Source organism: Cottoperca gobio, chromosome 16 (assembly GCF_900634415.1).
Source record: "Cottoperca gobio chromosome 16, fCotGob3.1, whole genome shotgun sequence".
Lineage (NCBI taxonomy): Eukaryota > Metazoa > Chordata > Actinopteri > Perciformes > Bovichtidae > Cottoperca > Cottoperca gobio.
Window position 1 is genome coordinate 14235905 of NC_041370.1, and position 118913 is coordinate 14354817.

Sequence of the window (118913 nt, forward strand, 5' to 3'; positions counted from 1 at the left end):
GTTCATTCAATTCACTTATGATTGTGCAGGGGTTTATGAAACAGCTCCGATAACCTGTGATGCCCTTAAAGCTTTCTATGTACCTTTTCACTTACACTTCTTTCCATTCTGCCTCCTTATCTGTGTTGCAGAGTGGTTTTCTATTTGTTTTGGTGCAGATACAAAGACATTCCTCTGGTCTGAACAGAACATATGTCCGCTTGTTATGCTTAATACTGTATGTAATGGTCCATCTGAGGCATAACAAATAATTACAGTGAGAGGAGACCTGAGTTCATCATGCACAATTTGTTATTTAGTTGCTGTCAGATGCATTCAGTTACCTCCAGTTTATTTAACCCGCATGCAGTCTATTATGTGTTTAAATGCACTAAATATCCTCTAATGAAGGACCTGACACAATGGCAGACATTATTCACAATTGCAGACATGACTCTTTCAGCGGTGAGAAGATATGCATGTCTGTAATTTGCCCGTTAGAAAACAATACAGATGAAAACTTCAGTAATTTCCTCTTTTAAAATAACCCAAATATGTCATAATTTATAACATCCCTAACAACTCATACATGTCCACACAACATGTTAGTGCACCTGTAAAACGTTTACAAGAGAGTAAAGTTCGTTTCATGATTTAGTGAGAAGCAATAAAACACAGACTGCTGGAAACACATTCTTACGCACTCAGGCACGCAACGCACATCATCTTCCCTAAACTTTATGTGTGTGTGTGTGTGTGTGTGTGTTTAATTCACATCTGGAGGTTGACAATGTCTCACAAGCCTCCGGATTTGGTCTCGACGGAAGATCACTTCAAATCCTATGATGTCAACATAATCCTGTTTCCCTGGCAACAGCATCCGCTTGGGTTGTTGGGCAGCTGGGCAGAGGCGTCTCCGGCTGAGGGTCCTGCCAGGTTTCGATGTGAGACATCTGCGTCATCTGCCTATAAATAACCCTCCATGTGGCAGCTGTGCATCCTGGGAGCAGAACCAGCATTTACCTGAATGTGAAACACTTGGGAACGAGAGAACAATGACGGGAGATAAATGTCAGGCCACTTGACATTCTCAGGTTCCCTCACAGCCTCATGTCAGAGGGAGTCAGTGTGATGTGAAGTCAATTCATTCATGCCGTGGAACTAGAACCATAAACACAAAACAAAAAACACCTGAAATGTGTTCACTGCTTTGTGTTTAATTCCCTATTTCACCTTTTGTTAAGTCAATGTCACTGGATCCTCTGTTTATCCCTGAGTTGACATCCTGCTGGAGCCATGACAACTGAGACTGTGATTATAGTAGGTGCGGTGAGGACCCAGTATTTAATCACACCTTTAACAAATGATGTATTACACAGGCGTGTGTTCCAGTCCTAACCATGATCAAACATTATGAAACAATCTAGTAGTCTTGAGTACATAATATTAAAGACCATTAATGAGAGTCTATTGAAGACTTTTCTTTCTGTTTTGTGCTCAAATAAAAGCAGACAAAATACATCAGACAGTATTTGTATCTGTTGTCAAATATCTCTATTTGTCTTTGCCTTAGGAGCAGCGACAGGAAGAGGAACAATGCAGGGGAACTGGCTTTTCTCGGGGAAATGATTGGACGTCACAGCGTGTTGTAAAAGCTTGGCTGAAAATCGATGTTGCCAAACAACAAGCGGCGAAGTGTCACAATGATCAATTGTGCCAAGACTGATAACGCTCCGTCTGTCACACAGGATGAGTGGTGAAGCTCCTTTCTTACTACTATGTCAGGGCCCACTACAATCTAAGTGAGTTATTTCCCCGATAAGACTTCCCTCATCTGTCACTGAGAACATGTTATACTAGAAGACCAAATCTTTGCTATTATTAGAGCGTGCATCATGTGTAACTGTGGACAGTATTGCCATGGTTAAAATAGTGATGCAGCTGCTGCATGGTTGACATTACACTACATGTTAAATTAAAAAAATCTACTAAAAACTTTGATTCTGTCAGAGTTGCTTTTCAGGCTTGGTCTGCCATGGCAGCAGATAACCTGCAGGTTGAGATGACCAGTCAGGCTGGACCGCGAGGGCCTATACCTGCGATAGAGAGAGCTGATGATAAGAGAGGTTCAATTGACTTTTCCGGATTGCTCTAGATGACAAATCTATGGGACAGTGGAGCGAGGTTACGCAAGCAGCCGCGCTTCTGACGTCAGACTGCCTCCGTGCCTGCTTGATTGATTACAGTAGCGCTTGGCAGAGCAGAGCAGTGTGCTGCTGGAAGAAACACACCAAAACACACGAAAGAAGTGGCATTCAAGTGGCATTATACGTACATGAGCTCCCCGCTCTGCACACACCTGCACACTGAAATGGAAAAGTACTCAGTTATAAAATGACACACTAATTGATGTTGATCTGTTGTAACCTTTGTTTCTATTGTTGAACTGAAATCTAATTATGACTCATGTTGCCTTGTTGATACCAAACACAGTGGTGGTAAGTAACACAGTGCATTGACTCAAGCTGTATGATTAAAATACTGAATCTGTAAAAATATGCCAATAATATGATATATAACACATACTTACAGTAGATTTAGTTGTTAATACTTTTGTACTTTTACTTAATTGAAATCTTGAATGCAGGAGTGTTTCTTCTACTTTCACTTTTCAGATGTTTGATTAGTGGTTATACTGTATTTGCTAAAGATTACGAGTATAATAAGACTGGATTAGGTAATAAACTTGATTCATTTAGTCATTTTGGATATGGGTTTAGTTTAGTTTTCTACTCTTTTTATTACACTGAGAGCTGTGACATTATTCTCCACCATTGTGTACAAGGCTCTGACATATCTGTGGTGGTATCTTTGGGGTTATTGCACAGCCAAAGCGCTCTGAAGCTCTACTGTCAAATAAAGTGATAGGCTATGCATTATGTAACGCTCAGCTGACTTAACTCTCTGAAGAGGTGGAAAGGCTTGAGGCTGAAGTTGTGTGGAATGTCAAATACATTAGAGAAAGAGAAAGAACGTAAGTCGACAGTAGTGTTTAGAAACATGGATCTATGGATGGGTTCAATCTTTATTTTCCTTATCAATTCTCAACGTATGTGATCTATACTATCATCTCCACTAAGTATATTAGTATTTCCTCAAACTAAGTCACATGGATATCTCACATGTGACTTATTACTGGTTATAGAGGGGCACATGTAGAAGAGAGGAAGGTATGGTCCTGGTAATAAAACACCATCCTTCTGTATGTCTGGAACGTCCTAACTTGGATAAGCTTCCTTAACTGGAACTTAAATCATGTTGTGCAACATCCCCACACCCACTCCAAAGGACATGTAGGGTCCCTGTTCCATATTACAATTTCAAATACTACACAAAAACAAAACAAACCCCCAGTTTGTTTCACTTCTTAGCTTTGGTGTTGGTAGATGAATGGTTCCCCGTGGGTTCTCGCTCTGCTAAGACGCTCCCCTGGTGAAATGCTACCAACAACACTATGGGGACGTAGGAACGAGTTGACAGCTGCCTACAATGTGCAGATACTGCTGAGTCAACACAATGTGACCATAAAAAGCTTATAAAATAAACATGTTCTGTAATGTTCAACACATGTGCCTGGTGTGGACAGTGTGTATTAAAAGCTACCAGAGAAGAGAACTGGCTCCTTCCCCTCTCTGAAGCATTTACCAGAAGTGAGAGGGAACCCCTATTTAGCAGCGGGCTCTGATTTCATTCCCAGAAATCCTGCTCCTCGCCCCCCCATCCAGTAGCTGAGAGAACTCAGCCTCAGGGGCGATAAAGAGTGTAATACGTCGGGGATTAACTGGACACCTTTGTTGTTAAGCAAAGCAGAGATGTGCAGCAGCTCCCTCAAAGAAGATTTAAGGTCTGTTAAGGTCATGATCACACCAGCACAGCTTGACTCGTGTAACTGATACTGCTCTCAGGTTAAAACCTCTGAGCCACTAATAAAAATATGTCAGCAGCACGTTTCTCAGATCGTCATCCAGAATTCTTAAAACCTCCTGGAAGGATTGTGGGATCGGTCAGACGTGTATCCCATCATGCAGCGGGTCATAGAGAGCCAGATGGATGTTCCAAGAGCTACAAAAAAAGCTTTATGATATCAAAAGAACAAAGTACATTTATTAGGTTAATGTATGCATTATCAGATTTACAGGCAATCCTAAATTTGTGACAGGTGTTTGTCGATGCTGTCGGACAAAAGCAAACGTGGCTTGTTTTCCATAGTTTTGAAAGATTCACGCGAGGTTTTCTGGTGAAGGGTTGAGATTTATGTAGTGCTGCTGTAACTGAAAGCAGGCAAGAGGCCGGCATGTTGCACACATGGCCAAAAGCTGTTAGAGTTACACGCTGTAGAGCTATTGGCAGCCACAGTGGCTCATCAGGCCACTCGACATGCAACCCACAGTCTCAAACATTTGATTGTACAATTAAAAATGTGTGTTTTAAACCAGAACATATCACTGTGTGTCTGTGTTACTTTTCTCCCCTTTACATAACCACCTTTAAAGTAACATATAGGTAAACATGATAAGCGACATGGAGCAATTAACCCGTTCTTTCCTTGCAAAGCTGCACTGTGACCTTTGCTTTAAGTCAAACATGCCGGGAATATGTCTGGTCATGCCCTTTCAGTGACTCAGCATCACAAACTATCTGTCCGTCTTCTTGCACCACCTCTTTTCCACTCTTACTTTATTGTTGTTGCTTCATAAACCTGGACCGTAACCAAGAGCATGAAGTCCTGTGGCTTTTATAGGTTATTGCACAACCATCATCTGTACATAACCACATTTCAACAACAGCATGTCTATAGAATGGCTGCCTAAAGATCCATACACTAATATGTATAAAGAAACCCTGCAATGAAAATGTATGAAAGATCAGCATCAGCAAAATGTAGATGTACTCATTGCAGTAGAGCTCTTATTCTTCTTTTTACGTACTTTTCTGTGGTTCAATTAACCATATAGCAATGCATTGTATCTTATGTGCTTTTTGTAGATTTTTAAAATAAACATCTGCAAAGTGACTACTATATAAACTATGGTATTTAAAGTGGTCACTTTCCACTGACTATTGCATTAATTGTTCTTTCCCCTGACTGTTCTACTATATTATATACTATTAAAAATGATGCTTACTATGATTCCTATGCTTCCAGAAACTGCCCTGATGTGAGTGTGAGTGATAGATAATCACTGGTAATGTGGACATGGTTTATGTTACGGGGAAATGTGCACATTTCTGTCGGTTTTCTTCCATGTTCGAGAGCGGAGGTAGTAATGTGTGTGGGCAGGAAAAAACAATCCTGGAAATCTTTATTTTCCAAACACTGTTGCTTAAAAAACAAAAACACGGTGCTGAGTTATCTGCTGGCAGTTGAGCCTTAATATTATATAAAAATGATCTGTCAGCAACCAAAGCATTTCTCAGCAGATAGATTGAGGCTTTATCAAACAGTCTGCATGATAATGGCTGCTGTGATAAGGTCTGACCCTGTGGTACTCTGGTACATTAATCCAGCTCCATGGCACATATTCAGGTTTCCATGGGGAGCTCTTTCCACTTCACCACTCACAATCGTTGTTTTTCCACTGCAAGAACCACGATTATCTCACGTCTTTTCTCTTATTCACTTATCTAATCTGCATGCTGAGAAAAAAACGACAAAATGTTGCAGATATGATATCTTTGAAAAGTGGAAATTGTTTTTATGATTATTAGGGAGATATGAAGTCATAATGAAGTCAGATCTGTAACCCTACACTGACTCTCCTCTAATCTTTCAACAAACTGTATCGATCAACACACCTCATACATAAACCAACCAACGAATAACACTGAACTGATCTATCATGAGCTTTATGTGCTAAAAAGCTTTCAGGGCGTTTTACTGGAGGAGTTGCCACATGTATGCTGCCACAAGCCACCCATGTTACACCCAGAGACATACCTGGGAAAGCAGTGCACAAACATATGGTTAAGTACTGATCAAACTCCACACACGGGCGTGCTCAAATGGCCTTGGACATTCTATGAGGAAACATTTATTGTATTTAGTGTCAGCTTGGATGCATGACCTGCAAACTGTGGATCTTCTTTGACCCTCGTTAGGAGGTCAAGTTTTGTTGCATTCATGTGTCCAAGACCAGCAGGTTAATTATTTGTGTTTAGCAGTGGATGAAGTACACTTTTGTAAAAGCAGCAATATCACAGGGTAGAGCAAGTAGTGCATTCAAAATCTTACTTCATTTATAAAATGACTCAATTATAAATAAAGTATTAGCATCAAAATGTACTTAAAGTACAAAAAGTAAAAGTGCTCATTCTGCACAACCGATGTTGCACTTCAATGTTGCAGCTGTTTTGTTTTACTATAGGCTATACTGCCGGGTAGCTTGTGAATCTCACCAACAGAATTGCTCAAGTAAACAATGAAATTGTACAGTTAGTACAGTACTTGATGGACAAAGTTACTGTCCAACGCTGGTTGTGTTACAATTCAACATCCAGGATTGAGAAATTATTACCACCACATGCAAGTTGCCTACAGGATTCACTTGCTTCATGTTTCACTGGCAGCTGGTTGCTTCTGCTCAGTACAGACAGGGTTAATTATATCCAGCTTCACTGCCCAGCACAGAGACGCACTTTTAGCTCTCCAAAATCATAGCAGCGAGAGATGTTGACAGCAGCCCTGAGTCACCTGTGTTGCTCACAGAGGTGCTTCACTTCTGCTCTGCTCAGACCAGCGAGCGATGAGGAAAAGACTTGTGAGAGTGTGACACACGCATGCACACATGACAGCAGGGCCAAACGTGGCTCGCTTAAGAGGAACGAGCACGGTGAATCACAGAGTGGATGACGGTCGAGGGGTAAATTGGTAGTGGATTATTTCTTGGAAGAGCTGGAATTTATTAGTTTTAAGTGAAAGAAGTGGCTTTCACGGCGGTTCGGTTACTGTGTGTTGCGCATGCGTTTCAAGATAAGAGAGGGAATCAGCCAAGTAAAAGTGTCACATTAGACAATGAAGCCTGGACTGAGTCTATATAATGACCACTTATCTACTGGAAAGAGCAGAAGCTTTGCCGTCATCCATGCAATCCACATATTTTTAAGAATCTGTCTGATCTAACTCCTTCTATGAAGAAATGAAGTCACCTTTTTGAAAATACATCCTCTCTTTCTGAAATCCAGCAGTAAAGCAAAGCCACTTACTACTGCTGACTGGGTGGCCTTCTCTGTCTCTGCCACACCAGTTGGGGTTTGAGCATGATACACTCCAGCAAGCGGATAATCACCTGAAGCCGGCGAAGACTCAAAAAATCCACATGCAAACACTACTGACAAATAATCCTGCTATGCACTTGTGACCTACTTTGCTGCTGTCATTCATTCGAACTCATCTTCTTCTGCAAACGATTTTTAGTCAAAATGCAACACAGCTGCTGATGCTGTGATGCATTGGCTTTTTCCTCCTGCAAGACACCGAGCCAAAGGTCTGACCATCTGTTTTATGTCAGCTTAAGATACACAGGTTGACAAATTTGCATGGCTCAGCAAGGAGTCTTTTGAAGTCAAATGATGTAATAGATTCATAAATAGCTTAAGACATAACAAGGATATCATATTTCTCTCCAAATATGTTGTTCTGTTTTGCACGGTCTGTGCCTTGCAACCATGACTTCTTTTGTCTGAATCCAGACAGAGCTTTAGCACGACTATTATATATTTTTTCATACTTCTCTATAATTTAGAAGATAATACATACAACACATACAATTGTACATCGAAAGCATCGTCTTTCAAAGGGGAATAACATCAGCATACAGGAGACTCCAGAATCACCACTTGCAGATGATTCTGCAAGTGGTGATTCTGGAGGACCTTAAAGCCACATTCACACTTTTATGATCACAGAAGTGACAGCTCAGTGCAGTCATACGTCGACCTCAGCTGCCACCGTCCATCTGCTGCCATCACTGGCCTTCAGGCTATTTTTCTCTAGTTTCCAATTTGAATAATTACAGACAGAAAGGCTTCCTAAAAAGTATAACCCTGGGCACAGAATAAACATTATGTCGTCAGCAACACCAAGGAAACAATTCACCACAGTTTGATGATATTCTATTTTGTGTAGCTAGTTACAAAGGCCTATTTGGTACTGAACATGACCTGCACATTGAACTGACAGTTCTGTTACCTCCAAACCTAATTGGTCTGAGTCATTGCTGGATCTTTGCCCTTCTAAACACATGTGGTCAACATGCATCTCTCCATTATTTCCAAAAATAAAGCTGTCGGAATGGATGGAGCCAAATATCAGTGATCGCACTACATTTTAGTTTGTGACATCGGTCGGTTTGAAGACACAGGGTTTAGCCATTAGCAATTAGAAACACATAATTCTGTATTATTTTTTTATTGTAAAAAATTGAATGAAAGAAAAAAAGAAAGTGGAAAAAAATCAACAAATGTGATATTCTTTATTGACCAAATGTTACAGTTCCACTGTTACATCCTACAAAATACAAACAAACATGTTTGTTCATACAAGCACTGCTTGTGAATGTCTACACGACCTATGGGTCTTGATGGAGACTGATAAATGAACGACCCAGTGACTATGGCAACGTGGTTCCTCACAAGCTATGTACAGCTTCAATGCTCAATTACAAAAAAATAAATAAAACATGAAAAAGGCCTTTCTTCTAACAGTTTTCATTGAACTAAAAGTGTCCTCTGACTGGGCTGCAATCCGTATTCACATGCTGCCCCCTGGTGGCACAAACTGACTACTGCTATTCATTGTTATACTCCACCATCACAGAGGGTTAACTGTCATACTATAAGAAAAAACTAAAAGGTGACAAACATGAGCATGTTAAAGACCTCCTCAACATTCCTAAAACATTGCTCTGCTTGAAACACTCGAACAATCGAGCCTGTTCTGTAACCACCGACACGTTTGACAGGCAACGTATGTCTATGTGCCTCGAGGCAAAGAAAAAACAGCTGCTCACTGGGACTGAAAGCATCCCAGTGAATCACATTCAAAGACAATGTGATGAGTGAGATAAATACTGCAAACCAAGCCCTGGTTGCTTTGATTTAGATTTAAATTAAATACATGGTTTTAACATCCAATAAATTAGATAAAGCAACGTGGACATCAGAAAATGTGTGGAGCAACATAGAAAATACATTAAAAATATCAGAACAAATTCACTCAGTTTTCAACATCCTTTTTCAATAATAATAATAATAATCTACTAAAGCGATACACCTGACAAAAAGAAAATATATTGAACCATTCAGCCTCAGAGCATCCGATATACAAGGCATGCAGAACTGATTTCAATATACAGCAAAGACCTTGATGTGCAAATATTAAAATTAAATAAAAAGTGCACCTCTTCAAACTCTGATTGCTCATTCATCTGAAAACTGTAACAAAAAAACTGGATCCACCTGATGAACCTTGGATGATGTAGATCTAGATGACAGGAAATGACATAAGGCCAACTTTTGAGTGGATAGTCCTGAAATGGTTCACTATCCAGTGCACGCCAGTTCAGTAAATCTAAACCTTCGATTCTGTGCTTGCATCCACACTCACACTGTAAGTGTTCTCAGATTTAAACACCTGTTTGCATAATATAATAGCAAGAACTCAAACACTGCGGCTGGGACGTATGGCTGGAGGTTCTGTGGAAGGTGTTTGAGGCATGTTGTGGGCGTTTTAATAAAAAGGTGTTAAAAAAATATCTCTACATTGTGCTTCCAAGAATTACTAAGATTTACCTTCATCCTGAAAAGGACACGTAGTCTAGTCGGACATTATTGATCAAACTCACGGAACATAAAATCTCTTCAGGTAATCATTAAAGGGACAGTTCACCCAAAGATCAAAAGTACTATTACTAGTACTACTAGAGCTATTTATCAATCTAGATCATTTTGGATGGGAAGTGTTGCAGATATCAGCCGTAGAGATGTCTGCCTTCTCTTGAATATAATGGAACTAGATGGCACTCGGCTTGTGGTGCTCAAAGTGGCAAACAAATACATTTGAAAGGCTCAACAGAAATGTCTCTTTTCAGAAATTATAGCCTGGTTACTCAAGATAATCCACAAACCTTGTTGAGAGCTATTTCATGTAGGAACTATTTTCTTTCTACTGAACTACACCCACAAACCGTTTCACCGTGCAGAAGGAAGCGTGCATCTACTCAGCTAGTTACAGCTCAGACGAGGATGACGGCATTAATGTTTACATCTTGCGCTGTCACGAGGCTCTCCTCCATGAGTAGATGCACCCTTTCTTCTGCATGGTGATACTGTTGGCGGGTGTAGTTCGGCAGAAAGAAAATAGTTTTGACACAAAACAGCTCACAAGAAGGTTTGTGGATTATCTTAAGTAACCGTGATTTCTGGAAAGAGACATTGCCGTTGAGTTTTTTTTAATGTATTTTGCACCACAAGCCGAGTGCCATCTAGTTCCATAGTATTCAAAAGAATGCAGACATCTCTACACACTATCTCCAACACTCTGCAACTCACACCAAAACAATTAGGATTAATAAATAGCACTACAGGTAAGAGGAAAAATGTGTATTTTTGATTTTGGGGTAAACTGTTTCATCAAAATGACATCTTGAAATACCAAACGGTAACACACAGTATGACCACAACTATGAAAAAGTTGCTTTGTAGCCAAAAACATTGACTCCTTCTGTTCTCTTATGGTTACTGGGTGTACTCAGGGAAGCGGGATGAAGCCAATTGCGGGTGCATCGCCCAGAATCAAGGTAGTGTGGCTCAGCGACGGAGAGGGAGAAGCCAGGCGGAAGGCTGGGTTGATGGAGTGCAGCGAGTCTCTCCTCTTGCTGCTTCTGCTGAACGGAGGGCAAGGATCGGCCATAGGCTGGAGGGCGTGCTGTCGCAGGCAGCCAGCAGAGGGAGAAGGTTCCGTGGAAGGTGCTGCTGTGCTGGAAACCTCCAGGCCCAGAGGCGTGGTCTTTGGTGTTCCAGGAGGGCACAGGTCATGAATGTCGTAGGAGTGCACCATCCTCTCCAGCACGTCCTTGGTACTCTGAGTGCACTGTGTGGAGGGGGAGGGGAGGGGAAAAAGTCACAAAATGAGCCACATAATCTGTTTGTGTTATGAAAGGTCGAGTTGCAAAGACACAAGAGTAACAAACACGTATAGAAAGATTCTGCAATGTGATTCAAATGATTAGTGTAGAAGTCATCAAGAACAGTGAAAGCGATGGTAGCACTGATGGCAGCATTAGACTCAAATGGAGAAGCATGGAAAGTGAGTGAGTCAGATGCAGAAAATTAAACGCAGGTAAAGATTTAAATGTGTGTGGAGAGGCTGCTTCTTCCTGTGTTTCTTCTGGCTCTGATGAAAGTAGAAAGGAAGATACAGTTTATGCAGACTTGCATTTGCTAGCGCCACCCTGCATGCACAATTACGCCCCAGATACACGAGAAACATAACTCATCTAAATACAGAGAGGACAAAAGTAAGATCAGCCTTCGAACACGAGCTCCATCCCATACGGAGCCAGCGAGCGGATGTTAATGAGACGAGAAATGAATGGTAGCGAAGTGAAGTGAAGCATGCACATTCACAAGTGAGGCGGGTGCACCCATCCACAGCGTCACACCAATCACAACATCTGCCCCAACAACTGCTTTAATGCAAAAGAAATAACTGGTAAGATGACAGCAATTTCAAACCTAAACACAAACTACGTTATGGAAAATAAAACGACACATTGAATGGCAAGTGAAGAGATGTTGTGATTGGTTTAACTTTCAACCCTACTCTTACCATCAACCGTCTACATGCAGCAGTGCCCTTCAGGCTGTGCAGGACAAAGCAAAATCCTGACAGTTCTCCTCCTAGCAGGGTGGAATGGATACAGTACAACACCGAGTGTCAGATCTTTCATCGAGCAATGAAGTTACAGGCATTCGGGGGGGAAACTTTTCATAACAAATAAACCCATATGTTCATTCATTTATACCTAGTGAAATAAAAAGAATTACCTCAGGAAACACAACTGTTCCCAAACATCTTAAAATCCCAAGTCAGGCACATGAAGACTTGGAAAAAATAAAGAGGCAAAGTAAATTCAAAACAGAGACCAAAATCTCAAAATACAAAAATAATGTTTATTTAAACACATAAAAGAACACGTTTTAGGTCAATAAAATACGTCCGTAAAAGTGGATTTAAGAAAATAAAGCATTATAGCCTATAATAATATATCTGAGACATGATATGCTGACCATATTGAATGACAAATGTATTCAAGACATGTGACAAATGATTTGTGATAAAGTGCTGAGAATACAAAATATGATCTAAAACCATTTGCATGTTCTACTAAAAAGCAGTAATTAAGTCCTTTGTGTGTATACACCTTCACCAAAACATACAAGCAAACCCTGTAGTACAGTAACAAGGAGGTAGATACATGTTGAAATCAAATATCAAAAAGGTGCAACAATGAACCGACCATAATAAACCTGCAGCAGTGTGACGGGGTGACTCAGCAACTCAGCAGTCGCATGGACAACCGGTTAACTTTCTGACTGTCCACTTTCTTGCATTTTTAACTGCTCAATGGTGCCAAACATTGTTACAGGTGGCTTGTAAGACATTTTGTTCTCAAGCTCAAACAAGTGGCACAGCATTGTTGGAGCTTGCTGCACGGTGACACTCTTCAGTAGCTTAATCTTAATCCTTTCTACTGCGGCTATTTGGCTTCATATTGTGTTAGTTCCAAGCCTTCGCAAGCTGAGCCCCGAGTAACGATGTTCCAGTCTGGACAGAGACTACCTGATAGGCCATTCACGATCAAATATTATAATAATCATGCTGTGCTTTGTTTTATAAACAATACGTGTAAAATGCACGACTTTCATAATACTGGGCACGGATTCGATTCTACTTGAGGGACTGAAATTGGAAGTCTGGAGGATAAAGAGTGCACACACAGGGTGAAGAAGGCACAAAGGGGGGCAGCCTAACAACAGCAACAACAACAATAGAGCAGCTAAGGGACAGTCAGGACTTGGGAGGGACCACAAGCTGGTTCATCCTACCATGTGTGCGTCATTCTTGGCTGTGAAGGGAGGCAGCTCTAGCTCCGAGGCCGAAGCAGCAGGGATCGCCTCATCAAGAGACAGGAAACCTCTTGTGTCAATCAGACTGCAGGACAGAACAGAGGAATATGTTAGGTTGCACTTACAACAAGAAACACAAATACAACTGTCACACATACTATCCAGGTAATATGCATTACAAACAGTATGGTTTAAAATATTATCAGTGGAACTGTTTTGAATGTATTACTCCGTGTACTTTACATGTGTTGCAACTTATGTTATAGTCAAGGATGTGTACTAAATCTCAGTTTATGGATGGGGACATCTTTACTCACCTGGGGGGCATGGGGCCACATAACGTCGCACAGCAGTTTGTTATAATACTGTTGTAACTGTACGGGTTCCCAGAATCCTCCGTGCACCTTTTACTAGACCAGGAGCCCTTTATCTGCACAGTGAATATGTAAAGTAAGCTGTCGGTTGAATGGGAAAAGTCTTTTAACAATCAGGAACTGAATCTATTATAAAGACGGACGAGTACTTACATCTTCATTTGTTGTGAGGTTGGAGGCTATTAGGTATGTATGGAAGCCTGAGAGGCCCATAATAGACCAGATGGAGAAGAAGCAAATCACCAACTCCACCACAGTGCACAAGGAAGAGTCAAGGAATGACAATATCGACATTACCAATAATTATCTGAGACAGATGGCCATTAAAGCTGATCATTAAAATCTATGGCAAGGCTGAATATGTGCGTAAGTATTCTGAACATTTGTAAATATAACTAACCCTTACTTCCCCTGTTGTCTGTACAGAGCCTACCAAAAGACAGCTGAAGTGCTCTCTTATGTCCTAATGTCATGACTTACTGAAATAAAACTAGTTATGCAAATATGTCATTTATTTAAACATATAAAAATATTTCTAAATCAACAAACTTTACATAACACATGGGTGATATTAATATGAACTCTGAAGCCATCGTACTACAAATAAAACACAACAACCTCACATCAGGGCAGACCATTTTCACATATTAGATGTAAAAGAATATGGAATTACAAATTAAAATACAAGTACCTATAAATTATACCGAGGGCAACACTGTACGTGTAAACAGTGGGGTCTCCCCGCCATCACTTTTTCTCACTAACCCACTGGTTTACATTTGTTTTGAGATATGTAATAAGTCACAGTGGACATGTTGTTGCTAATTATTTGTGATATGTATATTGGCTAAAAATAGCATTATGGCTTTAAAGCCTAATAGTCACAGAAGACTCAAATGCTAAAAATATATATAATTAGATCATCTTCTCTGTGAGATAACAGTCTATGTAATCGACACACACAGACTCCAACAAGATGACAATGCATATCATGCACACGATTAAGAAATTAACACACCCCGTCTGTGAATAAATCTCTGCAGTCCTGCAGTCTATATTTGTCTCGCCTCTAACATCATCTCACGAGAACATGAGGCAGCAATCCTTCTACTGCAAAGCCATCTGCCTAAAAGCACCTCTCTGCTGGACGCTAACTCTCTGATCCTATTAGGCGTGGGCTTAGGCTGAGGAGCAGCAGGAAATGTCTTGTCAACAGTGTGACTTGTATTATTTCTCGACACAAAAGAGAAGCACGTTTAAAAAGCTCCCACATATCTCATAAACAGATTATGTTAAAACTTGGTATGCACAAAAGGATATCTGGCAGGGCTCTCTTGAATTGATTGAACGAGGCTTTTGCCTTCTTGAGAACCTGGAGAGAAAAACGACGAATCAGAAAACAGCGTTAACTTGTGAAGTGGTTCTGGACAACATGACAGGAACGTCACACAACTACTGAGTGCACTTGTGTCTTTATGCGTTGTGAGAATACTTACGCAGGGTAATGTGCGTGACGACGCAGCCAAATATGAAAGACGTCAGAAAAGACAGAGAGATGATGAAGCTGTAGAAAAAGCGGTAATTGCGTTTGCCCACACAGTTCCCCACCCACGGACAGTGGTGATCAAATCGTTCTGAGGGTGAGGAAACAGGAAACGTAAGAGATTAGAGGCACGTTTATAGTAGTTGTAAAGTATAATAGTAAGGCTAAAACCCCAACATGTCCTTATTATTGTATATTAAACTACTATAAAACACAAACACTCCTATCCTGGAATATATACGCCCTTTTCTTCAAAATTATGATTTTCCTGTTCCAGCTAAAGGATAAGTTCACAATTTTCCAAGCCCGTCTTAAAACAACACTTGAGTGTCCATGTGATTATTGAAATAGTTGCTGTAATTGTTTCTCCTGTTCAAACTGGCCCGTAAACACATTCCCTCCTAATGTGATTTCAATGTAATTGATAGGGGGGACACAATCAGTCCTCCTTATGTGCACAAACTAATTCCAAAGTTAACTAATAGCAATGGGAGACTGCAGGAGTCTAAGTTAGACTAATAAAGTGGGCATCCTCTGAAGTTAGAGAAGTTTTAGTATGAAATTCACTCTGTGTCATTTCCCTCCACCACAGGCCAACAAGTTAATACTGTCAGGGGAAACATAACGAGGAAATGTTGTACAAAACTACTGTGACTTTGTAAGAAAGGCTTCAGTGGAAAAGTTTTGCACTGAACAAGGTCTGTGGCTTTTGTCCCCCATTTGTTCCATGTTAGGAAGGGATCAGCCAACATAGAGGCGGAATGCTTAGAGCACAAACGTTTGTGTACATGTACATACATACGATACATTTGAAGAATGTTTTAAGACAGACTTGGGAAAAATGTGAACATATTCGTTAACAGTTTGCTCTAATGACCTAATGCTTTTAAAAAGGCCACCCACTTTATGCCTAAGGTACGAGTATGGTTTATAGTTGTAGGTTTTTGTTACATTTCAGCATTGCACATTCAAGACACAAATCAGTGGGTTAACATAGGAAGGTGCGCTGCATGACGCAAACTAATGGAAACCTGGCAGCCAAGCGGTATGCATGGTGTGTACATCTTGGCAATTATATTAAGTTGTTAAGTTTAATTAGTGCAGTTAAGTGGTAACTTCCCACCACATACTTACCCACACAGTTGTCACACAGGCTGCAGTGGGAGGTCCGAGGAGGCCGGAACATTTTACAAGTGAAGCAGTATTTGAGCTTTACCACCTGCTGGTTGATGAGGATCTCCTTGGTTCGCGGAGGAGGGCGATACGTAGAGGATCCTGAGGTATCTTAAAATAGAAAAGTACAAGGGGCGAAACTCAGTTAGACTTGAACTTGATATTCACCCAATAAGCACTCAAATGATATAATATGAAATAAATAAACACTAATAAAGCTATGTATGCCTTGTTGCTCTTCAACCATTATAGAGAGTAAGCTGCTTAGGTCTCGGGAGGCAGGTCAAGAACAAACACGTCCCTCAGAGATCCCCCTACCCCCCATATGGTAAAGCTCTTTCACCCCATCTGTCCCACAGTGAGTATGCAATTCTAGGTTGTGCCTTACCTATCTGCTTCTCTATGTCTGTGGCTTCATCTGGGGTAGCCCTAGGTAAGATGCCTGGGTCCGTAAAGCTGGTTCTCAGCAGGGAGGTGACCACAAACACAAACAACACCCCACCAATCACAGGTATAAAGACGGTCAGATGCTTCACCAGGAAGGGGCAACTGTAAAAGAAAAAGCTGAGTTTGTTTCCGTCTGCCTGCCCTAGTCAAAACCACCATTAACACTGTACGATCAAATAAATTAAGCATAAGGAATTTACAACGTCCATATTAGAAACTAACTTTCATGTAGCATTCAGGGCTCACTGGAAAGAATCATACAAAAGGACATTTCTAGTTACTCACTCGAATGCAAAGAAAAGGCCACACGTGACAACAATAAGGCCCAGTGTCAGAGGAAGGATACCGCTCTGTCTGGCCAGGATGATCCGCCCATTGCAGAAAAACCTGTTCTTCCCCGGGAACACTTCCCATTTCCTCCGGGACCGCTGCACTTTAGTCTCGGTGTGGCTCTGTGTGGACGAGGGCGACACCGATAGCGCCCTCGGGTCGATCTGCTGGTACTCGCAGTTCTTCATCATGTATAGTGTTGACACAGTTCGGAGGTAAATAAAGGCACACACAAAACTCCTCTTTCTCGCCGCGTTTTCGAGAGACTGTAGTCTCAAGATAAAGTCATTGTACGTTGATATTTTGCCTGTTCGGTTAGCGTTCTGTTGCCCATCCTGAAAGCTAACGCTAGCTAGCTAGCGAAGAAGCAAAGGCATTTTTCTCCGTAGCAGAGCTTTACGAGTTGATTCTGTTCCCAAGATGACTCAATGTTAACTATCATATTTGGTGGTTAAATTAAAGCCATTCTTAAATACTAGTTCTAATTTGGTTAAATTTGTAATCGCCTTTTATCAAAAATCCAACAGCAACAGACGGGCTTCAGCTCAAGCTTCTTGCAGCAGTTCACATTTCCTTTTTTTTTGCCGTCAGCCAATGTACGTCAGGAGGTGGCTGTTGACGTGTGCACGCAGGAGTCACTGCTGACTTGTAATGACGCAAACACGTCATGTATGTCCGGTGTTTTTTGTAGATCAGCGCAAACACTAAACGTTTAAAGAATAATGTATAGTTGTTTTTCTTATAATTTGCTTCGTATGATGTTTATTTACCTATTTAATTGTTGTAATTGTTTTCATTATTATTTCTATTTATTTAAATTCATGTTCACACATGGATTATTTAAAGAAAATATATCAATTCATTGCAAACAAATTCATTCATTAATCTTTCCTTCGTTCCTGAATGTATTGTGCAGGGATTTCCCTTTCTAAAGCACGTTGTAACATCTGCAGTAAAAGTTATGTTTCATAACCTGTTCATTTGATTTGACTAATTCACTGTGTTAGTTTTGTTTTTCAAAAATGCTATGTGTAGTGTAATAGAAATATTTGCTACGTGCCCCTGCATGGACTGATTCTCCAGAGCATTTAATAACCACAACTTTCTACCAACCAACCATCAGCTGCTGAGAAGGTCACCATGTTGAGTGCTTTCTGTGTCTGTTATGCTTAACAGGTTATATTCTCACCGTTTGAGTCCTGCAGTGCTCTGTGTGCATGTCAGCTGTGACTTTAGTCAGTTGGGATAGGAGTTTTTCCGTAATCCTGCTGACAAACACAAACAACTTGAACTGAAAACATAACCTCCTTGGAGAAGATGTCAGTTCTTCATCATTTATATTTTTCAATTATAAAGAGAGATTTGTAAACTAGTGAATTTAGATTCAGCTGAGGCTAACGGTGGCTATCTCACCAGCCTTTTACTTAGTGTTAGCTAACTCCCTCTGTGTCTTGGTTTTTAGATTTATGTTGTAGTTACTGTACATTTTATATTTGGTTATTTCTTTAAATCAGAGTTTATAGCATAATATTTTGTTGTATACTTAAAAACAATGCCAAAAAGTCTGGTAACTCAATTTTAACCAACTAGTCTTATGTAGTTACTGTGTGGTTCAACCTTAACATTTAGGTCAAGGAAAATGTATAGTCAAACACATGTCGTGTTACTAGCATTGTTGTTGCTGGAATCCAATTATATCATATTGTACTGTCTTTTGCTATTAGCTAATAATATAAGCTAGCAAACTAGTTAAACCCAACCAAATAAAACCAAAAATACTGAATTAACAATGTTATACTGTGAAATTCCTGTACATGGTTGAGATGTTTTGAAAACAAAACAAAAAATTCACATTATAGTTTAATTAACGAATAAATGAAATATAGTTGATTAATGAATCATAGTTAATTAATTAATTATAGTTAATCTATAATTACTCGCCCAAAAGCTAGTGATGTCATGTGGGCAAAGTAGGTTTCCACCTACAAGGAATTTGCTCTGGGCACACCTGTACAATCTAATGCAGTCCTGCCTTAACATCTACCTTTAAGATGTCGAGAATGATGTTGTTTAGTTTTTGGTGACATTTTCATAAATATGTAAATTCATTTATATGTTTTAGCATTGAGATCATACGTAGTTATTGGTCGTGTTGTGTTGGTCTTAGTAATATTGAGAGGTGTATCCGACAACGCCACCAAAATATGAGCATCATAAATTTCGTAACGCTAGAAATGATGGCAGGGTTTCTGTTTTGGGCATTATAATGCAGACCAGTCCAGTAAATTGGCCACTGGGTGTATTTTGCCTGAAGACATTTCTAAACATTGCCTTCAATTACATCTTAAGAGTCTTGGTACCATTCATATGCAGTGTTCTTATATGTTCATACATCTTAGGGAAAATTCAAGTCCAAATAGTGAAATAGAGCTTTAATTCAGTTCCTCTTAGCACTGATCATTGGAAAGTTAAAAGAAAGAAAGGTCATTACAGCTTTTAAGAGTCACACAGCTGATGTCCCAGTTCCACCTCCAACCGGCCATTTCATTTACACAATATTGATGATAGTGTCACTGTTTCCGATGAATCCCCGTGCTGAATGAATGAGCTGGTTTACCTATGCTAAATCACTGTGCGGCACATATAACGGCGAACGAATTAGCTACGGCCAAGTATTATTGTTTTAATAGTTTAGTATTGTATATACCATAAAAAAGCATGTTTATACATGGCACTTTAGGCCGCCCGACACACTCTTGTAGGCCCAGTTTAATATGCAACTCAATTTTATACATGTAACGGGGTCCGTGTTCCTCTCTCTTTCAGCTAGGTGGTGCACTAAAGTTTTCAAGAGTTACAGCAACCTCTAACGTTGGAGCTTTTACTTTGAAGGTAAGACGTCCTAACCGGAAGTCTTGTTTGTTATTGAGGTTATCTTCTTCTCTCAAATAAAAAAATTGAATATTGGAAACAACTATTAGATTAGTTATACATTTCTAATTTACTCAAAATGTTTAGCAGACCACGAAGGTTTTTGACAGGAAAACGGATTACACTTCATTACACGGACACTTTCCGTATTTATTTTATCTTTTTTTATACTATGAAATATATTTACTCCAACTTTTATAATAAACAATTGGAAGATATAACGGTATACAGTTTCTGGTGGCTGGAATAATTTACCGGCCAGACAGTTTTCTTACCAGCTAAGAATAATACATTTGCTTTTTACTACTGTCATTTTCTATTATCACTATTTAGCATGTCATCAATCAACATTATAGTGAGTGCAGTAATAATGGTAACTAACTATTATTTCAACAGTTTCAACACTAAAGTGTAACACATTTGAATTGATAGATTCAATGCCTTAAATGCAAGAAAATAAATGTATTAAGATGTACAAGAATACAAGAAACTTGTACAATACAATTTGAGATACATGGTATACAGGTGTCGTAGAGCACCTCTCCAACACTGTGACATGGTGATGTTGTGGTGATGTTGTGGTGATGCTTGTGGTGATGCTGTGGCAGCTGGGTGTAGTAACGGAGCAGTCTGCTTCGGAGAGTCGGGATTAGCTCAGCTGGATATCAGACGGCTGGACTGAACGCGGTAGTCAGCGACAGAAGTAAGCATGCTGGTCTCCTGGTTCGGGACCTCTTGTAGTAGGTTGGTCCGGGTGACAAGGAGCAACATTGTGAAGAGTGAAAAGGCGACCGCTCCAGACCCTCTCCAGCAGGCGGCGTTGTGACCACACCTACTGACACATACATCATATTTGTTCTTTACGCCAAGCGAGGTGAGGGTCTACACACACTACACACTAGTCGACACAGCTGCAGCTGCAGAATGTTCCTTTTGGTCCATGAGAGGAAGCGCTTGAAGAAGTTTTTCTTTTTGTTGCTCTTCTCCCTCTCTGGCTCGGTGTCATCTGAAAACCTAAAGGACATTGTAATGCTTCTGCTGTCCATGTTAGAATCAACAACAATGTGAGAGACCTACACCGGGAGGCAGAGTTGGTACGCAAGTTGTACTTGTGTCATTCATGCTGTGGAATTAAGATAAATGTAATAACATGCTAATGATCATTATGGTCGAAACTCTGCGGCAAGTATACGATGGTATACACTTCCAGTCTCCTAAAGTGATTAGATATTTACACAGCCAACAGACATATTTAGCATTACGAAAATAAGTTAGCTAGGGCGTTCGCAAACGTTAGTTGATGTTAGCTGTTCATGTAAACACATCTCCATATTGTACATTCGGCGACACACTTTCTACATGAGGGAGAAATAAACAGGGACTTACCTGAATCACAGAAGATTTGTTCAATCAGTTGAGGTTTTTTGTTTTGTGCAATTTCAACAATATTATGCCTCAGTTTATCATTTACACATGTGCATTACAACTTTCAGATCACAGTGTAGCTACAAAACATTTAGTCACAGGTGTCTGGAACTGAACAATATAGTATTTTACTTTATGATCAAAATAACTAGAAATTCAATTTACATTCAATTCCACATCTGTGTAGTAATCCTGCCCACCTGAACTGACACCACACCACACAAACTAAAGTGGGAACTATTGAGGAAAAAGGTTCATTTATCCCCCTGCCTTGTAAATGTATAAATAAAAGAATACATAAAGGTTGTGTCTCTTTGTACTGAAGCTGCTGACTGACATTATATTGCACAATGTTCAATGTCTTTAAATATTTCCACTGTAAATATTCATTTTCACAGAACTATATTCTTCAGGGTGTCTGAAGCAGCATTTTACATTAAGTCGGTTTACTCACTGTTTAAGTTGCTCTTGAAACTTAGCATCTTTTAGCATCACAAGTGCATCAATATCAGGCGTCAAATCCTGAGTAGCAGCCAATTTCAGGATGTCATTTAAGTCGTCCCAAACATGCACAAAACCTTTGCAGCAAGTGCTGTCAATTTGGGGTACCCTGGCAAGAGATGCTGATGAAAGGTGTCTGAGCAAGTCTATTATTTCAAGTTGGATGTTGAGGGGCAGATCAGGAGCCTTGACTGTGAATGGCGAGTGAAAAACGGCAAATTACGTCTCAAGTTCACGCACGCACATATTTTAGACGAGGAAAATGAGCAGAGTCACCACTTGACAGTTGCGTCTCCCACAAAGTCATCTTCAACTTGAACGCGTGTATGCTGTCATAATGCTGTGTGACAACTTTTTCGTGACACTTTGCAAAGTCATCCCGCGTATGTTTGACACCCCTGAACAAACTTTAGTTTGTGTGGTGTGGTGTCAGTTCAGGTGGGCAGGATTACTACACATATGTGGAATTGAATATAAATTGAATTTCTAGATCTAAATCTAGTTATATAACATAGAGTCTTGACTAACTCAATGCTCTTGGCACTATTTAATTTAGTCAGTCCTTATCAGTATTAATATGTTATTGATCCCATCTGCTCCTGTCGGGTGTAAGTAGTCGTCGTAAGTGGTTGTGCTCAGGCACTGTAGCTCTTTATATAAGCACATCCGCTGCTTGTGGTGCGAACCTGCAGAGTTTGTGTGACATTTCTCTCTATCTTTAATAGAGTGGTCTCCATAGTGATTTCCCGGGACTCCGCTTGTCAGCTAAACGAGATTGAGGTGAACTGAAGATTGTGGCACTTGTGTGGGACATCTAGGCTTGTGACCTTTTTCAGCCTCTCATCTTTGTAAACTCATTGTTTGAGGCTAAAGTAAGTAGGCTATTCATATAACAGGTGAACTACATGTTGGTTGCATAAAGGTTTTACCAGCAGCAGTACACTCACGTCATTAATGCACAAACAATTGAACAGGGTCACATGGTTACTGTAGGTTATTGACTGAAGCACATGATCTTGTGCAAGATGCATGCGTCATTGTGAAGGGACAAAGCACCGGTGAACATTTTCTTTGTGTCGTAAGTACACACAACCTCACCTGACCCTAATACCTTGCTGTGGCCATTAAAGTATAAGGTCTGTCTGTGGAGGGTCAGAGCTAAATCCTGGATCAACTGGGAAATGCAGTTACAAAGCTGAAAACAGTATTTTACACAGTGAAGTATTTAAAGTGCGGTATTAGTACTTTATTGAAGTAAAGGAACTGAATACTTCTTCCGGCAGAGGCAGCAAACACGCCTAACGATGGACATCCCAACACATGTAGCCTCTTGGAAAAGTACTGAAGGCCTTTTCACTCTGCTGCAACCAAAATAATCTGAGCCGCACTGCACCGGCTCTGCAGCTCAATCACTGAAGGTACTTGAGATTCTCAATGTCAACAGGATTCATCTCCAGCCACAGTGTGGGTTTCAGTGACAGTGCCGTGTTGTGAAATTCATGCTTCCTTGCCACAGTCGATCACACTGATCAGTGATTGCACATGCTTACTGCGTACACAGCAGTTTATTTTTTGCGTGTGTTTATGAATTAGCTCGAGGGCCGGATCAAATGTCTCTAGTGGCTTTAAAGAGATGTCAGCGGGCATCAGGAGTAACTTGAGACAGGACATGTCTGTGAAGGAAGACAAACCATTACATACAAACACATGTTTTTTTTGATTTATCACATTTAGTTTAATATTAACTTCAAGGGTAAACTTGCCACTGCAACTTTAGCAGTCAATGTTCTTTACACCAAAACACAATTTAGCATTTTTACATTAATGCCTCAAGAAAAAGAATGACCGTTACAAGGAAATAAAACTACATTGAGGATCATTTTAAAGCAACAAAAACCTTTATTTGTTTCATTCATATCCAAAAATCCCAAACTATAACTTGGAATCATTGTTCCAAACATGCAGTGCAATATTAAGTTAAAGAGCAAGAAATAAATAAAACATTTCTTTTTCAAGTACAACTATAGTCTTCCCAATATGTACAACTAAACAGTGTTCAATACAGTTTCAGTAATATTGTACATTTGTGTCTGTTCTCTAACTGTTACAAACAGTTGCCTATTGCATCAATAAATCGGCTTCAGAAATGTAATCATCTTAAGTTCTATGTAGGACTGGGCATCATAATTATAAAATAAGTATTTTACCTTTTCTTTGCATTGGATTTATTTACCCAAACACAAGTTAGTGATTCATATATTGTTTTTATAAAATGTGACAACATGTTGCATTCATGTATACAATTATTTTCTTTGTAATGAACTATTTAACAATTACTTGACGATTTGTGATGTACTGTAAAAACAGTGTGTGCTCATACTATTTAAATATGGTATACAGCCCAGTCCTACGTAGAGATATTGCATTTAAAGCTCAGAGTAATGTCTTAAGTCATGTCCATGGCAAGAAGTTACAATGCAGCGCCAGGCCCAGCACCCAGTAAGAGAGGAAGTATCCGAGGATGCTCTGTGTGGTAGGAGAACAGCTTCTGAAGTGTGGCAGCAGTGCAACGATGGGGTTTTGAGGTGTGTGCTGGCATCCATTTCTGGAATGAGTCTGTAGCTGTACATTAGGATTGGATGTTTTCCTTCGATGAAGAAGTGGTTCATTGAGGAGGAGCAGGTGAGCACTTATCCAGAAGGGCATGGGAGATGAGGAGGCCATGAATCTGGTTAGAACCTAGAAATATATAATAGTAATATAATAGATTAAAAATGACAATAAGTGGAAATCAACAGTTTCTCCTCACAGGCAGACAGATTAAAACATTCCACATAAGGTGATTAAATCTTTTACTTACCTGCACATGCATGCACAATGTTCCAAATACCAGAAGCACCGTTGAATGTACAACATACACAAACACTCTGGGGTTGAACAATCCCGGTGTGGGTTTGTCAAGACTTGCCCCTGTCTCCCAAAGTCCGAGTCTTAGACACAGTTCTGGATTGGCTTGAAAATATGCATAAGCTGCCATTATGCCGAGGTTGGCCATAGGTAGAGCCAGAATGAAGTTTGGAATCTGCTTCAGCTCAAAGTAGCGAAGGAAGCCCACATCCCAATAAACATCCTGGATATGAGAATAAAGCAGGGGAAGAGGTCTCATGCACCAGAGGGGCGGTGGACCATTTTCATCCGGAACCCGGTAGCCCTTTAGTTCAGCCAGCGACAGAAGAGCAGGGGGGATCCGCTCCAAGGAGACAGATGGTGTGCAAAACGTCCTATACCCATAGTATTGGAAAGCACAGAAGGGAAGGGCAATAATTGCAGTTCCCAAGAGGGAGGTGAGCAGAAGACGGATGATGGCCCAAATGTAGTGGAAGACTTTACTGTGGCCTTTTGTCGTTGTTCGATATACACGAATCTGGGAAATAGCGTGCAGTGATGGAAGGTACAGCAGAAATCCTATGTTAACAAGTCCATTAGATCGAGCTGCAGTGGCTATACTCAGAGCCAGGCAGGCTCGGAAGGTGAATCCTTTCTCCAGGAGGAACAAACCACCAAATGTGAGTGCAGCAAACAGGCTCTCTGAGTATCCAGCGGTCATGAAAACGTTGGCAGGTGTGATGCAGTAGAGCAGGCTGGAGAGCAGAGCAAGACGTCTGTCCTGAAGAACTATCCTACTGAGCGCATACAGGGCGACAACGCTCAACAGGAAGAGGGCACTGTTCCCAAGAGCCACAGCCACCAGCAGACGCCCCCGCACGCTCAGCCAGCTGCTCAAGGGCCACAGCAGCGTCTCTGCCAGGCCTCGGAGGATGACAGGCAAGAGGGGGAAGAAAGCAAAGTTGTGCTCATAAAGGTATCCCTTCTCAGCGATGAAGAGGTAATGCTCTGCATCCCAGTGAGAGAGGCCGCCCAACAACCAGTCTACTGCAGAATCCAAGTACAGAGGCTCCTCTGTCCGTGGGGGCCTGAACGCATCAGCATCATGGTCAGGGATGACAGCATTGAAGACAGCCTGAGGAGAAATATTTGACAATATTAAAGTAAATCCTGCCATTATAAGCAGTTTTAATGTAAAGAGAAATGAAGCACACATATGTACAGTCACTTTGTCTGTGACCCACTTACCACATACTGTATGTATTCCCCTGATCACTATTCATTATCTATCACACAGAAACATAATTGCCAAGGTGACTATAACATCAGGGGAAATTAGGGTTAATAACAAACCTTACAGCTAGAGGAAGCTAGATTAGCTTAACTTGGCCCAAACTTACCTGCAACAACAGTGACAGACCCCTGGTGACTGTGGCAAACTCCAGAACTGCTCTGACGTCCATAGTCATTGATGTGACGAAGAAAATCTGAAAAAGCCGGTTATGACAGGCCTGAGCATTGTCGCTGCTACAAGACAGTCACTTCATACTGTCTATAAAACATAGCTAGCTAGGAAATACTACTCGGCGAATGAAATTCTGGAACTTTCGCGCGTTCATTGGTTTGACAAATTTAGGAAAGGGTAAACACTAATTTTATTAGACAGTTACCCGTCGTCAATAGGCGTTTGTGTTCGCTTAGGTGCAATCTTTGTCCTCACATCCTCTTCATACTGCAGTAGCTTCGTTTCGAATGGCACTTTTTACTTCCGGTGTAACCGAACTCATTTCAAAATAAAAGCCTAGATGAGTGAACCCGTGTGTATTTTCTGTTGGATCAAAAATAAATTAAGTATTTTTTAATAGCATGAGTGTGGGAAAAGACTTTGTGATAGTTTAGTTTTTTACTTAAAGTGCATCAGCTTCGTCGTGTCTCAGATCTTTAGGTCACGTGACGAAAGACGTTAAGTTTTCCTCCAGCAGGCGGAGCTCCACACTGTCTTATGGACTGGTTTTTTCAAGTGGTGCAAGTACGTTATTCTTATTCTTACTGTTGTAAGAATTGTTATTACTTGTATAGTATTTTTCTTCTATTCTAAATGTACGTTTAAATTTAGTAATACTTGCTTTTATTTTTTACTTAATTTTCTCTGTTTATGTTATACACCAATACACCAAAACAAATTCCATATATGTGAAAACCTAACTGGAAACACATCAGACTCCGATTCTGAATAAGAGTGATTTTTGTTTCTGATATCTGAGGTTTATTGAAATGAACATGAAATAGTTTCTTACCCATAGTTTGTTTGGTCCCTGACGGTGGTGTAGCTGAAATGCTTAGCTTAAAAGGGCCGTAATGCCGTTTGGATAAATATGAAATTCATACAGAGAGAAAGCCTAAGTACCTCTCACCGGTCTGGCTAAATGGCAGGATTCTTTAGCCCACCACTGCATTTGTGTCTCCAATATTGTACTTTCCGTCAGGCTTTATGTTATGTAGCCTGTAAGGGGAAACGACTCCCTGATGGCCGCTGTAGTTTCATTTTCACATGTATGCAGTTATTTTACTGAATAAAAACACAGTAATAAAGCCAATGTAAACAGTCATTTCAATGTCAACAGTTGGGTTCACTGAGTAGTAGAGGTGAAGAAGCATGCATTTCAGATATTCTTTTGAACCCAATTTTGTGTGAATTCACACATTAGTTTGAATCGTTTGTCACTATTCCAAAAGAACAAAACCATCAAACAGCTTACGAAGATTTAATGTACATTTATTCTTACCACGTGGAACATATAGTATAAAGATTTCATACTGAATAAATGATATTCATTGAGCCAAAAAAGGGAAAGGGAGGAATTTACATGTTGTCTTAGCTACATAGTCTGAAATACAAATATGCAGAATCCATGACTGAAGAAAAATTGTCAAATGTGTACTTCATCTAGTTTATTTTTGTTGTACCAGGAGATAATAAGTTTGAGCCGTGTCTGCCGTACTACGGAGAGACCAGAGGTGTGGGTCTAATCAGTGGGGACTGGAGGTCACAGACCAAACTCGCATGTCAGCCTCAATCCCTCACAAATAACAAGTGTGAGAATAGTGACACAGACAGAGACAGACAGAGAAAGGAAGTGTAATGTACAACATTATATATACACCACAGCAAAGCTGTATTTGAAGTTGAAAACCAGTCCTAAGAGGTGATTTCTTTTCATAAGGGTATTCATACAATCAAGGGATAAGAGGAGGTAAGGGTGTTGTAGGTTCTTGATACTTTGGGGAAGAAAGCCATTTTCTGTTTAACACCAAACTAAAATGACCTCAAAAACTCTAGAAGAGCTGCATCTTCTGCTTCTCTGTGAAACGTGTGGTACAGAATGCTTACACTCAAGAGCAGTACGGTACAGAAAATGTCCTACAATCTACTGCACACTGCACAGGCCTCCCCGGTGAAGGTGTCTATGGACAGCACTTAGTCTACTGTCGGGCTGACTGGTGAAAATCCAACTACAGCAACTATAACCAGTAGGCCACTTGTCAGTCTGCTTCACCTCCGAACGTCAACCAGTCACAGACTCATTGTGCCCTCGAGGGGAGAGCTAGGGCACGCTGTGTCTCCCAAACTTACTGTAAACGAGACAGCAACTTTGGTTACAGTTTTTGTTTTTCAGCTATTTATTTATTTATTTATCTTTATTAAAAAGTACTTTTCCCCCCAAGTGCAGAACAGTCTCCCAACCGCGGTGCTCTGTTCTGTGTCATCCAGTTGGCATTCATGTTGCAAGTAGTGTCACTTTGTGGGCATCTCTCCGGTTTTGTAATCCCACACAGCTCTGCGATTGCCCTCCTCAAGCAAGGACGGCTTGGGGAGGGCTCAGAGAATAGAGTCTGAAGGATTTTCATAAATTAAAGACAGTCACTTGAACTTTCCTTGCCCTGTTAACACACAAGCCAGGTTTCCAGGGAAGAGGGGATTGGGAATAAAACCCCCAAAAAGTGGAGCCACGGCTCCCTACAGCTGTCATGACTGGCCAACCAAAAAGAGTACGTCACAGATAACATGAGAAACCAGCGAGTTCATTAGGGGAGACACTGAAAGGTCGAGGAGTCGGGACTCTTGTAGTGTGAACTCTGAGTGGTTGTCCTCCACCTTGGCTAAGGCGTGCAGAGCCCGGGCAGCTCGCCGCATCATGTCCGGGCTTGTGGGCTCGAAGTGCATCCCCTGTAGGTGTAGTAGAGAGCTCTGGCTCTGCTGGAGCTGTGTGGCTGCCAGACTATCCTCCAGGAAGCCCATCAAGTTGCCCACGCTGCCTTTCTGCACTGCGATTGCTCGGGCTGCCACAGTATCACCCTGGGCCAGGTTGGCCAACAGGACCACGGCCATCTCCCTGCAGACTGCAACCTTCCTGTCTCCGATTAGCCGCACCAGGTTCCCGTATAGCTTCTCCAACCGACTGAATGGCGGAGTGGCCAAGATGAGGTCCACATTGTTGTCTTGGATGCTTAGTTTGCTTAGCGTCTCCAGCACCAGTCTCTGAGGTGACAAAGCACTGTGGGGGCCAAGGGTGGGGAACGGGTCCTGGGCCTCTGCTGAAGGGCACACAGCCCAGTGGAGAAGACCATCCAACAGAGGCAGGCAGATGCTCTCGGGGTAGATGGAGAGGTTCAGTTGGCCTGAGATGTTCGCCAAAGTGACCAGTGTGTTCTCCCTCAGCAGCTCCAAGCAGTCCCACCACCATTCATCTCTTTGGCCCATACCCTCGTCTGAATCCTCATCTTTCTCGTAGGTGAGCGGAGCTTGTTTGCGCTCAGGGTGCCTGTGGTGGAGCAGGATCAGGCGGCCCAGCAGAAGCAGTAGCCCTGGATGTTTGGACATCTCGTGGTCGTTGCCTGGCACAAAGGAGAGGCTGCGGACAATATTGGAGACACAAACGCAGCGGCGGGATAAAGAATCCTGCCAGTTAGCCAGACCGACGAGAGGCCCCTCGTCTTTACTGTGAGGCTCATCCTCCAGGATGGTGCCAGTCTGCTTCAGCCTTCTGGATGAAAACACTGTCAGGGGAAGGAATGGGTCCATTGTTCTCCTGGTGACTTTTATCATCTTTCTCAACTGTTTTTGTCTCAGAATCTGTTTTCCTCTCCTCCTCACTGCTGAGTGAGGGGCTGGCATTCTCAGATACTGCTGCCATCTCTGAGGAAGATGTCTCTTTTGACCTTTCTTCTTCATCCTGGATCTTCCTTTTCTCTTCTTCAGTTTGCAAACCATTTTCCAGGAACACTTCTGGGACACGTTGCTTCAGCAAATTTGAGGGCACACATATTCGTTCTCGTGGTTCCAAGAAGTCTTTGCGTGGTTCAAAGTGAGTCTGGATGTGGTCTGTTGAGTCTCCTCCTCCAGCACTCCAATGAAGTAACCCGCTGTCAAACTCTTGTGGTTTGCCGTGATTATTGGACTGGCCAGCCGTGAATGGGTCTTTCTTCCGTACCACCTTCAGGGGAAACTTGTCAAACTTGCTGGCCTGTTTGGGTCTCTCATGGGCAGCTAATGGATTGTGATGAGCCCGTCTGTTCAGATAAGGAACCCTTGCTCTTCCTCTCCTCATCTTCTGTCTTATCATCTCGACCCCGAGAATCAGAGCACTGCTCTTGTTTTTCCTCCTCTTTCACATGAGCTGGCCTCTCCATTTCTCGTTCCTCCTCTTCTTCTTCGTCCTCATCCTCCCCTTCCTCTTGTTCCATGTCCTCAGCCCGCTCCCCTCCTTCCGTGCTGTCCCAGTCTCGTTTCAAAGCATCAGGATCAAGTAGAGTCCTCTGGCCAGGGTCTCCCACCTCATACTCCCGCAGGATGCCAAAGACTTCAATGAGGCAGCGTCTGAAATACTCAACCACCAACTCTAGTAGGCCGGGCAACTGAAGACAGAACAAAGATATAAAAATATTAGACATGATCGCTACGCATAGTGTACGTTACAAACCATCATTAAAGGGCTCAATGTTAAGTCTCACCGTGTTGAGTTCAAAGGTGGAAATACTGTTGTCATCATACAGGAGGATGTTGATGGTATCTAAGGCCCACGTACTCTCAGCCAACAAACCAGACTTTAATGACATCATGACTCTCCAGGCCTCCGGAGTTCCTAAGAATTCAGGACAAAAAAGAGGAACAACTTAGAACAATATAGCTGCAGCATTATACGGCGCTGTCAATAATCAAGAGGTTCATTATTTATAATCTTTAGTCATACCGATATCTTTCACGGTGAGTCTCCGACGTGGTTTCAGGACAGGATGGGAAGCTTCTATAGAGCCCGGGGGGAAAGGCATGTCTCTCCTTATAAGAGGCGACTGCACCGGAGGGGGCACTATGTGAGACGCAGGTACTGGAGGGCCGGCCTTCTGCATCTTCATGACTCCGTGCATATAGGGAGATTTACTGGGTGATATCCTGCTATCCATGGGGCGGGGCATGGAGGCCGGGCTGGTCACCTGTGGAATGTGGTTCTGCACACCCTGAAGGGACTGGTAGCTGGACTGTACAGCGCGAGGCATGGGTTGGCCAGGCCCTGCTGGACCATAAGGAGGCTGCCGAGGGCCCATCTGACCCCCCCACTGGCCATCATGATTCATGCGCTGTTCTGACGACATCATCTCCTCTGAGCGGTTCATGCCAGTGTAACCAGGTCCCTGGGGTGGGCCGCCGCCCTGCCGGTTGGGGTAGTTCTGATAGTTCATGTCTCGCGGCCCCTGCCACATACCTCCCTGAGGACCCTCAGGGACTGACTGCATCATCTGAGGGGGCATGTTGGGCTGAGCGTTGGGCCCTGTCGCACCCGGCATACGTTCACGACCAAAGGGAAAGGGGAACTGATTGCCTGGGCCAGGTGGACGGCGATCAGGGCCAGGGTAGGGCCCGCTGCCGCTGTACTGATTGTACGACTCTTGCTGTCCTGAAGAGGGTGCAGAGGCACCTGCTTGCTGCTGCTGCTGCTGTTGTTGCTGCTGCTGCTGCTGTTGTTGCTGCTGCTGCGGAGGTGGTTGCTGTCCACCATGGAAAGGCCCACTGTACTCAGTCTCATGACGTTTTGATGGAGGATAACCCCCTTCCCCAGGACGCTTGTAACCCTACACATCAAAAAGGTACAGAGAGACAATTATTTCACACCATTTCAGGAGAAATAAAAAATAATAACAGTTTCCTGCTGAAAACAAAACCTAATATGATAGCAGCTCGGTCAAAGACAAAAATATATACCAAGTGAATACAGTATATTAGTGTAGTGAGAGTGAGTGCAGTGCAGATGAATCACTGACCTGTTGTTGTTGTGGGTACATTCCAGGCTGCTGATTTTGGTAGGAGCCTGCAGGGGGCGTTCCCTGTCCAGGATACTGATTACCATAGGAATCATGCCTGCAAACATTATGTCTCTTCAGTTTGATCATGAACATATTATGCATCTCTAAACTGCTGGCCCACTGTTACACATGTACACTCATACACACGGTCGTCATTATGAAAAATAGTGAACATCCAGTGTTCCTTTTCATTTACAGCTTCACTCAATGACATTACACTAAATCTCCATTATACCCGTCTCGGTTGTATCAATAAGATTAATTATTTTTCCTCTATCTATAATACAATTATGATATTAAATGTAAATGATGAATATAAATACCCAATTCATTTTGTTAACTGTACTGCTTACTAGTTGGTAAATAATACTGTCCCCCCGGACAATATAAATGGGATTCATACATTTGAAACTGAATGTACATTTTAAATCAATCTAACTGTGCCTTACATCCCCACACCCACATAAGAGCTGTGAAGACTATGTAAAATAAGGAGTAAATATTTTACCCATGAAGTATGACAACAGATTTCTAATATTTATGTAAATTACTAAATGTTTATTTGTCACGATAATACATATTGAAATAATGTGAAATGACATAGTGTCCAACTACATTTTACAACAGGAGCTAATGGGTTGTCTTGTAATGACACGGCAATATGTTTTGTTTTACATTAAGAATCAACAGTTTCCATTGAAAGTAGCTTTAAAGACAAGAAGCTTGGCAAATAAGTGCTATGTGTACTGACCGTGGCTGCTGTGGTGGGAAGCGATTTGGCGAATACATCCCTGTGTCGGCGTTGGCAGGTATCATAGGGTTTGGCTGAGGAGCACCGGATCCCATGTTGCCCTCTGGGCCCATTCCTTGCTCCGATCTGGGAAAACCAGAACAATACACATAATAAGTTTTTCAATACACACAGACATATAAATTATGTTAGAGCTCAATAAAAATCAACATCAGGAGAAACACAAGTAACAACTTCAACATGAATACTTTAGTTGCCATTCAATAGCAGCCAAAATGTGTTTAATTGAATTATCTGGTTAATAAGCCTGTGACTGCTACCAGTCACACAGTTAGTCATTTTGTGACGATGATTTCTGTTGATTTATTCTTTTAGAGCAGAACAAATCTAGTGCTCAGTCCAGTTACTATTTCTTAAACGGATATAAAGTAAATTGAGCTGGCAGGATGGGAGACATGACCGCAACATTACACATGTGCTACAGTCTAACTTCATAACTTCAGATACTGAATTTAAAGATTGTATTTGAGTCTAGTTAAAAAAAGCCGTGTCAATCCCGGGCAGAACATCCTTAGAGCCTTAGAGATACTTTTTCTAACCGGCGTAGGAACTTTGGAGGTGTGACTGACTATAACCTGCAGCTATTTCTTTGATCAGTGTTCAACGACCTTGAAAATGACATATTCCGTTCAATGATTCTTACCTCCTGTCGTAGCCTGGTCCATAGGGATACTGCTGCCTGGGCCCCATTGGCATCGTGCCCATGACCCCAGGCGGTCCTCTGTTGAATGGAGGCTGCTGCTGCTGCTGTTGTTGTGGTTGTGGCGGTTGCTGTGGCTGATGGTCACCCACCCCGCTGTTAGGGCCCTGGTTAGCAGGTAGAAAGTGCTCCCCGACTGGAAATTAATTCAGAATTAAAGCCCATTAAGAATAAATGATGGGTATAATGGGTAATTAACATAGTACTTTAGTTTCTAGGACAACATGATCCAATCAGTGTGCCCACCTTTCCGCATGTTACCAAAGGGGTCCTTGTTGGGTTCGTAGGTGCCCATGCGCCCTTGCATGTCCGGTGTGTTCATGCCAGACTGATAGGCGGAGTTGGGAGTCATGTTTTTCCTGGGGAAAGCAGGGTCACTTCCTTCAGAGAATGGGTCCTGCAGGTTAACGCTGCTCCTAGAGAGAAGCAGGGGTGAGGGGGAGGGGAAATTCGGAGATAAGTAGTAGAGACGGAGGGAAAGACAGAAAGAAATTAGCTTCTCGAGTCAAAATGTATTTTAGGAGCTAGAATCACATAGTAAAATCAGAGATGTTTAACGTGAGTAACCTGGACACGGGTGGCATCTGTGTATGAGGAGTGGAGACTGGGGTGGGAGGTTTTAGGTCCCCCCCCCTCAGCCATGGAAGCTGCTGGTGGACTGGGGTGTCTGCGGACCCTGCAGAGAGCCTGACCCAGCTGTGGAGAGGGACGCTTCAATTTCAAATAAGAGAGCGACAGACAGACAGACATAGAACATGAATTTAATGACAGCAAGTTATGCATGTTTGTTGATTTTAAAGTGCATGAATTGAAACTGCACTGAAATGCGTAATAAGTTGAAAAGGTGGCACGAGTGTGGCTCTAACCTGGAGAGGGTGGCTGGACCTTAGCGGCTTGGCTCTTTTTGTTGTCTGTGACAATCTCCGGAGGAGGGTCCTCGCCACGCTCAATTTTGCACTCAAAGGCGTACAGACACTGGATGTACTGTTTCTTCAAAGAACTGGCAGCACTGCTGGATGTACCCACATTCAGGGAAGTGGCCAGATCACGCCATTTCTTATTCTTACTCACCTGGGAGACACGGAAAGAAAAAATATTTAGAAAACATATTACAAATAGCGGCAAACAATTAGTATACACTAGAATTCTATTGTCGTTTATAAATGCCATATTAACCTGTGCCATGCTTCCGATCTCTTTGACTGACATATACAGCCGGAAGAGGTCGAGGGGTTTACGTCCTACAGCAGGCAGGTTGGTCATGGGCATGGCTTTCTCTTCTATGAAGGCCAAATAACGGTCCACCCACATCTTTCTCTCCGGCTCCGGTCCCAACTCATACAGACGGGTTATCTTTTCATTGGTTGTGGTGGAAGAGTTGGACTTCTGTATTGTGCAAGAGAAGAAAAAATAAAAATTAGAAATAGCTAGAAGCCATTTCTACAGATGCACCAACTGAAGATATTTGAGGTGTCAAGACTTTAAAAACACTGCTGTTACAACATGCACAGGTTACCTTAGGTTTGGGCTCCGGCTTGGGCGTTGCACTCCCATCTACTTTGTTATTCATCTTGTTGTTCATCTCTGGACTGGGGGCCATACCTACAAACAATGATAGGGATTGGAATAAATTGCCACATTTTATTTTTCTTTAAAGAAGAATAAAACTAGATCATCTCTGTACAACCTACCACTTGAGTTATTGGCCATGTTCGGCCCCATAGGATAAGATGATCCACCTTGAGTGTTCATCATTCCAGGCATGTTATTCATGGGAGGGCCATAGGGTGGGCCGGAGCCCATCATGCCTGGAGACATGTTGGGGTAACCAGGCATCCTGGACAGAGGAGAAAATAGATCTCGTATTCATAAAAGTGACAAAGTATGGAACAGGTATCTCATATTTAAGCATAAGTAAGGAGTCTATCAGAGGTCTTGTGTGAGGTGAATACTCTCTCCATCAAAAACCAACCTGTTGTGCATGGAGTTGGTGGCAGAGTGCTGCATGGCAGTAGGGTCCTGGGGCTTTCTGTTCATGCCTGGAGGAGGACACATTCCTGAGCCTACCTGGGGTGGCATGTTGACCATGTTAGGAGGCATGTTAGGAGGCATGTTAGGAGGCATGTTGGGGCCCATGTTGGGACCCATGTTGGGGCCCATATTTGGGCCATAGGGACGTGTCCCCATTTGATGAGGAGGCATCCTTCCTGGTGGCATGCCAGCATACGGCGGCCCCCCACTCTGTCCTGCCATGGCGTTCATTGGGCCCATGCCCGGCCCGGTGTAATTTGCGTTGGGCATGTTGCCATAGCCAGGTTGCCGGGGATAACCTATGGATGACATAAAAACAAAAGATTATCAGGGAAAGTAATCACTTGGTTGTAACTGTATACAGGTCTGGAATACAACACTCAGAAGTGTATTTGTGTTCAACATTTAAAAATCAGATTGTTATAGTTATAATAGATCATTTTTCTTGTGAGGCTAACTTTTTTCCTACAGTGTGCTCGCAGAGAGAGCTATGCACCCTAAGCAACAAGCCTTCGTCACAGTCTCAGCTCTACTGACAGGAGGCTCTGCTACGTCAGCTGACTCTCTGCTTCACAGCTATAAATAGCTGCAACAGAGTCAGAGGGAGGGACCAACGATAGCATGGTATTCCTATGAGGCAGGGGAGATATATTCTATAGGTTTATCTAATGGGAAATGAACACTAGAGAACTTGACAAATGGATAGTAAATTAAGTGGAAAACCTTAAGAAACTTAAACTAAAAAAAGTCCAGCTCTAGAAGCCATTTCACAATTAATCTTTTCGCAACATCAGAACAGAACTTCCAAAGTAATTAAAGCTCTCTCCTTAAGTTAAACAATGACAGAGACTATTTTAAAAGTACAGACCTTGGGGGCCATATTGTCCCCCCTGCTGTCCATAGCCACCCATGGAGTTGTTCTGCTGATATTGGCCTATCCCAGGATGCATCTGTCCCCCTGAGGACTGGCGTGGGGACAGTGCAGAGGCTGACTGGGGGGATCCATAAGGGGGCATCTGAGGGTTTCTCTGCATAAACCCTGAAAGAGGGCAAGAGAGAGAGACGGTGCTCAGACTCAGATGCTACGGCAAACACTCTTGACATGTTAAACTCTATGTACACTTTGCATTTTGACTGCAGCATACCTCTGTCCTGGGCCATAGGGGACTGGCTCATTGCGGGGTGTAGACTTCCATCTGAATGCACACTTGATGGCCTGGGAGGCATCTGGGTCCCTAAACAATACAAACATAATAAGTTAGGTTAGTGTTAGTTCAAAGAAGGTACAATATAAGTACTGACTTTCAAGCCACTGGGGTTATATTGTAGCTACCATGGTCATTCCGAAAAAAGGACGAAGGCTGATTTTCATTCTTAGGCAATAAACAAAACTGAAAACAGAATATTTATTACTAAAAGAAACTGAATCCCATCAGTTGCTTTCCAGGTACCACATTTTGAGTAGGAAGTTAAGTAGTATGTCTCTATTCTAAAGATGTATTTGGCTGAAAATAATTGTAACGTCCATCAATTTAGTGGGTGGACAAACACGCTTTTCTGCCCAACATTAAAGCATGTTACACTTTCAACCCTTTGCAAGATACCAGTCAAGAAAATGCAGTAACGTCAATAAGAAAACCAGGGCAAGCTACACAAATGGGACTGGTTAGTATTCTGCAGTGTCAGACCTTTTTTTTTTTCAAACAAGTTCCCACCATGCTCAGTGCCATAATTAACATCGTTAACGCTGCCGGATCCATTGGCTCGGTCCTTACAAATAAATGTTTTGTGAGCTCGCACTGTCCGACCTGAAGAACATAAAAATGTTATGTGTAGCTGAGATCACGAGGGTATGGAGGAAACCAAATATAAAAAGGCATAGTTTTGACTAAAAGTATTAATAGGACATCGTTAACAGTTTGCAGTAGCCTTGAAAGCAAATCTTTATATAGGAGCATTATAGCTTCAATAAAGTAAAAGAAAAAGAAGATGAGAATGGTAAAGTCACATAGTGTGTGGAACCATGTTTTCTAAGATACTTAAGGGGAGAATTTAAAGCAGTTAAATACAAATGTATTAAAGTATCAGTTTAGTAATAATATAATAATAATAGTTGTGTTGTTGTTCGTGTTCTCTCCGTTATATGTAGAGAAAATTCAAATTCAATTTAAATTTATTTGAATTGTTCTATTGTAATGCAAAATCAACACAAAAGGTTGTCATGACCTAAAGCACAAGTCCTTCGGTGTCTAGGTCACAAATGTCCGAAATTTGCTACTGATCATATGTCTCATTTCAGTGTGTAAGGGATCAGCCCACCTGGCATGTTGGCGGGTGACAGCGGTCCTGTGCGGGGCGTGCTGGCACTGGCAGGGGAGCCAGCTGGCGAAGGTGAAGGCCCTCGGATACCTGGCAGGTGGGGAGATGTGTGAGGAGAGAAGGGCGACTGAGCCTGGTTACTCTGCTCGCCCTGGCTGCTCGACACACCTGACGTGCTGACACCGGGACTCAGGGCGCCCTCTGTACCCGTGGGCAGGTCATCGATGGACCCCGACAGGTCCTGAAAACACAAAATGGAAGGGCAGAAGTCAACAAACATGGTAAATTAAAGAAAAATCTAAATTGTACAACTTCAGAAGCTTCAGCTCGTGTGCATTTTGACACGGGCTGCATTTTCTTTTTACAGATTAAGCAAAAATGATCAAAAATAAAACAGTAATGCTCATTTCATTCACTGGCTGGAGTATTAGCATGTTGCAACTCCTACTACGTTATAGATACTAGTGGTACACATACAAATACAACACACACGTACGAACACAGACCCAGAGGCCTTTGTCCTTATTTATCTTTTTCAACGTAAAGAAATGAGTGCACATTAGTGCCAGGGGTTGTCATGGTTACCAAGGCTTCTAGGATGCAAGCTGAGTCAGCATGTAGCAGCAGCCTTGCCATGTGATTGCAATACACAAACAAACTCTTGTGTTCATGTTAGGTTTGCCAATCTACATCTTTTCTACTCAGATGTCTCTCAACAACCGCTAACGCGCAGCAGCACGCAAAGTCTAAAATCATAGAGGGACGGCAGCAGCCACAACACAAACACGCAGCAAGATTAAGCCTTTAAAGCATTAATACCTGAGGTTTAAAGGGGAATTTAAGTTAAATTGTTATATATTTGATAAGTTGTCAAATTAATATGTCCCGTGTAATAAAAACTACAAGACGGAAACTTGCCCTCTAACACCAGGGTTAAAGGCAAAAAAGTGCCAAAGGGCTTTTAATTCCAGCAGTGACATAACAAGAAACTGACCGGAAGGCTGGAGGGGCGGCCTTGACCGTCCTCTGGGCCAGATTTAGGCTGCGTGGACTGAAATGAGTCCTGGGATACCTCCTAAAAGACACCAGAACACATGCTTGAGTATACTGCCAGAGTTACAGGACAGCATGCATGTGAACACATAGAGTAGGATAATTAAGTATGGAGGACTATGATCCCAGACTGAGGGTAGTACCTGCTGTTGTGGAGGAGGAAATCGCTGATAAGGTGACTGTTGCCCTTGCTGCTGCTGCTGCTGCTGCTGCTGCTGCTGCTGCTGCTGCTGCTGCTGGTACGCTGCAGGCTGGCCCTGTGGGTGTTGGCTGTGTCCCGGTGGCTGTTGTGGAGGCTGAGGCTGAGGCTGTGCCTGCTGTTGCTGCGAAGGGGGCTGCTGAGGACCCTGTGTGGATCCTGGGTAGTTGGACTGGCCCTGTGATCCAGGGGGTTCCTGGGAAATTGGCTGCGGCGGGGCCTGACTCGAAGGGCCCTGACTCGGAGGGCCCTGCTGCTGGGCGTACAGAGACTGGCCAGATTGTGGGGCTGGGGCTTGGGAATAAGGGGGCTGGGACTGTGGAGGCCCTTGGGACGGGCCTGGCAGTGGCCCCTGGGATTGTGGGGGCATGTGGGGCTGCTGATAGGGTTGTCCTGCCTGGGTGTGTGGAGCAGAAGTCGGCGGAGGGTGGGTTTGCCCTGGGTAAGGCGTCTGGCCACCCGGTTGTCCTGGTGAGGGCTGGGGGTAGGGGGTTTGCTGCTGGCTCGGGTGAGGAGCCTGGCCAGGCTGGCTGTAATATGGGGCCTGGCCCTGAGAGCCATAGCCGGCTGGTCCCTGTTGTCCATAAGATCCCATCTACACAAAATACACAAAAACATAAGACTTTGAACACAACTGAACAAAAAAACTGATATTGGTAAAAATTAAGACACTGAGGACTTATTTCTGAATAGGATAAATCATGTGAAATACCTGAGGTCCATACGGCATGCTACCCATGGCTCCAGGGGAACGTCCTTGCATTCCTAATGGGAATCGCTGAGGACCTTGAGGGCCATAACCCTGGCCAGGGTAACCGGGCCCCTGTTGTGGACCTGTGGGAGGCCCCTGCTGTGACTGCTGACTATATGGACTGCCTGCTCCATATGGTTGACCTCTCATTTTTCCCATTGGGTCCACAGGACCAGGTGGCTGGAAATGGTAAGAACACAAGAAAAAACATTAAGTCAACAACCAAGCAGCATAGGACAAATCTAAATAGAAAGTCACATGCAGTTCTCCTCATTCTTATACAACTCAATTAGGCCATGAAAGTGTGTCCATAAAATACTTGGCGGGACTGTGCAACTCTTACAGGACTAAAAGTGTAAAAACAAACCTCAATGAATGAGGAAAGTGTGCTTTTTTTCACCTTATTTCCCACGGTCATTACCCTGATTCTTTTCACCTCACTTTGCCATAGTTTCGGAAGTCAACAGAGCTATATATATCTACTTTCAAATGGAGGGCAGTCTGCCCAATCTTAAACATATCCCAGCTGTGCTCCTGTTTTGAGCCTGGTCCAAGTAGTTTTTTTCCCCCAGAGAAGGCAGTTTGGCTCCGGATGAATGACACCAGAAATGAACGAAGCACTTTCACAACAGCATGAGAGAGTGAAAAATGCTCAAGAGCATACTCCGTCCATAAGCCAAAAGTTAGTATAAACATTCATTCTCAGGTAAAAAACTATGTTCTAATAAATCAGCACTGTCACACAGAGCTGCGCTGTGCTAGTGCCTTGCATTGAGGATCAAATTATTCCCTCACCTCAACCAAAATTATTTGGCACTTAAAAAGGTTGGGAATTATAAAATAATTTAAACAAAACAACATCTACTTGAAAACTGAAAGTATCCCCTTACATCAAGTGAATTCCCACATGTGCACTTTGCTGAGGAGAGCCGCCCCGGGTTAACATGTATGCAAAATGCCTTATGTGACATTTTGCAGATCCAAGATAATGAAGTGAAATAAATAAGAGCAGCACATGGCTAATCTGCATAAGACAGAGAGGAAACTCCCTTGGCAAGTGAGAGATGGTGGACTGCCTTTTGATTGGCTTAGGGGGAGGATTGGGGGGAATTCTTTGCAGTCACACAGTCAAACTTGTGTGGGATGCCAGACACAGCAGCAACACACATACACACACACCCTGACTGGTCTTTTGCTACTGTGTAACTAGTAAAAATATGAAACGAAGATGTCTATTGGTCTATAATTTCTTTATATAAAGATCAAAGATGAAAAATAAGGTGGTATATTAATAAGAAAAAACTATTGAAAGTTCATAATAGAACAGCAGATTTTGTCCTAAGTCATTATGTTGTAAACATTTAACGACTGTAGTAATGCCATTATGTGGATTTTATTTGGATTTGATACAAACAACGTAGACACTCTACATATCATATACAATGATGCACAGTGCAGTTGACATAAGAGTTCCTGCTTTAGCCATCAAGCTACAGGGTATGTGATAGGACTGGTTCTGATGGTAAACCGCGCTGCAAGCATGTTAGAGCAAACCACTAATAATCACTGTCTTCCCTCATATTTGTCAAAAGATATAATATAAAATACCACACATGATCTATGGCCCAATTGCTCCAACACTCCATTTTTTTCCTTGTAAGTGAAAAGAGGAGCAGAGGTGAGTGAAATTGCAGACCTCTCGTTGCCTTGTGATGAATTAATGGTGTATCCTTATCAGCAACTGTTGCCCTGCATCACATGTAATTAGTAATGGCCATGAGCAGCGGATGAGGAGCCAATCAGATTTCAGCTAGCATGTCAACCAAAGACCAACTATCTCCTGGCTTTGACAGCAGGATTTTACCTCCACAATTCAAATCCCAGTGCAAACTGCAATCTGCAGTCACTCACTGATATGGCTGAGCTGACTGTTTACAGGCAACATGCATGGGAAGCCCAGCAGCTATTCTGCACATGGATACTCATTTCATTAAAATATGACCAAAATGGAATAATTTACAACCTTCCCTTACATCTTTCAGAGCATTTAAATGATTTAAACTGAACCTGCACGAGCCATTTAGCTAACCGTGAGATGCTGATTCGGCATGCAACACATTCCTTCCATCGTAGCCACAAAATTATAGCTTATCGGGCAGGAAAACAATATAAATGTGACTGTATAAGCAACTATCACAAACTAATGTGCGTGAACACGTTACCATTGATATTCCCGTATAGAATAAACACATGTATAACAGGATACATTGTACATTCAAAGTATAACACGCGTAGAGAAGCTATCACAGAAAAAACGAGCCGTTGCTCTTCGGTGAGTATTTTCGCCCGTTTTCAAAGTCGGGCCTTCTTGGCTCCCTGAACGTCCTTACATCGTTTCACCAACTTATATCTTCTTCAAGCTGCACCCTTGCTTTGCTACATACCTTTATCGATATATTAAAAACAACAATTATTTAAACCGCCTGGTGTAAAGGAAAAAAACACACACGAGAGGCAGCCATTTTAGAGTCTTTGCGAACTAGTAGCAGACAATGGCTGGCCTGCTACGTTGTGAACTAGCTAGGAGGAGGGAAGGAGACGTGTTAAAGCCCACATCATGTTCCTGTAATAATGTGACTTTACCTGGTTTCTAACTAGCGGCTGCCCGGTACTTCCCGGGCTCATAGGCGACGGGTGAAGGCTTCTTTGTTGCCAACCCGGGTTGCTCCCTCCATACAGCCCACTGCTGCCCATGTCTGCTGGTCCCTTACTAGCTCCCTCCTGGCTAGTGTAGTCGTTAGACGGGTAGTTTGGATAACCCCGCGTTGAGCTAGGGGAGGTTAGGAGCTTGTTGAGTGTCGGTGTGGATGTAGGTTGAGGGTTTCCAATGTTATATCTCTGGTTACTGTAAGATCCAGCCATCGCCGTAGGTCCTCCCGCTGGTGGCTGCTGCTTAACGCTAGCTGGCTGCCCCCCAGCTGTCGGCGCCTGGGTACTGCGAGGGGAGTTCATGGCGTACGCTTGGCCGGGATAGGGAGTCCTGTTCGGGAACGGGTTATAATTGTTAAACTGGTGGTTAGAAAAGCCATGCTCGTGTGAATTAGGTTGATACGGCTCCATCATGTTGCTCGACTGCACGACCGGACCCGCAGCAGCTGCCATGCCAGGGCTTTGTTGTCCGCCATGTTGATGAAAAGGGGCCCGGCCGTAGTGCTGACTATATCCGTACGAAGGAGGAGGAAACGCGGTGCCGTGGTGATGCACCAAACCGGGATGGTTATTTCCCTCCGGTCCGACAGAGTCGTTCTGGTTATTATTGTTAGCCCTGGGCGGGTTCCCATTCCCGTTCTTCATATCAGGTTCCCCTCCTCCCCCTGCATTTCCACCTTCGTCCCCGTCCTGCAGATCCCCCCGGCCCGGCGATCCGCTGTCCAAGCCCGGCTGCTTTTTGTCTGACTGCTTCTCCCCCGGTACCGACTCCTCCTTGGGGTCTCGATCCGGCTTTTTGAGTTCGGAAGGCGGGCTAGTGTTAAGAGTGGCGGCGCTGGCGACCTGAGCGGCCATGATATACCCCCCCACCCCACCTCTCTCTCTCGGCGAGTCAGTCACAATCAAAAGCTAGCATTGAATATAAATAATTGTTTATAACCATTTATCCTTGTGCCGATTCATTCCCACCCCTTATACCGGACCGAATCCGGCTGCCATCCCGGTTCCGGTTCCGTAAATGGGTTAGAAATATGATGGACGCTCCATACAATGCGTAAAAAAGCGACAGAAATTGTTGTGGGAGTTGTGTTACTGAGTCCGGGTAGAGGCAGGGAGCAAACCCAACCAACACGAGGCTCCGCTACATACAGCCATTTTACTGAGCCGCACAGATGAATGCAAAACATGGACTGGATCCGCCCCAGCGCGGACTGGACTTTTTTTCTTACAACCACATTGTGTTTTTCCCCCCATAGGTGGAATATTTTCTCAACATGAAGAAAGTCTAATGTTCATACAACTCACTAATGTTGTGTTACCAACATATAAGTACTATGTATTTTAAACCAATCGCTTAAGAGGCTATGCATTACAAACAGTATACATATGTATGGTGATCCATGAGTGATCACTGAAGGGGGGACTAATGCATTCATGAAATATATAATTTTTCAAGTATGTGTGTTTGCACATGTGGATTCCAGAGCTGAAAGTGTAAAGAGCTCTACTGCACACACTGAAAGATGGGTATTAAATTAAATGAGTGAGCCTGGCTAGCACACAAATACATACAGTTCTAATTCATACTTGGAAAAAAGAGTAGTAGAATAGTCATATCTATAAATATATTCAAGCTCAGAAATCTGCCTGTGTACACTGTTGTTTATAGTTAATTCCCACCAGTGTCTCTGAGTGGTATTTAGGCAAGCAAAGGCAACACACACAGGTTTTTCCAGAGTAGAAGGAAGCCTTGCAGCAAACGAGACTACCAATGCACATTCCCTCTTATTCCCTCCCCTGCCTGCCTGCTCTGCTCTCCTCTACCACCCCCTCTCCTCTCCTCTCTGTCTGTCTCTCACTCCAGCAGAAACACTCCTCTGCTGAGTGTGGGGGGATGGGTGCACACAGGCTCCAGCTCTCTCTCACCCTACTAACATTGAACTACACCGTACAGGGAAAGGAAAAAAAAAACCCAGACCTTATCTACCAGACAGAGGATGCATGAACAGTTTCAAAGTCTCCCAACAATTAGAAAAATGGAGCATTTGTCCCCCTCCTCTCCTCAGTCAAATGAAGCAGACATTTTTGGCATCCACAAAATGCACAGGGTGTGTGCACAGCATTGAGCAGGGGGTGGAAATGAGAAGTATGTGTGTGTGTGTGTGTGTGTGTGTGTGTGTGTGTGTGTGTGTGTGTGTGTGTGTGTGTGTGTGTGTGTGTACTGTGTGCTAGGCTGAGGGAGTTTTTATTTAAAAGAATAAAATGCAAATGTATGTTAAGGTTTATGAGGCATTTAGTAGTTTGATTTGGCATTGATTAAAATCCTGATTTTGGGTGTAAGTGGGACGAGATTTCCTTTTTGGTTTCTTTACCCACTCTCGACACACACACACACACACTGTCTCTCTTGCTCTCTCTCACACATGCACACACACACACACACACACACACAAACTGTCTCCCTCCCTCATTCTCTCTCACACCCACACACACACACACATAAACTGTCTCTCTTGCTCTCTCTCTATCTCTCACACGCACACACAGAAACTGTCTCTCTAGCTCTCTCTCACACACACAGAAAATGTTTCCCTCCTTTACTCTCTCTCTCTCTCTCTCTCTCTCTCTCTCTCTCTCTCTCTCTCTCTCTCTCTCTCTCTCTCACACATACACACACACACACACACAGAAGCTGTCTCTCTAACTCTCTCTCACACACACACACAAACATAAACTGTCTCCCTCCCTTGCTCTCTCTCACACACACACACACACACACACACACACACACACACACAAACTGTCTCCCTCCCTTGCTCTCTCTCACACACACACACACACACACAAACTGTCTCCCTCCCTTGCTCTCTCACACACACACACACACAAACTGTCTCTCTTTCTCTCTCTGTCTCTCTCACACGCACACAGATACTGTCTCTCTCACACACAGAAAATGTTTCCCTCCCTCTCTCTCTCTCTCTCTCTCTCTCTCTCTCTCTCTCTCTCTCTCTCTCACTCTCTCTCTCTCTCACACACACACACACACACACACACACACACACACACAGAAGCTGTCTCCCTCCCTCGCTCTTACACACACACACACACACAAACTGTCTCTCTCACTCTCTCACACACGCACACACATCTACCTCTAGGGGAATAAAGGCAGGAAGTAGCAGTGAGAAGGCATACTTGATCACATGTACAAACATTGGAACACAATTTAACATTCTGCCTGACACACCCCCCTAATGCACGGAGAGCAGGGAGCTTTGCAGGCACATATAATTTCACAGCCACCACATCATACCATACAGGGTTAATGTGATTTCCCACATCTTTGCGAGCTCTCCAAGTGGATCAGGCTTTATTTTAGACTGTCTACAGCTATGCATGAGAAGTACATCCACTCTCACACGAAGCCTCTTGTTTAATGGGTGTATGGGGGGTGTCTAGACTTTTGAGTTTTAATGTTAGAGGTACATTAATTAATGCGGATGTTGGGTTTTAAACTGGGTTTCACGGTAAAGACAGAGTATAACAGCAGTATTGGGGGAAAGTAAACTCCTCCAAGTTAAAACAAGAGTTTTAGTTGCTTTTTCGAAAGACAGGGTCTTCCATCACAGAGACCAGACACAGGGCCAGTTGTGCAGAAACAGATTTAATGTAGCTTCCTCTCCCCGCCTGACTTAATTTTTCTGCTCTGGCTGCGGGGAAAATTTGAAGCAGACTTTTGGTGGATCTGGGAGGAGGGTTTGCAAGCTCATGTGCCATCTGCTGGACAAAAGATAGGCCCAACATACAAGCACTCGCTCTTGACGAAAGTCATGACTACTTCTGATGTGTTGGCGAGGTTGTTGATCCACCTCGTCTTTGTTAAAAAATGCTTCTTGGACATTGTGCAGTCATGCTATTATTAAGTATTTCATGCTTTCTTTATATTTATTTCATTTTACCCAGAAAATTGCACAATACCCACAGTACTGAGCAGAAAGCTCTGCAAATGTATCATTCTGTCTTTGTAAAACACATTACATCTGTAATATACACAGAATTATAGCATTTGGTGTTATACTTGTTCAGACATCCAAATACTTCTTAAACCGTAGAAATCAAATTGTTGCTTCTTAACCTGCTTAGCATTTGACCTACAGTACGGATAAGAATATTACAATTTGTTCTATAAACATAACGTATGTAGTGTTCATGTTTATATTTACCTATCCACTGCACACACACAAATTGCACTTGTATCTCTGAGGCACTGCCGATTGTCAACTTTCATTATATTCCACTGCATTTCAAGGGAAATACGCTGTCTGTTCTGTCAGAACTACTCCTCACTAATATATGCACATGGTACGCATGAGGAAAGTCCAAGTCCTCTGTATAATCTTTGCCATACTTTTCCAATTCTAAAACAAAAACATAACACTCTTTAGTGACCTGATTTATGCACCAATAATCTAAAATAAGCAGTAAGGAGTATCAACATGAATCTTTCATGTTCAGTTCACGTAATGAAGACAACAAAACAATTGTTATACTAATTGCAGTCACTTTATTATTTCAGAAGGAATATGACTTACCCATGTACATTTTACCTGTGTTCTCAAAATTATGGGAACCATAAACATCTAACGAAACAAAACCTAAATGAGGGCTGTTACATTTGATAGATTTTAAGACAATGTATTGGCATTCATTGAAGATTTGCTCATAAAATAAAAAATACAATGAATCACCCTACTTTCGATGATAACCGAAGAAAAGTTCTGCATTTACTCTCTTCAGTTGTCCTCATTGGGATTTTTATGACGTGTGGTGCAACCTTGAAGCATCTACAGCACCCAAAATTAGTTCCTATCTCTCCACTGCTTTTGCAGAGAGGCTCTGAATTCAGGCCAAGTTAGATGAATGTTGCCAAGACTCCCTGGTATACTAATGCTAAAAAGGCAACCACTTTTGTCCTTTTATTTGGGCTTTTCAATTTACAGATCCATCATTTCCTCCTCCAACGTCTTTCCACTGGTTTCAACATATCGCTCTTGCACTCCAAGAGTACTGGAGAACTGTTAAGGAAAACATGACAAAGTGACACATTTTTAAAAGAACATTGTAAGATTCAGGTTACTTTCAGCATAATTCAAGTCATTAAGTGTTTCAGCCACCCCCCCGTAATTTTCAAGGTTTGACATTAAATCACATGAGTCCCAGTGAGTCACCATAGCGATTGGGAAAGGATACGAGTCGAACTGGAAGTCTGCCCCCACAGCAGCTGACATCATAGCCTGCAAATTCCTCTCCTCCAGGTCACCAAAGCAGTAGCCATTGGCTTTGTCCACTGTTCGTAAGACCTGAATCATGCTCTCTTTGTCCTGGAAACAGAAGAGAAGCATTTGAGATCAGGGGTTTTTCCCTGTATAGATCCACTAAAACTCCCCGCTGATAACTCTCTCACTGAAACCTTGATAATGTGCTGTTTTAAAGCCAATGATATTTCTGGTTTCTGAATAGTCCGTATAAAATATTATATAAATCATGTCAAAAGTCAGTGTTAAGATTTGACCTGTTTCACATCCTCGTTCTCTTTTACTATTTGTTTTCTCTACGAGGCAGATCTACTGCATGAGCACCATACAGGCAGCTCTTCGCTTGAAAATATGAAGAAAAAAACCTTTTGGAAATGTGGCAGTGCCGCGTGTTCAGCCTTGCAGTATGTTATCAATGTTCAGTATTTTGAGATAAGCTACACGTGCATACGAAGCCAAAAAAAACCCAACTTCCTCAGTTGCTCAGAGTTCATCATCTTGTCCTTCTCAAGGTCAAAAGTGTTGCAGCTTTGCTCTTTTAAATGTGCTGTGTTTAAGTAGCATTGGTAACCCCGGTAACTAGTGGCTGCTTAACTTAAAAGGGGGTCGAAAACTCAGAAGTGCATCAAGGCTGCGTTTTCACCACGATGGAAACAAGTGTGCCAACCTGCCATTTGTATAAATTACTAGTCCCATATGCAGTAATGGCACAGCGGTCTAGACTCCTCACACAGGATCATATCAGTCTCCATGAAGAAATAATGTCAGGGAACAAATACAGTGTGCAGACAGCCCTCTCCCTTTCAACAGTCCAATCCATCTGCAGAAAATTGATCCAGTGCTCAATTTCAACTGCTAAAAATGATTTATGATGTACCTGTTGAAACGATAGAAAACGTCTTGGAAGGGAGCCATTTTGGCATAAGCGAATATAATGTTGGAATTTAACATGTTTCAGGCCAGTTCTACTCAGTAGTGTAGATATTCTGTGGATACTGAACCCCTTCACGGAAATATAATCAAGGAATTCTTATTACGCTGTCCACTCCACATCTCTCAGTAGCCTTGCATCATTCCACAGAAAATAAATATAAAATGTAGTACTCAAAAAAGCACTTATAATCATTCAGTCAGTTATTCTGAACCACACACAGAAACGGAGCTTCGAGGCTCCATTTCTGTGTGTGTGCCATGTTTAATACAGCGGATCAGGCCATGTTAGGTGTGATAGTTTTGGATTGAGCTGAAGCAGACTTGACATTTGGAAGTCACTGAGCAATAATCTATTTTTTTTTTTTAAAGTTAGCTTTGTGTGTTAGTCGATTGCAATGTACAGTAGCTCCGTGTTTTTTCCTGCAGCAACAAAGCAAGAACACCCAATGCCTGGTCATGCATATACAACCTGAGCTGTCAGAGAAGATATGTCACATTATATACCTGACATAACTAAAAAGCTGGTGCACCATATAACCATGAATTACATTTCATTCATTCTATTAAATTAAATGCCGAATGTTGATGACAGCCTTGTACATTTGACCTCTATATTAGCTTTAACCACCTTATCCGTAGGAAAGCATAGTTCAGTAGAGTAATGTAAGGTCCTATTGGCTAGCATGTACCACCAGCAGTATAAAACAAATTGAGATGTGATATGTATAACAAGAACCGATTCAAAAACAGCCAACAGTAATACCTGCACATTGAGAGGCACAAAAGAGACGAGGCTGTAATCTTGTATGACCTCTGCCAACTTTTCATTTAGATGATGGAATTTCTTAAAGAAGGGGTCTGCAGCCAGGTGATCGAGAAGATAGGTCAGGTCCATGACCTCTGTGTAGTAGTCAAGGTTGAAGGCTGTACAAGACAACAGACAAAAACAATGTTACCATAGTAAGAGTGATTACAATTTCTATACAAGTTGTACAGTTACTTCTTCATTTTTAAGAAAAATAAGAATCCTGTGTCCTCGTTTGGATTGTGTTAACATTTGTTTTGTTAAAATGGTAAAGCCAACAGCCCTTAACTTACCCAGTTTGCCATACTGCTCAATCAAGTCCATCTTGGAGAGGACGTTAACGTGGGGAAGCTCCACGTGCAGCATGGTGGACAGGGAGGTACACAGCACAGAGATGAACTTGGCTGGGTCAGTGCAGTAGTGAGAGTCCACAAGGTGCACTGAAGTGAGCTTAGAGAAGTGAAAAAGTGTGGGAGAACGACAGGCATAAGACCTATGATCTACATTATGTTGATATTGAGAGAGATGTCGCAGGTCCTTCCTTCCTGCTGCTGTCACACTTTACAACTATCATGACAAACAGCACTGCTCCCAGTAGTCAGCACACACACACAATGACAATTAACCTGTGCAACATCAACATTTCATATATGCAAAAATCTGAATTCAACTATTCTGCTTTTTACTGTTCATTTATTTATTATATCTTGTTATGTTTTTTACTGATCCCCTTTGCTGCTGTAACACTGCAAATGTCTCCACTGTGGGACTAATAAAGGATTATCATTTCTATTATCTCTCATCTTTTTGTACATACACGATGACTGTATAGATAAAGCATCAGTTTAAGCCTCAGAGGACATAACATCTTTCCCAACCCTGAATGTTTGAGGAGCTCACCCTGAAATTCCACTTGGCCAGCTGTGAGAATATATTCTTTACTGAACTCTGGTGGCTGTAGAGCTCCACTTGTCCTGGACAGTCAAACAAGAAGTAACAGTCACTGTGCTGTTTCATCTTGTTCTCTAACCAGTCCAGATTTGCTTCAACATACTCCATACAGTAGAGGAGCCCACCGTTGGGCCCGAGCTTCAAGTTCTCCATCACATCGTCCAGAGTGACCAGCTCTGAGATATCTACTGCACAGGAGTACGGTAGTCTTTCGTTTGCAGGGTCCATGTTCACCACAATCACCTTGCGTCCAAGGCGAGTCAGGAATTCCTGCATTCCTTGACAATAGGTGGTTTTTCCTGAGCCTGGGGGTCCAATGACCACCTGGCCGAAGCGCAGGGTGGGCGTTATTCCTGTCTGACTTGACATGGTTTCAGTGCCCCTGGGACTGGAGAGCTGGAGAGAATCACATTAGATGAGACCAGAAGTCAAAGGGGCCACATGGAATGTCCTGCAGGGGGTCAGCATCCAGGTTCTTACCTGCAGGGTCACATCAGTCAGTGTCAGATATTAGGTAGCATGTAAGAGGCTGGACAAGAGGACACAACTGGTTACGATAGTGATTGTTGGAAAGGCTAAGTCCAAGAACTGTATCACATTGTAATCACTGTTTACTTTGCTTACATGATGGAATATCATGCATCTCAAATCACCTAAACTAAATGTAACCAACTTGAAGTGAGTTACAAATAGATCGGGGCTATATCTATCCGAGACGTTGAATTTATATTAATGCATGCTGGGTTTAAGAGCAGAACCTTGATACTAAGCTAGGCAGGTGTGGATAAATACTTGAACGATCAATACACTCAGGTAACTTTAAACAATAAAGTTAAATACAACTTCCTAACTGTAGCCAGTTAAAAGTGTACGTGTGACCATAGAGACGTCTTACTAACGTTAGCTACATTTTCTGTTATGACATTGTGGACTTGCATTTGTAAATGTAATAAGTATTGATGGATAATTACCGTCTGCCGCCGATATGTTTGCATGCGTACAACGGTTGCTAGTTGGCTAAAGCTACTCTAAAGTATATCCGGGTTACGTAACCGAGATGTCAAAATAAAAGCAGTGATTTTTATTCGTCAAGGGGAACAACACTAGCCTCTGTGCAGTAGTGGGATGTAACCATAGACTGTATAGGCCTGTATAACAATGTAACTACGTACATTTACTCAAATACTTTACAATTGTGCAGTACTTGTACTTTACTTGAGCATTTCAATTTTATGCTAGTTTATTTTTACATCTCACAGGTGAATATTGTACTTTTTACTCCACTACATTTCTCTGATAACTTTAGTTACTAGTTCCTTTGCAGGTTGAGAATATAATACATTGTAAATAAAATAACAAATGATATATTGTTATTGGTTAAGCAACCCAGGAATGTATAAAGCAATTCATGTTAACTCCTCCTTTAACAGCTTTAATATCGAAATGACATATTAATGCATCACTCATTATATTCCAGAAACATAATATAGGCCTATACTGAACACATAATTCTGGAATGGGACATTATGCATAATGAGTGCTTACTTTTGATACTTTAAGTAGATGTTGAAGCTTATCATTTTGTATTTTTACTTTAAAATAATATTAATGTAAGACATTTACATTTTTAACAGTATTATAAAACTGTGATATTTCCGTTGTTACTAAAGTAAAAGATCTGAGTACTTCTTCCACTACTGCCTCTACAATAGTGCTTCATATATTATTTCAGTCTAAAACATCATTAATAGTTTCCGTTACAAGTTGTTTGATAATGAGTCATTAATTTCAGATAATACATAATCGTATAAAAGGACAAAATCAGCACAAGTCGAATGAAAGGTTTGAAAAATGTTTTAATAACACGTTTAGACAAGTTAATGAGTAAAAAACCTAAATAATAATAATAATTTAATTAAGGTCATCTTCGTGGTCCAATGATGCCACCTGGTTGCCAGCCTCTGTACTTCATACTAGTGTTTGGTTGACGCCTCAGCAAGGTGTCGCCTCCATCGATGTCTTTTGGTTTGTCATAGACGGTAGTTATATGAAAATCTGTTTTGGCCTTTTTTACAGGATTCAAAAACAATTTCTCCCCATGATACCTGCCGAAAAGAAGCACATTAACTCCAGGAGAGCACTACAAAGAGTATCCAATCACTGGCATACCAAAACATGCAAGCAGTTATATTTTTGCTGATTCCGTTTGTGTTCATACGCACCCAAAGCCTCTTTTACAATTGGGATGTTGGCCGTCACTCTCAAGGGCGTCAGGAATCCCAACCTGACTGTTCCCCAACCCTTCACCATCCTTCCAGCCCTGCTTTTCCATCAAACGACGGCCAAAGCCCTAAAAAGAAACAAACATTAAACAATTGCTCATATAAGCCATGTCAGAAAAGATGGAGTTAAATTGTAGGCCACCTCCTTACCTTAGTGAACCTCTCAAAGCTGCCAATAGACTGACTCTGTCCAGATCTATCTTCAAGACCCTCCCTCAGCCTTTTTTCATACCGCATTCGGACATAGTCACGGGCATCCATGTCACCTCCATCTGTGAGAGGGGAATCTGGGTTAAAGAAAAGCTGATCCTGCAGAGATAATGCACAGTTTGGTTCCCTGTGTCAAACAAGGTAATCTCAGATGTAAAACAAATTTGCGATACCTTTATCATAGTAAACACTCATGTCAACATCCCAGTCGTCTGTCGTTTGTTCATCAAAATCTAAAAAAAAGGACAGGAGACATAAACATTATTGATCATTCATCAAGCAAATACACTGAATTTAAAAGAAAGAAATCATATACGCCTGCTTTAAATCAATTTGGATCGATATCAATTCTGCACACGTCAACATTTATCTTCTAATGTCTATTATTGTAATCGTACAGTGGAGTTGAGCTGTCTAATTTAACAATACACAACAATTACGCTGTCAGGTTTGAACTAAACAACACCAGCTAAAAATTACTGTTTCAATTTGACCTCCCATAACTTCAGATAACTTGATGTGTTTGTTCATGTTTAAACACATATTATTATTATTATTATATACTTCAAGGGAGGTGCATACCTCCTTCCTCCTCCTGCCAGTACTGGGCGTCGGTGTAGAACACCAGGCCTGAGCCGCCCTTCTCCCACTTCAACTCAATCTCCTCTTCGAACAGCCTCTCTTTGCTTCGTTCCTGGCTCGTTACATCCTCATGCAAAGCCTCATGGCGCTCCCACTCCTCACACCAGTCATCATCCTACAACCAACAACATGAATAATTGTCAAACCAGAGTGAAGGGATAATGATGAAAATTCAACCAGCCCTACAGCTATTCATAACTGTGAATGCTATCATTTAATTGGATTCAAACTCACATCATCTTCATTTGACTGTGCATCCTCGTCCTCTTCTTCCTGTGGCTCATCAGTCTCTGTTGTGTGATCAGCTAGCGGCCTTGGTCTTGAGGATAGAGCAGCATAAGTGCCTGGTCCTGAGATTTCATGTCCAGCAGCTGTTGATACAGTCTCCTCAGTGGCTGGAAGTGTCCAACTGTTCTTATACTGGAAAGGCACATTGCCGTAACGGCGGTTGGAGGCAGTCTTGGGGAAAGTGAGGCCCAACTTCCGGATTAGTCGCGGAGGCAGTCGGCAGGACTGGATGAGCTGTAGGAAAACTTTCACCGGTGTGCCCACGTTCCCATTCTGCATCAGAGCTGGAGGATTCAGCTCGGATAAACTTTTGAGGTCAGCCTCTGTGAAACACTCTGTTAAGGACACCCTGTGCCGCTGCTCGTACTTTGATTTATAGGGGAATGACCCATCATCTGAAAGGATAAAAAAAAAAGACAAATAAATACAACAGAAATAACACTGCCTGGCACGATTAAACAACAAACAAAGACAACACGTGTCAAGTAATTCGCAGTAACACCTACATGGACAAGATGACATAAATTCTCTTTGGACTTTGAAACAATCCCCCCCCCCCTCCCATAAGATCAGCAGTCTGTTGACTGTTTCAAAAAACATCTTAAAAACCCACTTCTTTAAGTTGGCTTTTCTATCATTTCAAGGGTTGATCTGTGTGCCGATTGGCTGCTTTAAGCTTTCTACATTTGCAAGTGAATTGCTTTTGAATGTATTTTCTCTTGTGTGCGCGGTGCCTTTGTGTTTTCTTTATTTTCTGTACTAATGTTGATTGTAAGCACTTTGTAACCTGTGTTAAAAAGGTTTGGCTTACTTACTAAGTGAGGTTCCCACTTAAAGGAAGTTGTGCCTTAAGGATTTGTCTCTGAATCAGTTTGTTTCCAGATTGAAAATTACACAACTGCGACTTTTAATTTCATCTTCAAGTCACTCAAGGAAAAAGATCATTCATTCGGTGATTGTTGTGCACAACGGAAATATGTCAAATTCAAACAAAACGAGATCTCTTCTCCCCCTATCCCCGTAAGCTTCTCACGTGCCTGCCTTTAATTTAACCGTTTATATGTCATATATAAAAGTCTCACTCACCTTTGTCACGTGAAACTTTTACTCTTTTAATAACACAACGTCTAGCCAGCCAGTCCCCCTTCGAGTCAATCCAGTTATTTCCCGCATACATCCGGATTAATCTGTCGGCATCTTTAGCATGAAGTGAGGCGATACAGCAGCACGTCTTCGCCGTCCGCTGTTTCACGGCGCTGCTTTCTGTGACTGTGGAGCTGCCCGCTTCACAGTCACCGCACACGGTGTTGTCGGACCCCTCGGACTCCCTGAGAACCTCCGGTCGATGTCGGTAGTGAAAACACTGAAAACCGCCGCTTTCTATGAACTGACTGAAATAGTTTCTCAGGTCCGCCGAGTGAAAGGCAACAGGGATGTTGCTAATTGCCAAAAACACAGGAGCAACGGCTTCAGAGTCCGCCATGATTGTTTGTTTCTGGCCAGCAAACGTCATCAGATCGAAACGACTTTCAGAAATGACGTCAGCTCCGCTTCCGGAGACGTTAGAAACAGTTAGGTGGGGGCGAGCTTGTGGAGGGCTTTGTATGAGAGCAGGAGGTTTTTGTAGTCGATCCGGGATTGAACAGGGAGCCAGTGAAGTTTCAGGAGAATGGGGGTGATGTGTTCAGATGATTTTGTGCGGGTGGAAATAAAAAGCAGTGCGTGTGATGTTCTTTATGTGGGGTGCAAAGGAGAGGGTGCTGTACAGGAGTGACACAGAGACTCTTAACTTGGCTGGAGAACGGTACGGAGAAGCCATCAATGAGGTTTGGGGCAATGGAGTTTTGTGCTTTGGATAAAGTGCTTTTGGAGCCGATGAGAAGGGCCTCAGTTTTGTCGCCATTGAGGCAAAGGTCAAATTTAGTGTGGTTGTTGTGGTCAGACCTCAAGAGTTAAGTGGTGTCGAAGTTCTCATTATATGGCTGTAATGGGCCTTCTGTTGCTGAAGCTGGCTTATTGTTGTGGCTGTTTTACATACGGTCCTGTCCACCATCGAGCTATGTTTTTATGTTACGTTTAATATGTCTGTCTCGAGTAATTAATTTAAATCAGTGGAGCGACGAGAATATAAATCAATGTGTGAAAGGGTCATCTCTCTTATCAGTAGGTTTGTATTACACAGACCCTTTATTGAAAAGAGAGGTGAAGAGTTAAAAGGCAATACAGGGACAGTGGCAGAATAAATGGTCAGTGTCAAAGTGGAGACAGTGTGATATAAGCACATTAGTCATTGAGCTGGTTGACTTCAATGATGCATCCAATTTTCTCCGGTCAGGAAAATGGAAACCCCAGCAGGAGTTTTCATTTACAAACGTGACAGGTCTTATAGTTGAGATTTATTTATAACCTTTATTTTACCAGGATAGGTCTCATTGAGATTAAAAATCTTTTTCAAGAGTCCTGGCCAAGATAGGCAGCAGCACAATCACAACATTAATTAAAACCTTTACAGACACAGCGGTCTGCTTCAATGTCTTTAAGAGTCGCTTTAAGTCTGTTCAGAGAGACCAGCTCTGAGTTTCAGCTCATTCTGCAGCTGGTTCCAGGCAGCCGGAGCAGCGTAACTAAAAGCCCTTTTCCCAAGTTCAGTACGGACTTTTGGGACAGTTAAAAGAAACAAGTCCTCGGAGCGAAGCCGATATGGTCGACTACATTTCCGACTAATGTAGATCCCTAAGTATGGAGGAAGAGCACCAAGAATAGCTTTATAAATAAGGATGTGCCAGTGTTTCAATCTACGAGTGGTCAGGAAAGATCATCCAACACGAGCATATAAGGTGCAGTGGTGCGTCAGGGTTTTTAGGTTTGTTATGAATCTCAGTGCCCCGTGGTAGACGGTATCCAGAGAGCTGAGGCACTGAGACGATGCAGTCATATAAACAACATCTCCATAGTCCAGCAGAGACAGAAACGTTGCAGAGACTAATCGCTTTCTGGCCTCAAAAGAAAAACAGGACTCGTTTCTAAAGTAAAAACCTAATTTTATTCTTAATTTTTTCAAAAGTTCTAAAATGTGAGGTTTAAAAGAAAGAGAATCTTCAATGATAATAACAAGATATTGAACTGAGACACAGATTCAATCTGGGAACCCTGTGAAGTGGTGATAGGAGGGAGGTTCAAGTGTTTGGTTTTTGCTTTCGAGATCATGAGTTTCATCTTTCCAGCATTTAAAACAAGTTTCAATTCACATATATTACATTGTACAATGTTAAAAGCAGTCTGGAGCTGACAAAGAGCCTGATTTGGGGAGGACGTAGAGCAGTAAATTACTGTGTCATCAGCATAAAAATGGAAATTTACATTTAAAACATTGTGATTAAGATTATTTATATAAATGATAAACAACAATGGTCCTACAACCGATCCCTGTGGCACACCCTTGGATACATTAAGAGAGCTAGAAGTTATACCTTCTGCCCGCGCACACTGATCTGCCTGATAAATAGTTTTCACACCAACAGACAGCTTGATCTGAAAGACTTGTACTGTAGAGTCTTTGTGACAATAAGGCATGATCTACTGTATCAAAAGATAAATCAATAAAAAGTGCTGCACAATGTTCTCTATTGTCCAAGAAATTTATAAAATCATTTACTACTTTTAAGGAGACTGTTGTAGTGCTGTGTTTTTTTGTAAAACCAGATTGAAGGTCAGATAAAATATTATTAGTCGATAAAAAGTACTTTAGTTGTTGACTTACCAATGATTCCAGCACTTTATTTAAGACAGACAATTTGGAGATGGGTCTGTAATTGTTGCGGGAGAGTGGGGTCACCCCCTTTCAACAGTGGGAGAACAAAAGCAGATTTCCAAATAAGGGGAATTTCATTTGTCTCCAGGGATAGATTGAAAAGATGGGCCAGGGGCGAGGCGAGGAAATCAGCTGCTAACTTTAAAAAGTATGGCTCTAGGTTGTCAGGACCTGCTGATTTTCTTGCGTCTAAACTTTAAAGGGCTTTATGCACCTCTGAGACTGTTACTGGATTAAAAGTAAAGGGTTGACCCTGCCAGACACGACCTTCAGAGCGAGCAGGGGCTCCTTGAGGTATGTTCTGAGATTCAAACAAGGAACCAGAGGCAATAAAATGTTCATTAAAACCACCAAGCATGTCTGCCTTGTCAGAGATTTGAAGAGAGTCTTTGACAATACAAGGTGGAAGCTCTATCACATTTTTATTTCCAGCTATTGATTTAGTTTTCCAGAATTTAAGGGGATTATTTAAGTTATTTGTAGTTTCAGTTTGGAAATAATCAGATTTGGTTTTTCTGATTTTAACAGTGCATGCATTTTGCAGCCGCAATAATATAAACTATAATTATCATGTAACAAAAACGACTATGCGGCTACAAAATGTACTACGCACACATTTACCACCACCCCACTTCATCCGGCTCTGTGGAACCCTCCCGGAACGATAGAAATGAGTTTTCCACGGGGACTCTTTTAGCCGCGGACCTTGAGAGTTGGAGACAGGAGAGAACAGGTTAAGTGTCCGTTTTATCATACGGTTATTTCATCTATGCCTTAGCGTTAACCAAATGTTATGAACTGCGAGTGAGGTTGTTACTTTACCCTTACTTCTATTCTCTACAGGGCCACCCCCCCAGCAAACAGACTGGCGTGGAGAATACACCATCCAATAAAAGGTTTTACACCAAACGGGCTTGGATCTTTCTTAAACAAATGAATACACGCGTCTGTGCATAATATGAACAACAAGTATATGGGTTGTGCGCTACACAAACTTAGACCAGACGGCTACTGGGATCACCTTCGTTACAAACGCATAACAAAATTAAGCAGCTGGTTCATCCACAAACAATTTAGTAACGGCAACAGCCCAATTTGTTTTTAATGGCAAATATCAGGTCAAAGGACACCATCCACATGTGCCTCAAGGATGAATCAATTGCAAGTTAACACTCACTCGTTTGTGTACGGCCCAGAGGACAGAGGTTCCCCACCCCTGTGTTAGGGGCAAATGGGGAGGTAGCTGCCATCCCCATCCTCATCAGTTGAATTCTACAGTTGACCATGACCCGCAGGATGTGCTTGTAGATAGATACTTTATTTATCGCGAGGGAAATTTAGGCATCCATCCAGTAGCTTAAAAGACATGACACACAACATTACCCATTAAGAAGTTAAGTGTCGTTTGATGTTAAAATGTATTTTTACCCATCTGCCTCTTGTCAGTCAGACCCACTGCTGTCCAAATATCTCCCACTCTTGTGTTTTTTCTTTTTGGGTGGCACATCACCCTCGTCCTCCTCCTCAGAGCTCACAGCTCTGCCTACACGGAGGATTACAAATGTGTGGAATGGAATAAAACAATGGCAAAGAGGCAACAATAACATCGTGACACGTGTCAAACACTTACAAAGTTTTAAGAGGACATCTAAAAGATACTACAAACCACACGGTTGTGTGCTTGAGTGTACAAAATAGAAAACCCAGTACGGTGTCTGCAAGTAAAGAAACTAGCTTTTGATCAGTACCTTTTTTTGCTTCTCGTTCAGCAACTGTGCCAGGCAGGTTTTGTTTCGGTCTTGATGTGTTTTTATCTCTCCTCCCCCACTTCTCTCACCTGTGCTCTAATTAGGTGTTGATTACCTGATTGGCTGGCCTATCAGGAGGAAGGGTCCTCAATAAAGGAGGACCAGGAAGAACTGGCCTGCTCTCTCTCGCTCCCTTCTTCCTGTGTTGTGGTCTGGGCCACATGCATATACTAAGCAAGGAATTAAGTAGTGATGGGCAAATGAAGCTTTTGTGAAGCACTGAACCACTTCAGCCAGTTGTTTTGAAAATGGGTTAATTTCTGGAAGCTGCAGGTACAGTGACCTCTACAGGCGTAGTGCAAGGCTGCAGTGGATTTAAAGTATCTTTGCCTTGAAAAGACTGAATATCATGTTCTATTTGAAAATAAAGATTGATGATTGTTATTATGTGTTATTGAGAAGAGAATGCTGGGGAAAAAATTGGGCTTTTTAGGCCTTAAATGAGAGTACAGTTTAAGATTGGATAGAGATAAGGGAAATGACATGCAGCATATGGCCAGGTCGGATTTGAACCGCTACGAGCTGCGTCACTGGTGCTGGGCATGAGCAAGTGGGATGTACATTATTCTTTCAACATATTTAGATCTGGTTTCTTTACCTGCTCACAAGGAAGATGATGCTGGCGTGCATAAAAATAGTTTCGCTAGTTGGCTGTCTCCATAATGATCCAATACAAACGCAATACCAACAACTCAACAGCAACAACGCATACTACTACGACAACAACCCACACATTCGCACCAGTACATTATTATATAGTTTTATGTATGACTATGTTATTTATTTTATATATAAGTTGTATAATATAAATGGTATGTATTTATGTTATTTATGACATACTGTTATTATTTTCTTACTTCTTTAGTAGTGATGGAAAAAGTACGCTGATGATTTACAGAAGTAAAAGTAGCAATAAAATGCTCTGTTAAAAGTAAAAGTCCTTTAAAAATCTTTCTTAAAAAGTACAAAAATATGATCCTCAAGTAAAAGTACATACAGTATCACTGGATTATAATTAGTGATGTATTTATTATGATTTAGTATTATGTTTTAAGATACCCAGCAGTTTATAAAATAATGAAATGATTCCCACAAGAATGCAGCTGGTAAAGCTGGGGCTCATTTCAATGACTTTATATACTGGTGGGTAGCTTAATCTATAATAATAGGTTACATCATGTTATTTTTGTTTTATTACATTTTGTATCAATGCCTCCAAAATGTGGTGGAGTCGAAGTATAAAGTTGCATAAAATAGATTTACTTAAGTAAAGTAGAAGTACCTCAACATTGTAAGAACCCGGACCCATTTCTACTTTAGGTAAAACTATATATGAATGTAATAAAGGACATGTTGTGTAAGCATTCTAATTCTTAAATGGCTTGAATCTTACCTTTAGCAACAAAAAAACAAGCTTTTTAGATTGAGCTAGTTCTGTCACATGTGTTGTCCTGGCACATGGCCATCTTGGAGATGTTGTATTGGGAACACAAAATCACATGACCTGACCCACCAGGATGTTCAGTATGTGTCACTTAGGGACTTCATGAGTTAAAATCAAGGGTAAAGCTGTGTAGGGAACTTTCCAGAGCATTTATAGGTTGTGTGACATCTGTGTCACCGTGGGTTCTTTTGGGCTACGTACACGACTTGAGTAAATGTACTAAGTTACATTCCTGCACTGGTTATTCTTCTACATTTCACAGCAAAATTTCAAGGTTTACTATCTCTTCCTTTATCTTTCATGACAATGTGTCTTCTCTACTACCAAACCACATATCCGGAATAATCAATACTGATGTTCATCTCTGAAGGTTTTACTGTATTCACATTGTTGTCTCTATGAAATTGTTGCAGTCCAGTCCAAACTGAAATTTCCCTGATATCAAAGAAATTATATATTTAGAGGAAAATAGAGTGACAGTTATGTACTTTCATTTATAACCAAAAAGCAGTTTAACCCATACAATGTCTCGCTAAGGAAAAACAAAGCATCCTTTGTACATAGTACATTTTAAAGATAGATCCCTCTACTTGGACAGCGAGGTTGGATTTACAAAGAAAGTAACATAAAGTAATAACAACCAAGTCGCGGAGCAGAACAGTGATGGTGATCACTTCTGCATCCTTGATATGTTAAAAGAAGAAGTGAAACCGTTAGACTGATTATTCAACTAAATGCTATGTCTTTTAAGAAAAATATTCAAATCTGTTGCATTTCTACATAAAATAAATAAATACTTATTTCAGAGAGACAACCAAGAAAAGGATTCAGTCAGAGTTCATTGACCCAGGCCAACTCTCCCTCTGGCCTTCACCTCAGCTTTTATCATTGTGTTTTGATAGTAATAGGCAGTAAAACTAGAACAGTGTTTTCTGGACCCTGACATCACTTTACACATACTGTATCACACACTTACTGTGCATTAACCATGCTGGGTTGTGGAAGCCCATGCTAATCCTCAAGAGTGCATGTGTTTGGAAATTACAGATGAAAAATTGAAAAAGCAAATTTGACACCAGTTTGACTTTAAAGACTTTTTAGGTTTATAATCTTATAAGATCCTGTAAAATACTGACTAAAACCTTCACATAGATCATACGCACGAGAGCCCTGCTGTGGACAGGTAGGCTCACAAATAGATGCACCAAATATCCATCTGTGCTGGAAAATTAAATGAAAGTAACTAATTTCATAGTGAGCCTGGAAAAGAAGACGTAGCAGAAATAATATGGCACCCGGTCACAGAAGACATCAATCATGTGTCATTGCACTCGAGGTTTTGGGCATAAAATGAAAATACAGATTCACAATTAAACTGTGAGACTTTTTTCCATACTGGTGCCTGTAACAACACCTTTTTTGATACTTTGATACTTTATACACTTTGGGCAATTTTACCAAAGGCCTTCTCAAATGCCTCAGTATTCCATAGAGAAACTTATAAATCAAATACAGTTAAAAAAAACAACAACATATTAATTAAGGAAACATCTAATAAAAGGATAACTAAACACGACTTAGAATCTGACCAAGCATTCAATGCCAGCTTTCACTATTTTAAATGAATCAATGCAGAGGTTACCTCTAGGTCAGTACCCAAAAAAGTATTGAAGTTTAGCATTATGTTAGTTTAGGTATTACCTTGTCAACATCAGTGCACAGTCTAGCAGTACAGTATATCATTGCAAAAAAAGGAAAAGAAAAGAAAAGAGGAGTTGCATTTCAAAACCCTGAAATATCCTGGTGTACAGATGATCAAAAAACGGAACGATAGTGGTGTTTGAGTTTGCTAACTTCACCTCAAAAGCCTGTCAAAGGAGACAAGATGGTCCATTTAATTAGTGTTCACTTTGGTTTCTCCAGTATTATATATTTAACGTTTGTTTTTTTAGTTGTAGACAAGAAGATTATTCAAATTGAATGGTTTGAAAATGTATGCGGGGGACTCTGGATCTGGCTCAAACTGAATACATTTGTGTTGTCTTGTTAATGAATAGTATATATCACTTGTATGGTGAACCTGAAATAACTATATTTGTATATGTGAACTGAATTCCCCAAATTTCTAATTCCAGGATAATCAAAAAAAATAACCCGAGCAATGTCCCCAGCAGAGTAAATGTGACCTTTGGGTTGATGACCTTGTGAAAACGGAGAGAGGCAAATGTACCTCTGCTGTATTGGCAGTAGGTCAAGGTCTGTACCACTGTGATGTACAAGACATGGAGTCCGTCAGGCACTGAGAGTTCAATGACCTGGGAAAACTAAAACCAAAAGAAAAGCAATAGTCAATATATGGGAGCAGAAAATGTTACAAGAAAAGCAAACTGTGTATTTCAATTGCTATGTTGACACAATTATCTTCAAAATGACGCAATGATTGTCTTATTATTTGTTATTACAGTCTTAACATGATAAAGATATTACAGTCAGATGTCTTCATACATTTTGAGTTTGTACTTATTTTAATAATAATGAAAAAAAAAGAGGCTTTTACATTCTTAAAGGGCCGTTACATCATGACTCATCGGACCTTGATTGTTTTGCTTGCTGGATCTCAGAATATAGCATTTGTTTCACTTATAGAATGAAGGACATTATATTTTTACTGTCTTGGTGGAGATAAGAGCCTGTCCTCCGTATCCATCACCGCCTGTACCTAACCTCTATAAACACAAGCCTTATCGCAAGCATTTACAACTGTCAACCTGCTTCATTAAGCCTGAGGGCTTTGTGAGTGCATTACAGGTCACTGAAAGCTGAAAGGATCACATTCTTGTAGATCACGTAGTGGGTTTTGTCATGCATTTCAAGCTGAGGTCCATTACGGTTTAAACATGTCACTTCTTACATGAATAATCACTGGAGTGTATCGTAATGAGACCACTCAAGGAAAGAAAATAAGGCAATGAAATTCTGTATTCCTTGAAGGGATGAGTAAAGGTACTGACGAAATAAAACAAACATTCGGTGACTGGTGCTGCCAGTAGTGTCTGGCTTGTAATCTCTTTATTGCAGTCATTCACTTTATAAAATGACCTTGACTCCTTTGCTCTGTGGTTCAGATTTTTCTCTGTAAATTCCATCGTGATGCTTTTAGGCTGCTGGGCTTGTGCAGCGGGTGACCATCCCCACAAAAGTAATGAGCATAATATGTTATCTATTGTGGCACCTGTCTCTATACAAGACACGCATTTAGTTGGTGCACGGTACTAAATGTCTAAAACAAAGAAACCTGTCATTAAAAATGAGAAATGTGTTTATTTGTGACAACAATAAAGTAATTAGCTTATCAGTCTCAAGCCTCGGTGCCAGGCACAGGGAGGATAACATTAGAGTAAACTCGATTGAATGACATATGGAACATTGTACCGCCTGTTACAGACGCCATAAACTAGAATTCCTTCTACATTTCTTGGCCAACGTCAGAGTAAAAACAGCTTTATCTATCTGACGTTATCACTGTAAGAAACCTAGCATAAGGACCTGCCAAGGAAAATGTTCTTCATGCATTGATAACCTTCAATGGTATCAATCCATCTGTCCATCAGCCAGCCACTTCAATTTTGTTTTTGTTTTTATTGTGCACTCATGATTTTGTTCTGGCTGAAATATCTCAACAACTATTTGATGGATTGCCATGACACTCATGTTCCCCAGAGGATGAATCCTGGTGACCCTGGAGGTCCCCTGACCTTTCCTGTAGTACTTAATAATAAGTCATTGTTAATGAAATGTCTCAAACACTATTGGCTGGATTGCCATTCAATTTGGGACAAACGACCAAATCCCCCTCAGGTTGAATTGCATTAACCTCCTTGATTTGAGTATTATAGTGTCACTATGACATTCCCATCAGCCTTAGCTGCACTTTGTATTTAGTGCTATTTAATAAATGTTAGCACTGATAACCTCAGTAGTATTTGTAAAATCTGGGTTTTGGATCTGTAGATGTGTTAAGTAAGCCATGTTGGTTGGTTTCATTAATATCAAAGGCAAAAGAATATAAAAGAGGTTGAGCAGTTTTATACCATCAAATTAGGTTTTAAAAATTCCAGTTCCAGGATTGCTATAAAATAAATGAATTGAAAAAAAAAGAACTTGCTTTACCGCATGAGGAAATAACTTATAGGTCAATGCCCCCGCTGTGCTTTGGCTTCTTTCCAGCTCCACAGGTGTGAGCTGGCAGAGTGCAGGGACACAGTGGGGCTGATTACCCCCTCAGTCCTTGGTAGCTTGGTACTGCCTAGGTTAATGACACCGGCTACAAGATAAGACCCAACCCTATTGAGATCCAGGCATGACTCCAACGGCTACTTTTCATTGAGAAAAGCTTATCGGTTTCCCAGGGTTATTCCATCAGTCATCTGGCAGAGCACATGGTTGTTTTTCACGGAGTGTATTGACAAGTCAAGGTCCACTTAGCAGGTTGGGTTGGCCTTATAAATATGGAGACTGAAAGAAGCTGCAGCATTACTCACAAGCTCTTGCAGAGCCCATCCTGGGAGAGTTCTCTTACATTTTATAGCACAGATCTCTACAACCTAATAAAAAAAATGGATAACGGATGTCATTGCGCAGCCAGCACAGACAGGCTTTCAAATCCTATCCTCTATAAAATCCTGAGTCAAATGGATAACAGCGAACAAAGCCAAAACTGCTTCAACTACAATTCAATACCTCATAGATGCAACTGTGAGCTGCGACGGACAGTGTGCTTGAAAAGGTCCTCTGAGGTTTGCAAAGAAGCGTCTGCAGTTCTGGTTAAAACTGTTCATTTCATGAAGAGCTTACCTGCTTTTAACCAGATGCCACCAAACGACCAGTTCTCACTTCTCAAAAGCTGCTGGGCACCGCTCTTTATCTTGGGTCTGGCCCAGGAGCATGTGGACTTCGAGGTGACGGACACACCTGCTGACAGCATGCTGAAAAAGATTCTCCTAAACCGTCAGGAGAGCATCGAAATGGGGAGGGAACAGCCCACCATGGCCGGTTTCAGCAAACTCAAGTCCTGCCTCAAAAAGTTTTGGAGTTTGGATTTGAGTCCAAAGGAGTATGCATACCTCAAAGGGACCACGATATTCAATCCAGGTATGTTTTCATCGAATGTTGTCCATTCAAAAAACTTGTTTTTCAAGGGGTAAAAACATTGAAAACACATATATAACAGTAATAGTATCTAATCTCTTGTCTTTACTTTCAACAGATGTCCCAGATTTAAAGGCAGCTGTCTTTGTTGAAGGCTTGCAGCAGGAGGCTCAGCACGCCCTCAGCGCCATGGTCCAGCTCCTTCACCCAGGGGACCGGGAACGCTTTGCTCGAATCCTCCTCACAGCCTCCACGCTGCAGAGCATCACACCCAGCCTCATCACTGAACTATTCTTCCGGCCCTTGATAGGCCAGGCTGACCTGCTGGAGCTTTTGGTCGACATGCTCTTCTGCAGATAGAAGAGGACGTTAGCTGTCCTGGAGAAGGTTGAATCCAATGTTTTTAAGGGCGGTGATGCAGGACTTCTTCATTGACCAACCCAAGCAATGTTTACTCAAATGAAGGAATGCCTGACAGTGGACTCCTCAAACAAAAGCATTTACGATAGCCAACAAAAATTATGTGAATTGGTGAACATGAGAAGATGAATTGTTTATTTTTACATTGAAGCTCAGGTCACTTTAGCTCAGTCTGAAAATCTTTTATCCTCTGAAATGGAAAGATTTTATTTTCCACATAAAGATAGACTGTACTCACTGTTAATATACTGTATTTTATGTTGAAGATATGTTCTGTCTGCTTCAATGTTGTAAATAAGTCCGCATTTACAGAACATTTCAAATAAATATATTTTTGTACACAAACGTAATAGTGAAGTTCTGTCTCAATCTTCAATCAAAAACACTCACTGCAGGCCACCATAATAGTTTTATGTACCAGGCCTAAAGGTCATTGGTCCATTATTACTGACATGTTTAGTAGTCTTTTACTCAAGTTCCTTTTATTTGAACTTCTTGTCAAGACGCCAGGGTTTCCAATGTGTAAAGTATTACGCAAGTTATCTCTAAAACACTACAAATATGGGTTTGAAATATTCTTTCAATCACATGTTATGTAGCTTTAAGGAAGCATACCTACATAGAAAATATATTGTAATACAGTGTGGGTTACAACCCAGTAAGCAACCAGTCTGTCAATCTTTTTTTAGTATTGCATATTGCATATTAGGAAACCACATCTGATTCATGCACGCTGTGCTCTCCTTGTTTTACCAGATTGTGTTGAAACCAAACTGACGGTGTTGCATATCAGTGGTGAGTATTTCTCTCACTGGACTTCATAATCATGTGATTTCCAGTTCACACCAAGGTGTATTATGACCACACATGTTGAAGCATTACAGTACATACTTTGTCTCCCTCTCATGGAAAATAGTAGAAGTCACATCTGAGAAATCACAAAACCATTAAAACATTAAACTAAGCCCGGCCATTTTTGTTACATACAAAATAAAAGCCACACAAAAAACAAGCATCACATTTTTCATGCACACAATTAAGTAGAAGAAATATCTGAATGCTAAATCAAAAAAAACAATCTGAGTTTACAGTTAACATCTGCAGGCTAGATTTGATTTAGAAGAAGCTCTCTTGATTTGTCCTAGCCTGTGGTATGCTAGTTGTGAAACAGTGAACTTTTGCATGACACCTCATACAGGTAAAACAGGAATGTGCTGGCGGGGGCAGAGCCAGAGGGGGCAGAGCCAGAGGAAACGGGGTTACATAGGACAACTGCAACGCAACACAAACACTAGAAGCTCAACATTTGGCACAGAAGAATTTAGATTGTTTGTAGTTTTGCGCTTTGTTGAGTATATTTCATTTTCTACAAGTGAAAAATCGTTTTTACCTATTTTCATAACAGAAATCACATTGTTTCAGGAATCAGGACTCTTTCTCCTTATGCTGGGGTAGTTATCCGCCTTATGTTTCAAGGTGTTACATACACTTGTGAAGTTTTCATCTTTGGTGCTAATTATTCGTCTTCAGAAGTATCTTAGTTGACAGTTGCAACAACAGACATTATTGGCTCATGAAGCTAAATTAATTTGACCCAAAGTTCAGAATGAGTTCCTGATTTTGTGTATTGCTTCTTCTCTTTGCAATAGATGACAAAGACAAACCCCAGGATTTTATTTCCCTTTTGCCAGAACCAGCCAAACAAGTTCTTTCTTTTGCTGAGGGCGGAAAAAGCCTTGCCTGGTACAACACAGTGACCTCAGGGAGATGAGTTTGACAACAATAATCCAAAGATATAAAAGAGGAAAAGTAGGCTAAAGACACAGCGTTAGAAAAAGGAAAGAGTTGCTGATATGAGAACATAATTTCACAAACGGAACTACTTATAGTCAAACTGCATGAAGAGATTATTTTGTCTTGTGTGGAAAGAGGGAACAAAAACATTGTAATGAAGCTCTGCAAGCATCAAGCAATATGCTCCATTTTCTGTAAGCCAAAATGAGAAATCGATGATTTGAACACCAAGGTAGTTCCTTATTGAATGCACATAAAAAGGCATAAACAAGCATGGAGATTTTTATTTTGTTAAAAACAGGATTTATCTGTGAATAAAAAAAAAGTGTGGCCAAATACCACAAATGGTTCAAAAACCCAGAGAGTAACATTGACATACAAATATGTACATAAAAAAATATGGCTTAACAATGCAGTTTTCATGTCAAAACATGCTTTTGAGGTGTACAAATGGCAGGAGTCAATAAGCCCATACATGCAAACGATATGTGCACAACGGCTTGCATACACAAACACGGACAAGAATGAGGACGGTTACGTTCTACCATCAGTCTCTCACCTCTGGCATGACTGCTAGTTGCATGAAGTGTAGTCATGTTTCTTTTTCTGAAAACAACTTTAAAAACACTGCATACTAATACATAAAAACTTGCATTGTCTTTCCCCGTGTAAAAAAATAAGTGTTTCCTCAGTGGGTCATTTGCTGGAGAGATAAAAAGGTCCATGAAATTAAATGACACTCCAATAGCAAACATTAGCCGGACCATTAAAAGCAGAAGTACCACCGCCCAGGGTAAAAGGTGCTCCACTCAGTAACAGCAACAACAACAACTAAAATGATAGCAAAAGGATAACATGGTCCATGTAGTTGGCTACATCACTTGTCAGTAAAGGTACGTTTGTGTCTGTATCAGCCTTCAGAGAAGAAGAAGAGGAGCGCCTGAAGAGTCTGTTTCGGTGTCATGATGGTAGGCCGAGTAGGCTGTGGCGGTGCTGGAGGAGTACGCTGTGAAAAAAAAGCACCTTTATTTATTGTGCTGAAAACAAAACAAACAAAACATAGCAGTTATAGAATAAACAATGCAGTACAAGCTGCATTTCATGCACAAATGAGAGGCACAGAAGTTTAACCCGGGACGCCGACACATTCCCAGGCCACGATGTGACAGTTGTGGAAACACAATTGTGGTGTACCCTCATTCAAAAACATGCAACAGGACACCCCGGCCTTTTAACCGCCTCTCCGCAGAACAACAACAAAAAGACGAGGCTGCTGTACGGTAATCCATCTGTAACCCAAGTTGTTCGCCAAAATTGCATAATAAACCATGGGACATAATGTGGTATTTAATGTGACTTGATCTGCTGCTCTGGCAGGTGGTGTAGCATGACCGTTGAGCTAGAGGGGAGAATGAGGCAGGTTGATAGTTGGGTGTAAGGTGGCAGATGAGGGGAGGAGGCAGCTAATGAGAGGGATTGTAGTATGCAGAGAAAAGGGCAGGAATGTGGGGCTTTCACTGGCAAAAGAGTGGCATGTTACTGGAAAGTAGAGAGGAGGTGAGAAAATGCCTGCAGCTGCAGCGGGTACAATGGATCGCAAAGACCTGAGCCCCACACACTGATTCACCGGGGTTATAATTATACCTCAATGATGGGGACAAATCAAGACTGTATCTCCATCAGCATAATGCATACAATTAATAAGATTCATTTCTTACCACTAATCACAAGCTCATACACCGTTAACCAACTCATATTTCCACATGCATTTACAACGACCCAAAGGAAGACGTAAATGCACCTAGGGCTGGGCGATAATCAATTCAATGGAATCATATCATGATGAAATCATATATAGAGGTTTTGTGATGCACAATTACCTAATCTAAATTGATTATAAAAACATACCAACTCAAATGTCTCAGAGAATCTGATTAAACTCAGGTAAATCAAACTGTTGTCTTAATCTGATAACTCTGTATTTGTGTGCATGCATGTAAACATAGTCAGCGTATAGATGGAAATATTTGCATTTTTGTTTCCTTTGAAACGGTTCTGTTCATTTAGCACTGAAGTGTTTAATTAGATGCCATGTTGAACTTATCATACAGACTATTTATTAATTAAGTTACAATAAAACATGCCATATCATGATATACATCATTATCAACATATGAAATGGCCTATAGCGGGACAGAAGATTCTGGCCACATCACCCAGCTCTACTTGCACCCTGGTTATGGAAAATCCCCTCATGTACTCACTTCTCCCGCTGTAATGTCTCATCTTCCTTGCCAGCTCATCTGATGGCGTCTGCTCCGACACCTTCACCTCTGGAACTGTAGCACGGGACGAAGTCAAAAATGAGCACAAGCAGACATTAATGCACTCTCATTTTAGAATTAATCCGGTCATCTCGGCTATTGTGCAACATGTTATACAAGATAGTGTGAACCTGTATCAACTTGCCTCAGATGAACCAATTACTGTTAGGTCATGGCCTGTTGTATTAGGGCTTTAAAAAACTATGAGCCAAACAAAAGCAGCGTTCCAACAGACACTATGAGTCATTTAAAGAAGACATATCAGATTATTGGAATATTTGCTGTCTTGCAGCCAGATGGTGGTGAAAAACATTGTCATCTTATAAATATTTATACAGCAGTAATTATTAATGTAAATTGTTTTGAAAAATGTTGCATGGCATTCTTACATTCACTGCTAAATAAAGTGTTGGTCATGGTCTCGTTGCCGCTGTCGCGGAGAGTCCCTTCGCTCCTCCCGTTAGGACGCTGTCCTGTCGACTGATGGCTCTTGTTCCTCTTGCCCTTTCGCGTGCTGATGCGGATGACCCCGTGCACCAACTTGCACTCGGCCTCCTGCTCCTCCAGGTTGTAGTCCTGGGCGATGCTGTAGATGAGCTCGCTGATCTCGTTGGTCTTGCGGGAGAAAGACGAGTCTGAGGTGCACTTGGCCAGCTGGTCGATCTGGTGCAGGGCGTAAAGCTCCAGCAGCTTCTTGGTGATAAGAGAGTCAATGTCTGTGCCTGTGTCACTCAGGTCATCCAAGTCGTAGTCCTCACGGGATAACAGGCTGGTGTTGCTCACAGGCCGCTGGCTTTCCCCCTTGCCAGGCGCACGGGTTCGTTTGGGGGCAGAAACCGGATACCTGACCGTCTGACCTGCGATGCGCACATCCGGGTAGCGGAAGCTGTCACTCGTGGGCAACTTAGAGGCTTTGGTAGACTTACTGGACTCCAAAGGGATGCCGCAGGTGGGGTTGGTCACAGCCATGCCATTAGGAGCATGAGGCTCACTGCCTGCTTTAGGGGGATGGTCTGTGGAGCTTTCGTTAACAGGCAGGCAGGGCTCTCGGCTGCCATAAAATCCACAGGTTAGTATACAGCAGATAAGAGCCTTACAGCCACTCCAGCCCATGGAGGCACAGGAGCCACAGGCATGTCTGCCGGCAGGCGTGCTGTCTGCTGACCCTGGAATAAATCCAATAGTCTCCGAGCCCCGACCCGTGCCATTTCTCGGGTGGCCTTTGCTGCGACCATACTTGTTCTCTGAATACCGGGAGTGATCAGCGTGGTGCTCATGTAGATGCTCCCCATGAGGAGCCTTGTAGGAGTCTTGGCTGGCTGTGCTCTCCCTGGATATAGTTACAGTCTGTCGGTACTTGGAGCTGGAGATGTGGTGTTTGTGCTGGCTGGACGCCTGGGGAGCCCCTGTACTGTGGCCAGGCATGGCTCAGAATACCTGGGACCTGGTGTGGGAGAGGCTTGTTTAGAAATAATAACCAGGTGTTAACCTCCCCTTTTTGTTGGCACACAGGCTTGCAGCTTTAAACGCACCATGACACATTAAAGTAGCATAGGTTAATTAGTAAACACTTAGCTGCCAGTAAATTAACCTCCCCGGAAATTCTAACAATGTAAATAAAACTGAGTGCATTCATTGCTATGCTGATAATAATGCGAGTCATTTCGTCGCGCTCCTAAAGCTTGTTTGGTTCAGACCAAAACTAATTCAGAATTTAACCGTTTTTCATTACAAAACGTTCACTTACCGCATAAGAGGATTGTGGTTTGTTTGTGGTTGTCTTTTATCCCAGATAACTTGTTCAGCGAGCAAACCGCGGAAGTCTCACGGAGAAAACGTCTGCTAGCGCTTAAGACAGAGAAAGAAAGACGGATTTCAACCGCCCACAGATTTCCAGGTGACTTTACTTCCAACAAACTTTGCAAACCTAACGTCGGGTGCCTCGACCGAATAACACAGCTGGGCTTTTTGGCGTTGTCTCCTTTTTTTGTTTTTAAAACTCAGTCTTAGTGTTAGTCTTGTTATGCCGTGAGTCTCCCAATGTTTGGCTATTACCTGTGGCTACAGCTAATTCCAAATCCTACACCCACCCACAGGTGAGTCGTGACGTCACGCGAGGCGGATATATAAGCACAGAAGAAGGAAAGAGGAAAAAACAAAAAAGTTATTAAGACTTTGTGCTCCCTTTTTAAAGTTACTATATATTTATTTATCTTGCCCCCCCGGCATGTTTTATGTAACTTTTTTTTTAATCCCTTAATTTGCTTTTATATACAGACATATTTAGCAATGGATTTGTTTAATTTGAAATGTTACTGTTTATTTGTACTATTGTATAGTTAACTGACTTGAAATAAAAATAAATAAATAAAAATGTGAAGAAGAAGAAGGAAAGACAATATAAAAAGAGGACCAGGCAAAAAAACTACTGCAAATCTGTTAAAATAAAAGTGAAACCTTCCATAATCAGATTTCTAATTTGGTAGGCCTACTGTGTGATGCAACATAATAACTGAAGGTGAAACTCTGCACTTAACATTGTGACAAGTGGACTCATGTGCACACATGCTGTGAACACACACAGACATGGTAGGTCTGACATGCACACAGAGGTGCACAGCTGCAGAGCCAGCTGATGTTTTCCAAGCAACATTTTTCATTCTGTCCTACTTTTCTCTCTGTGGAAACACTTAATCAACCACTCTTTAAACTGAAGTAGTACGGCCCCCTCCCCTGGAGAAAAATATGAGTCTGTGTAGCGTCTTGTGGTTTCACAATAAAACAGGGGCACGAGAAAATGAAATACATCAAAATTGAATTTTATTTCTAATTAAATAAAATAAAACGTTCAGATCATACAGTAGATTTAATATCTATTCCTTTGAATATTGAAATACAGGTCACATTATGAATTATATCACAATAAAGATATATGAAACTCATCTATTTCTGACATGGTTAATATGATTATTCTTATTGGTAAATATCATAATTATTGTAGCAAGTATAGAAATAGTAAACCCTGCTTTGTTTAAAAATCATTTCCATTTTCTTTTCTTCACTTAATAAAAATGTATTCTAGTAAAATAGCAGGAAAGGTTTGTGGGACCATATCTATTTTCTTAATGTTTTCTCATTTAATTTTTCATTTGTTCTGCTCATGTTAGTCTAATGCACAACTTCAAGAAAAATCTTGTTTTGCCTGCCTCTTACTCAAAACATAATAAACAATAGAAATAGATGGTCTGTCAATCAGAGTTACTTAACAATACTTACAGTAACGTGAGGAAAAAGAAGAATCAAGAGCCATACACAATAATTCAACAGATTAGCTGCCACTTCATAAAGTCTAATTAATCTCATTTTTACATTTTCTTGAACTGAAAAATATTTACACAACCCTTTAAATCATTCTGTAGAGAATGCAAGATGCACTAACCACTGTCTGAAATACATATTTGCTTTAAAGTAATCCGTGCATATTGATGCTTAAAATCAAATGTCCTTCTTTAGTCCACATCCTCTGAGCTAAAAACAAACACATTTTGTATTTGTTATTATTTTTCTGGTAATACTCTGCTTTTTGCCCCGTACTTATCTGTCTGTATAATGTATATATATGTCTGTAGCTCAACTAAATATTCACGTTCGATACACCTGACCTAGTTTGTTGATGTGTTCTCTTAAATCTTTCAAAAATGTTCTTTAATGTGTGTTCAATAAAAACATGGTTAATTGAATTGAAGGATTAAAATGAGTAGTTATTATAAAATGTAGTCGGTATCTATGGGTTACAGTTTCTTAGGTCAACACACATGTTTCATGTCATTGAGCTACCATCTATGTCGTTCATCTTCTGCAGTCATCAGAAAGTAAAGATATCTAAAGTAATGATATTACTGTACTATATAGGGAACTCACATTTCAAGAGAGAAATTTAAAGAAGAGTATCTTAGGTAAATTGAAAAACATTGACATTTTAAGGAATCAGACTTTTTTTATTTAAAGTGATGATCAACGAGTGTAGTCTATGCATTATCTTTAAAAAAAATTAAATCACAAATTGAGGTCAATTTACAGATACAAATGCCTTGAGAAAATACAAAGGCACTCTGAAGGTGAGGTTTCTGAGTTATTACTGCAGTAGGAAGTTTTAAAAACATCAATTGTAAATCTACTGACATAAACTATTCACATGTACCTCAAATCATTCTAGCTTCATTAAAAGAACATAGCTTCACAGATGGAGAGGTTGTCAGCTGTTTGACCGGTGTGTCTGTAGGAAGCTGGACAATACAGGTGTCACTTGGCAGCTGCTGTGATGGAGCTAATCCTGAATGTCGTCGTGCCCGGACTGCCACCATTATCTGCAGAGATGTGCCCCAGCTGAGGGTTCGAATCAATCTCATATCGGTAGTGGTATCCCTCCAGAACGTCCCGACATGCATCTCTCATTTCAATGATCCATGTTGTCATACCTTTGCGATTGAGGTAGAGCACAAAGAGAAAGACCATGCCCACTAAGCCGAGCACCAGTCCCAGCAAGACGTAGGATGTCTGCAGGCTGAGGTCAGCCACCTCTGCTTGGACTGGAACAACACATCCGGTGGCATGGACACCGAGCCCTCGCAGCCGAGTGCCACTTAACCCTCCTGGTGAGGCACACCTTACAGCATCCACATCCACCTGAGCTCTTGATTCATTCAGCCAGGCCACAAACTGACTGATCTCACAGGAGCAGGTGAAGGGGTTGTCACCAAGAAGGATTCGGATGTTCCCGAGATTCTCCAGCTCCTGTAGAGCATCAGCAGTGAATGTCGTGAAGGCATTGTGTGTAAGGTCCAGCAGCTCCAGGTGGTCCATACCAGAGAAGGTTCCACTGTAGACGGCCATCAGAGAGTTGTTAGTGAGGAAGAGCTGCTGCAGGTTGGGAAGGTGGGAGAACATGCCCGGGGGCAGCAGGGCGAGGTGGTTCCCAGAGAGGTCGAGGCGGAGGAGCCCCCCGAGACCACCCCAGCGTAGAGCCAGTGGTGAGGTCTGTAAGGGCGATGAAGTTGTGCAGCGAGCGGCTCAGGTTAAGCTCCTGAAGGGGACTGCCAGGTATGCTGAGAGCTTCTGGATGGATGAGGGTTAGTTGGTTCTCACTGAGGTCCAGGAAGCGCAGGTTGATGAGGGAAGAGAAGCTGTGGGACATCATCTCTGTAATCCTGTGAAGATGACACACCTGTCCTTATTAATGTTTTTTAGCTTGGACACAACTCACTGTACTGTCAAACTAACCAAATATAAATTTTAAGTTGGTTTGCAATCTGCCAATAAAGACAGAAGAAGAAGTGTGATGTGAAACTGGTGGCCTGGTGGTACACCTTCCAAACAGAACACCGAAAGGTTGTGAGTTCAATACCAGGCTGCCACCATTGTGCCCCTGAGCGAGGCACTTAATCCTGAGTTGCTCCAGGGAGACTGTCCCTGTAGTTATTTCACTGTAAGTCGCTCTGGATAAGAGCGTCTGCTAAATGACCTGTAGTGTGTCGCTAGTGTGGGTTTTTCACTATTTGTTTTTAATTTGCAAATAAAAGTTTTTTGATGTACTTTACTAGAAAAAAAAAGAACATTTGAAGAGAACTGTTTTTTGTTTTTGTTTGTGAACAATAGTGATGTCAGTTAGATTTGGTTAGGTCAGAGCTATAGAATATTAAATCATCCAGCTCATTACCTTTTAGCTTCCTTACCATCAGTTGTGCATAAACTACAGGTTCTGAACTTCATTTTTTAAATGGCTGAAATAAATTCCATATTGTGCATACTTATTAAACATTATTTATTTACACATAAACACATTCAAGAACTTTAGACAAAGACCAAATTAGGCTTGATATACACGAATGAAACAAAAACAAGCACTGACATTCTCACCTATTATTGCTTAAAATGATGTTGCTGACATTCTCCAGCTCTGTAAAGGAATCAGGTCCAACCTTGTGAATATTATTCCCTGTAATGATGACAGTCTTTGCAGATCCTGGAATACTTTGTGGCACCGTGAGCAGATCCTTAGAAACACATTTCACTGTGCGACTGACAGCAAAGCACTCACAGCCAAAAGGACACTCCAAGCACTGGAAGTACGGTGCAAAGACAAGGATTCCCAAAAACAGCCAGACTGCAAAAACACACATCTCTAAATTATAGTCAATAAAAAAAAATAAAGGTTAAAAAGATTTATTGAATTACAGATGAAAAAACTTAATTCCATGTGAATTCACAAGTCAAATTCTAAACAGCTTTTGTTCTCACAAACTAAACGGATGCTGCAGAGGCGGCAAAGAGTGCTCCAGCATGAGCCTCTCATAATAAACGCTCCCCTAAATTGATGGTAGTTCTTATCACGCAGAATGTGCTGGAGGAAAAAGGTGCGTGGTTCCCTTAAAGGTACAGAGGACGATAAGGGCATCCACAGCCTGTGACCTACAGCAGTCTTCCAGAGGAGTCTTAAAAGGCTTCGTATACAGCACAACCGAAATAAGGTTACAGAAACAGAAATACCAAAATGATAGGGATATACTATAATAAATAATAGGGCTGCAACTAACAATTACTTTTGTTATCGGTTCATCTGCCAATTATTTTCTAGATTCATCGATTAATCGTTGGGTTTATAAAATAGTGAAAAATGTCCAATCCCCGTCTAAACTGATGTCTTTAAACGTCTTGTTTTGTCAGTCCAAAACCCAAAGACATTCACTTAAATATACGACCAGAGAAAAGTAGGACGTCTCCATTTGTGAGGCTGAAAACAGCATTTACTGCTATTTTGCATGAAAAATGAATTAATCTATTAATCGATGATAGATGCCGATAATCTTTCCGTGGATCAACCAATCACTTATTCCACTAATCGTTGCAGTTCTAATAAATAATACTCTTTTGGGTACAAAACATCAACAAAAAAACAATAATACATAAAGTAATGTGGTATTGCTCTTAATTAGAGTTAAAGTAACAGCCCCGCTTAATGATGCCGTTAGAAAACATTCAAATTCTGTCTGGAGATAAGCAAATAATACACTTAAAGAAAACACGTAGATATTTATCTTTACACACCAGAGTAAAGAGGATTGAATGTAGGACATTTTTACAGCACGTAAATACTGCTATTTTTCACATGTGGGTTCTACATCATTTCTATCTTTGGTAGCGGCTCATGTCACTCAGAAAAATAATTGATGAATACTTTCAGCATTCAGATTTTGTGATCTGTGGTGTAATACTATTATAATGCTCTATAAAGCCAAACGTTACACAGAACCCACAGTGTGAAAAACAGTAATAGAGACTTAGAAGATACTTAAAGATACTGCAGCTCACTCACCATACTAAATCATAAATACTTGGTAAAAAAAACAAAAATCTTAACTGTTCAAACATAATATTGATTTCAAAACTACAAACTGCTAGACCCTTAAATACCGCCACAGAGACCAGATCACAAACACACAATGAACATTTGGAATTGTACAAACAAATGTCCCGTCAAAACACATCACCGTCATTCACGTCAACAGCCGATGACAATGCATAAAGTGTAGCCAAAGTCTATGAGTCATGCCGTTGGCCTTCTCGCTCCTCTACTGCAGGTTGAACGTTAAGATGAACGTGCCGAGGACTCCGCAGAGCATGAAGAAGGGTAGCCAGGTCTTGAGGAACGCTGCCCAGCTGAAGGATACAGAGAAGGCAATGTGTGTTAGAGTAATCATTAACTCCTGGATATGGAGAGTGTGTGTGTGTGTGGCAGAGAGGGCGAAACACCCTCTCTTGTGTATTTTGGACAGACAAGGACGTGCAAATTGTGTTGAAGTATCACGTGGGGCGATCTCTTTACTCCCAGAGGCCCCGGCCGGCGTCCTACTGTCCTTTCCACCCAGCCGGTGCAGGGAGCCCCACCAGAGGGGTGACCTTCAGTGGCGACACAGAGGGGAGCTCTGCTGTCAGTGATGAATTACACGACTCCCCTACTGTTTAAACAAACTCCTGTGCCGTGGGAGTGTATGTGCACAGGCAGCACAAAATGTGACGTCTCTATGTGGGTCAGTGGAGAATTATGAGGCGGGTTCTCTGAGCCATATGTCTCTTAATGCTCACTAGCATCCAGCAGCAGAGCAATTAAAAAAAGAACTGTGTACATGTTGATGAAGATGTTTCAGATGCATTTGGCCCAGTACTGTTAGCAACCACAGTTTCCCTCTGCTAACTTTGTGATCCAGCTACTGCTTCTTCCGTCTTCACTGTATGTACGACACCTACTGCATGTCTGGATGTTGGGGGAAAGGATTCCCACCTGTGTTGCCATCAATTTCTTTTCCTGGAGTTTTTCCTTATCCTAATCTGGGTCTAAAAAGCCCAGACACACCAAACCGACATCAAAGAACTAGCGGCGATGAATAATCAATGTTTCCTTGCCACATGTCAACTGTCTCTTGGCCAAAAAGTTGCACTTGAACACACTGCAAACACAACAGCCAAAGGCCAACTAGCATGTACATTCTGCGCCCGCGTGACAGGAAATAACTCTCCATAAAGCGTTTGCCAATTATTTTCACACAACTCAACACTTTAGCTTTATTCCAAATGGCCCTTTAGTTGTAAAAAATGTCTGAGTATTGGAATGATGAGCTGATAAGAAGATGAAAATTGAAAACAGCCTCTGTGTGTGTGCCCGTTTGACTTTAGTCGCTATTCACTTCCGTTTCAATTCCCGTGCACTGACTCGCTTAAGCTGAACAGCCAATCAGAGTGATTTCTCTCACCGACTGGCTCCGGCACCAATTCAGCATGCTCAATCGGCCGAAAAGCCGCCTACAAGGGCCGACTCATGCCAACAATACAGGACGGTTACCAACAGCTCCACATTGGCCAATGGCCGACCGCCGACATGGTGTGTCAGGGCCTTAAAAGGATAGCGGGTGTGTGTTGTGTGCCATATAAATAAAATGTACTTGATTTGACCAAACCCATGTGATGTCACAAACAGCACCAACAAAAACCAGAAAGACTGTTTCTATATACACGTTTCCAGCTGTAACTAGATCACAAAGTGTATGAACCATTGGTGGTTCAATCTGTGGCTGCTTCAAGTGTCCTTGACAAAGACATTCAACCTCCATAAATGTAATTATGATGTAATAGTTGCTAAATCTGTTAACAAAGTAATTATTGCATTGATAAAATTATATTGTGTTCAAATATTACAGCCCAATATAGTGGTGCACTGCATACCAATTTAACTTATGATAGAAAAAGAAGATCCCACTATCATGGATGAGCAGAGACGGATTAAATTTACACTCTGTAGCAAAATGTATTAACCTATGAACAAGATGCTAACCTGCAAGTGTGTCTGGTACTATACGTTTAATCTTCATGGTAATAAAAAAAATTACAGAATGAGGCTAAAATACTTACCTCACATGTTTTCCACGAATAAGAGACAGCGCACATAGGTTCGCCATATTCCAAGACGTGCTGTTGTTGTAGTGCATAAGGTTGAGGGCCATGGCAACGTGGGAATGGCAGTTATCTAAGCACAGATTGTGCTTCAAAAAAACAGAAAAAAGTATTTATTACTGTATGAAGAATCATGTGGCAATATGTTTATCAAAAATCCTAAATGTTGTCTTACCGGCCTACATTTGTATTCCTCCGATGCGTCGTGCACTGCTTTGTCCCATGTAGCAGCACCGTTGCCAGAAACTTTGTCCACATCAAGCTTCCAATACCTGCGAAATTAGTTAACATCGATGTGTTAATTTAAATGTGTGACCTAAATACTATTAAAAGACAATATTTTGATTAATAAACTTACTTTGTTGGTTTACCAAAGCCCATGTTGTCTTCCTTTAAAACAAAAAGTCACATTTGAAAACATTTATTGAATTATACCAGAAGCAGAATCTGGTTTATTGGCAAGTAGGTTTGCCCACGCAAGGGATTTGCTTTGGCTTATAGACAAGGAACATAAATACAAATAAAGAGATAGACAAGAATGTGCAACAATATATTTCTGGAAGATGTACAAAAGGTACACCGTATTAAGAATATGCAATGTACAATACATGTGTATTCAGTCACAATGTGTAACAATTCAGTCAGCATGACATACTTTCTCACTGACACCGAAGTGAAGTGTTACATGAGGTGAAACTAGTTGATAAATACATATCATTTGAGTAAAAAATAAAATAAGTAATACTCACCGAGACAAAGTATGATCCTGCAAAGTCTCGTATGATTCCAGAAGAGGTGCATATGCCCATGTGACCAATGAAGGGGAGCACCCACCTGCAGGATGCACCAAGCAGAATACATCGATAGTGCATCAGAATACAAACAATAGAGTAGGCCTACATTTAATGCAGCCATTTATTAAAAAGAAGTACTGTAGATAACAAGAGATTTGACCAACGGCTAATATAAACCTGATTCATTTCAACTGACGTTAGCATAAATAACAAGCTGCAGTAACATTGTACGGTATGCTAGCAAGAAAAACAGCATGTGTTAGATTCTTACGATAAAATAGGAATAGGTGTCCAGACAATGCAGTATGGGTAGCGGCTGTTTTTCCTGTCGCCTTTTAAGAAATCTCCGTGGTAGTTCATCATGACATCGGTTTCGTCCACTTCCGCCATCACTGCCAGGAGGAGGAGTGACAATTGACGCACAGCTTGCGCTAGGCGCGCCGTGGGAGCGGAAGCAGTGCGCGGATGAAACCTGCCAGACAGTGAACGCAACACCGTTCACTTGTGCGTTGACGTGTTGCGGTGTTTGTTTACTGTAATGTAACCAGGTTTAATAAGGACTACGGCGGGGCTCTGGCCTGGACGTATTTAGAGAAAGGTTCCAGTCGTCAAAATGTCTACCAAAACAACATTATTATTTTTTATTCATTTTGTTTTGTAAATTGTATTTATTTTTTAAGTATTTCTTATTATTTGTTGTATTATGAAAATTCCCTCATTATAAAGGATTTTAATAAAAGGGAGCAATCCGTTATTAGGTTATAGGTATGGATGTAGTTAATAGGAAGTTCTTTATTAGAAATAACCCATTGAGATGTATCATCATGTTTTCAAGTGGGTCTTCAACGACAATAATACAATATAACCACAATTATAAAAAAAAAACATTCAACAATAAAACAAATATAACAAGATAATTAGACAAAAAAGGTGTGAAAATAAAAAAACAAGACAATAATCCATTACTCCTAAAGCTGGGCCACCTCATTACCGTACAGCATATGGGGCAGGAGATGCTCCCCTAACTACTCATGCTTGAGATGTAATGTCCTATTTGTTGCCCAATAGTCAGCAAAGGCAGGGAGTAAAGCAGACACTGATGTATGAGCAGGATATCAGAGTTCATACCGTAGCCTCACCTACAGTATATCTTCCCAGCCTAGTTAGTGATGTGTCAGTAGTGCTTGTATCTATTGAGTAACTGTTATAACACTAAAAAGGAGAAACAATTCATCATTAATGTTAACATTTAATGAACAAAAGCAAGAGAATCCAGACAAGGTGTTCAATGATTTTATTCCTTACTTTGTTTGCAACAAAGATAATTATAGTATTCCTCAAAGAAAAACAGAGTATCTGAAATCAATGAGCAAAGTAAAACACATGGAAGCCTAGTGTTGCATGTTTTTGAGGAACCATTATTTAAATTGACCCTTTTGGGGGGCAAAGACTACCCAATGAGCTGTTCTCTGAGCAACAGATGGGATGGCTTAGTGTCCTTGTTTTCCAACAACTATGGTCAGAGAAGCCTCATGCAAGCAGGACTGAACACCTGACTGCAGCAGAGGACTAGCGCTAGAGCCACACAGCTAATAGGCAGGAAACCTATAGCCATCAAACATTTAGTGCCCTGTTGCCATATAGCAAAAATTAGCATCTGTACCCCACTTGTACCCAACAGAAGTTTCACACTGACATTTCATGCCAAACGACATTTGCAATCAATGGGACTTGATTTATAACATAAAAACTGTATTAGAAAGTTATTATTTTTTTTACAAATGTTTCTCTGTATATCTTGTTGATCACTTCAACAAACTATTGTAGTAAAACCTCTGAACTAAAAAGGAGTATGCCAAAATTATGTTTCAATGAAACAAAGAAAACACACATTAATCCTTGGCCATTGAAATGACGACCTTTGGCAGAAGAAAATACTTATTTTTCTGACAGTTATAAACTAAACAAAGCTTATAAATACATTTAATTGGAGCAACAATACATTTTTCACAACTTGGAGAGAGGCAATTCATTCTAGGCTTCCTGTGATCAAAACTCCAACTGAAAATATGACCAAGTCGAACTCGGAAATAAAACTTGAGTGTGCAGCCTTTCTGAGATGAGCGGGCACTGAGACTCTTTGCTCCAGGAGACAGGAGATGCAACAAAGCACCGTCTTCTGGTCTGTGATCCGATCCTCCATGGAGGACACTGCGACTGTGTGGCCACACTGACCTGAAAATAGGTCGTCCGAGCGCAGGCTTCACCTTCTACGTGTCGAGTCTCTCCAACATAAACCTGAGGAGGGATAAGTGCTGAACTCCTTCTCCTTCTTCGTGAGAAACTGGGGATTGACGCGGAAGGTGCTCTCCTCAAAAGGGGTCCCCCTGCCACCACTGGGTGGAGGGAGAGGCTGAGGTTGGTGCTTTGAAGGGGTGAGATGGGTGTCTACTCCACCCTCCATGAATTCCTCTCCCCAAAGTGATCTCCGCCAGTCCTCTCTTTGGACAGGGAAGGGCAATGCATAGTGCAGAGATGTGACATGACATTCACTCAATGTTTCTGTCAGATTGGGTGGGGGGGGATAAGATTCAAACAAGAGCAGGGACAACGCTTCCTACATCCATTCTTTAGAATGGCTGGCAGTTTGTTTAGCTTGGCCGACACTGTACTTGTCCCTCTGAGCTGTCTTCGTCATCGGAGCCGTCCGGGCCGACGCCACGCAGGCCTGTGATGCGATAGCCCATGTTGAGCAGCATAACCTCCAGTGGATCAGCGTTCATACGCCGCTGGTTCGCCTGAGCAGCACTCTCCATGTCCTCCACCACTCGTCCGTTCTCAGTCTCGGTCTGTATTATGAGAAAGTGGAGGGGACGAGAAAGGGTAATGGTAAGAGAAGGATACAGAATCAGCAGTAATAGTGTTGGGGTTGGCAGTTTATTTTTGCCATCATTAGGAAAAAGTTCAATAATAACCTTTAAGCATATTGTAGTTCCAGGGGTCTGAGAGAAAAACTAGAGTTTTGCACCTCTTCTAGCCTGTGACAGGAGACTTTGGCCAATAACAGAGAGGTTATTCCTATTGGTTGCTCTACCAACACAGATGCATGTCCCTTCTGACGGTGAAAGCCTTATTCAACCGGTAGAATATCCTGTAGGAAAAGCCTCTATGTGTTTTCAAATTGTGGCATTTTCTTTCTTTTTCAAGAAGATTGCCTACCCTGGGGTGCAATTTGAATAACAATATGCTCTAAGGTTATTATCAAATGTTTGCCCAATGATGCAAACATTAAACTGCCTCGTCCTCAGCTTTAAAGACGTTTTAAATAGTTTTGTATTTTTTTCTCTCCATCAAATGACCTCAGCAGACATACACATAGTATACTGTTCCCATATAACACATTAAGTCCAATAATCAGAATGATTGCCCCAACATTTATCAAAACATAACAAAATGTATATTTAAAAACACCAAAGCTTCAGTCGTTTACCTCTGGTCTTGGGCTCCATAATCGAACCACAGCATCGATTCCACTCGTAGCCAGGAAGCAGTAGCTGGGATGGGGCTGCAGGCAGTTGACTATGGACTCATCCCCCTGCAGGATCCTCACCAGATTAGTCGTCTCCTTTTCCCAGATAAAGAAGGAGCCGTCGTCTGAGCCGCTGACAATGTACTGGCCTTTGCTGTAGACAAAAAGGAAACCACTCAGACCTGCCTGACGAGCCATGCTCTCGGGACATGTTGTATTTACTAGTAACCACATAAACATTTTACATTGAACTTCTTTTCTCAGAACAGAAGACTGTACAGGTGTCTGACCAGAACTCTCACACTTCTGGTGTTAAAGCTAACTTGGTAGGGCATTCTGGGTATACTATTCAATGGGAACTGAGCTTTGAGTTACATTATGTGTGTTGTATTAAATGTTTTAGCTCACTGCAGATGTATTGATCTCAGTCTTGAGCTGCAGAGCTCGTGACTGCCCCCTAGTGAGGCCTCAGCAGACTGGGAGTGTGATCTACTGACCTTCCAAAAAAGTTGGCCTCTTTGATATCAGTGGTGGTGTTGCAGTGGCCGCAGTATCTGTGCTTGTAGTCAAAGCTGCGCTCTCTCAGCACCAACTCGTCTTCAGGGATGGACTCCTTCCGACTGAATGAGTGGAATCGAATGGAGCTGTTGGCCTTCTTATCTTCGGCTGGTGAGGGGAAGGAAATGATACTTATTAACAGTCATTCAGATAAATCTGTTACTCTTGAAGCTGCACACATACAACACAGCTGTTTACTTACAGTATCAGAGTCTAAACATGAAACTTATTTATTTCAGGTTTCACTCTCCCAACTGAGTTAAAATATTTAGTAAGTAAAGGAATTATCCAGGTGGTTTGTATAGTCATTTCCAAATCAAACTGAACATTCTGGTTTAAGAAATGAGAACTATAAATTAGCAAAGTACCAGTTCACTGTTTTGTTTTTTTTACCTGTTTCTGTCTTGGTGAAGAGAGCAGCCTTAATATCTTTGTCCAAGGAATCACATGCACTACTGTGCGCCTGCTCTGGAAACTTTCCTTTGAAATCATCCAGACACTCCAGAGCTTCAGACACATACTTTAGCTCAAACAGACACCGTGCCAGCCTGAAATGAGCCTTCAGGTGAGCCGGGTTTAGAGTCAGAGCCTTCAGGCAGTCCTTCAGGGCATCATAATGGTCTCCATCCCTGTGAATCAAACAAGCAAATGAACACTTGCTAACTTTTTATAACGCTCAAGAGAAGATGATCATGTCTGTGCGTTGATACCATGAGACTTACCACTTGCGTTTCATGTATGCTGCTGCCCGGTTCCCATACAGCATGGCGTTGCAGCTGGCCTGATGAATGCCTAAACTGTACAGCTGGATGGCCTGCGTCCACTGCTGCCGTGCAAATGCATCGTTAGCTTGTTGCTTTATTTTCTCCAAGTGAGCAGGGAGCTCAGTAGAACTGAAACAAAGCGAGCAGAGGAAACATAACTCAAGTGTATGCATGCTTAAACCTTTAAAAACAGTCAACCTGTGTAGAGAAAACCAGCACAATCGATGACGGACAGGGTGAGAAAACCAACCTAGAGCGCATCTTGGTTCCGGAAAATCGGATATGGCTGGTTGGCAAGACAATTCCATTGGAGACGCCATTGGTTGTCTTTCCATTTTGTACATCTCCTGGAAGCCAAAGTTTCAGAAACTATCAATACAACTAGAGATACGGTACTTTATGTACCTTTACGAGGCACCATTCAAGATCTTCTGTTAACATATTTGGCACAGACCTACCTGTTGATGACTGGCACTTTTTTGGAATCAGGAAGGTGTATGGCTTCTGTTTAAATGTCAAGTCGAACAGATACACCTGGAAGAAAGCAAATGGTTATTCACCGAAACAGAAATGAATAACCATTCCTTGTTTGTTTTAAGAAATGTTACCTGTTCACCACCCATGTTAACTAGTAGCTCAGTGCCATCAGGACTGAAGGTGACATAGGTGGCCACCAGGACCCTCAGGCGATTATTGTAGTCTGGGAGTTTCACTGGCAGGTGCCCTGGAGCAGTCAGGCAGAAGGTAGAGTTATTTAACCACTTCCTTCACAGTCACGTTCAACCTGGACATTCCTACATTGCTATGTAATTAAAATACAATTGTACCCATTGAATACATTTGATAGCATAACAGTTCAACTATATATGCACCTGCAACATAATACTGCCCAGCTCCGTCTGGGATGGGCTTCTGCCTTTCACAGAATGTGTGCACAGCTGCTGATGTGCCCTGACTTGTAGATTTCCTGTGTAACGAAAAAAAACTTAGTTAAAACACAGTTGTGCATGTGCATTTCAAAACCTGGAATGGTGACTGTACTGTATCACACTTGAGTAGATTATTGAATAGAGCCGCAATGATCGTCAACTAATCCATTAATCGAACGACAGAAAAATAATCACCAACTATTCTGATAATCAATGAATCGTTAAAGTAGTTTTACATTACAAAATGCCCGGAAATGTTTTTGTCCTGCTTGAAATCATATTAAACTGAATACCTCGGGGGTTTGTACTGACAACACAAGACTATTACACTTGACACTATTTTCTGACATTTCATAGTCCAAACGATTATTCTAAAAAAAGATCGGAAGATTATTCAATAATGAAAATAGTTTTTAGTTGCAGCCCTATTGTTGAATAATTATTACCATAAAATGACGTCAGAAACTAAACCAACCTGTAGTTGTTAATCATCCTGATGTCGTAAAGGCGAACAAAAGGCCCGTTGGCTCCTACTGCCATGTAGTTGTTGTCCCGTGGGTTGACAGCGAGGCACTTGGCCTCAACCAGCTGACCACAGAACTCTGTCAGGTCGATCAGCACCTCCGAGCGCTTACTGCTCTCCCTCAAGTCATATTGTCTGTAGTGAACAGGGAGAAAGTAAACATATTATCTGCAGCAAAATTAGGTGTGGGATGTCTTTGCCTTTGTTAAAGCGAGGGGATTTAATTCTAACCTGATGATGCCATCCTCCGCAGCGCTCCAGAAGGTGTTGGGCCACATGGGTGCTGTGGCGATGCGTTTGACTCTGTTGGTATGATCAGAAAACATATGGATGGTTTCCTTCACCGTCAGGTCATGCACATGAACCTTTGTGTCGGCTGCACCCGTTATCAAAATTCTGTCCCCGGAGTGAGGTAGGAACTGTATGGACACACACAGACACAAAACAATTATTAATTGATAAATACAGAAACAGTGTTTCACAATGGCTTCTCTTTTTCAATTATTGCCAGTAACCACAGATTAAAAAGGGACAGTTCACCCCAAAGTTTCATTCAGGAACCTTTTCTTTCTACTGAACTACAGCTGTCCCTTTAAGGCATTACTAAGGTGTTAATTCAATCCATTGAATGTCCCATTTTCATAGTCTGATTAATGGCCTTAAACGCCACCTCCACATTATCTTACACTGTAACATTTTTACTCCAGTATTTGACCTCACTTCTATTCTTTCAGTCATGAAGCTACAGTGTCAATCTTTGTGTGGAAACGAGCCTTGAACAGCTTCAGCATAGATGGACGTGTTGTACAATAGATGGTCTTCAATCAAACAACAAGCCGCTCATTAAATGGCCAACAGTGCCATCTAATGTACAGGAAGTGTATTAATATCATAGAGAGGATTTGTTTATGACCAAAGAAAGATTCAGATGAGGCATTTCTGCATTTGACATCCAGAATTGTATCATAGCATTATGACTAGATTATCCGTGTGTCTAAATGCAGCTACTGTAAATTATTTACACCCACTTTTCCTATTACCATTCAATGCATCCATCTTACAGTCAGTCCTCCTTACCTTTACAGAGAATATATTTGCTGCATGACCCGTGTGCATAGTTGTAAGCTTCTTGTGTCTGAATGGATCCCAGATGATGGCATGTTGATCGTCTGAGCCCGAGGCCAGTAAACTGAAAACAAAAAGAATCACCGGGACAAGTCAAGCAATATTTGTTTAGGCTCTTAACTACGACTGCCATTCAAAATATTATACTGTGAAACGTGTTCAGATGTGCAATAGAGGACTCACTGCATTCCGCGGTTAAGTTAAGACTTTAGATATTAGGTATAATAAAATTGTAATGAGCTGAATCCATTGCTGGTACAGATTTCTTGCAGCAGAGACATTTAGAACTGAAACATAAGTAGCAGCCTACACGTTGTATTTGGAAATAATATAAATGGGAAATAATAATTTTGGGCCTTCACGGTACATACAGTGTCTTTAATGTAGTTAAGGATAAGACCATAGTTACATGGTGGAGTAAAGCAGCCAGAGATCCCAGATCAGACTATAATTGAACATGAGGGGAAATTTATAAGACTTACTCTCCTTGTTCATTCCATTCCAGACAGTTCACACAGCCAGTGTGGCCCTGTTGAGACAGACCGTATAAAGTGGAAGAAGATATGATGATACACAGAATGATGTTCTCTCTCTCTCTTCTCAAGTCTTTCCCTCTACATGCAGACACACACAGACACCATCACTGACCTGAAGCTCGGCCTCCAGTCCAAGTCTTTTGATGAAAGGGTCAGTCACATGATAGGACCTTTGGAAGCCCGGTGCTCTCTTGTCCTGAAGACATGAATCAAAGTCTCCCTCAGACTTCAGTACATAAGTAATTATCAATACAAAATGTAAACAATCCTTTCAGTTGAGTGAATATTATCAGACAGCCCCACCAAAGTCTTGTGTAGATATGAGACACTAATTGCCAGTGGACTGGTCTTCTGCTGTTTGAATACTCACTCTGATCTGCCGGTGCAGGATATCTCTGGTGATGTTGACAGCAGTCATGGTCTCACCACAAAACATAAATCGGGGTCTGGGTGGAGGTTCCAGAGGTCACAGCTCTGATGACATTTACTCTGTTTTCCTCGAGAATGAGCTGAAAAGACGTTGATAACATTGAGATAGATACCACAGGAAGGACACTTATCACAAGGCTTAGCTGATTTTACGTTGGGTTAATGCAGGTTTTAGATCAAAGGTAAGGACAAGGTGGTCAGCTATTTGAATAATTCGCTCATTATGGGTACTTTAAAAACAGCTGCAACATAAGCATGGCATATAACGTTAGCTGGTCTGCAGACTTTGCTCACACAGTGGGTTTGTTCCCGTCATAAACACAAACAAGGCGAGTTCATGAGCTAACTAGCATTAGCTATGCAGCTCTGTCAGTATTATAATCGGCGGTCTGTTTTGCAAAACACTGACATTTAATTAACGTTAAGACGCTGTTAGCCTGCAACACTCGTTAGCCACCTATGCACCGGGCCTGTAAGAGACCTGACGTTTATCAAGTAGCTACCGTTAGCGTATTTGCGTTACCTTGCTAGCTAAACAAAACGTCCACTTAATGTAACGTTGAGCTTGGCAACGCTTTAATTGACATTAACGACTTCTAAAGAAATCTCACCGCTTTCCTTGAACTAAAAATGCTTCTGTCAAGAAATGTCCATTTAGTAAACGTGATAAATCACACTCTATGTGAGTTTGTTGACAGGATTGTCGCTAATACCTTATGAACACAACCCTCCTCCCACTGCACTGAGCACGCAGATCACGCAACTTTGTTCAGCGAGCTAAAGCCAAAACAGATAATAATTTCCGGTCCGTATTTGTTTCAGAATAAAGGCATTCTCCCTACAAATTAATGTTTATACAGTACTTTAATTTATTTTAATTTAAAGGCTACTATAGCCCAAAAAAGCAAACAAATGTAATTCAGCTGCAAAATAAACTACACACTCTATACAGTGTTTTATGTGATAATAAATGATAATTATTCTGTCTCATAGAAACGTGCTAATTTAACAGACCATTTCTACTTTTACAGCACACGTACAGCATATCCAAGCAGTGTGAGGAAGAATCTGTTTTATTGTTAATTAAGGAATACAATGACACAGTCAGCTGGTCACATAGAATAAGAGAGAAGAAAGGCTTATACAGCACTCAGCAGACGAACAAGGGATGTAGATAAAAGGTCTGATCCGACCGACAGTGGCAGCATAGAAAGGTAACGATGAATTGAATAGGCTGAGTCAGATTAAAACACAAGACCAGGTTATCATATTTGAGCCTAGTTGTTCCACTGATGGATAAATGTAAATAGCTTGGCGGATGATAAGATGTATCATAAGAACAGGCAGAAATTAATATATCGGAATATACTTTACATCAGGCAGCATATGGAATTATTCTTAGTTATTTGTTGTGCATAATTCATTATTATTGTACCAAGGAGAAACAGAATGAAATAGATGTGTTATGTACTTGTATTGCATCCAGTGCAACAACAAAAAGAGATCCTGACTGGCAGCATGTAGTGGTTAGGTGTTTCAAATGTTATCATCAATGTCATCATCAATGTCATCATCAAAGTCCCAACTTCCTACAACACATTGCTGTCAGCATGTATGGTATTTTCACTTCTTTGTCACTCAAAGCTGTTCTATCTAGTGTGAACTTTATTCAAAGTGAAAAATCAGAAGTGTGTAAATTACAAGTAGGCATAAATGGACATTTTCTTTTGTCTATTGTTGGCTAGTTTAATATGCCGAACAAAATACAAAATATTTTTGCATTTAACCATATAGTATTTACCTCTATATCAATTACTAGTTTGTAGGCTGATTAATATATATCCTAAAACTGTCTAACAGGTTTAAACACTTACAGCTATGTTTCCTAGGTTATTCTAGCCAACTCAGAACATCTTTGTTAGGTTCGTTCGTTTTGTGTCACTGCAGTGTTTTTTGTTCTTTTGGCAGAATTAATTTAGTCGTGTCTTTTGTTGCATCAGCAGCAACATTTCAAGAAGAGTCTCACAAACACTGCTACCCTAGTTTTTGAGCTTTAGGCAAATGTAACCACTCCGGATGCATTTACCTTACAGGCAGGAAATCCACAAACGGTTTCTTAGCGTCACTGTTCAACGGGCGGCGCTGTGACATTAAACAAGCGGGCATTGTGTCTTTGATGGGTTGTCTGCCATCAACGGGGATCAGTTCAGTTGGCAGGCGGTACAACAGCAGCAGCGGATGGTTCAGATTCGGCTTTCAGCCTCAAACCGAGATTTTCTACTGCATTATTCTGTGTGTATGTGAAACAAAAGGTAAAGTAACGATTTGTCTGCGCCTACAGGTATTTTAGCTAAATTAATGTAAACACGGAAGCTAACAGAGATTTGTAACGTTAATGTTAACTCAAGTAGCTAAGCAAACGGCAACGGTATGTTAGCTGCTAGCTAACGTTAGCTTGTTAGACGGAAACGGATTTGTCATGGATTAGCTAAAATGGTTAACGGTGCAGAGCATCGCAGTACAATACAATTGAACGTTATGGTGAGGAAATCATAAAAAAAAAAGTTGTCGCTTTAAAGCCGCCTAGACCTATGTAGCTGTGATTTCCGCATTTAGGACAGCTAGCATCATAACATTTTAATAAATGCAATTTAGAAATTAGTCACATTTAGCCGATAGCTTGCCTTTGCTGGTTTAGGGTTAGCTGTTATTTCCTTTACGAATTAGCTAGTTAATAGGATTAGTTTGTAACAACCAGGCTGTCTTTCAGACGACTTTGAATCCATCAGCCAACATTATATGTGCCTGCTTCATAATGTTCAACTTCCTGTAGCCTCTTACGGATATATGTGGTTGTGTAACACATTATGTAAGGCTAAGACATGTGCTCATGTTGTTATTTGTGTTGCTACCCAGAACAGTCTGGTGAGGTTGCTGAGGGACAGATGAGATTGATAGGTGAGCAAATCAGTCAACAACTAACAGCTGTTGAGTCCTAGGCTTTGAAGGTTCAGTTCATAATATACAGTATACAAGAAAGGAGCTTTTGTTCAGAGGGCATCCCAGTCTCTGGTTGATCACAAAGCCCTAGTTAAACGTCTCTGTCTGTTTTCCTAGTTAAGTAAATCTTAAGAATAGGTTATCGGATATTTGCTTAGTTGCTGAAGACTGAGAAGTAACTTAACTAACCTACGTTAAGATATTCCAAGAATTTGACCAGTGATAATTTTAAGTTGATTATTACTATACAACTTGAACATATCTTGTCATGTGTACTGTGTGATAATGTATTTTTTGTCCATCTCAAACAGGTGATATTGTATGGAATGACAACCTCACACAGATATATTGAATCCAAACCAGCGGGTAAGTTGACACTCAAGTCAAAATACAAACTGTGTTTCAGTTCAGCATGTATTGATATAAGTCTCTGTTGACATTGTCCTGTTTCACAAATATACATTAGCTCGGTTTGCTGACATGGAGTGGCAGACACCAGCTGTGTCAGAGAAGTTCCAAAGCCGTTTTGGCCGCCGGCCTGGAACAGCGGACAGTGGGGACACAGGTCTTGGCACCTCAACGTCTGACAGCACAGAAGGTGATCACCTTTACTTGTACTTCCCCTGTCTGCGGTGTGTATTGTGTAACATTGTTTTCAATTCTGTCTGTCATTGTTGGAGCTCCACTCTGCACTCAATACAGCCAGAGGTGGGTGTTTCTTGTCAGCTGCATACATGTTTTATTTACAGGATATCTTCTTGATTTTGTATTACATTATTTACATGGTTGTTTATCATGACATTTAAGCTTGAAAGTTGAGAACAGACATATAATGTAGAATTCAGTAGGAAGCGACGTGTGGTCCTCGGACTCAACCCCAATGCCTTTTTTGTGCTGAGGCTGAAAAGAGTTTGTCTTCATGTTTGTGTTGGTGTTACTTCGGCTATTTAAAGAGTGAGAAAGATGTTCATGATCCACTGCGGGTGCTTGAGAGATTTGCAGAGGTAGATTAAAGTCCCAGCCAACAATGTCCCATGGCTCTGCTGTACTACTCTGGTCTTTTGGTTAATTGGGAGTATGGGATGCCAGAGCAGGACAGCTAAATGGAAACGGGACCTGGTCTGTGGTGTGAAATGTGACACTCGTCAACAAGTTATTTATTTTATATAAACATGATTATGATGGGAATATTCCATACGGAGTGGAAAAAATAACAGAGACAAAGTGTCAGAAAGGTTCCATGTAACGGCTGGCCAGCTGGGCTCGATGGCCCCTTGTGCAACAGGAAACGCAACAAAATAATAGACTGAAAAAACATCAAAAGTGTATCAACACTGTAGGGTTTAAGTTCACAATGCTGGTATTTATGTACGGGCTGCCAGTTGAAAGTATTCATAACAAACAGGTCAACAGTTTCCGTACATCAAGTTACATTAATGTGTGTTTGCTTCCCTGCCGTAGTCCTAAAGATACATTTTACACATAATGTATTTTGCCAATTGTTAAACATCGTAGTGCATCTTCAATGGTGTGGTTTAAAAAATATCCTGGATTTCAGTAGTACCCATAATCACTCTGAACAGTTGTGTAACAGCAAATGTATAGGGGTCTATTTTCTACACTTTTGTAATTTAATCTATTTTAACGCACACTCCTGCATAAATTGATTTGTGTTTTTAGTGGTTACCTGATTACTGCGGTGAATTTAAAGATCTCTGCACGCCTCCCGTCACCTGTCCAATCATCAGATATAAACATCACTAAACCTGTAAGGGAAGCTGCAGATAACAGCGAGTAATGTTAGCAGAAGCATATCTTCTACGTCTTCCAAATAACTGAATAATATCTTTAATCTTGAGGTGTCCAGTGTTATCTTACAAGCCCCGTGAACGCTGTTCATTGAGCTTGTAAGTCAACAATCCTAGCAGGAATGGTGCATTTAGCTCCTTAATAGATTGTTAATATTCATACATTTTTCGGTTTGCATGATTTTATAAATAAGTTAATATTGGAACATAATAGTGTTTGGTTTTAGGATTGGATGAACATGTATATGCTTTTTTGGCATAATGATTCCTTTTGAGCTTTTTTTTTAAGTATAGACCTTGCTTGTTAAGTTACAATTGTTGAGCTTGCTTCTGGTGCTTGTGCAGCTTTGTCTCGGCACTTAAACCTTCAGCCGTGCCAAGCAACATGACAATTAGCCCCAAATTTAGCCACAATAATGACCTGTTGTAGATAATACTGTATAGCATACTTGGGGTGTAAATTAAACAGCCTAGAATACGGGCTTTTATTTACTTTAATAAGGGAAGGGTTTATTTTTATTTTTTTAGTTGCTGGGTATTTAAAACTGCTCCAGTTAAATGTGATTAATTATGTTATATACATCCCAAAGACAGGAATGTCTGTTCAGCAAACATCTAGCAAATGTTCTTCTTACAGAGTAGTTTAGACTTGTTCTAGCCAGTCATGAATCAGTGGAGCCCAGAGGCTTCTTTCATATGGTAAGTTTTACCTCCCTCGGAGCTTCATGTTGTTACCACAATATTGTTTGCCTTTTTACCCATAATTATTTCCCTCTGTGATTGCAAAAAGTGTCTAGTTTAATATAGTTGTGGTTTAAACTGGGCAGGAAAAACGTATCCCACTCAGTCTTTGACTTTGGATGTACGTGTGTGCGATGTTACGGTGGGAGGAGGCAAGGTGCTTAAATAAGCGGCACCCACAGATCCCCCTGTAACATGAGAGGTGGGCTATAAATACCCCTAACCTTTCCTGTGTATGCCTGTTTGCGCAGAGCTCTGGTACAGGCTGGTTTGGCTGTTCGAGGACAATACGGTTTTGGGCACAGTGCCTGCCTGTTGCGCCACTGTCAGTCTTGGCTTCATAGGTTGATTTGGTACGGTATAGAAATGCAGAGGACAAACTTTAGTTTTTATTTAAAGCGTTCTGCAGCTGAGCTCACCTCAGTTCAGCTGTAGAAAACATGCCCCAGCTAATAACATGTTTGTTGCGTTCGAGTGACTGCCAGGTCTCCAGACTTCAACAGGTCTCTCAGGTTTGTAATGCTGTTGAAATCATGTGTTATGTAACTTTGAGTTGTGCTGGGGCTTGTGAAGATATCTGTAGGTTGGTTGTAGTGATCTATGTTCCTGAAGTTCTTTTTGTAAGCATAATGTGATCTCTGAGGTCTCCAAATGAAGACAGGTAACATTTTTGTGCATGCTTAATGGAGTGGATTGGGTGTGTACTCTGAAGTCTGAGGGAGCTGCTCTGTATGTTGTTATGGGAATCACAAGAGTTTATGCTACTTATAAAGGCAGACTCTTTAGTCAGCATTTCTATTGTAGCAGTAGATTATAATTGTTTCACATGTACATTAAGTGGAATGGCTGTAACTTAAGCTTATCAATGTTGTAGACAACATATGTTTTTGTTAATCAAGTAACACAGAGCTTTTATTCCTGGCATGGTTTAAGTCTATTATGAGCTTATTCCCTGGGTCAGTCAGAGCCAGTTAATTCTTTCAGTGGTGACACCTCATCATCAAAGTAGGCCACCCATAAACCCTGCTGCATCTACTTTACATCACTGACTGAAAATAGAGAAAATGGCCTGCAGTAGTGTTCTAGATATTCTTCACTGATTTTAACAAGGTCTATAACACCTAATGTCATTTCGAATGACCATTTCTTCTTTTACTCTTTAAAGATTTCTGCAGTTCCAGCAGCAGCCCCTCTTTCCAGCCCATCCGCAGTCAGATCCCCATTCCCACTGCACATGTCATGCCATCCACGGCCGGAGCCCTGGCCTCTAAGCCCCAGTCATACGTCCAGGAGGGATCCCTGTCATCTGTTGCGGGCCACAGGTCTTCCTCTGGCTCCAGAACCACAAGTGGCTCCACCTCGAAGTCTTCCTCTCTCTCCAAATCAGCATCTTCGCCCAACCTGGATGCTCAGGCAGCCGTGGGAGTTGATCATGTGGGGCCCGACTGCCTGAGCCGCTACCGCAGCCTTGTCAATGGGCTGGACCACTCTCTTTTCCCCTCGGATCACACGCGAATGGATGAGGGCCAGAGGTTTGACACTCCTGCTGTGGAGCCTACGCTAAATCAGTCAGCCCTGTTGGGGGGGTTATGCCCTGATGTTAGACTCCGATTACAGGCGACTGGGATTAGAGACGCCCCAGACTGTGTGTCTGAGGCCTATAGAGGAAGCATGGAGCACAGTTATAAGGTTCTGCCTGAAGCTAGGTCTGGGGTTCCAGGCACAGCAGAAACCTCTAATCAGAGGAGCAGTCAGCCTGGTGCGGCCGGATCCGCTGGAGTTTATGCAAACCCTCTCAGCCTGCAGGCACAGGCTCTGCTGAGGGAGCATGCAGGCTCCAAAGTTTATGAGCCATTGCGGCAGGACAGATGTGGGGAACTATCCAGCTGGCAGCAACAACAGCAACAACAGCAACATAAGCAGCAACTGGAGAGTTTACGCCTGCAAGTGGAACAAATGCAGGTAAGCATTTATCTTAGATAGAATATACTAAACTAAAGGTAAAGAAACTCATTAGACTCGCAGTTAGTTTTTTTGTTTCATAACAGTCTCTCCTTTTTTTGGATCATAGTAAAGAGGGTAGAGGGTCTTAAAATACCTCCGCTGGGTAGCAAAACAAACTTTGATAACGTAAAGGCCATTGGAGTAGACATGTGGGGCAGTCGGTTGTTTGTGGACATCAAAATCTGGCCAGAAATGTAGTTCCTGACACACATATAGGTTAACATTGGCAACATAACATTCCACTAAACAAAGCCTGAAGCCATACAGACAGCGCGTCCTATTTTATAGTGGGATTTGTCGAGTCAATAAGCAAATGAAAAATCACCAAGAACTTTTCTGGTGTTTGTTGTAGGACATACTAAAAACATTACAATTACAACTCAGAAGATCCTACGCTTGATCAACACTAGGCAGCTTGTGTCGCAGCTTCCCTTTAGCAGTCTGTAAAAAGCTGTCGAAATAGTAAAAAGTGTTGCACAAACCTGCGCTTTACAATTTCAACAGTGTTTTACATTTGTTTCCCCACCATGGCAGATGCTGACTGAGTGCCACCCTGGAATGACTTCCCTGTAATTTGTGCTGACACATTAATTGACAATGATTTTAACACATTTAAATAAACAAAAACGTTGTACTTATTTGAAATGCTGAGACTGGCAGAATATACAAACCCAAAATCCGATTGGACCCGTAGGGGCTTTCACTGTATGAAGAAATTGTGGAACTTCTTGCAACTTTAAGTCATGATGATCATTCAAACATTGTCTCATTAACTTCATGCTTGGCTGTTAAAGCTTTGAAGGGAGCCTTCGTTCTTTATTCATTCATCAGCGACATTTGGCAGAGCTGTCGGTGTGTGTTGGTAGAAAGACTTTAAATAGTCTCTGAGGTGGAATTACATTCTATTCTAAAGAGAGATCTGCACTGCTTCATGCGTTTATTTCTCTTTTGTGATTCATTGACAAAAATGTATCTGTTACTCTGTTGTCGGGTGACTTCTGTGGTAACAGAATAATTTGATCAGGTGTTATTCCTGAGCTGTTTGCATTATGTTGTTTGACTATTTTTAGAGTCGTGTGTCAGCACCTGTATTGTATATCTATACTGTGCTAAGGTAAAGTGTCAGCACTTCAGTTTATTTATTTTCCTGGTTAAAATTGTACATTTGTAAATCTTTGCATCTCTCATCACCGCTGCATATGTTCTCCACATGATGAAACTCAAACTGTCCCCTTGCTGTTTGTCTTTTTTGTTGCAGCTCCTGAGTGCTGGAGGGGGTCAGTACCCATCTCTGTACTCAACGACAGTTCACTCTGATTCTGGCAAGTGGGACGCTTTGGTCAAAGCCAGTGAAAGTCTGCTCAAGGAAAAGGAGCTTATTATTGAGAGGCAAGTGATTATTTTACTGCTCATGTGGGGACATTCTGTGAAGGGCATGGTTTTATCACCATTTGATAATAATGAAAATAGTTATGCTTTGTGATGCACTTTATCATGAGTTGATACTGCGGTGTTGAACAACTGAGAACAAGAATTTAATATAGTGGGTGAGAAATTTAGTATAAATATTTATGTTCTAACCACACGGGCCGTACCAAGCTTTTAACATAATGTTTTGCCACAATGTTGCTAATTGTATTGTTTTTCTTGTGTTGACTGATTTTGACCCTTTTTTATGTAGACAAAAGCAGCACATGACCCAGTTGGAACAGCGTCTGAGGGAAAGCGAGCTGCAAGTCCACGGAGCCCTCCTGGGTCGAGGATCTTCTTACGGGGATATGTGTATGCTGAGGCTACAGGTTAGTGAAAACATACACTAGCTCACACACACACAAGAATACTGAGAACCCTGTGTCATACTGTCATCCTCCTTGCAAACTATTTACCCTCAAGAACCTTCATTGAAACTTCAGTATCACATGGTGGCTTTACAGGAGGCTCAGAGGGAGAATGCGTTCCTTAGGGCGCAGTTTAGCGAGCGCTCTGACTGCGTTGTCCTGGAGAAAGCGGAGGCGGAGCGCAGACTGGGGTCGGTTGAGGCTGAGACACGCCGACTAACGGACAGCCTGAAGGAGACCTGTGAGAGACACGTGGAGGAGATGAAGAAACAGGAAGAGAGGGTTCGTGCTTGCCTAACACATCTTCCTACCATTACAGTGCTGCGATTTAAGCGAAACACAAAGTTACAAAAATAAATGGCACTGAGAAGTTTAAATAACGATGTCCTTGTTTACAAACAGTCTTATTTTAATGTCATTATTGGATGAGAACTGCATTTAAATCTTTGTACTTTGTTCATTTTACTAGTAAAGAGAAGCTGTTAAAGTCCTGTCAGATTTCCTGCCAGGCAGCTGATATTATAGGACAACAAAACAAAACAACATTGCACTGGAAAGTTTTCATTCCCCACATGAGCTGAGATGCTATTTATAGAATCGCTGTTAAGCATAAATAGATGTTGCTTATAACTGTAGGCATAACACGTCCACTTTCATAGAGAAATATGAAAGCGACTTCCCTGAGGCCAATGTGTTAGTCGTTTGTCACATGTTGTCTCCTTAAGTTATAAATGGGTTTATTGCTCGTTACTTTTTGAGCACTTTATCCCACTTACCACGTTTGCCTATTTGTGCAGATCCGCAGTCGAGACAAGCACATCAACAACCTGAAGAAGAAGTGCCAGAAGGAGTCGGAGCTGAAGAGAGAGAATCAGCAGCGTATTGAGACTCTGGAGCGTTATTTAGCTGACCTTCCCACCTTGGAGGACTACCAGAGCCAGAACAAGCAGGTGAGGACAGTTTCCAGTTTCATCTATTCTTACTGACTCTGCATATATTTACTCGGGTCAAGGTGTGTAGATCATTAAACCTGTTTTTTGTGTGTCAGCTTGTAGAGGCTGAACAGCAGGCAGCTCAGCTACAAGAGAAGGTACAAGATTTGGAGGCCTGTCTAGAGACGACGTGCTCGCAACTACGGGAAAAAGACGCACAGCTGGAAGATCAGAAGCGCAGGGAGAGAGACCTGCTGACCACCATTACCGAGTATGCAGACAGACAGACAGACTGACTGACTGACTGACTGACTGACTGACTGACTGACTGACTGCAACAACAATAATGTACCATCTTCTCAGTGGGCATGTTAATTCAAACAGCAATAACTCTGCATAATGTGTGTTTTTATTTTTGTCTTCATCAGTATGCAGCAGCGGGTACAGCAGGGCCTTGAGGATGGAGCTAGGCTGCCTTCAGTGGATATGGAGAAGCTCCGAGGAGAAAACAATACTATGAGAGAGGAGCAGCAGAGACTCAAAAAGGTTTGTTATTATTTGTCAGCTTTCTTTTTTTAAATCTCAGCTGGGAACACCTTTTTTATACTTGAAATTGTTTATGAGACAGCTTTCATGAATATTCACTGGACTACTTTTATACATAAAGTACAGTGGGGGTACAAGGAAACTTGTTGAGGCTAATACAAAACATCATCACTAAATGCATTATTAATATAGTTGTTGAACCTCGTATGTTGAGCTGGAAACTTAAAGCGTCCTTTTCTAGTTAATCCCCGTGATTCCATGTTTGTCTGTCTGTCAATAATGTCATGAGGTGCATGATTGCATCGCCTGTGCAGATCCTTATAGCAGCCCCCAAAATACCCTCCGTACGAGTGAATTGGTTTGACTTGACCGCTTCCAAATTATACTACATGAACTGTTCATTCGATGCTATATAACTTTAGTTTTACTGTTTATATGCTTGGCCCCAAATGACTTCAGCTTCAAAATGTTTATCTAGCTGCATGAGCTCGGAGAGCGTCCAACTTTTTAAAAAGTAATATTTGTTATACTGGGTCGTGGGTTAGTGCTCAATGTTTACTATGCTTGCTGTGTGCTAAAAATGCTTCTGGTTGTAAACACACGGCCACTATTTCCACAAAGCGCAGGTCACAACCTCCCAGTCCTACAGCACAGGGATATCAGAGGGTGATGTAACGTGATATTCTCTTTGCAGGTCATTGAGAAGCAGCACCGAATGATGGAACAGCTTGGCTCTCAGATCCAGGTCTTTATCTCTACACAATGAGTCTAAATGATTTTTGTAGTTACCGTCCAGTTTACAGTCTCTGAACATTTGTGAGTTACGAATTGCTTGTGTCTGCAGGCTTTGGAGGTGCAGATATCTCAGGAAGAGAGCAGCTCTCAGGCTCTCAGAGAAGATGTGTTGGCCAAAGAACAGAATGTCGTAGAGCTCCACACAGCCATGAAGGAGGTGAGATAATAATAAAAAACAAATGATCCTTCGTATGGTATGTAGAGAAACCTGTGAGTCATAACCTGTCCACCAACTGCCTGACACTTTTTGTTGCTCCTGACTGCTGTGTTTCAGCTGGCGGCCCAGAACCAGGAACTGATGGAGCAGAATCTGACCCTGCAGGAGCAGATGAGTGATCCGGACCAGAGGAGCACTAACCAGGCGTCCTGTACTTTGCAGCCGGCCGGGGCTCGTCTCACGCAGAGGCTGCATGCAGAGATCGCCTCCTGCCTCAGTGACCTGCGCTCCCTGTGCAGCATTCTGACCCAGAGAGCTCAGGGACAAGACCCCAACCTCTCCCTGCTGCTTGGTCTCACATGTAAGCACGGCTTACATTTTACTCTTTTAAATGTGATAAATTGTTTCAGGCAATAGTCAGTGCTATGAGGGGAAATTGTATGACATGTTTTGTTTATTCCAGCGCCCCCACCAGTGACACAGCAGGACGAGAACTGGATGAATCCAGAGGTGCTGCAGAAGAAGCTGGTTGAAGCTCAACAGCTCCGTCGGGATGTCGAGGGACTACGCAATGTAATACTGGACCGGTACGCGCAGGACATGGGAGAAAACTGCGTCACCCAGTAACCTTGCCACCAAACTCACAAAAGCCCCACTTTCACCTCTGAAGCATCTAAAACGGGCTCGTCTTTCACGACTTGTTACTGAATGTCAGAAAGAGGACTGGAATTTAATTTTCATAAAATGAGGACAGAGAAATGCCCAAATGGTTTAGCTGCTGCTGCTTCTTCTTTCGACTGACTGTACGTCGATTCTCAAGCCTGCCTGTAGCTCAGACTCCTCTCACCCCCCCTCCCCCGGTGAGTTCATCTATTTCAGTCCAAGGGCTAACGGAAAATAACTTTCCTCTAATACTTGATCCTTAAGCATTGTGTGTGTGTGTGTGTGTGTGTGTGTGTGTGTTTGTGTTTGTTTTTTATTAATGATGACATGAATATTGTCAGTTACCAAACAGTCTTACTTTTTGTTCCACTCCAGTGGATAACTATTTGTGTAGAAGTCCCACAAATATAACTTATTTAAATCTTAATTTCGCTCTCGAGGGGAATTATCCAAGAAGTGGTTGACAATCAACTGAAAATACTTTAACCTGTGCTTTTAACAGAATTCACAATTAAATGTTACTAACATGCCATTATTTAAAATGGTGAGCACTGTAACACGAGACTCTGCTGTGAGGTATAAGACTTGATACTGAAGGGTTTAATACCAAATGGGCTTCTCACACCAACAGGCCTAAAACAGTTTTTATTACCAAAGAAACTCTGGTCAAAGCAGTTGTGTGAGTCTGTGAATGTTTGTGAACGCTTCTCTTCGCTGCAGGCCTTGCTCTGAATGAATACCAACATGTGCCTTTCTGTCACGTTTGCAGCCACAATGCTAATTAATTTTAGACCAACCACAAAGGGCTGTTTGCAGCTGACTCTTCCAATATGACCTTTCTCAGCGTATCAACCAGCGGGATTGTCGATACATTCCCTGACTCTGAATGTAGCGGATAACTTTGGGCCACATCACAGAGCTTGTTGAGGCCCCGACACTTCTTCTTTGTAGAATCTTCTCCGAGCAGATAAATAACGTCACAGTTTACCGTACATTACAAGTTGATGATGGCTGACTCGCATTCAACAGAGTGGTTAACTGTTTCATAAATGTACGACTGAGAAACGGTATTAATCTTCAGTATTATTTATTTTTTATTGTTTGCATTGACAACTCAGTGTAAAAGCCTTCTGATGTGTTGCTGAAATGATGTGTTTGAGCGAACTTGTGTAAAGGTCCCATGAAGTGGCTTTTAGATTGTAATTTTCTCCTGTGGTTTGACGTGTTTCTCATCTGATGAGATGTTCAGGCTGATTGTCAGCCGTCAGTGAGGGTCCTTCACCTTCTTCAGGCCGAAGAATGTTTTAATCCCACGTGATGATGATGGGAGGGGTAGGCTGGATCGCCCCCAAATCATCAATCATCAATCACATTGTACTGGATGGAGTTTTATATTTGCCCGAGTGCAAGATAAGCCATTAAAAAAAAAAAAAAAGCTTGACACTTTACTGGAAGAAAAAGGGATTTTAATATAAATATATGCAACAATGACTTTTTCTGACATGTTACAGAGCAACACAACCAGGGACACACAAGCCATTTTTCATTTCATGGGACCTTTTTTTCTTTTTTTACTTGAGTAGCACAAGATTTATCTTTGTAAAGTCAGGCTCCGCATGCCTTAACGTCTCAAATGTTTTGCAAAAGGGAAAAAGATGTTTATATTTTCATACTTTTGTCCTTGTTTGTACTTGCATATTTTAGAAATAAAGATTTTCAACATTTTGTATTGTTTTAATTCTTTGCAAACTTCATTTAGATTTTTCTTATTTTCATCCCTTATGTGCAGAAATGTCTTTTATTAAGCGGATCATTTATCGACCATGACATGATTGACCCACACTGGCAAACTGTCCTGACTTCCTGGTACACTTTTATAAAACGGAGCCAATGTTATTAGTAACAGCTGTGCTTTTCCTACTATAACGAGTCAAAAATGTCTGTGGTGAAAGATGCTGATCCATAACTTTTTTATAGGCTTATTTTATTGCCTTCAGTCAGTGAATGAGGGCGTTTCTGCCTCTTTCGCAGCAGGAGAGTAGCATTACTCGTGAGTCCACATGATCGCAGCGTCTGGCGTTCGTCGTCGTAGCAGCACTGTGGGTACACACTGATGATGTCATAATCAGTGAGACCACCCTCTCTGTAAGGCAAGAAATACAAGGTTCACATGTTGCAAAGACAGAAATGGGTCAGGAGGACGAGGTCTGACCTGTATCTGTCCAGATGCTGCCGCAGGTGCCCGATTGTTTCTGAGAAGCACATTTTCAGGACGTAAGTGTGATTCCCGTCTTCTGACTTCAACTTCAGTGTGATGACATCTCGGGCGGACGAAGGCCGGCCAGAGCTGGGCGTCTGCAGTCTAGAGACAGAAAAAGGACAACCAATGTAATATTCATCACATGGAGTGGAACCCAGCTGCAGTGTAAGACAAAATTCAAAACACACTTGATATGGTAACGCTGGCTCGCACTGCCCTGAGGCTCCTTCAGCAGGCATGGACAGCCAGAGTGATGTCCGGGGTGACCTGACCTATTTTTCAGAGCAGTGCATACAGTAATCTTGACAATATTCACCCTGCGGCCAAATCAGTATTTCAATCAGCCTTTACATCATGTGCTGTGTTCTTGGATCTAATAATTCCTTAAACCCCATAAACCATACTTTTCCTTGTAACTTCTACATTGATGTAAAGCCAGATGTTTTCGTTGCCACACCTTCAGACCAAAGGGAAACATTCTGGATCTGCATCTTTTATTGTTTACCCAAAATCCATCCTGACATATTTTGTATCTTTAGAAACTCTGGAGTATCCTCGTGTCAGTTTAGGCAACACAAGTGTTAATCAAGGTTGATGGTATTAAAAAACAACATTGGTGTGCTTGCATACATTTTTAATACCTCTCTTTGATCGCTTGCAGTGCCGGCGTGTCTATGAGGATCACTGAGTTGCTGCTCCGGGCATCAGATGAACCCTAGTGAAAGTACTCGTTAGATAATGAACATACGGAGGTGAGTGTACGTTCAGCACGAGCACAGACAGAAGAGATGGTGCACTATAGTGATCATCCGCTAACCACACAAGACCTAAGGGTTCAAACACTTGTGTGTCCTTGTTACTGCTCACCTGCAGGGCAGCCCTCAGCGAGTCCCTGATATCAATCACACGACCAGCCTTCACTACCACCTTTGGTAACCTGTTCAGGAACTGATCCATGCTCAGTTTCTTGCCTGAGGACAGGAGAAAACAGGAGAATAATAATGAGGACTGAGGAAATCCACCTCCATCTGTGTGGTGTGTGCGGGACAGACCAGGTAACTGAGAGCTGATGGCATTCGATGATTCCTCTTTCTCCCCACAGACAGCCTGTCCTTCACCAGGAAACTTATTCCACGGTAGCCTGATGATAAAATCCTCCTCTCGTCTGTCACAAACCTGCACACCAAAAAAAGATAATAAGTAGCGAAGTCAGCCTCTCAAATATGAAGATTTCCTGCTTCCTGTTTTACATCATGATAAAGTGAATATCTTTGGGTCTTGGACTGACAAAATAAGACATTTAAAGACACATCTTGGACTTGAAACTTGGGTGGACATTTTTCACAATTTCACTATTTTTCCACATTTTTGAGACCAAATTAATAAAATCAATAAAGAAAATAATTGTTAGTTGCAGCTCTACACCTTTCCTCACAGACGGATAGAAACAAACCTCAAAAGGCACACCATCTGGAAATCTTTCTTGAAGCTCAGACGGAAAATACCCGTCCATCAGATCTTGCATGCACCGCTGCAAAGACCAAAGAAAGATGAGATGAATCACCAAAGAATCCACATTAAAGTATTTAATCATTTCCTGTGCAACTGCAGTTATAGCCTAACCTGGGTGCTGTGCTCTTGATACGAGCGGAAAGGACCTTCAAACATGACAATGCCGTTGCTGTAGAGACTCAGTTGAATAGGATCCTTTTTTGTCAAGTGTCCCCCCGTGGATGTGGATTGTACAAAACACTCTCCCTCCCCTGCCATGATGTTCAGCTCCTTGATCCTCTGCACCACAAGGTCAAAGTTCATGTGGAAGCTTCTGACCATGAAGGCGTCTTGCAAAGGAAAGATAGCCAGCATGTTAGGAATTATTTTAGGTAGGACGTACGATGATATGCAAAACAAATGTTTAAGTCTGTAGAGATGACAGCAGAAGGAAACTACCTGGCTGCCAGAGGCCTCTCTCTAAGTTACGTGGCTGCTCACTTTCAGCTGAGTCACTGCTCTCAGCAGCTCCTACCCAGATCAAACCATAATCATTCAGAAAGCTCTGCAAGATGGGGATCAGCAGAATTCAGTATGGTGTAATCACAATATTAGCAATGAAATGTTTTATCAAATCAACTCACATCCATTTCACACACTTGATTCTGCAGCTGTTGGCACCTTCTTTCAAGATCGTCTCTGCTGCTCAGGTCATGGGTACTCTCTAGATTCACACAGATGTTGATGATCAAACCCTTTTATTTAGAAATTTAGGGTATTTCAAAGTCAGGTCTGTGGACGTCACCTGATTCTTTCAGACGCCTCCGTTTTTCCTCCAACACTGAAATCCTTTTATCCTTTTTAGAAGAAATTTAAAGTGATAGTTTGACATGTTTGAAATATGTCTGTTTTTTTGCTATTCAAACAAGGTGTGTGTTTTTACCTTGTGCTCGATCTCCTGTGCTTGGCTCATCACTTTTTTCTCCAGCAGGCTCACCCGCCGCATCATGGCAGACATGAGCTCAAAGTCGCTTGGTGCAGTACCTGTAAAAGCATCCTTTGCACTCTTAAAAGCTTTTTAAAAAAAATAATATATATAGTAAACTAACTTTGTAATAGCTTATACCTTTCTTCAATGGGGCTTTTGACTTTGAAATGGAGGCATCATTGGCTGGAGTGTGAGAGCTCTGGGGAGGATTGAAATCCGAGGATTCATCGTCGTCAGCCAATGCAGACTGAAATTCTAAAAAAATAAAAAACCCATACAAACCATGGTGGAATGTAAGTAAGTACAATTACTCAAGTAGTGTATTTAAGTACAAAATTGAGGTGCCTGTTAGTGTTTTACTTTTTTTTTACCAGTCCACTACATGTTAAAGGACATATTCTACGTTTTAGTCCACTCCTGTTTGACTTTACATACAACACATATGAAGAACTTATAAAATATGAAGATTAATTAAAGATAAAGCTATCCAACAGCAATTAGAGCTGAAACAATGATTTGATTATTCAATTTAAAGAAATTGTATCCAGAATACCAAACTTCTCATAAAACAGCAGAAATGTGAGGATTTGCTGCTTTTTCCTTATCATCATGATTAATATTATTAATATTATTATTATTATTATTGTTGTGTGTTCAAATCCAACTTCAACAGTGAAATGTTGTTTACACATTAATGCATGAATGATAATAATAATCTGATTATATAATGTATAATAGTAGAAGAGTCACTTTACTTTTGATACCTTAAGTACACTTTCCTGACTTAAATACTTTTTTCAATGCAGGACTTTTACTTGTAATGGAGTATTTTTACAGTGTGCTATTATTGCTTTAATCTGAATACTTCCTCCACCCCTGGTGATAAGTGCTGTTTATGTGGCCTCTTGGTGCAGTGTTGTGCCTTTAAAATAAGATAAGATTTGACTAGAAACCTACCTTTTATCAGATTCCTCCTGAAAGACACTTTTTGTCTGCCCCTAGAGTCAAAGACAGTTTAATGTACACATGCTCCCTCTATGACCTCTTCACAGACACACACTAAAGTGAACAAGTGTCAGCCCAGTGAACAACCTACCATTGCTCATTCAGAGGGCCCTGCAGTGGAGTGCGCCTCGTTTTCTTCAGCATCGACAAAGGTGAACTCATTTTTTACCTGAGACAGGATAGGCGCTGCAAGTAAACTCCTGAGCCTAAATATCACAAACTGTCTCGAGCACAGGCCTCGCACAGTCCTGTTTGTTTTTCTCTTTGTTTGGAGTCCGTTGCCATCAGCAACGCAGAGCGGGAGGCTGTTATTGCAGAATGAGTCAATGCCTGTTTCATCCGCAGGAGGGCGCTGTTACCATCACTCAATCTAATTCAAAGGGGCTTTATTGGCAGAAAAGTTTCAAAATATTTGGACAGCACACATAAACAGTAATAAGAACATTGACACGCCATTAAGACTGATATTTATTCATAATAGAGTATAGTATCCTTTGCATGTACGCACACACTATGTTGCATGTTTATGACTGGTTCGTTTGTTAATGAAACAAGCAGATTTTCTTTCTTCTTTTAAAAGGGCCAAATTAAATGTTTTATTTGAATGCTTTTGAAAAATTATATTTATATCCAAACTCTCATTAAATAGCTGTCGCCATGCTTTCATGGTCCTCTGGGTATGCAGCCACTAGTCGGCCCGGTGCGGTGCAGCCATTCTGCCCGGTTCAGCCTCGCTCGCTGTGGGAAGTGAGCGGGCATTCAGAGAGGATGCTGAGGCCTGCCAGTCCCACGACACATCCATCATTAACCCGGGGCTACTAGGCTGGTCCGGGCTATGGCTGCACCTATCGTACATTTCGACGACGACTGGCCGATTTTGGGTGATTTGAGCATGGTTTCAGACCAGAGGCTGCAGCTGCCACAGAAAGGCCGTGGAGCGGCCGCCGCCGCGGGGGACCCCACTCCGCAGCTCCTCCTGGGTGATGGTGATATCACCGAGCTGCAAGACAGCAGCTTCTCCCCGGGGGAAACCGGTGCTTTCAGGTCCATGGAGGACCTGGTGAACGATTTTGACGAGAAGTTATCCGTGTGCTTCCGACATTTTAACGCCAAGACGGACAGCATCGCTCCCGTGAAGGAGATAACGGAGGACTCGCTGCTGGAGAAAGACGAGTGAGTGTTTTTGTTTCCGGCCTGTCCGCAGGCTATTTGTTTTTATATGTGGATGTTAAAGCTTTAACTCGTTGCTGCAGGTTGTATTTTGAAAATCATACAAAGACAATTGGTTATTTAATTTCCTTGATCAGGAATATATTTATTTGAAAGGGTTACACCGTCTATGAATGACGTGATGGGGCTTTAGTGACAGCTACACTGCCACCATCTTTTGTTAAGTCATCAAAACTCAGAGCATAGGTCTGCTGCCCTACCAGTGTAATAACAGACTGCAAATGTAAGCTCCATTCATTACTCATTCAACCAAACAGGTGCACTGATATTGCCATATTATCGGTATCTGCCCCTAAATGGCTTTTCAAAATAGATATTAGCCGATATGAAACTGAAAAGTCATTTACAGCCGATACTTATTTGAAATGGCACTTGTGTTTTTGTTTTCTCTTCCAGGATCACTTTTATTGCAGGCCCATATTTGTATTTGTTTATTTTTTTTATCTCATCTTCATGAATATTGTTATTGTTATTACAAAAATACTCTATAATATGATTATATTATCAAACTGCTCAAACAGCTTAAAAATACGACACATTGTCACTGGCACTAGCTTTGGGCTTCTGTCATGCCTTTAAATGTCATCATCTATTACATTGTTTAACTTGATGAACTCTTTTGATGATTATATTTCCACATACAAACTTAACTTTTATTTGATTGTGAATATTTAGGGATGTGATGCCCCAAAAGTGTTTTACATGGCATCTTTGTACATACAGTCACTACCAGTGCCCGTGCTAGCAATGTAGGCTTGTTTCCCAGAAATTGTTGTTATTAAAGAGCTACTCTAGTGATTAAGTGCTGCAGGAAAAGGATGCTAAAAGGTTCCCTAATAGTGGTTTAATCACAGTCCATTATCCCCCATCCTTTTTCCTGTCTGTATATTTCCTCTTGCTATTGAATAAAATGTCCTGACTGTTAGTCCCTCCCGAGTGTGATTCAAACTAAAACACCGGATTCTACATTTCCCATAATGTCATTCAATATTCAACCTTTTGCTAGACTTCCTCTGCCTGGTCCATAGTCTCATGTCTGCGGCTCCCTATGTAAAGTAAACTTGAATTAAGTCTGCATAATTTGGCATTTTGGACTGTAATGTTACTTGTTCCTCCACAGAATCTGGAAGGTTTTGACCAGTAACTATGGGCGTGTGATGCCGGTGGATTGGAAACAATCTCAAACACGTTCCCTCCACATCCCATCATTCAACCTGGAGGATAAACCCGTGAGTGACTCTACCCCTCCCCTCCCTTCTCTGTCCCACTTTCCCTTCAATGTCAGCCCCCCTCCCTCCCTCCCTCCCTCCCTCCCCAAATCTCAATATTTATTGTGCCAGGGTTTAGCGTTTTTGATTAAATTCCCTCCCCCTGCTCTGTTCCTGGCTAGAGAACGACTGATGTCACGGCGGAGCAGTCGGACGATGAGGAGCTGAGGGAACAGCTGGACATGCACTCCATCATCGTCTCCTGCCTTGCCGAGGAGCCCCTTTTCACAGCCGAGCAGGTAAATTACATGTAGTTTATCCCAGATTGCAGCCACACTACATCAAGCGCTTAGGATGCAGCAGTTTAATATGGCTGAAATCCCTCCATGTCTCCTGCAGAGATTTAATAACTGGTGATTACTTAGTTATTTCGAGTTCTGCCTCTCTGATGTGTGTGTTGGTGCTCTGTGCAGGTTATCGAGGAGATCGAGGAGATGATGCAGAACTCTCCTGACGCGGAGGCAGGGCACAACCCTTCCCAGTCGGACCTCTCGATGCTCTCCCTGGACGTCCAGCGCTGCACCAGGAGCCCCAGCTACGAGTCGAGTGAGTGTCTACTGATCAGGACTTGGTGTGGGACAAAAAATCAGTAATGTATCATAAAACATGCGCCTGTGATATGCTTTCAGTACAAAGGAACCAATATAGTGCAGCCTTTTTGCCGTACTGATTTAATTGTAATTGTATCATAATACATTTTCTTGTGATTCTTTGCTTGCGAAGGTTCATCTCGTGATTTGGTATTGAGACAGTAGTGCAGTATAAATATCATGATATATTCTCTCACGATACGTCTTTTTATAACTTTGAGAAGTAAAGTACGGACCAGTGTGAGCTTCAGTACAAGTTCATCAATGTTGAAGGATAACTCTGGTGATACTCTGTAGTTTCCTTATTGTCAACAACTCCCATGAAAAGACCAAAACCAACATGAATTGTTGCAATGGAGCTCCCATTGTTGTCCAAAAACAAATAAAAAATAAAGATTCAATGAGCCCCACGTACACGTCCTGCTGCCGTAAATACTCACTAGTATTCAGCACTAACTGTATAATCCGCAGCTGAAAATAGTCCACAATAAATACGCTATTTACTTCTCACAGTGCCCAGCTGTTTTAGGTAATTACTCGAAATAGTCATGACCAGTGTTTGACGGTTTATGTTTTCAGTAGGAATGAATGGCCTTAGGACTGAGAGCTGCAGACAAGGAAAGGAAATTAGTGAGAGACGAACTAAGACTGGTTTTGGTCTTTTCATTGAATTTGTTGACAACAAATCTAAAATAATGCCAAGCTTATCCTTTTATGTTATCAATGGGCGATGGATTCATGATTGTGTGGTGTCATAAGTAACCTTTGCGACCCATGAACGGCCCATGTGTAATAACTGAAGGAATCAAAAACATCATGTGTTCTCTGTGTGTGTGTGTCTGTGGTCCAGGGGTCAGGACCCTGAGTGTTGCAGAGCTGAATGAACGTCTGGAGGAGACTGAGACGAACATCAGGAGGTTCTCAGAGGAGCTGGTGCAGCAGCTGGCTCTGAGGGACGAGCTGGACTTTGAGAAAGAGGTGAAGAACAGCTTCATCTCAGCGCTCATCGATGTACAAAACCGACAGAAGGAGCACCGCGAGCTGCTGAAGAAGAAGAAGAAGCTAAAAGGTGGAGCCGGGACGTCGCAGGGCCACGCGGAGAAGACGCTCGGATCAGTGAGTGCTTTGTTCTTTCACTTCACAACATTTTTCTTTTCCACTGTTTGCTTGCATTTCTTGCTGTATATTTTTCCACCAAACTGTATTCTGTCCTGAAATCTTTTCCCATCTTTGGCCACCCCCTGTCTTATGTTTCTACGCTTTACTTCCTTCCTCCTCAGCGCTTCAGCATGGAGGGAATCTCCTTTGTCATTCAGAACAGCTTCCGGCAAACATTTGGGAGCGGGTGCAGTGAAAGACAGGTTTACTTTGAATTTCTCTCTCTGCTGAACCTTATCCTCCTGATTTCTGCACATGAAATATACACTTTGTCACCGCACAGAAACATCCTTTACGGATACTTTATCTCAGCTATCTTTCTTTGTCTCTGTTTTTTATGCTTTACAGTATTTGACCACAGTCATCCCCTATGAGAAAAAGGGACATCCTCCGTCGCTTGAGGACCTCGAGATCCTGACTAAGAGTGAGTTTCTTCATCTGCACCAGCAGTACTTGAACTTTAGTGGCTGTGACTGATCCCTTCACTCCTCTGTTTCTGCTGCTTTGCAGTCCTACAAGCTATGAGAGACGACAGTGACAAGGTGCCCAGTCTCTTAACAGACTATATCCTCAAAGGTGAGCTTTTCTCTTTATTTTGTTTACACACTCTGTAGAAGTCGTTTGCGTAATATGTGGATGATGTTTCAGAGAAACCAAAGGATCAATGATCAATTGTTTGTTTTGCATGTTACAACTGATGTTTTATAAATCAATTATACTTCATTACTTTTGGCCATTTTATCACACATTGTAATTGTTCAGATTTTGTTTCCTTCAGCTCAGTCCAGAGTTTCATTTGTCAAATAAAACAAAAGTTATATTGCAGTTGAGAGCAGGTACTACTATTAAAACAATTCATGTTGGTGCGTTGAAGGACGCAACAAAATGTCAAATTTGACAGTTAGCTGCCATGAAGTACCATTTTTATATGTTGTGTTGTTGGAAAAACATACATACAACATTCATAGTGTTAAAAGCAGAATATAAATCTGGTATTTAAAAAGTCGAGCAGCTGACTGAGGTCTCAAATGTCGCAGTGCTCAATAAGTATTTGAACGCATCAACAATAAGAGCTCTCAGAATATTTCCTGTGTGTTACTGCATTACAATGCAGCAGTTAATGCAAGCTTACCCAGGTTAAACTGCAAATGTACTTCCACACTGGACTGAAATCAGTCAACAGCTGCCCAAGTGCTAGAAAATCAATGTTACAATAGTCCCTTTTCACAGCAGCCATTTTTTGACATGTCATGTCAGTGTAAACACAGCTGTAATTGATCAAATAATTATGGTCCTGTTCTATTTAGTGTGTCAGTGAGCCAGTAATTAGTTACATCAATTACACCTGTGTTTACCCTGCAATGACATGTCGATAAAAGCTGCTGCATAAAGGGGCCTGTCTTCTTCTTGGATCTTGGAGATTATTACTTTAATACGGTGCCTCCTGCTAAAAACATTTGCACTCTATCTTTTATCTTTTCTGTGTTCTACCTTTCACATATGTTTTGTTTTCATTCTGTCATGTTCTTTCTTCCTCTACTTCTCATGATCTAACTTATCGCTGCCTTACGCTCACTAGCTCTGATGTGAGCGATGGACCGAGAGGTTTGTTTCACATGTGATGTGCACTGTTGTGGTTGTCACGGCTCACACTGGGAGAGTGCCCCCTCTCTACCACTGAACTGTAGTGCAGTCTGCCCCCGGTGTTCTCCTTTTCACTGTACAGTACACCCCCTCTCCCACACGGTGACAGCATGGTTGATCCCTCTTAGTGTCAAGACTCACTGCCACACACATTAAAGCTCGATTTACCCTACAGATAACATTTAAGACACAGTTTTAGCACTAACTGATGTGATTCTTCCTTTTGTTTTTCCTTTCTTATCTCCTACTGTGTAATGTGTACAGATCCCCTCATGCAGAAGCTTCATCCCTCACTCATGCTAATATTTTTCTCTACTGTTATTACAGTGCTTTGCCCGACGTAGGACAGAGGGACGGTGCCCAACACCCTGCAGAGGCTTCCGATAGTTTACCATGGCAACAAGATGAAGAGGGATCATTGTATTTTTCGCAGACATGAAGCACACTTATTTATTCCTGCATGTTTTTACCTCGAGATGTGTCTTTTTTTGTGTTCTTTTCTTCATTTAGTTGTATTTATTTTGTGTTGAGCGTTGTGATTTTGCAAACCTTGTGTGTTCCTGTAAATTTTGACTTATTTTAAATGTTCCTGCACTGTGAAAGAGTATTTTAAAAATGTTAAAATAATATAAGAAAAATACCCTGATGGATATATATCAGCGTAGAAGCTGCGCTGTTTGGAAACGGAGCTCATCTTGTTGGTCTTATGTAAGAACAGAGCTACAATGCAAAGGGATTTGTATTTATCTGAAGTGCTTAACGATCCGCTGAGCAATGAACAAATGCTCAAAGCACGTTGAAGTTGCAGTAATAGAGGATTATAAAAAGAGCTTTTGAAGCATCAAAACTGTAAAGCATAAACAGTAAAGGATGATTTTAAAAGATTTGAACGATCCCCAGGAGGAAATCAATAAGTATTACAGCAGCACATGAGACAGTTTAGAGAAGTAGGAAGGAACAGGATACAGACACAAAGAATATTAATGCAATAATAACAAATACATTAGTCAGTTACCTTAATATGCATAAACATAATGTGCAAAACCACCATATGATTTATGCAGCAGACAAAGTGTGTTATCTGCTTTCATCTCAGCAGATCACTACATACATCTTCATTATTATTCTACGGAAGATAACGTGTTGTCGAAGCGATGTAGTGGACTGAAAATAACTAACTATGCATTTGAGTGAGTACTGAGTTGTGACCCATGCACTGTCTACTTTCGTGACGCTGTCTGTAACTCTGAATCAGAGACCGTAGCGTCGACGTGCCTGCTGCGCACAGGGCAGCTTGTTATTCCGTTTGTATTCTTGTATATGTACAAACTGCCTTTGGTCTTTGCCTGAACTTTTGTACAATATAAATGACTTTTATTTTCAATGATTGTCAAACTGCCGGACTACTTACAGAACCTGCTTCATTGTTAATTTATATTGTAAATATTTTGTTTCAAATACATTGACAAAAATCACACCCTCTTTGTCTCAATATATTTTTTATTAATTTCACAATAGACATGCAAACAATAAACATAAATAATGAAAAATCAAAGCTTTGTAACAAAAATGTTAACGCTCGAGACAAAAAATTGTAAAGCAATATCAAGTGCAGAATAAGAAGTTCTACACATCTATATTCTATTGATATATAAAAATGAAAGTAAAAAATAGAATCCTAAATATTTTATTGTATTACATGTTAACAACCAATTCTAGTAATTTACATTTCCTTGCAAGCAACAAGGCTTTCCTTAAAAGGTTTGAATTAACATGTATTTATGTCTAATGACCCTTAATACATATTGAGAAGCAAAAGGAGGGAGTCTAAACTCTTAATAATCAAGCATTATGTATTTGCTCATGTTTGGATGTGCTTTTCATTGCATCACTTTTATGTGTTATTTGACTGTGATGTGTGTCTATTCAGTGAAATGTGAAACCCCAACATTTAGAGGCATGGACGGTGCTGTCACTGAAAATCTCGACTAATCTTACAGAGAAGAGATGAAACATAAACAAAAACATTAAAATCACAACAGTGTTTCTTCATATTATAAGTCTCTGCCACGTGTCAGCGGCACCTCGTCCAGCTCACTGAGGAGATCCAGATGGAGGGCTGTGGGAGAAACCCTCAAAAACATCCAACCTCTGGCCTGTTGGAGCCCGAGGCAGAAACACGACAGGAAGACGCCACAGTGTGTAGCTTAATGTGTGTTGCGCTTAAGTGGCACAGACAGATGCAGATAATTAAGAAGAATATAATAAATTGGTAAAAAATGTGACTCCACATACACACACACACACACACACACACACACACACACACACACACACACACACACACACACACACACACACACACACACAGCCTTGCTGTAATTTATATATAACCTACAAACATATGGAACCCAAAACATGCTTCACAGTCCTGCTCACCATTCATCTTCCTTCAGCTTTTCAAAAGCAACACAAACATCTGTGAAAACATCTGTAAAACATTTATTCTCTCAGATAAGATTTCCTCATTCTACTGTGTGTCGCCACCCCGGGCGTGTAAAACACAACAGCTTTTGTCTGGCCAGCGCTCAGAACTGTGAGGAGCTTTTTTTGTGTGTGCTGCTTCACCAAAACAGGTTCTCTACGGTGGATTTAAAGTATTTCTCCAAGAATTATGGATGCTCGAGGGGTTTGGTTGATGTTTTGCCTTCTCCTGCTGGCACGCTGCACGCTCCAGCAGACCGCCTCTTCAAAGAAAAGAAATGGAAAGAAAGGTAGGACATTAACATGCCATGGAGAATTAAAACTTGTTAAATCCATGAAAAACTTTTAGAGAATGTTAGAAAAATATTCCTAATAACACCACGAAGTCAGGATCCAAATCAAATAAAAGGTTTAATCAATATTCTTGCAAGAAGGAGCGAGTTATACATACGAAGATGATCAAACTCACACGCATACAGGTTTGTAAGATCTGCTGTGTTGCTCAGAGAAACAACTGTCTCTGCTTCTACATATATACACAAACATCAAAGGACTAACTTATTCAGATTGGAGGGGTCAAAAGGAACACATCTATTCAGAGAGATCGTCTCTGATGTTTATTATTTGTTTAATAATCCATCACCTGATGACTGTTCTTATATTGCGCTACAGTTCGTCAGCAGTTTGTCTCCTGTCCCCTGCTGTGTTTAGCTGTCTAACCTCTTGCCTTTTGCTGTGTTAATTACTTAGTTACTGGAATTTTCCCATCAGAGAACAACAACGCTGAACTACTATGTGAGAGTTCATCATTGAATGCATTGTGCTTTGTAATAAATGTGGCTTTTTTTGCTTGATTCTTTTTTTTTTTGCAAACTTCAACAGACTCTGCAAACAGTGCTGCAATTGAAGAGATGAAGAAACAGATTACTGACATTCTTCAAGATCTGAATTTGCTGAAAGAGCAGCAAGCTTTACAGACAGGTATTTTTCCTTCAAAGAAAGTGTTTCATGAATACCAAAAAAATAGATTTTTGTGTGGGAAAGAATGCTTTGCTCAGTTTATGGATCACAATGGAAGCAATGTTGTCCCACAGCTCAATAATCCACTCAAGTCTATTTCGCAACAAGCTGTCTGTAACATAGAATAGAATTTAACAGCCCAGAATTGTCCACAATAACACCTGAGCCACGCTCTCCCAATGTCTCCCTAAGTTTGTCTGCGAGGCATGAAGATCATCGGCAAGTGTTTCCTGTCTAACCCGGTGAAGAAGACTTTCCACGCAGCCAGCGAAGACTGCATCTCCATGGGAGGCAGTCTGAGCACTCCTCTGACAGGAGACGAGAACGACCAGCTCTACAACTACGTACGTCAGAGCATCGGCCCGGAGGAGGACATCTGGCTGGGCATCAATGACATCGTGACCGACGGCCAGTGGGTGGACCAGTCGGGCTCCAGCGTGCGCTTCAAGAACTGGGAGACAGAGATCACTCTGCAGCCAGACGGAGGGCGCAGCCAGAACTGCGGCATCCTCTCCACCACAGCCAACGGGAAGTGGTTTGATGAGAGCTGCCGAGCTGAAAAGGCTTCTGTGTGCGAGTTCAACATCGTGTGAGGGGCTGCGGTCTGACATTAACATCATGACTGATCTGTGAACATCAACACTCGTGTGAACATCAAATGCAGATTATCAGGTACATTTATGCAATGCATTGAAACGTGCTGCATCTTTTCTTAAGCTCACTTTTCAAGTCATTCAGATGTGCATTGACTTCACACAGAGGTCTTGGATACAGTATGTCATGTATAAGCTATAGTATATATCTGATTTTTGAATACATTTAATAAGTGTAATGTATTTTTATGTCATCTTTTACAATGTAATAAAACAGTTTTTCACTGAAGAGCAATCATCTTTATTTCTAGTTCTGAACGTAAAATCATGCTGCTTATTACATTATATGCTAATAAACATGTGCTCAAGGTAGATAATATGTAAAGGGAATATGTTGCTCATCAGAGCAAAGGAAATACTAAAAATGCTTATGTAACAACTCATAAAAACAAGAACTTGGCAGTTGCAACTGACAATAGCTAAACAAACTTATGGTTTGAGGCTGCTGCATCCGGCCCGTCCAGTCAAGGATGAATAGTGAGTCACTGTAGCTCCAGTCCTCCCTCAAGACAGAGGGAGAAGAAGTACAGCTGCCTGACTCAGGGCTTGTCAACATTACATCCAGGATCCCTGCACGTTTTGATAGTTTGTTTCGATTAAATCCAAAGTGGCAGAAACGAGAAAAAGGGTGTGCAAGAGAGACAGGAGACGGACAGATCCTCTGTTGGTCAGCAGTTAGCACTGATTCAGGCTTACACAGGAGTGAAGAAATGCACAGTAATTATCAACACTAGAAGAGAGAGATCTATAGCTGTATAAAGAATACACTATCAAATAAAATACAATAAATACTACTACAACTAAAATATAAACAGGATAACATACTATAGTTATTTCTTTAATAACTGATGGTTTTGCTGATTGATGAATTTAGATTGTATTGACCCAGTAGTAGAGGGGAAATACTGCCCCCTATGTATTTGGAGCTGGTGGTTCAGAATTATACATTGAACTCAAAGGTCAAAAGCAGCCAAAGTTTTCCTTTTAAAATATGACTTAAAAACACTGGACAAATGAAACGGTAAACTTCAACAGGAATGCCCGGACAAAGATAACCAGT

At 41.5% G+C, this 118913-nt stretch overlaps 14 protein-coding genes and 1 long non-coding RNA gene across 29 annotated transcripts; 4 read left to right on the forward strand and 11 right to left on the reverse strand.

The window, feature by feature from the left end:
• Nucleotides 1-8481: 8481 nt before the first annotated feature.
• Nucleotides 8482-17651, reverse strand: zdhhc18a (zDHHC palmitoyltransferase 18a). Of its 2 annotated transcripts, XM_029451493.1 has the most exons (10): nt 16990-17651; nt 16646-16806; nt 16219-16368; nt 15038-15175; nt 14862-14913; nt 13695-13797; nt 13485-13597; nt 13147-13252; nt 11867-11937; nt 10991-11128 (listed from the first exon to the last, which is right to left on the reverse strand). In XM_029451493.1, the coding sequence occupies exons 1-9, from the start codon at nt 17223-17225 to the stop codon at nt 11896-11898; spliced, it is 1101 nt and encodes a 366-aa protein (XP_029307353.1). In that variant the 5' UTR covers nt 17226-17651; the 3' UTR covers nt 10991-11128; nt 11867-11895. The 2 variants fall into 2 exon arrangements, with proteins under 2 accessions (XP_029307352.1, XP_029307353.1); XM_029451492.1 differs by lacking the exon at nt 11867-11937 and having other exon boundaries at nt 8482-11128.
• A 6119-nt stretch (nt 17652-23770) lies between these two features.
• pigv (phosphatidylinositol glycan anchor biosynthesis, class V) lies at nt 23771-26549 on the reverse strand. Of its 2 annotated transcripts, XM_029450697.1 has the most exons (4): nt 26448-26549; nt 26178-26264; nt 24752-25912; nt 23771-24630 (listed from the first exon to the last, which is right to left on the reverse strand). In XM_029450697.1, exons 2-4 carry the CDS (start codon nt 26244-26246, stop codon nt 24343-24345), a joined length of 1518 nt encoding a protein of 505 aa, XP_029306557.1. In that variant the 5' UTR covers nt 26247-26264; nt 26448-26549; the 3' UTR covers nt 23771-24342. The 2 variants fall into 2 exon arrangements, with proteins under 2 accessions (XP_029306557.1, XP_029306556.1); XM_029450696.1 differs by having other exon boundaries at nt 26178-26514.
• Nucleotides 26550-27526: 977 nt separating this feature from the next.
• On the reverse strand, nt 27527-43564 carry arid1aa (AT-rich interaction domain 1Aa). Its single transcript, XM_029450891.1, is given in 23 exon segments — nt 27527-29812; nt 29814-30329; nt 30331-30693; nt 30790-30920; nt 31029-31905; nt 32095-32191; nt 32888-33013; nt 33591-33783; nt 33894-34063; nt 34215-34291; nt 34294-34358; nt 34514-34718; nt 34824-35033; nt 35164-35249; nt 35339-35484; nt 35620-35977; nt 36547-36717; nt 36824-36913; nt 37998-38238; nt 38992-39072; nt 39194-39844; nt 39962-40180; nt 42644-43564. Coding segments are annotated over 23 exon segments (7002 nt in total). The 3' UTR covers nt 27527-28804.
• A 3689-nt stretch (nt 43565-47253) lies between these two features.
• On the reverse strand, nt 47254-51819 carry gpn2 (GPN-loop GTPase 2). Of its 2 annotated transcripts, none has more exons than XM_029450646.1 (6): nt 51688-51819; nt 50666-51196; nt 50059-50215; nt 49724-49884; nt 47963-48093; nt 47254-47779 (listed from the first exon to the last, which is right to left on the reverse strand). In XM_029450646.1, exons 2-6 carry the CDS (start codon nt 51083-51085, stop codon nt 47707-47709), a joined length of 942 nt encoding a protein of 313 aa, XP_029306506.1. In that variant the 5' UTR covers nt 51086-51196; nt 51688-51819; the 3' UTR covers nt 47254-47706. The 2 variants fall into 2 exon arrangements, with proteins under 2 accessions (XP_029306506.1, XP_029306507.1); XM_029450647.1 differs by lacking the exon at nt 51688-51819 and adding an exon at nt 51197-51245 and having other exon boundaries at nt 50666-51112.
• Nucleotides 51820-52554: 735 nt separating this feature from the next.
• On the reverse strand, nt 52555-55718 carry gpatch3 (G patch domain containing 3). The gene is made up of 7 exons (XM_029451747.1): nt 55225-55718; nt 54085-54533; nt 53791-53965; nt 53382-53441; nt 53149-53270; nt 52939-53066; nt 52555-52821 (listed from the first exon to the last, which is right to left on the reverse strand). Exons 1-7 carry the CDS (start codon nt 55649-55651, stop codon nt 52638-52640), a joined length of 1545 nt encoding a protein of 514 aa, XP_029307607.1. The 5' UTR covers nt 55652-55718; the 3' UTR covers nt 52555-52637.
• A 2178-nt stretch (nt 55719-57896) lies between these two features.
• Nucleotides 57897-59705, reverse strand: LOC115021618 (uncharacterized). The gene is made up of 3 exons (XR_003833745.1): nt 59580-59705; nt 59378-59492; nt 57897-58654 (listed from the first exon to the last, which is right to left on the reverse strand). It is a non-coding gene; the product is annotated as an uncharacterized LOC115021618 (long non-coding RNA).
• Nucleotides 59706-65817: 6112 nt separating this feature from the next.
• Nucleotides 65818-66891, forward strand: nr0b2a (nuclear receptor subfamily 0, group B, member 2a). Its single transcript, XM_029452122.1, has 2 exons — nt 65818-66352; nt 66468-66891. Exons 1-2 carry the CDS (start codon nt 65818-65820, stop codon nt 66707-66709), a joined length of 777 nt encoding a protein of 258 aa, XP_029307982.1. The 3' UTR covers nt 66710-66891.
• A 1936-nt stretch (nt 66892-68827) lies between these two features.
• On the reverse strand, nt 68828-72982 carry kdf1a (keratinocyte differentiation factor 1a). The gene is made up of 4 exons (XM_029451956.1): nt 72635-72982; nt 71277-72331; nt 70828-70902; nt 68828-69569 (listed from the first exon to the last, which is right to left on the reverse strand). The coding sequence occupies exons 2-4, from the start codon at nt 72310-72312 to the stop codon at nt 69481-69483; spliced, it is 1200 nt and encodes a 399-aa protein (XP_029307816.1). The 5' UTR covers nt 72313-72331; nt 72635-72982; the 3' UTR covers nt 68828-69480.
• A 2127-nt stretch (nt 72983-75109) lies between these two features.
• On the reverse strand, nt 75110-77103 carry LOC115021820 (trophoblast glycoprotein-like). Its single transcript, XM_029452504.1, is given in 3 exon segments — nt 75110-75912; nt 75914-76094; nt 76804-77103. Coding segments are annotated over 3 exon segments (1167 nt in total). The 5' UTR covers nt 77067-77103; the 3' UTR covers nt 75110-75189.
• On the reverse strand, nt 77094-81694 carry LOC115021821 (transmembrane protein 222-like). Its single transcript, XM_029452505.1, has 6 exons — nt 81457-81694; nt 81141-81225; nt 80750-80781; nt 80567-80663; nt 80350-80480; nt 77094-78603 (listed from the first exon to the last, which is right to left on the reverse strand). Exons 1-6 carry the CDS (start codon nt 81573-81575, stop codon nt 78516-78518), a joined length of 552 nt encoding a protein of 183 aa, XP_029308365.1. The 5' UTR covers nt 81576-81694; the 3' UTR covers nt 77094-78515.
• A 768-nt stretch (nt 81695-82462) lies between these two features.
• Nucleotides 82463-91795, reverse strand: wdtc1 (WD and tetratricopeptide repeats 1). 3 transcript variants are annotated; one of them, XM_029450941.1, is made up of 16 exons: nt 91665-91795; nt 89520-89658; nt 89262-89345; nt 89096-89142; nt 88566-88677; nt 87720-87907; nt 87441-87623; nt 86909-87003; nt 86645-86760; nt 86495-86570; nt 86287-86383; nt 85995-86165; nt 85666-85901; nt 85212-85380; nt 84676-84868; nt 82463-84034 (listed from the first exon to the last, which is right to left on the reverse strand). In XM_029450941.1, the coding sequence occupies exons 2-16, from the start codon at nt 89583-89585 to the stop codon at nt 83837-83839; spliced, it is 2031 nt and encodes a 676-aa protein (XP_029306801.1). In that variant the 5' UTR covers nt 89586-89658; nt 91665-91795; the 3' UTR covers nt 82463-83836. The 3 variants fall into 3 exon arrangements, with proteins under 3 accessions (XP_029306801.1, XP_029306800.1, XP_029306799.1); XM_029450940.1 differs by lacking the exon at nt 91665-91795 and adding an exon at nt 90292-90412; XM_029450939.1 differs by lacking the exon at nt 91665-91795 and adding an exon at nt 90190-90310.
• Nucleotides 90769-103547, forward strand: cep85 (centrosomal protein 85). Of its 5 annotated transcripts, XM_029450935.1 has the most exons (15): nt 91774-91890; nt 92495-92536; nt 92890-92944; nt 93045-93176; nt 96293-97089; nt 98390-98520; nt 98813-98930; nt 99066-99251; nt 99767-99919; nt 100018-100172; nt 100330-100447; nt 101142-101192; nt 101292-101399; nt 101517-101760; nt 101863-103547. In XM_029450935.1, the coding sequence occupies exons 3-15, from the start codon at nt 92905-92907 to the stop codon at nt 102024-102026; spliced, it is 2397 nt and encodes a 798-aa protein (XP_029306795.1). In that variant the 5' UTR covers nt 91774-91890; nt 92495-92536; nt 92890-92904; the 3' UTR covers nt 102027-103547. The 5 variants fall into 5 exon arrangements, with proteins under 5 accessions (XP_029306797.1, XP_029306794.1, XP_029306795.1 ...); XM_029450937.1 differs by lacking the exons at nt 91774-91890; nt 92495-92536 and adding an exon at nt 90769-90792; XM_029450934.1 differs by lacking the exon at nt 92495-92536 and having other exon boundaries at nt 91754-91890.
• A 375-nt stretch (nt 103548-103922) lies between these two features.
• Nucleotides 103923-108025, reverse strand: ubxn11 (UBX domain protein 11). Of its 5 annotated transcripts, XM_029450945.1 has the most exons (14): nt 107898-108025; nt 107759-107799; nt 106940-107056; nt 106757-106857; nt 106619-106670; nt 106458-106537; nt 106273-106378; nt 105946-106163; nt 105776-105853; nt 105375-105498; nt 105190-105293; nt 104964-105037; nt 104275-104424; nt 103923-104205 (listed from the first exon to the last, which is right to left on the reverse strand). In XM_029450945.1, exons 1-14 carry the CDS (start codon nt 107966-107968, stop codon nt 104034-104036), a joined length of 1488 nt encoding a protein of 495 aa, XP_029306805.1. In that variant the 5' UTR covers nt 107969-108025; the 3' UTR covers nt 103923-104033. The 5 variants fall into 5 exon arrangements, with proteins under 5 accessions (XP_029306805.1, XP_029306803.1, XP_029306804.1 ...); XM_029450943.1 differs by having other exon boundaries at nt 105190-105498; nt 106473-106537; XM_029450944.1 differs by having other exon boundaries at nt 105190-105498; nt 106315-106378.
• Nucleotides 108026-108350: 325 nt separating this feature from the next.
• On the forward strand, nt 108351-115173 carry fez2a (fasciculation and elongation protein zeta 2a). 2 transcript variants are annotated; one of them, XM_029452507.1, is made up of 9 exons: nt 108351-108979; nt 110157-110265; nt 110427-110543; nt 110718-110850; nt 111745-112010; nt 112175-112255; nt 112401-112476; nt 112563-112628; nt 114024-115173. In XM_029452507.1, exons 1-9 carry the CDS (start codon nt 108642-108644, stop codon nt 114038-114040), a joined length of 1203 nt encoding a protein of 400 aa, XP_029308367.1. In that variant the 5' UTR covers nt 108351-108641; the 3' UTR covers nt 114041-115173. The 2 variants fall into 2 exon arrangements, with proteins under 2 accessions (XP_029308367.1, XP_029308368.1); XM_029452508.1 differs by lacking the exon at nt 112175-112255.
• Nucleotides 115174-116253: 1080 nt separating this feature from the next.
• On the forward strand, nt 116254-118076 carry clec3ba (C-type lectin domain family 3, member Ba). The gene is made up of 3 exons (XM_029452028.1): nt 116254-116470; nt 117063-117161; nt 117393-118076. Exons 1-3 carry the CDS (start codon nt 116371-116373, stop codon nt 117791-117793), a joined length of 600 nt encoding a protein of 199 aa, XP_029307888.1. The 5' UTR covers nt 116254-116370; the 3' UTR covers nt 117794-118076.
• The last annotated feature ends 837 nt before the right edge of the window (nt 118077-118913 follow it).

What these genes read in the sequence shown, in the direction of transcription:
- gpatch3 (XM_029451747.1), bottom strand. Translation starts at nt 55,651, where the DNA reads ATGACGTTTGCTGGCCAGAAACAAACAATCATGGCGGACTCTGAAGCC. An exon ending in AAAAGTTTCACGTGACAAAG is followed by an intron (nt 54,534 to 55,224) that starts GTGAGTGAGACT and finishes TTATCCTTTCAG; the next exon opens with ATGATGGGTCATTCCCCTAT. An exon ending in GAGTGTTTACTATGATAAAG is followed by an intron (nt 53,271 to 53,381) that starts GTATCGCAAATT and finishes CCCCTCTCACAG; the next exon opens with ATGGAGGTGACATGGATGCC.
- gpn2 (XM_029450646.1), bottom strand. Translation starts at nt 51,085, where the DNA reads ATGTCAAGTCAGACAGGAATAACGCCCACCCTGCGCTTCGGCCAGGTG. An exon ending in TGGCCAAGTGGAATTTCAGG is followed by an intron (nt 50,216 to 50,665) that starts GTGAGCTCCTCA and finishes CACTTCTCTAAG; the next exon opens with CTCACTTCAGTGCACCTTGT. An exon ending in GCAGACTTCCAGTTCGACTC is followed by an intron (nt 47,780 to 47,962) that starts GTATCCTTTCCC and finishes ACAGTTCTCCAG; the next exon opens with TACTCTTGGAGTGCAAGAGC.
- pigv (XM_029450697.1), bottom strand. Translation starts at nt 26,246, where the DNA reads ATGACTATGGACGTCAGAGCAGTTCTGGAGTTTGCCACAGTCACCAGG. An exon ending in GTCTGTCACTGTTGTTGCAG is followed by an intron (nt 25,913 to 26,177) that starts GTAAGTTTGGGC and finishes ATTTCTCCTCAG; the next exon opens with GCTGTCTTCAATGCTGTCAT. An exon ending in CATTGTGCATGCATGTGCAG is followed by an intron (nt 24,631 to 24,751) that starts GTAAGTAAAAGA and finishes ATATATTTCTAG; the next exon opens with GTTCTAACCAGATTCATGGC.
- kdf1a (XM_029451956.1), bottom strand. Translation starts at nt 72,312, where the DNA reads ATGCCTGGCCACAGTACAGGGGCTCCCCAGGCGTCCAGCCAGCACAAA. An exon ending in CACTTTATTTAGCAGTGAAT is followed by an intron (nt 70,903 to 71,276) that starts GTAAGAATGCCA and finishes CCCGTGCTACAG; the next exon opens with TTCCAGAGGTGAAGGTGTCG. An exon ending in GAGACATTACAGCGGGAGAA is followed by an intron (nt 69,570 to 70,827) that starts GTGAGTACATGA and finishes TTTTTTTCACAG; the next exon opens with CGTACTCCTCCAGCACCGCC.
- ubxn11 (XM_029450942.1), bottom strand. Translation starts at nt 107,968, where the DNA reads ATGAGTTCACCTTTGTCGATGCTGAAGAAAACGAGGCGCACTCCACTG. An exon ending in CACAGGAGATCGAGCACAAG is followed by an intron (nt 106,671 to 106,756) that starts GTAAAAACACAC and finishes TCTTCTAAAAAG; the next exon opens with GATAAAAGGATTTCAGTGTT. An exon ending in GAGAGGCCTCTGGCAGCCAG is followed by an intron (nt 106,164 to 106,272) that starts GTAGTTTCCTTC and finishes TTCCTTTGCAAG; the next exon opens with ACGCCTTCATGGTCAGAAGC.
- LOC115021821 (XM_029452505.1), bottom strand. Translation starts at nt 81,575, where the DNA reads ATGGCGGAAGTGGACGAAACCGATGTCATGATGAACTACCACGGAGAT. An exon ending in GGCTTTGGTAAACCAACAAA is followed by an intron (nt 80,664 to 80,749) that starts GTAAGTTTATTA and finishes CTAATTTCGCAG; the next exon opens with GTATTGGAAGCTTGATGTGG. An exon ending in AGGAATACAAATGTAGGCCG is followed by an intron (nt 80,481 to 80,566) that starts GTAAGACAACAT and finishes GTTTTTTTGAAG; the next exon opens with CACAATCTGTGCTTAGATAA.
- cep85 (XM_029450937.1), top strand. Translation starts at nt 92,905, where the DNA reads ATGACAACCTCACACAGATATATTGAATCCAAACCAGCGG. An exon ending in TGAAGAAACAGGAAGAGAGG is followed by an intron (nt 99,252 to 99,766) that starts GTTCGTGCTTGC and finishes CTATTTGTGCAG; the next exon opens with ATCCGCAGTCGAGACAAGCA. An exon ending in CTGCTGACCACCATTACCGA is followed by an intron (nt 100,173 to 100,329) that starts GTATGCAGACAG and finishes TGTCTTCATCAG; the next exon opens with TATGCAGCAGCGGGTACAGC.
- fez2a (XM_029452507.1), top strand. Translation starts at nt 108,642, where the DNA reads ATGGCTGCACCTATCGTACATTTCGACGACGACTGGCCGATTTTGGGT. An exon ending in GAGCCCCAGCTACGAGTCGA is followed by an intron (nt 110,851 to 111,744) that starts GTGAGTGTCTAC and finishes TCTGTGGTCCAG; the next exon opens with GGGTCAGGACCCTGAGTGTT. An exon ending in CGGAGAAGACGCTCGGATCA is followed by an intron (nt 112,011 to 112,174) that starts GTGAGTGCTTTG and finishes CTTCCTCCTCAG; the next exon opens with CGCTTCAGCATGGAGGGAAT.
- zdhhc18a (XM_029451492.1), bottom strand. Translation starts at nt 17,225, where the DNA reads ATGATGAAGAACTGCGAGTACCAGCAGATCGACCCGAGGGCGCTATCG. An exon ending in ATTCAAGAGAGCCCTGCCAG is followed by an intron (nt 13,798 to 14,861) that starts ATATCCTTTTGT and finishes TTCCTTGTGCAC; the next exon opens with TGTGGTGGAGTTGGTGATTT. An exon ending in TGTGGCCCCATGCCCCCCAG is followed by an intron (nt 13,253 to 13,484) that starts GTGAGTAAAGAT and finishes TCTGTCCTGCAG; the next exon opens with TCTGATTGACACAAGAGGTT.
- clec3ba (XM_029452028.1), top strand. Translation starts at nt 116,371, where the DNA reads ATGGATGCTCGAGGGGTTTGGTTGATGTTTTGCCTTCTCCTGCTGGCA. An exon ending in GAAAAGAAATGGAAAGAAAG is followed by an intron (nt 116,471 to 117,062) that starts GTAGGACATTAA and finishes AAACTTCAACAG; the next exon opens with ACTCTGCAAACAGTGCTGCA. An exon ending in GCAGCAAGCTTTACAGACAG is followed by an intron (nt 117,162 to 117,392) that starts GTATTTTTCCTT and finishes TGTCTCCCTAAG; the next exon opens with TTTGTCTGCGAGGCATGAAG.
- wdtc1 (XM_029450941.1), bottom strand. Translation starts at nt 89,585, where the DNA reads ATGTTTTGTGGTGAGACCATGACTGCTGTCAACATCACCAGAGATATC. An exon ending in CAAATATATTCTCTGTAAAG is followed by an intron (nt 87,908 to 88,565) that starts GTAAGGAGGACT and finishes GTGTCCATACAG; the next exon opens with TTCCTACCTCACTCCGGGGA. An exon ending in TGGGCAGTATTATGTTGCAG is followed by an intron (nt 86,761 to 86,908) that starts GTGCATATATAG and finishes TGACTGCTCCAG; the next exon opens with GGCACCTGCCAGTGAAACTC.
- nr0b2a (XM_029452122.1), top strand. Translation starts at nt 65,818, where the DNA reads ATGGATAACGGATGTCATTGCGCAGCCAGCACAGACAGGCTTTCAAAT. An exon ending in GACCACGATATTCAATCCAG is followed by an intron (nt 66,353 to 66,467) that starts GTATGTTTTCAT and finishes TACTTTCAACAG; the next exon opens with ATGTCCCAGATTTAAAGGCA.